Source organism: Manis javanica, chromosome 2 (assembly GCF_040802235.1).
Source record: "Manis javanica isolate MJ-LG chromosome 2, MJ_LKY, whole genome shotgun sequence".
Classification (NCBI taxonomy): domain Eukaryota; kingdom Metazoa; phylum Chordata; class Mammalia; order Pholidota; family Manidae; genus Manis; species Manis javanica.
The window spans coordinates 120,513,238-120,635,133 of record NC_133157.1 but is presented as its reverse complement, the minus strand read 5'-3'; the positions used below and the strand labels follow the sequence as shown (position 1 = coordinate 120,635,133).

The window sequence follows — 121,896 nt, the reverse complement described above, 5'->3', positions numbered from 1 at the left end:
CATCCTAAACTTGGACACTTGTAAATTTTAAAATGTCATATAAACCTCTCCACAGGACAAAATGCCTTTGTAATGAATTTTAAACCAGTGGGATTAAGCAGTGAGGGTAATGCTGAAACTATAAAACAAGAATGAAGGCTTGGAAGTTCCCTACCATGGAATACCAATGATATTGAGAATTTCATTTATGCATGTGTGTGTGTGTGTGTGTGTGTGTGTGTGTGTGTGTGTGTGTGTTCGTGTGCACATGCAGGTGTTCAAGAGTGTGGGGGACTTACTATAAAACTGGAATAAATTTTTTGCAATTCTAACTGTTGCTGACATATTTACTAAGAGAATAGAAATGAAAATATCAGCTTTCTGAAAGTTCAGTGGTATAAAATACTCAAGTAATGACAACCTTAGCTTGAAAGGTATGTTTAAACAACTTATGCCCATCACTCTGCCTCCAGCATGGCTTCATAAGAAATAGGGAAGACATTCCAAGAGAATGGAGAAGCCTGAGAGAGGGAAATGAGTGAGAATTTAGAGCTGAGGGAAAGTAAAAGTTCAGGCAAAGCCTGTAAAATGAAGAGGAGTAATGAATTAATTAGTCAGGTTAGACTAAGCCATGCTGCAACTATCAGTTGCTTTGAGGGTATTTTGTTGTTGCATATATGTTTGAGACAGTTGTACCTTCTTGATTTATTTATTCCTTTTGTCAGGATATAACATCCCTCCTTGTTCCTTAATATATTTTCTTACTTTTAGTGCTATTTTATTATGTAGTAATTAAAATTGCTTCCTATGTTAAAAGTGTGATGTCTTTGGTTACCCTCACTAGAATAAATTTGAGGTAGTATCTGTTTCTTTTCCCCACTGCCTTCCAATTCAAACTCATGGTTTTTTAATATAAATGTATATATATAAATTGTATTTAATACACACACACAGAGAACTAAATGTATATATGTGTGTTTATATTAACAGATATTTATACATAGATTACTACAAATACATATACTTCTTAGCTCTGCCACTTCAAGGACCTTGAAGTAGTGACACCTGGTGGCAATGAGCACACTAGTTCCAACATCCTAGTTTCTAAACACCATTCTCCAATAAAAGGAAACAGGACTCTTTGGAGGAATGATTGAGTCAAAGAAAATACCAGATTATCCTGGAATATTTTATGGTGCCAAAAATTATGGAAGTACTAAAGAGTGGCAGCATGTTAAAAGCACACAAAATCCAACCTGAAAGAGCTCCCAATGTTGAAAGTGGGAACATATTAAGCAATAAAATGAATACCAATAATACTGGATTATAATCCAAAGAAAAATATTAGTATCCCTGAGACCATACTGATATAAATAAATAATTGAATAAATAGATAGGGGTTTCCTTAGAGAAGAATACAATTTAATAAAAAATGAGGGAAATAGAAAATAACATTGGAATACCACCTGGACTGAGGTGGACTACTGTGGAATAAAGGATCAAAATTCCCCAAAAGAACAGATTGTCTATCACAAATTCTATTTCCCCAAGGCAGTATGTTTTAATTACTGTCATTCAGGGTCTCACCTGGCAACATATAGTACACTCAAAGTGTTATGGTAAAGGAGCTGAATGAGGGACTGTGTGCAGGGATGTGAGCAGGCTTAAGGGAACCAAAAAGGGAAGGCAAACCATCCCAAGCCATAGGTCTGAAAAACTGAGGGGAGGGCCCCAGGGACCCAGAGGGAGATGGAGCTCTGGGAGCAGGGCTGTCTGACAGGCGCTGTAGCTGGGAGGAGGGCGTCCACTGCCAGAACTGCAGCCACACAAGAAGGCAAGGGGGAGCATAAGTACCCAGCCTCTCACTCACCTGCCCTCTGCCTTCCTGCTGTTGCTCCCGTTGGCCAAATCCAAGAAGAAGCCCAAAGGCAGGCAGTCCACGGAGGCCAGTGGCTGTCCCCGAGGACACACAGCAGGGCAAGGAGCATAGAGAGTGGCTCTGGGAAGACAGATGGAGACCATGGTTACATGGATCAGGAAGAGAGTCATGAATTTTGATTCCATGAGTATGTCTTATGGTCGAATTGTGTCCTACCTAAAAAGACATGCTGAAGTCCTAACTTCCTGTATACCTCAGAGCATCACCTTATTTGGAAATCAGGTCATTGTAGATATAATTAGTTATGATGAGGTCGTACTGGAGTAGAGCTGTCCCTTCATCCAATAAGACTGGTGTCTTTAAAAGAGAAAAAAGGTACAGAGACAAAAACACAGGGAGAATGTCATGTGGGCACAGAGGCAGAGGCTGGAATGATGCATCCACAAGCCAAGGAAGGCCAACGATTGCTGGCCCACACCAGAAGCTAGAAGAGGCAAGGAAGGATTCACCCCAAAAGGTCTAGAGGGAGCAGGACACTGCTGACACCTTGGTTTTGGACTTCTAGCTTCCAGAAATGTGAGACAATAAATTTCTGTTGAATTTAAGCCACTACTTTGTAGCATTTTGTGATGGCAGCCCTAGGAAACAAATATAGTATGTTTATATGAATCAGAGGCGGAAATCGTGAATTTTAATTTCTGTGACAGAAAACTTTTAATCTGGTGAAACATACAATTTTCCCGCATCTTTATATTTCACTTTTGGATCACAGCATTTGAAAAAATAAACAAACTACTTTGAGGACTTATTTTTAAACTGTGTTATCTCCTAGGTTTTGCACATACATCATACTATGCAATGAGAGTTGATGTTAACATAGACTGTTACAGAATCCTTTGCTTCAAAGAGCAAATTATATGTCATACATTTCATTTACTCATGCAGGAAATGGACTGATAACACATTAAAAATTTTTACAGCTAAGATGAGAAAGAATGGCTTTTTACATTTACTCACAATTAACCAAAAATTAAAAAATTTTAGAACAATTTCCCAAGTGAAAGTTAATAATCATTATTATATCACAGTTACCCTTGCCCTTTATTTGATGAGATGTTACTTTTACTATCCCAAGCACCTTCTGACATCTGACAGCATAGCTGAAAGATAGTTGTTGAGGGAGGACTGAGCCACCCTCAGGCTGCATCTGCCACTTGTGGGGAATAACCAAGTGAGTGCGCCACACACACTCACTCTCACACAGAAACTCACACACAATCACAAAGCTACAATCATACACACTCACACAGACACACACCTACACACACACAGTCACACAAACTGTCACAGACACACTCACACACATACACAGACACAAACACACAGAGACACACTCACAGTCCCACACACACCCACACACTCACAGACTCACACGCACTCACACACACACACTGTCACACACTCACACACTTACACACACAGACACACTCACAGACTCACACAACAGCGTCAGGGGAACCAAATATGTTTTTGAGATGTCTCAATAGATTGCCATCTGCTGGTTGGAAGATCACATCTATATATGAGTTCATTTCTCTTACCATGCCAAAAAATGGGGTAAAAACAAATGTGTTTGGGGCTGTGGCGATGCATTTAAAATAGTGTGAGCTCTAAGGGTCATGTTTTAGTGCCAACTCTGTCACTATGCAACCGCATGACCGTGAACAAATCATGAAGACTCTCCTGGCTTTCATTTCTTCAGATGAACTATAAAGATCCAGGGCTACTTCTGCTATGGGACCATTCTGGGAGGGTTTCTCTTTCAGAGATCAGTGAATTAAGCTCCATTATGAAATAATTTAATTAATAAATGATATCCAAATCTCTGATCCGTAAACACACCACCCCTCAATTGTGATACATGAGAAGTTCCAGAATTATAAAGTTTGTGGATTATCTGGTGCTCAAGAAATGATTCAGAGAGACCAGCAGACCTGCTCCGAGTGTAGGCTCACTGTGGGCACCTTGTTGGGGGTAGCTGTGAGTGTGTCCAGGAGCTTCCCCTCTGTGAGGCTTTGCCTTGGGGGTTCTGAGTTCCTCCTGCCTTTGGGAACAGGCTGTCAACTAATCAGTCTGCTTTTCCAAGACCACTTTCATTTCACTTTTAAAAGTTGAGCTCAGAACACAATCATTTTTGTTTTTTTGCTAATTTTTTGAGTCTTGATATCCTTGGTTTTTTCTCTTCCACCTGAATTAATTGTACTACCAAGAAACATTTTGGGGGCTCGGCTAGCCAACAGAGACTCTAAGTGGATGTAGCCAGCATTTATTAAATTTCATATTTATAATATTTCATATTAGTGTATTTCAAAGCCCCCTTCTCCACTGCCTTTGTAAAAGTGTCCTTCTCTTTGGAAGAGCATTGTATCAGTTTTCATAACTATCAGTTATGATGCTTATAGTAACAAGAGAAAGACAACTCAAGATAAAATGGTTTTAGCAAAATAAGGAATTTGTTGGCTCACATAAGGGAGCATAGAACTGGTCCCAGGCAAGATTACATATCAAGCTCAAATAGTGTTTCCAGATCTTGGGAACATGCACAGTATCATGGAAGCACTCATGAGAAGTATCTAATATAACCCGACGGGTCAAGCTTCCTGGAGCAGGTGATATCTACACTGAATCCTGAAAGACGAGTAGGAAGAATTATACAGGAAAAGAGGGCAAGTAGGACAGGGAAAGAAGAACATTCCAGGCAGACATCACACATGGTGAAGTCTGGAAGCAACAGAAAGCCAAGGAGCAAGCAAAGCCATGCAAATTTTTTTTAAGTAGCAGTGAAACAGTAAGTATATTTCCATGTCAGGGACTGTGATTAAACAACAGCAGTTATTAAAACAGTGGGGTTTTACCCATGGAACAGAATAGAGAGCTTATAAATAGACCCAAATGGACATATATGATGGAGGAACATTATAAATTAGTAGAGAAAGAGAAGCCTGTCCTGTAAATGATGATGAAGAAAAAGGTAAAATTAAATCCTCCCTACTTCATATCATAAAAACTTCCTAGATTTATTAAGAAGTTACATGTAAAAATTAATTTTAATTCTTTTAGAATAATAGGTGAATATTTGAATGGCATTCTGATAGTAAAGAACTTCTTAAACATGATGGAAAAAGAATAAATCTTAAAGGAGAACATTGCTAAATGTGATTACATTAGAAGGGACATTTTTCTGTAAAGCAAAAGGCAGCAGAAAAGAAAAAGGAAAGCTGCAGATTATGAGAAAAATATTTGTAATGCATATAGCTGACAATAAATAATTAATTATTAATAAATTAATAATTAAATAACTGATCTCTCAATTATGTAAAGTACTCTCAAAATCACTAAGGGAATGAAAAAAGGGACAAGAGATAAACAGACAAATGATCAAGCCAAGAAATTCACAGACTAGGACACATTTATGGCCAATAGGTATATGAAAAGATGCTCAACATTACTAGGCAGTGCAGATTAAAACATTAATTACAGTTCATAACTCTTCATCAGACTGAAAAAATTTTTAAACCAAATAAAACTAAGTGTTGGTGAAAAATGGATGATCCATGTAGATATGGACCTGGAGAGAGCCTGGCAGCTAGGAGCCAGACCCCATGGGCACAGATGGCATTCTGTTCCATGTGAGGCAGGGAGTGAGACCTGAGACCTGGCATGAAGACAGTGTGCTCTACATGACCCAGAAGAACTCCTCTCACAGGCCAACAAGCACAAAGCAAAGTCATCACTTCCAAGGATTCTGGATGAAGAAAGAGTCCATTCCTGGGCCATGCTTATGTTTGGACAAAAATGTTTCATTGAGATTAGGGTGCAGAATTCCCAATGAATGCACCCCCCCCCATATCTTTGTTCATAGCAGCATTCTTCATGAGAGCCTAAAGATGTGAACAACCCAAATGTCCTCAACTCATGAATAGATTAAAAAGAAGTGATGTATCCATACAATAGAATATTATTTAGTCAGAAAAAGGAATGAAGCACTGGTCCATGCTGCAGCATGAGTAGACCTTGAAAATATAATGCTGAGTGACAGACGCCAGACCAAACACCATTTATTGTATGATTCCATTTATATTAAATGTCCAGTATAGGAAATCCATAAAGACAGAAATTAGATATTTGCTAAGATTTGCTAGGGTTGGAGGTCAAAATGAATAGGGGAGAATAACTACAAATAGGTATACAACTCCTTTTGGGGGTGAGAAAATATTTTTAGATGAGGTGGTGGTGATGATTATATAACTGTCTGATACACTAAAACACTGAATTACATACGTTAATGAGTTACATTTTGTGGCATGTTAATTATATCTTAATAGGTCTATTAAAATATACATGTAACTATTTTGAATAAAGCATAATACATGGATCAAACAGCATAATGGATAGATTACATGTAGTTGAGGGAAGAAATTATGTGCTGAAAGACAGAACTGAGGAAAATTTTCCAGAACTTATTACAGAGAAATCAAGAGAAATAAAATATGAAAGGCAGATCACGAGAAATGGAGACAAGAAAGGCAAATCCCAACATGATAGAAAGATTTGCAAAATAATGAATAAGGAGAATGTAGAAGAGAAAATATTTTAAAAGATAATATTTTTTGTGATTTAAATTTTTTTCAAAACACAAATCCTATGCCTAATCTTCACTTGTATAACACTCTAATTTACAATTTCCTTATCAGTTTGTATTTTTTAAGTACGATTGCTTTTAAAGTGGATATCCTTTGCAATTACTGCATATTTACACATACAGTATGCATTGTCAATCTAGATTTACATGTAAAATATGTGACATTGTCATGTATTTACATTGTCATTTAGTATGAAAGAAGTACAATCTATTGAACTTGAATGAGTTTGTTTATGAACTGTATTTGTCTTCTCTTTCAGTTCCAAACTAATTGTTTTGGTTTCATTTGTAACCCTTTAGTATAAGAAATAGTTTTACTTATCATCAAAAGTATCAAATACACAATTTGTTGAATGTAGTCCTTCTGTAGATGTTTTCACAAAATTTCACTCTATCTGTAATATTTCCTGTTATTATCCTCTCAAGGTTTGCCGTGACTTTGGGTACTGGCTGCTGTGAAGGGGTGAAGTCAGGTCCAAGGATGGGGTGCCTCAGAGTCTCTGTTTACACAGTGTAAAGCCCGAGGAACCATGAGAATCTGTTTCACATTTATCCTCTGGACCAAAGTCCTACCCATTTGCCCAGAAACTTCACCATCAGCTGTTGCCTGATTGCCAAAATGTGTCATTCCTCCCAGAACTATTCCTTCAACAGATATAGGGAATGTTGGTGATATTAAGTGTCCTGATTAAGCCCATTCCTGTAAAATTCAAAAAAAGAAAAGAAATGCACTACATCCAAATGCTTGCTCAATGATGAAATAGCAAACACAGCACACATGCTGAGATGATACTTGGCTTTAGTTCCTCCTGGGTCCCTTGTCACCATCTGCCTTTGCATGTTCCTTTCCCTCTTCCCTTCCACAGAGCTTGTATAAACTTATACACAGGAATGCATTCACTGAAAAAGCTCAAGGCTTCTTTATGTTTTAATCACTTTCTTTTTAGTGAGTAAAACCTTCCAGACACAAAGATCTCAAATCTCCAAAGTGAAATTTCAAACCACTAATAGATAGTAAGAAACAAAATTTGGGCAGAATACCTAGCACATATTGTTTACTAAATGAGTGAAAATATAAAGATGACAGTGCCAGAATAGGGCCCTAGATGGTGAGTTTTGATGGACATCAGTGATGGAAAGATCCATGGATCCTTAGAGGATATTCTCAAAAGTTTCTGCAAAGCCAACTTGAGCTAAAACTAGTATCCTTTCATTGGTTAGGTGGAAAAAATTCTGATCTAAAAAGCTAACTTTTATATATTCTTCTCCCTGCTTTTTCTCCCCAGGCACAAATATAGGATTACATAATCTCTGAGAAAATATTTACAAAATGGCCAAGCATTTGGTCAGTGGATCAGCCAGATAAGCTGACGCCAACATCAAAGGTAAAGCAGAAGGATTGGGAAGCCTATGAGCCAGTGTGCACATCTCTCAGAACAATGATCCCTCACAGCCTCTGAATTTATTCTAGAGCCACCTTTGCTCACCCACACACCTCAGCGCAGAGAAGCTTCAAATTAAGTAGCACTTGAATAGAAAAGGCTTGCACTTGGTTTCCCCCTGAGTCTGGACTGCAGCCAGCTTTCTCAGGAGATGACTCATTAGATCAAAGAGTGAGGAAACCTAACCTGTTCCCTGGCCTTCTGCACCTGGGAGGAAAGAAGGGCTTCTTCTGAAGGAGCTGCCACTGTCAGAAGCACCCACCAGGAGGAGAACATGGTGCATTGTCCAGGGGTGCTTGTGCAGACCCTGCTTTGTGGATCTACTGTACTGCTGGTTCCAGGCAGAGAGGCTCAGGGAATCAGGGAGTGGTACCCAGAGGGCATCTGGTCCCGGCCTTGCCCTGGGAGAAGGAGAGGAACTCCATAATGTTAGTGACTTCTACCCAGTGTGCCTAGAAATAAGACTGGAAGGATCTATTCCCAAATGCAAATAGTTGTTATCTTTGTCTGATGGGATTATCAGTGATAGCTGTTGCTTCTTTTTGCTTATGTTTCAATTTTCTAAATTTTCTACAGTGAATATACATTACTTTTAAAAGGAGATTGGGGGTAGAAACCGTTCTTTAAATTCCCCCACTTCACACATGTTAGCTCACTTGATCCTCTCACAACAGTTCTCTAAGACAGGGAAGCCCACATCACCATTCTCAGTTTGCAAATAAAGAAACTGAGGCCCTAAATTTACATCATTGTGCTCAGCATTACAGTTACCCCAAGCAAGCTGATGTCATTACCAAGCCCCTCTTGATGCTTCCCTCCCACCAGTGGGTACAGCTATACCCACTACCCTGAAACCCTCTCACGCTCTCCACTCCTGTGGCCTGCTGCAGGCCACTGCTCTTTCTTCTATCAATGGCTACTTGACCAGAGAAGACAGAGCCCTTTATTCTGAGACTCAGGATCTACATAGAAACCACCAAGAAACAGCAGGGTCAGCCTGCCTTCTCCTACTTTTGGCCCTACTTTGAAGAAAGGAAGCTTAGAAATCTAATGTCTCGGTTAAGCAGTTTGCCCAAAATCGCACAGCTATCAAATGGCATATCTGTTACGGAAACCTGACATTCTGACTATAGAGACCTCACACTTACTCACTAGATTATCTCCCCTCAGTAAAATAGTCAAGATTCATTCAAAACAATAAGGCTGTGGCACTCTCAGCTGTGGAACCACGAGAGCTGAGCCAGTCTTGGCTTTTGACTTGCACTGGCCAATGTGAGTCAGAAGCACGGGGATGGGAAGACAATCAGCAGGAATGGGAGACTAGTTGCATCCAAAAAAATTACTCAAGTACATCAAAGATGATGGGAGCCAGGCTTTTCACTGGTGAAGACAGGAAATACAAACATGGAAAAGGCAAAACTGGAATAATTTATGTGATGTTAGATTATAATTGGAGGCATTAGCATGAACACAGGGTATCCAAAATACATAAATACTAATACAGATTATGTGTATATGTTGTGTGAGGGTATGTAGCTCTACCCACCAAGAGGACCTGGAATCGATGACATTCTGGTAGCATTGACCACTTTTAATGCCTAAACCTTGATTTTTAAACACCATTCTAATCTAAGAAGAACTAGGGCTCCTTGCAGAAATGGCTGACTCAAAGGATAGGGCAGGAAAAGTACCATATGAGCCTGGAAATTATTGTGAGTGAAATAAGGAAGTTCCTTAAGAATGATGGAGACTGTCAAAAGTCACAGGAGTTTGAAAAGGATCTCATTGGCTCAATCTGGGCCAGCTTGAACATCAAAGTAAATAATGCTAATAATGGATTATAACACATTCAGTACCACATGAATCCATGAATCTGTACTGATAGAAATAAGAAGGAAAAGCTCTACCTTATAGTAGAATGCCAACTAATCTGTGTCAATGGAATGGTAGCATTGTATAATTATCAACCATCTTAATAATAATTGTGCCAGGTAAGAAGCATCTGTAGATGCCACAATTAATGGATAAAGTTTTCATGAGGAACAAGATATTTACAGTCTTAAATTATCTCCCCATAAAATACTTAACATTTTAATGAATACCTTTCAATACTTAGTAATGCCCCACCTCAAAGTATTTATTAATTAACTTTACTGTGGAGAAACTTGACAGACACCATCTTAACTAAATGATAAAATTGAACATCACTGGGGGAGGAGCCAATATGGTAGCATGAGTAGGGCAGCGGAAATCTCCTCCTAAAACCATATATATTTTTGAAAATACAACAAATACAACTATGCCTAACAGAGAGACCAGAAGATACAGTACAACAGCCAGGCTACATCTACATCTGCAAGAACTCAGCATCTCACGAAGCGGGGTAAGATACAAAGCGGCGACCTGGCAGGACCCGAGCACTTCCCCCACCCCAGCTCACTGGTGGGAGGAAAGGAGTCAGAACGGGGAGGGATGGGAGCCCAGGACGGCTAAATAACCAGCCCTAGTAACCTGCACTGGGAGTGCAGACACACATTGCATGGTGTGCTGGATATTAGAGAAATGGAAAACTAAAATCTGCACATGGGTCCCCACAGCTGGCTCCCCTGGGACAAAAGAAAAGCGAGTCCTTTTTGAAAGTCTTAAAAGGACAGGGGCCTAACAGCAGGATGGAATTGTCCTGGCACACTCGGCCCAGCAGGCTGGGAATCCTGAGGAATTTCAGGCTCCCCACTCCCCTGGGTGGCAACGCAGTCACAAAGCCCTTCACAATGATAAGCAGCCTGCCATTTGTTCCTCCGGCTGGCGTGGCCACACCACAGCAGCGGAGCAGCCAGAGAGTGGCACCACCCACAGCAACAGCCCAGGGTCTCCTCACAGCACGCAGCTGCCAGGGCCAGACCCAGAGGCTGCTGTCAGCATGCATCTGCCTGGCACAGACAGAGGAGGCTGCAGCAGGGGACGAAGGGGTGTTGTTCTGGCAGGAGAGGACACCAGACACACCTGCCACTCCCCACAGGGCTCTGGGCTACCCCAAGGGCTGCCCCACCCAGAGGCTGCTCCCAGTGTGGGGTAAGCAACACAGGCAGCGGAGAAGGGCAAGGTGACTAGCATGCAGGAAGGGACTTTGTTCTCCCAGCTGACACATGTGCCACCTGCCTATGACCTACCTCTATTGCCATGAAAAGGCAAAAAGAATCTTGTCCAGTCAGGAATCACACAGACAGCCCCAGAGAGAGGGACTGGGGAGATAGATATAACCAATCTTCCTGAAAAAGAATTCAAAATAAAGGTCATAACCATGCTGATGTACCTGCAGAGAAATATGCAAGAGCTAAGGGATGAAGTCAGGAGGGAGATTACAGAAATGAAACAATATCTGGAAGGATTTAAGAGCAGACTGGATGAGGTGCAAGAGACTGTTAATGGAATAGAAATCAGAGAACAGGAATACAGGAAAGCTGAGGCAGAGAGAGATAAAAGGATCTCTAGGAATGAAAGAATATTAAGAGAACTGTGTGACCAATCCAAACAGAACAATATTTTCATTATAGGAGTACCAGAAGAAGAAGAGAGAGAAAAAGGGATGGAAATTGTCTTTGAAGAAATAACTGCTGAAAACACCCCCAAACTGGGGGAGGAAATAGTCTTTCAGACCATGGAAGCCGACAGATCTACCAACACAAGGGACCCAAGGAGGACAACCCCAAGACATATAATAATTAAAATGGCAAAGATTAAAGACAAGGACAGAGTATTAAAGGCAGCTAGAGAGAGACAAAAAGTCACCTACGAAGGAAAACCCATCAGGCTATCATCAGACTTCTCAATAGAAACCTTATAGACCAGAAGAGAAGGGCATGATGTAGTTAATGCAATGAAACAGAAGGGCCTTGAACCAAGAATACTGTATCCAGCACGATTATCATTTAAATATGAAGGAGGGATTTAACAATTCCCAGACAAGCAAAAGTTGAGGGAATTTGCCTCCCACAAACCACCTCTACAGGATATTTTTAAGGGACTGCTCTAGATGGAAGTACTCCTAAGACTAAATGGATGTCACCAAAGAAAATAAAATCACAGCAAAGAAAGCAGACCAACCAAATACTAACTAAAGGCAGAAAATAAAATCAACTACTCACAAAAGCAGTCAAAGGAAACACAAAAGAGTACAGAATAAACAGCTAACATATAAAGAATAAGGGAGGAGGAGGAATAAGAGGGGAGAGAAATAAAGAATCATCAGACAGTGTTTATAATAGCTTAATAAGTGAGTTTTTAGACAGATAGTAAAGAAGCTATCATTGAACCATTGGTAACAATGAATCTAAAGCCTGCAATGGCAATAAGTACGTATCTTTCAATAATCACCCTAAATGTAAATGGACTGAGTGCACCAATCAAAAGACACAGAGCAATAGAATGGATAAAAAAGCAAGACCCATCTATATGCTGCTTACAAGAGACTCACCTCAAACCCAAAGACATGCACAGTCTAAAAGTCAAGGGATGGAAAAAGATATTTCATGCAAACAACAGGGAGAAAAAAGCAGGTGTTGCAGTACTTGTATCAGACAAAATAGACTTCAAAACAAGGAAAGTAACAAGAGATAAAGAAGGACATTACATAATGATGAAGGGGTCAGTCCAAAAGAGGACATAAACATTATAAATATATATGCACCCAATACAGAAGCACCAACATATGTGAAACAAATACTAACAGAATTAAAGGAAGAAATAGAATGCAATGCATTCATTTTAGGAGACTTCAACATACCACTCACTCCAAAGGACAGATCAACCAGACAGAAAATAAGTAAGAACAAAGAGGCACTGAACAACACATTACAACAGATGGACCTAACAGACATCTACAGAACTCTACACTCAAAAGCAGCAGGATACATATTCTTCTCAAGTGCACATGGAACATTTTCTAGAATAGACCACATACTAGGCCACAAAAGAGCCTCAGTAAATTCAAAAAGATTGAAATTATACCAACCAAATTCTCAGACCACAAAGGTATAAAACTAGAAATAAATTGTACAAAGAAAACAAAAGGCTCACAAACACATGGAGGCTTAACAACATGCTCCTAAATAATCAATGACCAAATTAAAATAGAGATCAAGCAATACATGGAAACTAATGACAGTGACAGCACAAAGCCCCAACTTCTGTGGTATGTAGCAAAGGCAGTTCTAAGAGAAAAGTATATAGCAATTCAGGCCTATTTAAAGAAGGAAGAACAATCCCAAATGAATAGTCTAAAGTCACAATTATTGAAACTGGAAAAAGAAGAATAAATGAGGTCCAAAGTCAGCAGAAGGGGGGACATAATAAAGATCAGAGAAGAAATCAATAAAATTGAGAAGAATAAAACAATAGAAAAATCAATGAGACCAAGGGCTATTTCTTTGAGGAAATAAACAAAATAGATAAGCCCCTAGCCAGACTTATTAAGAGAAAAAGAGAATCTACACACATCAACAGAATCAGAAATGAGAAAGGAAAAATCAATACAGACCCCACAGAAATACAAAGAATTATTAGAGAATACTATGAAAATCTATATGCTAATGAGCTAGAAAACCTAGAAGAAATGGACAACTTCCTAGAAAAATACTACCTTCCAAGACACACCAAGAAAGAAACAGAAAATCTAAACAGACCAATTACCAGCAACAAAATTGAATCAGTGATCAAAAAACTGCCCAAGAACAAAATCCCTGGACCAGTTAGATTCACCACTGAATTTTATCAGACATATAGATAAGATATAATACCCAATTTCCTTAAAGTTTTCCAAAAAAATAGAAGAGGAGGGAATACTTCCAAACTCATTCTATGAAGCCAGCATCACTCTAACACCCAAACCAGGCAAAGACCCCACCAGAAAAGAAAATTACAGACTGATATCCCTGATGAACATAGATGCAAAAATATTAAACAAAATATTAGTAAACCAAATTCAGAAATATATCAATAGGATCATACATCATGATCAAGTGGGATTCATCCCAGGGATGCAAGGATGGTACAACATTTGAAAATCCATCAACATCATCCACCACATCAACAAAAAGGACAAAAACCACATGATCATCTCCATAAACACTGAAAAAGCATTCAAGAAAATTCAACATCCATTCATGATCAAAGCTCTCCACAAAATGGGTATAGAGGGCAAGTACCTCAACATAATAAAGGCCATATTTGACAAACCTACAGCCAACATCATATGTAACAGCTAGAAGGTGAAAGTTTTTCCTCTAAGATCAGGAACGAGACAGGGATGCCCACTCTCCTCACTGCTATTCAACATAGTACTGGAGGTCCTAGCAACGGCAATCAGACAAAACAAAGTAATGTATTTACAAGGCATCCAGATTGGTAAAGAAGAAGTTAAACTGTCACTATTTGCAGATGCCATGATATTGCACATGAAAAACCCTAAAGACTCCACTCCAAAACTACTATAGCTAATATCTGAACTCAGCAAAGTTGTAGGATACAAAATTAATACACAGAAATCTGTTGCTTTCATATACACTAATGATGAACAAGCAGAAAGAGAAATTAGGAAAACAATTCTATTCACAATTGCATCAATAAGAATAAAATTCCTAGGAATAAACCTAACCAAGGAAATGAAAGACCTATACCTTGAAAACAAGACACTCTTAAGAGAAATTAAGAGGACTCTAATGGAAACTCATCCCATGCTGTTGGCTAGGAAGAATTAATATTGTCAAAATGGCCATTCTGCATTAAGCAATCTAAGATTCAATGCAATCCCTATCAAAGTACCAACAGCATTCTTCAACAAACTGGAACAAATAGTTCTAAAATTCATTTGGAACCACAAAAGACCCCAAATAGCCAAAGCAATCCTGAGAAGGAACAATAAGCAGCGGGGATCTCACTTCCTAACTGGAAGCTCTACTACAAAGCTGCAGTAATCAAGACAATTTGGTACAGGCACAAGAACAGACCCACAGAACAATGGAACAGAATAGAGACTCCAGACATTAACCCAAACATATATGGTCAATTCATATATTATAAAGGAGCCATGGATATTCAATGGGGAAATGACAGCCTCTTCAACAGCTGGTGTTGGCAAAACTGGACAGCTACATGTAAGAGAATGAAACTCCATCATTGTCTAACCCCATACACAAAAGTTAATTTGAAATGGATCAAAGACCTGTATGTAAGTCATGAAACCATAAAACTCTTAGAAAAAAACATAGGCAAAAATCTGTTTGACATAAACATGAGCAACTTCTTCATGAACATAACTCCCCAGGCAAGGGAAACAAAAGCAAAAATGAACAAGTGGGACTATATCAAGCTGAAAGCTTCTGTACAGTTAAAGACACCACCAATAGAATAAAAAGGCATCCTACAGTATGGGAGAACATATTCATAAATGACAGATCCGATAAAGGGTTGACGTTCCAAATATATAAAGAGCTCATTCACCTTAACAAACTAAAAGCAAATAATCCAATTAAAAAATGTGCACAGAATCTGGACAGACACTTCTCGAAAGAAGAAATTCAGATGGCCAACAGGCATATGAAAAGATGCTCCACATTGCTAATTAGCAGGGAAATGCAAAATTAAAACCATAATGAGATATCACCCTACACCAGTTAGGATAGCCAACATAGAAAAGTTCAGCCATTGTGGAAAGCAATATGGAGATTCTTCATAAAAGTAAAAATAGAAATACCATTTGACCCGGAAACTCCACCCCTAGGAATTTACCCAAAGAAAACAACTTCTCAGATTCAAAAAGACATATGCACCCCTATGTTTATTGCAGCACTATTTACAAGAGCCAAGATCCGGAAACAACCTAAGTGTCCATCAGAAGATGAATGGATAAAGAAGAGGTGGTACATATACACAATGGAATACTATTCAGCCATAAGAAGGAAACAAATCTTACCATTTGCAATAATATGGCTGGAACTAGAGTGTATCAGTGAAATAAGTCAGGCAGAGAAAGACAAATATCAAATGATTTCCCTCATCTGTGGAGTGTAACAATGAAGCAAAACTAAAGGAACAGAATAGCAGCAGACTCACAGACTCCAAGAAGGGACTAGTGGTTACCAAAGGGAAAGGGTTTGGGGAAGGTGGGTGGGAAGGTAGGGAGAAGGGGATTATGGGGTATCATGATTGGTGCACATGGTATTGGGTCCCAGGGAAGACAGTGTAGCTCAGAGAAGACAAATAGGGACTCTGTGGCATCTTACTGCACTGATGGACAGTGACTGCAATAGGGTATGGGGGGACTTAATAATAAGGGTGAATTTAATAACCACATTGTTTTTCTTGTGAAACCTTCATAAGAGTGTATATCAATGATACCTTAACAAAAAAAAATTAAGGCACAAGTAGGCTTTTAACAAATATTCATTGATTTTCCCAAGAATATACTGCATATTTTCCTCTCTCTCCAGGAGTGAGTTACATAACTTAGAGTGTATTCTGATAAGCATAAGTTAGATGAAAATAACTGATACTGCTATGAAAACAGGAAAATAAAATCATTGCATTTTCCAACAATTTAAGCAAGTGAGGAGCAGCTCCTCAAAATACAGTGTCACATTATAGTATTTTATCTTTTATGCCTAATAGAAAAAGGAAGACAGTTGGGAAATGTACTAATAGTCAAACTGGTTTAAACAAAGCACAACTCAAAAGTGCTTCATTTGAGGCTGCTGAGTTTCAAGAGCTTTAATTGGCATTCTAAGGACAAGCCGATGAGTAAGTTTCCTAGGTGTTTACAGAGAACTGGTATATGTGGCTGCAATAAAAAGATCCATGAACATATCCATCATACTTTTTGTTGTTGGACAAGACAATTGACCTAAATTCTTCTGCATTTTACATGATGCAATAGCATCATGGAAGTGTGTAGAATTAATTGATGGTCCAGAAACATTTGAGTCACCCCAGAATAAAGACATAACCCATTACTGATCACAAGTGTCATCCTAGAATACATTATATTCATTATTTATTGAATTCCAGTCATTTTAGGTCATTTTTATTTGCATATTTCTTGCAATCCCTTTAAGAACTCAAAGGCATGAGGTGTGAATGTGCCTGTTTCTCAAACGTCACTTTAAAGCTCTGTAGTTTCCAAATCACCAACCTCTCTCAAGCCTGTGTTTCTCAGCCTATAAATTACATCAAATCCAGAAGTCAGATAACCTGAATTCATTTCTTGGCCTTGTTGTCAAGTCATTGAATGTCTCCTCTGCCTTCGTTCCTCATCTGTGAACTGAGTAGTACCCACCATACCTTCACGTAGGATGCTGTGACGGTAAATGAAATCTTTAAAAGAAAAGAGCCATTCCTATTCAACTAATAATTATTGAGGTGTCTACCCTGAGCCAGGTACTCTGTTACATATTTTATTTATATTTTCCCATTTAATCCTCACAACAACCCAATTAGGGTAGACATTATTAGCTACATTCTAAGATGAAGAACTGAGGGCCAGAAAAGTCACACTACTCTTCTGAGCATAACCAGCCACAGGTAAGCCTAGGCTTCAAATTCCAATTCAGTGCTCTTTCCATCTTACTCCTTCTGCTTCTGTCTTTGTATATTCAAGATGCTATTACAGTAACAATATTTTCCAATACAATGGAACTCTCAGGAACCATCAATAAGCTGTATTAGAGAAAGCAAAGGGGACTGCAAAGGTCATTTGCAAAGTCTGGGTCTGAATCAGGCTTTTGAACCCAAGGTCAAGGTGCTGTGACACTGAACTTACTGGGGAGGCAAAAACATATCCATATAAATATAATCTGGAAAGGGGAAAACTCCAGACTCCTTTCTGAAAGAAACAAGGATGCCTAATAATTTAGGATTGAGGAAGAATAGAGCTCCATGGGAAGTAAGTATTTGGCTGACTGTGGAAGACTCAGAAATGAGGGGAACACCTGAATTCATGGAATAAACACATGCATTCCTAGATGATATCTAGCAGGTGAGCAAGTTCACTGCCAGCTAGAAATTGCAGAGCCCAAGACCCCTCAGAATGTATGTACAGCTGCTCTGTCACTAGGGCCCCAACATTTGATCTGTTGTTTCCAAGATAGGTTTTAACAAATTCGAAAGGAAAAAAGGCAAATCCCATGTAAACAATGTCTTCTGCAGCTGATTGTAAACATGGCCACCATAGAGACAGTATGTTTCAAAGTCTGAACAGATTTTCAGTCTGAAGAGAGAGTCGTCTTGAGGGTAGGGGCTGCAGAACGAGAAGTAATTACTCCTTTCAGCTTCTTGGAGTGGTGACCTGAAGATGAGAAACCACAGCTGCCCCATCTGTTTGGAAGGAAGACAATACAGTGAGCACGTTTCCTTGATGGGTATTTAATGCTGACCCTGCACCATGCTCCCCTGAGAAAGGCATGTGGCCAAAAGAAAGTAGAAAGGCACTTGGAGTCTTAATTTTCTGAGGACCCCAGGTGCTTTTCAATTCCTTTGTAGGACAGAGAATATCTAAGTGAGACTAGTCTACGGGAGGTAAAGTTTTATCAAACAAGGCCCAAAGTCTTAATTAATGATTGATAACACCTAGACTGGAGTCACCACAGAATTACAGTGCCACTATCTCTTATCCAAGATTCAGAAATCCAAAAAGTTATGAACACAAAAGTTCTTTTTTGTAACTCATTTGACAAACAAAACCTGTTCTGGATTTATAGGAGGGCATTACAGGATGCTGCCCCAAGCTCCTAGGGGGTTTTGAAATATTTCTTATGTACACCATATCTGAAAAATTGTGATTTCCAAGAATACCTAGCTCCAACTATTTTATAATGGATGTGGACCTGTGCTGTATATCTTTATGTATGCCTTTTTCTTGTTCAAAATGTGGGTTAATCCATTCTCTTACATAGTATAAGCTAACCCACAGGATCTTAATAAGCAGGTACACATTCACAGAAAATGCACCACTTGCCAGACCACGTACGTCAACTTGCAAGGTCAACCACCAAATTTAGGAAGAGCCCAGTTGCACAGGCTAAGCTTCCCACACTGAGAAATTAGCACAGCTTGGCGGGAGTGGTCAGAATTGCATGCAGAGTACCTAAGACAGCTTCCTGGGGACATCACCTGAGAAGCTTTAAATACTGCCTTAAAAACAGATCCACTTGGCTGATAACTAACAACCCAACCTTTGACAACCATCATATTTAAATCTTTAATTTATCAGTCTTACACATTAAAATTTTAACTTAAATCCTGATGAGCTTTAGAAATTCAGCACTAGGTGTGCTTGCACAATCCCAAATTCTCAACATTTTTGTCAGTGAACAAAAACAAACAAAAAACTTAAGAATACATACTACCCCTTTTTCTATTTGTTTTGGTGGAATTGTTTTATCTCAAACACACTGTAAAAGAATGGGCATCTGATAATCATTTGTTCTAGATGAGATTTTGAAGATCAAAATTCAGCCACTGACTTCAAAAAGATTCTCACCCAGAGCTGCTCAAACCCACTAGATCACAAAATGCTCTCCTGGCTTTTAGTGATCTAATCATCAAATATTTTCCTGTCCTATATGCCAAGCTAATTTGTTCTAAATTTAACACTCTTTGGTAAAATGTGGATTACAGATATCTATAGTCAAATACATAACTACAACTTTTAGATTGCGATTTAAACATTGTATCTAGTCTCCCATGTATGTTAAGAACTCTCATGCTTGGAATTTTTTAAATCAAGAGTAGATCAGGAATAGTGTTGGCCCCAGACCACCACCGTTTAAATGAAAACTTTGAGCCCGACTTCTGTCACTTGACAGAATGACTTCTAAACCTTGTGTGTTTATTATGGATTTGGGGTAAAAACATATTTTAAAAAATGCAAACACATGCACAAAGTGAGAGAGGAAGCCATTTAAAAAAAAGAGAAAATAGGAAAACAGTAGCCACTTCTTGTCAAACCAAAAAAGAAGGAAAGGAAAGACAGGACCTACATTTAGCAAGGGGGGAGATGAGTTATTTAGGGTATAATAGCCAGGAATTACAACTAAGTTTCATGGGAAGGAAAAATGTATGCTGTGTGGCAGAGATGGCTTGTCACCACAGATTGTTTCTCCCTTCTTCCTCATTAAAAAAATTCTGATTTTATTTGGGCAGCAGTGAGGTCAATCAAAAGATGTTATTTCCTAGTCTTCCCTGCAGCAAAGGTTTGGCATGTGATTAAACTTAGTCAATGACATAAAAGCCTCATGGAGTGGGACATGGAACTTGGGAGCAGGGGTTGGGTTGGAGGTTGAGGGGAGGGGAAGGGAAAGGCTTAAAGAGTCTGGCTCAGCTTGTTGGCAGGTCTTTTCATGACTTCTCCCTTCTGGAACAAGGAATTCCAGCAGCCAGCTTGCACTGTGGGTTAAGAATAGAACCCATCAATTGTATCTGAAGCAAAAAGAGCTGAGTCCCTAAGGACTTGGTGGAACTGCCATATTTACTCTGGACTGGCTACCTCTAGACTTCTTCTACATGAGAGAGTCAGCTCTTGTATGTTTGCTTTTTTATGTTTGGATATTAGTATTATATTCCACTCTATCAAAAACCTAATCGATTGAGACTGGCAGAAAGAAAAAATAAACCAACCACAGGATCCTTGAGCAACCTGAGGATGACTCAGGCCCTTACTACTTAGTGTATGGTCCCTAGCAGAACAGAATGGACATCACTCTGGGGCTTGGTAGAATGCAGGCTCCCGCCCCTCCCAGACGTACTGGATCAGAATCCACATTTTAATGAGATCCCTGAGGGATATGTATGCACAGTTTGAAAAGTTTGAGTAGCACTGATTTAGAGTAAATGCCCTTTGAAATCCAGACTAAACATCATAGGTTTAAATCACCCATTGTGCTGTGCTATTAGATTTATATCTGAAAAAAGTGACACAGAAATATGACCTGATTTTGAGATCAGCCATCAAACATACTATTTTCAATGACAAGTTTCTCAATAGGTTCAAAATGCACCTAAATAAGTAAATGATACAAAAAGTAAAAATGCCTAAATTTGGACTTTTAAAATACATAATTAATAATAAGGTGGGGTGTTTACACATGACGATCAAGCTGCCAAAATCCAGTAACAGGAACCCTTTTGGGCATGTATTACACCAAAATGTCTTTATTCTCACCTTTAAAGTACTAACTAGTAATTCCCTGACAAGTTCAGTTATCCCAACTGCCCAAGTGAAAATTTGTTTACTAGTACAGCACTTAAAAATGAAAATTATGCTTTCAATGTATACTTTCAGTGTGGGAAATTTGTCCTCCACTACCCAAAAGAGGTTCCAGCCAGTATATGCAATTCCTTAAATGAACAAGAATCTTTTTTATTATAATCAAATGTACATCACGGTGGCTCAACAGTCCCCCTCATCTTCCCCCTCCCTTGCCCCAGCCCGCTCCCCTCCCCTTGGGTAACCACTAGTTGTTTCTCCGTGTCTATGAGTTTAATGTTGCTTTGTTCCTTCTGTGTTGATTTGTTTTTATATTCCACAAATAAGTGAAATCATATGGTGTTTGTTTTTCTCTGCCTATGAACAAGATATTTTGAATCAATGCATCTTAGTTTTAAAATAATATATAGCAGTACTATTGATATAATTTGCATACAAAAAAAATGCCCAGATCATAACTATACTACTACTGGATGAGTTTGACAGTCCTATTCACCATGTAACCACCACCCCAATCAAGATAAAGGACATTCCTGCCACCCCAAAAAGCTCCCTTGAGCTGCTCTGTAGGCGTTCCCCACTTCTCTGTCTGCAACACAGAGGCAGCCACTTCTACAGTGGGTTTCTTATTCTTATATGGCCAAAAATGATTTTACAATTTAAAGTTGATAAAATAGCATTAAGAACATAAAGCTTCATGTTGACTGTAGATGCTCTTAATATACTGTATTCTGTCAAAAACTTGTCTAATGTGTGGCAGGAAGGCACACACAAAACCTTGAGCTTGGCTCAGTAATAGTGTGAATGTTGACACAGTTTGCTAATGTTGGCTATACTTGTGTGGATTCTTGATCTATTTTCTTTAAGTCAATTTAAATAAGTTTTAAATAGGTTTTCTTCACATGGGAAACACTCATTTAAGTAGTGCCTCTTGCCCTCCATTTCTGATACCAAAGAAAGCTAGAATGCCGAGGGATTTGCAGTGAAAATACAAAGTTTACTTTTTAAAGAACTTTTGATTATACCAGGTTATTTCAGCTTGAAGTTGGGATTTAGATAAGCTAAGCATTGTTTCTTTTGCCCTAAACCAATCTATTTAATTAAAAATTAAATGCACATAGAGGGGCCTCTAAGTATTCTCTTCCCTTCTTAAAATCAATTTACTACATCAATTTTTCAGTAGTTCACTTTTCCCAATTTTAGGAGGTAGGCAATGATGATCTATATAGCCTTACAAGAAAATTATGAGAAAGGCACTGTCAGGTTTTGGTACACTGCAAATGTTAAGACACCATTAATATTAGCAGTTTTACTTACAAACCCAAGTAACCAATTCTGAGGTATAATATCAAAGCAAAAAGTATGAGACCATGCACAGTGTAACTCCCTGTCATGCTTAACCAACACGTCCATACCCTAGAAGCATCTCGTCTCTAATTACAAGGAACCAGGCACTGGCCTCCGGGGGTCAGAGTTCTGTCGTGGAGTGTGTCACTGCATACTTGGGTGCCAGTTCTTTGGTCAGATTCACATAGTCAGTTTTCTCCAGACAGGCCCTGCACTCCTCTTCCCAGCTGTACGTATCTGTTTCAGCTCAGCCACCCTCATCTTCAACAGGTCCAATAATTTCAAGTCCAGTTTCTTTTCTAAATGGCAAGAAGGAAAAGCACAATTTTTAAAAAGCAAAAACAACTATGAAACACTTAGAAAGGCAAATGGTGTTATTTATCTTGTTGCCGACTACCCTATGATCCAAAGTGGAGAACAGTTCCAATTTCTACGGAAATCAAGATAGATCTAAAGAAAAGGTCTTATATGCAAAGCCACTGGGGTAATTTGTGTTTTATCTGACTTTCTTTCTATGGAACTGCTTCAAAACAGGAGCTGTGTAGCTTTGTAGTATTTGCCACCACTCCATAGTTTTTGAGCATCATCGTTACTAAAACTGCACCACATCGTAGTTGCAACTTCTAAGGTAAAAGATAATGATCAATAAAAGACGATAAGCTGATGGACAGTGACTGTAATGGGGTTTGTTTGGGGGGGACTTGGTGAAGGGGGGAGTCTAGTAAATTTAATGTTCCTCGTGTAATTGTAGATTAATGATACCAAAAAAAAAAAAAAGACAATGGCTTGGGATAGCCTTGTGTGTGGCCAACTGAAAACCATAGATTGTAATGAACTTGAAAGGTATGTTTGATTTGGTATACAAAGATATGTCTGCAGTAAAACAGATGTGCATACCTATTACAAAGTACTATTGAGTTTTTAAATACAAATTAAAGAAACAGAAACACATAAATAAAATTAGCATTCTCATGGATCCTTAATTGTCTTGAATCTCTGCTTAAACTCACATGATCCCCTCACCCCTACGGGGTTTACTAAATTACCTCAGCATTCATTTACAGTCCTTTGGGGTTTGCCCACTTCTATAATGCTAGTGCTTTGGTGTCAGCCAATCTGGTTCCTAACATTCTTGCCAGTAATACTTGTCACCATCACCAAATCCCTTTAGGAAGACTACACTTTCCCTACTTACAGATTATCTGCAGAGTGCAAGAACTCAGCTACTCCTCCATTGCCAAGCCCAAAGATAGAAGAAGAAAAACAAAGATTACCTACAACATAACTATGATTACAATTTCCCTATGAGAAAAAGGCAAATTTTCTCTTTCAAAGGTAAATCTCCTTCTCCCTCCCCCATGACCAGGAGTGTACTAGAACATGGGTACAACATTTAAGCTTACTTAAATGGTTAGTAGCAGCCCAGAACTTTTTCAGCTTGATTTCTTTTAAAGAATCCTTTCCTTTCCCCCCTGCATAACAGAAAAAAACCCTTAAAAAACCTTTTAACAATCTAACATAGTTGTCAAATGATTTATCAAAATTTTTCATAAGTGAACTCATATTTGAAAGTTGGGTTTTTTACTTAGGAAAAATTTAACCAAGAAGGAGAAGGATATGCACACTGAAACTGTAAGACTCTGTTGAAAGAAATTGAAGAAGACACAAATGAAAAGATATTCCATGCTCATAAATCAAAAGAATTAATGTTGCTAAAATGTTCATACCATCCAAAGCCATCTACAGATTCAGTGTAATACCTATCAAAATTCCAATTGCATGTTTCACAAAAATAGAAAAACAATCCTAATTTGTATGATGCCACAAAAGACCCTGGATAGCCAAAAAAAATTTTGAACAAGAACAGAAAAGCTGAAGGCATCACACTTCCTTGTTTCAAACTACACTACAAAGCTATAGTAACCAAAACAGTGTAGTACTGGCACATAGACCAATGGAACAGAATCAAGAGCCCAAAAATAAATGCTAGCAGATACAGTCAAGTAGTATGTGACAAAGAAGCCAAGAATACTCAGTGGAGCAACAACAGTCTCTTCAATAAATGATGTTTGGAAAACTGGATAACCACCTACAGAAGAATGAAACTGGACCCATATTTCACATCACTCACAAAAATTAACTTGCAATGGATTAATAAGTTAAATGTAAGACCTGGAATCATAAAACTCATAGAAGAAAACAAAGGGGGAAGCTCCTTGACACTGGCCTTAGCAACAACTTTTTGGATGACAACATCCAAATTATCTCAGCATTCAAGTCAACCATGAAATTAAGGTAAGTGTAGACTTGGATTCTGTTTTCAATTAGGAAGGTGTCATTTGTTTTTTGACATGAAAGAATGTTTGTAATAGTTCTGTTTTTTAAAAGGGTGGGGGTCACTATAAAAATTTAAGGGTTCTCCTCATGGAGGCACTCAAGATGGCAGCATGAGTAGGGCAGTGGAAATCTCCTCCCAAAACCACATATACTTTGAAAGTGCAGCAAAGACAACTATTCCTAAAAGAGAGACCAGAAGATACAGTACAACAGCCAGGCTATATCTACATCTGCGAGAACTCAGCATCTCATGAAAAGGGTAAGATACAAAGCTGTGACCTGGTGGGACCTGAGCACTTCCTCCACCCCAGCTTGCTGGCGGGAGCAAAAGAATCAGGCTGGGGAGGGAGTGGAAGCACAGGACTGCTAAATAACAAGCCCTAGTAATCTGCACTGGGAGCACAGACACACATTGTATGGTGTACCAGATATTAGAGAAACGGAAAAGAAAAATCAAAGATGGAGACTGTGAGCAGGTCCCCACAGCCGGCTTCCCTGACACAAAAGAAAAGTGGGCAGTTTAAAAGTCTTAAAGGGACAAGGACTTAACAGGTGGACAAAACCGTCCTGGCACACTCAGCCCAGCAGGCTGGGAATCTTAAGGAACTTCAGACACCCTCACCCCCTGGGTAACAACGCAGTTCTGAAGCCCCTCACAGCGATATGCAGCCTGCTGTTCACTCTTCCCCACCAGCACTGCAAGTAAACCAGCTGACCCACCATTGCTGTAGAGCAGCTGCGGAGTAGTCCCACTCACAGCAATCATACAGAGTCTTCTCCCAGCATGCACCTAACTGGGCCAGTCCCAGAGGCTGCTGCCAGCACGCAGCTGCCCATTACAGACAGAGGAAGTTGGTGCAAAGTCTGGAAGACACAAAGGGCGCCGTTCTCACAGGAGAACACATGCTGTGTACCTGTGACCTCCTGCAGTGCCCTAAGGCCATCCCAAGGACCGCCCCACCCATTGCAGCACAGAATATTAACCCAAAGACTGCTCTGGGTGTGCAGGTAACCAGCACAGGCAGCGGAGAAGAGCAAGACAACCAGCAAGCAGGAAGGGACTTTGTTCTCCCAGTTGACACATGTGCCACTTGCCGGTGATAACTTCTATTGCCATGAAAAGGCAAAAGAACCTGATCCAGTACAAAATCACTCAAACAACACCAGAGAGAGGGCCTGGAGAGATAGATATAACCAATCTTCCTGAGAAAGAATTCAAAACGAAAGTCATAACCACTCTGATGGACCTGCAGAGAAATATGCAAGAGCTAAGGGATGAAGGCCAGAGGAAGATACCAGAAATGAACAATCCATAGAAGGACTTAAGAGCAGACTGGATGAGGTGCAAGATACTGTTAATGGAATAGAAATCAGAGAACAGGAATACAGAGAAGCTGAGGCAGAGAGAGAAAAAAGGATCTTTAGGAATGAAAGAATATTAAGAGAACTAACTGTGTGACCAACACAAATGGAACAATTTTCACACCATAGGGTACCAGAAGAAGAAGAAGAGAGAAAAAGGGACAGAAAGTGTCTCTGAAGAAATAATTCCTGAAAACTTCCCCAAACTGAGGTAGGAAATAGTCTCTCAGACCATGGAAGCCGACAGATCTCCTAACACAAGAGACCCAAGGAGGACAACCCCAAGACATATAATAATTAAAATGGCAAAGATCAAAGACAAGGACAGGGTATTAAAGGCAGCCAGAGAGAGAAAAAAAGATCACTTACAAAGGAAAACCCATCAGGCTATCATCAGACTTCTCAACAGAAACCTTACAGACCAGAAGAGAATGGCATGATATATGTAATGTAATGACATAAAAGGGCCTCAAAAAAAGAATACTGTATCAAGCAAGACTATCATTTAACTTTGAAGGAGGGATTAAACAATTTCCATATAGGCAAAAGTTGAGAGAATTTGCCTCCCATGAACCCCCTCTATAGGGTATGTTAAAGGGACTGCACTGGATGGAAGTACTCCTAAGTATAAATAGATGTCACCAGAGAAAATAAAATCACAGCAAAGAAAGCAGACCAACCAAATACTAACTAAAGTCAAAAATTAAAATCAGCTACCCACAAAAACAATCAAGGGAAACAAAAAAGAGTACAGAATAAAATACCTAACATACAAAGAGTGGAGGAAGAAGAAAAAGAAGGGAGAGAAATAAAGAATCATCAGACTGTGTTTATAATAACATAATGAGTGAGTTAAAGTTAGACGGTTAGATAGTAAAGAAGTTACCCTTGAACCTTTGGTAACCATGAATCCAAAGCCTGCAATGGCAATAAGTACATATCTATCGATAATCAATCTAAATTGTAAATGGACTGAAGGTACCAATCAAAAGACACTGAGTAATAGAATGGATAAAAAAGCAAGATCCATCTATATGCTGCTTACAAGAGACTCACCTCAAACCCAAAGACATACACAGAATAAAAGGGAAGGGATGGAAAAAGATAATTTCATGCAAACAATAGGGAGAAAAAAGCAGGTGTTGCAGTACTTGTATCAGGCAAAATAGACTTCAAAACAAAGAAAGTCACAAGAGATAAAGAAGGACATACATAATAATAAAGGGGGCAGTCCAACAAGAGGATATAACCATTATAAATATATATATGCACCCAACACAGAAATACCTACATATGTGAAACAAATACTAACAGAATTTTAATTCTATTTCTTAGGAAAGAGAATGCAATGCATTCATTTTAGGAGACTTCAACACACCACTCACTCCAAAGGACAGATCAACCAGACAGAAAATAAGTAAGGACACAGAGGCACTGAACAACACATTACAACAGATGGACCTAATAGACATCTACAGAACTCTACACCCAAAAGCAGCAGGATACACATTCTTCTCAAGTGCACATGGAGCATTTTCCAGAATAGACCACATACTAGGCCACAAAAAGAGCCTCAGTAAATTCAATAAGATTGGAATTGTACCAACCAAATCTCAGACAACAAAGGTATAAAACTAGAAATAAATTGTACAAATAAAGCAAAAAGGATCACAAACACATGGAGGCTTAACAATATGCTCCTAAATAATCAATGGATAAATGGCCAAATTAAAATAGAGATCAAGCAATATATGGAGACAAATGACAACAACCGCACAAAGCCCCAACTTCTGTGGTATGCAGTGAAGGCAGTTCTAAGAGGAAAGCATAGAGCAATCCAGGCCTATTTAAAGAAGGAAGAACAATCCCAAATGAATAGTCTAAAGTCACCATTATTGAAACTGAAAAAAGAAGAACAAATGAGGCCCAAAGTCAGCAGAAGGAGTGACATAATAAAGAATAGAGAAGAAATAAATAAAACTGAGAAGAATAAAACAATAGAAAAAAAACAATGAAACCAAGAGCTGTTCTTCGAGGAAATAAACAAAATAGATAAGCCCCTAGCCAGACTTATTAAGAGAAAAAGAGAATCTACACACATCAGCAGAATCAGAATCATGATGGACACCACAGATACACAAGGAATTATCAGAGAAAACTATGAAAATCTTTATGCTAACAAGCTGGATAATCTAGAAGAAATGGACTGCTTTCTAAAATAATACAACCTTCCATGACTGACCAAGGAAGACACAGAATATCTAAACAGACCAATGACCAAGAATGAAATTGAATCAGTAATCAAAAATCTACCCAAGAACAAAACTCCAGGCCAGATGGATTCACCACTGAATTTTACCAAAAATATAGAGAATTCATAGTACCCATTCTCCTTAAAGTTTTCCAAAAAATAGAAGAGGAGGGAATGCTTCCAATCTCATTCTATGAGGCCAGCATCACCCTAATACCAAAACCAGGCAAAGACACCAACAAAAGAAAATAACAGACCGATATCCCTGATGAACATAGATGCAAAAATACTCAACAAAATATTAGCAAACTGAATTCAAAAATACATCAAGAGGATCATACATCATGATCAAGTGGGATTCATCCAGGGATGCAAGGATGGTACAACATTTTAAAATCCATCAACATCATCCACTACATGAACAAAAGAAGGACAAAAACCACATGATCATCTCCATAGATGCTGAAAAAGCATTCAACAAAATTCAATATCCATTCATGATAAGAACTCTCAACAAAATGGGTATAGAGAGCAAGTACCTCAACATAATAAAGGCTGTATTTGACAAACCCACAGCCAACAGTGATACTTAACAGTGAGAAGCTGAAAGCTTTTCACCTAAGATCAGGAAGAAAGCAGGGATGCCCACTCTCCCCACTTTTATTCAACATAGTACTGGAGGTCCTAGCCACAGCAATCAGACAACATAAAGAATAAAAGGCATCCAGATTGGTAAGGAACAAGTCAAACTGCCCCTGTTTGCAGATGCCATGATATTGCACATAGAAAAAACCTAAAGAATCCACTCCAAAACTACTTGAACTAATATCTGAATTCAGCAAAGTTGCAGGATACAAAATTAATATGCAGAAATCTGTTGCATCCCTATACACTAATGATGAACTAGCAGAAGAGAAATCAGGAAAACAGTTCCATTCACAATTGCATCAAAAAGAGTAAAATACCTAAGAATAAACCTAACCAAGGAAGTGAAAGACCTATACCCTGAAAACAACAAGACACTCTTAAGAGAAATTAAAGAGAACACTAATAAATGGAAATTCATCCCATGCTCTTGGGTAGGAAGAATTAATATTGTCAAAATGGCCATTCTGTGTAAAGCAATCTAAGATTCAAAGCAAACCCTATCAAAGTACCAACAGCATTCTTCAATGAACTGTAACAAATAGTTCTAAAATTCATATGGAACCACAAAAGACCCCAAATAGCCAAAGCAATCCTGAGAAGGAACAATAAACAGGGTGGGGGGGTACTCATTTCCTAAATTCAAGCTCTACTACAAAGCTGCAGTAATCAAGACAATTTGGTACTGGCACAAGAACAGAGCCACAGAACAGTGGAACAGAATAGAGAGTCCAGATTTTAACTCATACATATATGGTCAATTAATATATGGTAAAGGAGCCATGGACATACAATGGGGAAATGACAGTCTTTTCAACAGACGGTGTTGGCAAAACTGGACAGCTACATGTAAGAGAATGAAACTGGATCATTGCCTAACCCCATACACAAAAGCAAATTCTAAATGGATCAAAGACCTGAATGTAAATCATGAAACCATAAAACTCTTAGAAAAAAATATAGGCAAAAATCTCTTTGACATAAACATGAGCAACTTCTTCATGAACATAACTCCCTGGGCAAGGGAAACAAAAGCAGAAATGAACAAGTGGTACTATATCAAGCTGAAAAGCTTCTGTACAGCAAAGGACACCGCCAATAGAACAAAAAAGCATCCTACAGTATGGAGAATATATTCATAAATGACAGATCCGATAAAGGGTTGACATCCAAAATATATAAAGAGCTCATGCACCTCAACAAACAAAAAGCAAATAATCCAATAAAAAATGGGCAGGATCTGAACAGACGCTTCTCCAAAGAAGAAATTCAGATGGCCAACAGGCACATGAAAAGATGCTCCACATCATTAATCATCAGGGAAATGCAAATTAAAATCACAATGAAATATCACCTCACACCAATTAGAATGGCCATCATCCAAAAGACAAAGAACAACAAATGTTGGTGAGGATGTGGAGAAAGGGGACCCCTCCTACACTGCTGTTGGGAATGTAAATTAGTTCAACCATTGTGAAAAGCAGTATGGAGATTCCTCAAAAAACTCCAAATAGAAATACCATTTGACCCAGGAATTCCACTCCTAGGAATTTACCCTAAGAATGCAGCAGCCCAGTTTGAAAAAGACATATGCAACCCTATGTTTATCACAGCACTATTTACAATAGCCAAGAAATGAAAGCCATGTAAGTGTCCATCAGTAGATGAATGGATAAAGAAGATGTGGTACATATACACAATGGAATTATTCAGCCATAAGAAGAAAACAAATCCTATCATTTGCAACAACATGGGTGGAGCTAGAGGGTATTATGCTCAGTGAAATAAGCCAGGCAGAGAAACACAGGTATCAAATGATTTCACTCATCTGTGGAGTGTAAGAACAAAAAGAAAACTGAAGACACAAAACAGCAGCAGACTCACAGAACCCAAGAATGGACTAACAGTTACCAAAGGGAAAGGGGTTGGGAGATGCATGGGAAGGGACGGATAAGGGGAAAAAAGGTGCATTACAATTAGCACTTATGGGGTGGTGGGGCATGGGGAGGGCAGTGCAACAAAGAGAAGACAACCAGTGATTCTGTAGCATCTTACTATGCTGATGGACAGCAACTGTAATGGGTGTGTGGTGGGGACTTGATAATGGGGGGAGTCTAGTAATCATAATGTTGCTCATGTAATTGTACATGAATGATACCAAAATTTTTAAAAATTTTAAGGGTTCTCTGGAGCACAGAGTTGACCCTCCAAATAAAAAAGGCTATGAAATCTAACTTTCCTTTATTTTTTTTACCAGACTTATTGAGACAGAACAGACATAAAATATTGTGTAAGCTTAAGATGTACATCCAAAAAGCACAATCAACAAAAGCAAAAATTATTAAGTGGGACAGCATCAAACTAAAAAGCTTCTATACAGCAGAAGAAGTGATCAACAAAATGAAGACAGCTTATATCCAAAATATAAAGAACTCATACAACTCAATAGCAAAAAAGCCCAACCAATCTGACTAAAAATGGGCAAAGGAACTAAACAGACATTTTTCCAAATAAGACATACAAATGAAATGAAAAGGTGCTCCACATCACTAATCATCAGGAAATGCAAATGAAAACCACAGTGAGATGTTACCTCACACCACTTAGAATGGCTTACTGTCAAAAACACAAGAGGTAACAATGTTAGAGATGATATGGAGAAAAAGTTATGCACTGTTGGTGGTAATATACAATATTACAGCCACTGTGGAAGACAGTATGGAAGTTGCTTTAAAAGTTAAAATTAGACCTACCATATGACCCAGCAAACCCACATCCTGGAAATGAAAACAGGATATGGAAAAGATACCTGCCCTTCCATGTTCACTGCAGCCTTATTCACAATAGCCAAGATATGGAAATAACCTAAGCGTCTGTCAACAGAAGAAGGGATAAAGAAGATATGATAAATATATAGATATAGAGATATTCAAAATATGTGATATATATATATATATATAGAAAGAAGGAAATCCAGCCCCCTGGAACAACAGAGCAGGACCTTGAGGATGTTATGCTAAGTAAAATAAGTCAGCCAGAGAAAGACAAATACTGTATGACATCACTTATATGTGGAATCTAAAAAAAACCCAACTCATAGAAACAGTAGAATGCTGATTACCAGGGCCTAGGGGTATTGGGGAAATGGGAGATGTTGTCAAAAGGATACAAAGTTCTAGTTTTTAAGATGAATTGGTTTTGGGGATCTAATATATAGCATCACGATTATGGTTAATTATTATATATTTGAAAGTTGCCAAGAGAGTAGATCTTAAATGTTCTCATCACAAAAAGAAATGGTAATTATGTGACATGACGGAGGTACTAGCTAACACTATAGTGGTAATACTTTTTCATTACACACATATCAAATCAGCATGTACATGTTAAGTTTACACAATGTTTTATGTCTATTCTATCTCAATAAATCTGTTGAAAAATACAGGAAAGTTGTATTTTAAAGCCTTTCTATTTGGAGGGTCAACTATACTCTGTGCTCCAGAGAACCCTTAAATTTTTATAGTGACCCCGACCCTTTTAAAAAACAGAACTAGTAAAAACATTCTTTCATGTCAAAAAACAAATGACACCTTCCTAATTGAAAACATAATCCAACTCTACACTTACCTTAATTTCATGGCTGACTTGAGAGAATACCTTTAAAAGTAGATGCCTTTATAGCCCAAATTATTAATATCCCACAGCTCACAGGTCCATGTTCAATTTCAACATTGCTGCCAACAATAAGCTGGGAAGAAGAATTGAGAACTAGTGATCTATTCAAGATAAATGATTGAAGGAGAAAAATAATTTCTTGCAAATGTCAGTAATCCTGTTGAGTTTTTGTAGAGAACTTGGCATATGGCATTAATTTTAAAGGGGAAAACCTCTGTGACACCCTAAAACTACAAGGAAAGGCTGATAGCAAAAGTAACACTAGTTCATGGCTCCCCAAGGGCCTCTAGTGGCCAGCATTGCCAAAACATTAGAAGTGTTAGTTTCTTCTCAATACCTGTTGAGTTTTCTATTATCTGAAGAGTGCAGTAAGATCCCTTGTACATAGAGGTCATACAAAAAATAAACTTGTTAAATAAAAGAATCAGCACAGGTTTGTCCCTTTTGTGAATATTGTTTATATGGACTCAGTGGATTCCTGCCTCTACTTCATTATTTGGAAGCCAAAAAAAAAGGAGGCCTGCCCCATAATCACTACCTTGGAAGTTAGGGCCTGCCCCTGGCAAATTGAGAAATAGGTTGTCCTTGGTATCCTCCAACTTTAAATCTATTTAAAGTCAGCTATGTAGCTATGGTGATAGGCATATTTACACAGCAATTTGGAAAATAAAACTAAAATTATTCAGAGTTGGGTGCTAATTACTTAGGTAGTTTACAATACACACTGCTTATGTAACATACAACAATGATTTAAACAAAAAAAAATATGCCTCTGCTGTAGAATTTCAGATGTTAAGGATAGGCTAAGGTAAGAATTCCCCAGCCGTTTATCATACCTATTCCGGCTACCCAAAAGACTGGCCCAGATACAAATCCTCAGCACCATGTAAGAACAGATTTGTGTTTGTGAAATTTAAAAGGCCAAGGATGATGTTTTAAATAGGACATCTCCTTCCTTTCCTCACTGTTTATTTTTGGTACCCTTCATGAGGCTATTTCCTCAGGTAAAAAACCTGATTTGATATGAATAACCTATTTCCTAATATTTAAAGCTGGCAGAATGATAGGCAAATACAGGAAGAAAGATGTGGTCCCATTTAAAATTTCAAAGTCCTTACATCACCTTTGAATAGTTGTATCTTTTATCTTAATAGGTTATCAAGAACTAAATCGCCATGAGTAGCTGCTTTTAAATTTCGCATTTTTCTTTTGCATACATAGTCAACATTGCCTTGGTAATTTAAGAGTTTGAACTTTGCTATTTGGGAAAGCAGTTTTATCTAATGTTGACTGTGCCAGTATGCATTTCTTTTGCCCCAAATAGAGCTCAGGTGGCACTACCATTCAGAAGTCCAGCAACCTACTGGTGAGTGAGAGTTCCTTTCCATCTAATGCTGACTTGTTAGAAACATGATCCTAGGTTTAGAGAATTGGCAATACCTTGGACATACTGGAAAAATACACCTGACTCCATTATACCATATCTCAGCTCACAGATCTGACTGTCCATCTTCTTGAGCTTCTCACAAATCTTCATTGCAGGCATATGCACACTCATTGGGTGAGTGACCTCACTTAGGCTCTTTCTGGCTGCATCTTCCGTTGCTCCTAGATAGTACTACTGAATGAGAATGAAGAGAATTTCATGCCCCAGATAATTAAAAAAGCAGTTAATAAAGTTTTGAAAAGTGAGAAAGAGGTTAACCTAGTTTTCATGGCCCAGCTCTGAGTTTTAAGCCCTGTTGACAAAGACACTAGAAAACAAATGGCTCCATCCCCATGAGCATCCTAATATAAGTGCCCTACAGGTCACGTGCTGCTGAAGATTAATGACAGGAGCTGACACTGTCAGAGTGTTTTCTCTGGGCCCAGTGCTGCTCTCAGGGATTTAAAGATCTTAACTTATTTAATTCTCACAGCAGTTCTATGAAGTAAGTGTGACTATTATCCCCATTTTACACCCAAGCCAACTGAAGGCCACCCCACTAGCAAGTAGATGAGACTGAGTAAAAAAATCTAGCATTTTGGTTCTAGCGCCCATGCACTTTTCCATCATGTTATACTACCTTTCAAGCTACCTGGTTAAGCATTTTACTTTTTTTTTTTTGAGAGGGCATCTCTCATATTTATTGATCAAATGGTTGTTAACAACAATAAAATTCAGTATGGGGGGTCAATGCTCAATGTACAATCATTAATCCATCTCAGGCCTAATTCTCGTCAGTCTCCAATCTTCTGAAGCATAACGAACAAGTTCTTACATGGTGAACGAATTCTTACATAGTGAATAAATTCTTACATGGTGAACAGTACAAGGGCATTCATCACAGAAACTTTCGGTTTTGATCACACATTATGACCTATAAACAATCAGGTCAAATATGAATATTCGTTTGATTTTTGTACTTGATTTATATGTTGATCCCACATTTCTCCCTCTATTATTGTTATTATTTTTATTTTTAATAAAATGCTGAAGTGGTAGGTAGATGCAAGATAAAGGTAGAAAACATAGTTTAGTGCTGTAAGAGGGCATATGTAGATGATCAGATGATCAGGTGTGTGCCTATGGACTAAGTATTAATCCAGGCTAGACAAGGGCAGCAAGACATCCACGGATGCAGAAGATTTCTCTCAAAGCAGGGGGGATGAGGTTCTGAGCCTCACCTCTGTTGATCCCCAAATTCTCACCTGAAGGCCCCCCTGCGACTGTGCCTGTCTTAGGTTGTTCCTCCCTTGAGGAATCTTACCCGTCTCTGGCTAACCAGTCATCTTCCGGGGCCATACAGGGAAATGTAAAGTTGGTAAGTGAGAGAGAAGCCATATTGTTTGAAAAGGTTAGCTTTTTACTTCTTTGCAGATTTATGCCCTGTGGCTTCTATGCCCAGCACTTGTCTCAAGGTATCTTTACCACCTGGAGGAATTATGAAACTCGGTAAATTCGATATGAGGCACGAATTCTATTTAAGGGTTGTAATTAGGAAGGAAGAAGAAAAGCTATAGATGTAGCATATGGAAGGAAACATGGGAGGATTGATTATTTCTTTGACATATCTTCTTGTAGAGTACCTTAAGTATGTATAGGTTTTAAACTACTAACTAATTTGCACACACATATTAACATAATAGGAATATGGTGACATAAACAAAGCAAATCTATGATTACCATCCATTTCCAGTGAAGCCAAGAAAACCATTTAGGCACCCTAGGCATTTGTGAAAATTTATCTATGATTTGATGGATATTGTCCAACTGTACATGAACAATCAGACAAATTAAAGCAGCCCATTTCTGGGATCTGTTCACATCCCATATGTTCTTTTAACCGTAGATAGTCTATAGTCATGAGATTTTGGAGTGCTACAACTTGCACGCCTCCCAACTCCTGGTTGAGTTCCAACAGTACAGATCCGGTCAAATTCGTTGTCTCACTGTATGCACATGCCAGCCTAGACATCTCCCTCCTCATTCCTATGACAAGTCCAGGAGACGGTGGGCTGGATGCAGCCACAACCGCAGCATCGCCCGGATCCCTGTGGAGGCTTTTTGATGATCATCCCCCGGCACAAGTCCTCCAGAGTGTGCTGATGCCGGAAACTCCTCCTCATATCATATCTTAGTTCATTTTCTGGGTATCCAAGCTAGGCCTTGATCTTCTGCATAGAAACAAACAGACCCTTTGCCCACACTTTGACATGCCCTCTATACCACTGTGCAGAACTCATTGGAGGTCAGCACGCAGTAACTGCTTTTTTTTTTTATTATTATTAAGAGAAAGGAATACTATCAGAAAAGAGTACCTCCATAGCTGATCATCTGACACCCTTTAAGTGATCAACATTAAGGATATTTAAAGCATGCGTTGATCTTTGATTTACCAATAGTTTTATCCTATCAAGGAGTAATCCCCCTTTTCTTTCTTTCTTTCTTTCTTTTTTTTTTTAAATTTTTAATCTACACTTACATGAAGAATACTATGTTTACTATGCTCTCCACTATATCAGGTCCCCCCTAACAACCACATTACGGTTACTGTCCATCAGCTTAGCAAAATGTTGTAGAGTCACTACTTGTCCTCTCTGTGTTGTGCAGCCCACCCTCCCCTTTCTCCCTCCCCACCATGCATGCTAATCTTAATACCCCCTTCTTCTTCCCCGCCCTTATCCCTCCCTACCCACCCATCCTCCCCAGTCCCTTTCCCTTTGGTACCTGTTAGTCCATTTTTGGGTTCTGTAATTCCGCTGCTGTTTTGTTCCTTCAGTTTTTCCTTTGTTCCTATACTCCTCAGATGAGTGAAATCATTTGGTATTTCTCTTTCTCCACTTGGCTTATTTCACTGAGCATAATACTCTCCAGCTCCATCCATGTTGCTGCAAATGGTTGGATTTTTCCACTTCTTATGGCTGAGTAGTATTCCATTGTGTATATGTACCACATCTTCTTTATCCATTCATCTACCGATGGACATTTAGGTTGCTTCCAATTCTTGGCTATTGTAAATAGTGCTGCGATAAACATAGGGGTGCATCTGTCTTTCTCAAACTTGATTGCTGCGTTCTTAGGGTAAATTCCTAGGAGTGGAATTCCTGGGTCAAATGGTAGGTCTGTTTTGAGCATTTTGATGAACCTCCATACTGCTTTTCACAATGGTTGAACTAATTTACATTCCCACCAGCAGTGTAGGAGGGTTCCCCTTTCTCCACAGCCTCGCCAACATTTGTTGTTGTTTGTCTTTTGGATGGCAGCTATCCTTACTGGTGTGAGGTGATACCTCATTGTAGTTTTAATTTGCATTTCTCTGATAATTAGCGATGTGGAGCATCTTTTCATGTGTCTGTTCGCCATCTGTATTTCTTTTTTAGAGAACTGTCTGTTCAGTTCCTCTGCCCATTTTTTAATTGGGTTACTTGTTTTTTGTTTGTTGAGGTGTGTGAGCTCTTTATATATTCTGGACGTCAAGCCTTTATCGGATCTGTCATTTTCAAATATATCCTCCCATACTGTAGGGTTCCTTTTTGTTCTATTGATGGTGTCTTTCGCTGTACAGAAGCTTTTCAGCTTAATGTAGTCCCACTTGCTCATTTTTGCTGTTGTTTTCCTTGCCCGGGGAGATATGTTCAAGAAGAGGTCACTCATGTTTATGTCTAAGAGGTTTTTGCCTATGTTTTTTTCCAAGAGTTTAATGGTTTCATGACTTACATTCAGGTCTTTGATCCATTTTGAGTTTACCTTTGTATATGGGGTTAGACAATGGTCCAGTTTCATTCTCCTACATGTAGCTGTCCAGTTTTGCCAGCACCATCTGTTGAAGAGACTGTCATTTTGCCATTGTATGTCCATGGCTCCTTTATCAAATATTAATTGACCATATTTGTTTGGGTTTATTTCTGGAGTCTCTAATCTGTTCCACTGGTCTGTGGCTCTGTTCTTGTGCCAGTACCAAATTGTCTTGATTACTATGGCTTTGTAGTAGAGCTTGAAGTTGGGGAGTGAGATCCCCCTACTTTATTCTTCTTTCTCAGGATTGCTTTGTCTATTCGGGGTCTTTGGTGTTTCCATATGAATTTTTGAATTATTTGTTCCAATTCATTGAAGAATGTTGCTGGTAATTTGAGAGGGATTGCATCAAATCTGTATATTGCTTTGGGCAGGATGGCCATTTTGACGATATTAATTCTTCCTAGCCATGAGCATGGGATGAGTTTCCATTTATTAGTGTCCCCTTTAATTTCTCTTAAGAGTGACTTGTAGTTTTCAGAGTATAAGTCTTTCACTTCTTTGGTTAGGTTTATTCCTAGGTATTTTATTCTTTTTGATGCAATGGTGAATGGAATTGTTTTCCTGATTTCTCTTTCTATTGATTCATTGTTAGTGTATAGGAAAGCTACAGATTTCTGTGTGTTAATTTTGTATCCTGCAACTTCGCTGTATTCCGATATCAGTTCTTGAGGCTTATCTATTTTGTTTATTTTCTCAAAGAACCAGCTCTTGGTTTCGTTGATTTTTGCTATTGTTTTATTCTTCTCAATTTTGTTTATTTCTTCTCTGATCTTTATTATATCCCTTCTTCTGCTGACTTTAGGCCTCATTTGTTCTTCTTTTTCCAGTTTTGATAATTGTGATGTTAGACTATTCATTTGGAATTGTTCTTCCTTCTTCAAGTGTGCCTGGATTGCTACATACTTTCCTCTTAAGACTGCTTTTGCTGCGTCCCACAGAAGTTGGGGCTTAGTGTTGTTGTTGTCATTTGTTTCTATATATTCCTTGATCTCTATTTTGATTTGTTCATTGAATCATTGATTATTTAGTAGCATGTTGTTAAGCCTCCATGTGTTTGTGAGCCTTTTTGTTTTCTTTGTAGAATTTATTTCTACTTTTATACCTTTGTGGTCTGAAAAATTGGTTGGTAGAATTTCAATATTTTGGAATTTACTGAGGTTCTTTTTGTGAGCTAGTATGTGGTCTATTCTGGAGAATGTTCCATGTGCACTTGAGAAGAATGTATATCCTGTTGCTTTTGGATGTAGAGTTCTATAGATGTCTATTAGGTCCATCTGTTCTAGTGTGTTGTTCAGTGACTGTGTGTCCTTACTTATTTTCTGCCCGGTGGATCTATCCTTTGGGGTGAGTGGTGTGTTGAAGTCTCCTGCAATGAATGCATTGCAGTCTATTTCCCTCTTTAGTTCTGTTAGTATTTGCTTCACATATGCTGGTGCTCCTGTATTGGGTGCATATATATTTAGAATGGTTATAGCCTCTTATTGGACTGAGCCCTTTATCATTATGTAGTATCCTTCTTTATCTCTTGTTACGTTCTTTGTTTTGAAGTCTATTTTGTCTGATATGAGTACTGCAACCCCTGCTTTCTTCTCACTGTTGTTTGCCTGAAATATGTTTTTCCATCCCTTGACTTTTAGTCTATGCTTATCTTTGGGTTTAAGGTGAGTTTCTTGTAAGCAGCATATAAATGGGTCTTGCTTTTTTATCCATTCTATTACACTATGTCTTTTGATTGGTGCATTAAGTCCATTTACATTTAGGGTGACTATTGAGAGATATGTCCTTATTGCCATTGCAGGCTTTAAATTCGTGTTTACCAAAGGTTCAAGGTTAGCCTCTTTAGTATCTTACTGCCTAACTTAGCTCACTTATTGAGCTGTTATATACACTGTCTGGAGATTCTTTTCTTCTCTCCCTTCTTATTCCTCCTCCTCCATTCTTCATACGTTGTGTGTTTTGTTCTGTGCTCTTTTTAGGGGTGCTCCCATCTAGAGCAGTCCTGTAGGATGCCCTGTAGAGGTGGTTTGTGGGAAGCAAATTCCCTCAGCTTTTGCTTGTCTGGGAATTGTTTAATCCCGCCATCATATTTAAATGATAGTCGTGCTGGATACAGTATCCTTGGTTCAAGGCCCTTCTGTTTCATTGCATTTAGTATATCATGCCATTCTCTTCTGGCCTGTAGGGTTTCTGTCGAGAAGTCTGATGTTAGCCTGATGGGTTTTCCTTTATAGGTGAACTTTTTCTCTCTAGCTGCCTTTAAAACTCTTTCCTTGTCCTTGATCCTTGCCATTTTAATTACTATGTGTCTTGGTGTTGTCCTCCTTGGATCCTTTCTGTTGGGGATTCTGTATAATTCCATGGTCTGTTCGATTATTTCCTCCCCCAGTTTGGGGAAGTTTTCAGCAATTATTTCTTCAAAGAGACTTTCTATCCCTTTTCCTCGTTCTTCTTCTTCTGGTATCCCTATAATACAAATATTATTCCTTTTGGCTTGGTCACATAGTTCTCTTAGTGTTGTTTCATTCCTGGAGATCCTTTTATCTCTCTCTATGTCAGCTTCTATACATTCCTGTTCTCTGGCTTCTATTCCTTCAATGGCCTCTTGCATCTTATCCATTCTGCTTATAAATCCTTCCAGGGATTGTTTCACTTCTGTGATCTCCTTCCTGACATCTGTGATCTCCTTCCAGACTTCATCCCACTGCTCTTGCATTTTTCTCTGCATCTCATCCCATTGCTCTTGCATTTTTCTCTGCATCTCTGTCAGCATGTTCATGATTTTTATTTTGAATTCTTTTTCAGGAGGACTGGTTAGGTCTATCTCCTTCTCAGGTGTTGTCTCTGTGATCTTTGTCTGCCTGTAGTTTTGCCTTTTCATGGTGATAGAGATAGTTTGCAGAGCTGGTACAAGTGACCGCTGGAAGAGCTTCCCTTCTTGTTGGTTTGTGGCCTTCCTCTCCTGGGAGAATAGCGACCTCTAGTGCCTTGTGCTGGGCAGCTCTGTGCAGACAGGGCTTCTGCTTCCTGCCCGGTTGCTATGGGGTTTATCTCCACTGTTGCTGTGGGCGTGGCCTGGTTGGGGCTGCTCCTCCAAAATGGTGGAACCCCATTGGAGGGGGAGCGGCCGGGAGGCTTTTTATCTCTGTAAGGGGCCTCTGTGCTCCCTGCTGCCCAGGGGGTTAGAGTGCCCAGAGATTCCCCAGATTCCCTGCCTCTGGTCTAAGTGACCTGTCCTGCCCCTTTAAGACTTCCAAAAAGCACTCTCCAAACCAAAACAACAACAGCAACAATGAGAGAGGGAATAGAAAAAAAAAAAAAAAAAGGAAAAAACACGCGATTTTTTTTTGTCCTCAGGCGCCGGTCCCAGGCACCCGCTCACTGGTCCTGCTGCCCTGTCTCCCTAGCACCAGGGTCCCTGTCCCTTCAAGGCTTCCAAAAAGCACCCGCCCACCGGTCCCGCAGGGAAAAACGCGCAATATTCTTTGTCCTCAGGTGCCGGTCCCAGGCACGCGCTCACCGGTCCTGCTGCTCTGCCTCCCTAGCACCGGGGTCCCTGTCCCTTTAAGGCTTCCAAAAAGCACTCACCAAAAAGAGAAAAAAAAGGGAAAAACGCATGATTTCCTCCGTTCTCAGGTGCCGGTCTCAGGCACCCGCCCACCGGTCCCACAGGGAAAAACGCGGGATATTCTTTGTCCTCAGGTGCCAGTCCCAGGCACCCGCTCACCAGTCCTGCCTCCTGCCTCCCTAGCACCAGGGTCCCTGTCCCTTTAAGGCTTCCAAAAAGCGCTCGCCAAAAAGAGAAAAAAAAAGGGGAAAAACGCACGATTTCCTCCGTCCTCAGGTGCCGGTCTAAGGCACCTGCCCACCGGTCCCGCAGGGAAATACGCGGGATATTCTTTGTCCTCAGGCGCCGGTCCCAGGCACCCGCTCACCAGTCCCGTCGCCCTGCCTCCCTAGCACCGGGGTCCCTGTCCCTTTAAGGCTTCCAAAAAGCGCTCACCAAAAAAAAAAAAAAAGGGGAAAAACGCGTGATTTCCTCCGTCCTCAGGCGCCGGTCTCAGGCATCCGCCCACCGGTCCTGCAGGGAAAAATGTGGGATATTCTTTGTCCTCAGGCGCCGGTCCCATGTACCCGCTCACCGGTCCCGCCACCCTGCCTCCCTAGCAACAGGGGCCCTGTCCCTTTAAGGCTTCCAAAAAGCACTAGCCAAAGAAAAAACCGCTCCAGTTTCTTTCCACCCGCCGGGAGCTGGGGGGAGGGGCACTCAGGTCCCGCCAGGCCGGGGCTTGTATCTTACCCCCTTCGCAAGGCGCTGGGTTCTTGCAGGTGTGGATGTGGTCTGGATGTTGTCCTGTGTCCTGTGGTCTCTATTTTAGGAAGATTTTTCTTTGTTATATTTTCATAGCTCTGTGTGTTTTGGGGAGGAGATTTCCACTGCTCTACTCACGCCGCCATCCTGGTTCCGCCTCTCGCATTTTACATTTTAAAATATAAAATTTAATGGCATAAATAAATGCCAAATTTTACAATGTGTCAGTGGTGAACACTCTACAGTGCAAGTTAACTGACAAAACTGAACATGACAATTTTAGGCAAAATGAACTAGCCTAAAATTGTCTTTAGTGAAGTAGAACAAATATCTATAAAACAAGTCATCCTTGTATACCCAGGAAATGCCATTATAAGAAAATATAAATATTTCATTAGTAATGTATAAATAATGATACAAAAGAGTTTTGATATCTTTAATTGTCTTGGTAAGAATGGAAAGTCTACCCATTCTTAACTCAGGACAGACAATTCTCATTAGGAATTCCATTATATAACTTAATTTAAGAAAACATGGAATGGGATAGGAGGAAAGAGTATTAAAGATGGTGGCATGAGAGGCGAGACAGAGGCTTCCTCCTAAAACTGTATACAATTAGAAAATATAGTTGGTGCAACTAATCATGAGAGAGCAACAGGAAAGAGGACTAGACCAGACCGCATACACTTGGAGAAAAGAGCAGACCTCATGGAACAGGGTAACATAGCAAAGCTGTGGCCCAGTGGGACCCAAGCCCTTCTCCTACCCCAGCTCACCTGTGGGAGGAAGAGAAACAAAGTAGGGAGGGAGTTGAATGCCTGGGACTGCTGAATACCTAGCTCTGGAGATCTGCTCTGGGAGCACAAACCTACACTTCATGGTGATTTCATGATATCTGTGTGATTACAGGGTTGGAAATCTAATACAGGCATAATTCCTGCAGAGACTGAGATTTCAGGCATTTGTGGAAAGCAGGGATCCATATCTGGCTGCTCTGAGACAAAAGCTTATACCTGTGTGCTCAGCCCACTGGTTCAGGCAGTGGAGACAGGCATAGCAGCGGGGAAGCAGGAAACAGCTCTTTCCTCCCCCTAGGCACCAATACTGCTCCCCTGTGGCCCCAGACATTGCTTCAGGGGCTGAGCAGCTCCAGAGAGTACAGCTTCAGGACACTAAAGGGTGCCATATACAAATAGGAAACCCCAAAGGAACCTGGTCCAGCATAAAATTAGTATAACTCCGGAGAAAGATTTAAATGACATGAACCTTATGACTCTTCCTGAAATGGAGTTCAAAATAAAAATCATCAACATGCTAATGGAGGTACAGAAAGATATGCAAGAACTCAGGAATGAATTCCGGACCGAGATCCAACCATTGAAGAGCACAATGGAGGGTATTCAAAGCAGGTTGAATACAATGGGGACAATAAATGAAATAGAAACTAGAGAAGAGGAATACAAAGAAGCTGAGGCACATAAAGAAAAAGGGAACTCTAAGAATGAAAGAATATTGAGAGAACTCTGTGACTGATCCAAATGGAACAATATTTGCATTACAGGGATACCAGAAGAAGAAGAGAGAAAGGGACAGAAAGTGTCTTTGAGGAGGTAACTGCTGGAAACTCCCCCAATCTGGGGAAGGAGATAGTCTCTCAGGCCATGGAGATCCATAGATCTCCCAACACAAGGGACCCAAGGAAGACAACACCAAGACATATAGAATATAATTGGCAAAGACCAAGGATAAGGACAGACTATTAAAAGCAGCCAGAGAGAGAGATAAGATCACATACAAAGGAAAGTCCATCAGGCTAACATCAGACTTCTCAGCAGAAACCTTACAGGCCAGAAGGGAGTGGCATGATGTATTTAATGCAATGAAGCAGAAGGGCCTTGAACCAAAAATACTTTATCCGGCAACATTATCATTTAAATTTGAAGGAGGGATTAAACAATTTCCAGGTAAGCAAAAGCTGAGAGAATTTACCTCCCACAAATCATCTCTACAGCGTATTTTGGAGGGACTGCTATACATGGAAGTGTTCCTAAGGTTTAATAGCTGTCACCAGAGGTAATAAAACCACAGTAAAGAAAGTACAACAGCTAATTACTAAGCAAATGCAAAATTAAATGAACTATCCCCAAAGTAAATCAAGGGATAGACAAAGAGTAGAGAATATGATACATAATATATAAAGAATAGAGGAGGAAGAAAAAGGAGGAGAAAAAGAAAAGAACCTTTAGATTGTGTTTATAACAGCATATTAAATGAGTTAAGTTAGACTCTTAAATAGTAAGGAAATTAACCTTGAACCTTTAGTAACCACAAATCTAAAACCTGCAATGGCAATAAGTACATACCTATCAATAATCACCCTAAATGGACTGAATGCACCAAACAAAAGACATAGAGCCAGTGAATGGATAAAAAAACAAGACTAGTCTATATGCTGCCTACAAGAGACTCACTTCAAACCCAAAGACATACACAGACTAAAAGTGAAGGGATGGAAAAGATATGTCATGCAACTAACAGAGAAAAAAGCAGGAGTTGCAGTATTTGTATCAGACAAAATAGACTTCAAAACACAGGAAGCAACAAGAGACAAAGAAGGACATTACATAATGATAAAGGGATCAATACAACAAGAAGACATAACCATTATAAATATCTTTGCTCCCAACACAGGAGCACCCACATATGTTAAACAAGTACTAACAGACTTAAAAGGGGAACTAGAATGCAGTGCATTCATTCTAGGAGACTTCAACACTCCACTCACTCTGAAGGACAGATCAACCAGACAGAAGATAAGTAAGGACACAGAGGCACTGAACAACACACTAGAACAGATGGACCTAACAGACTTCTACAGAATACACATTCTTCTCAAGTGCACATGGAACATTTTCAAGAATAGATCATATACTAGGCCAGAAAAAGAGCCTCCATAAATTCAAAAAGATTGAAATTGTACCAACCAATTTCTCAGACCACAAAGATATGAAACTAGAAATAAATTAAGCAAAGAAAATGAAAAGCCCCACAAACACATGGAGGCTTCACAACATACTCCTAAATAATCAATGGATCAATGACCAAATAAAAACAGAGATCAAGTAATATATGGACACAAATGGCAACAATAATTCAACACCACAAAATCTGTGGGACGCAGCGAAGGCTGTGCTAAGAGGACAGTATATTACAATACAGGCCTACCTCAAGAAAGAAGAACAATCCCACATAAGCAGTCTAAATACACAATTAATGAAACTAGAAAAAGAAGAACAAATGAAGCCCAAAGTCAGTAGAAGGAGGGACATAATAAAGATTAAAGCAGAAATAAATAAAATTGAGAAGAATAAAACAATAGAAAGAATCAATGAAAGCAAGAGCTGGTTCTTCAAGAAAATAAATGAAATACATAAACCCCTAGTCAGACTTATCAAGAAAAAAAAGAGAATCTACACACATAAACAGAATCAGAAATGAGAAAGGAAAAATCACTACAGACACCACAGAAACATAAAGAATTATTAGAGTATACTATGAAAAATTATATGCTAACAAACTGGATAACCTAGAAGAAATGGATAACTTTCCAAAAAAATACAACCTCCCAAGGCTGACCCAGGAAGAAATGGAAAATCTGAACAGACCAATTACAAGCAATGAAATTGAACTGATAATCAAACACCTACGTAAGAACAAAATCCCTGGTCCAGATGGCTTCACCACTGAATTTTATCAAACATTTAGTGACGACCTAATACCCATTCTCCTTAAAGTTTTCCAAAAAATAGAAGAGGAGGGAATACTTCCAAACTCATTCTCTGTGGCTAGCATCACTCTAATACCAAAACCAGGCAAAGACACCACAAAAGAAAATTACAGACCAATATCCCTGATGAACATAGATGCAAAACTACTCAACAAAATATTAGCAAATTGAATTCAAAAATACATTAAAAAGATCATCCATCATGATCAAGTAGGATTTATGTAAGAGATGCAAGGATGGTACAGCATTAGCAAATCCATCAATATCATCCACCACATCAACAAAAAGGACAAAAACCACATGATCATCTCCATAGATGCTCAAAAAGCATCTGACAAAATTCAACACCCATTCATGATAAAAACTCTCAACAAAATGGGTATAGAAGGCAAGTACCTCAACATAATAAAGGCCATATATGAAAAACCCACAGCCAACATCATACTTAACAGAGACAAGCTGAAAGCTTTTCCTTTAAGATAAGGAACAAGACAAGAATGCCCACTCTCCCCACTTCTATTCAACATAGTACTGGAGGTCCTAGCCATGGCAATCAGACAACACAAAGAAATACAAGGGATCCAGATTGGCAAGGAAGAAGTTAAACTGTCCCTGTTTGCAGATGACATGATATTGCTCATAAGAAACCCTAAAGAATCCACTCCAAAACAACAAGATCTAGTATCTGAATTCAGCAAAGTTGCAGGATACAAAATTAAAACACAGCAATCTGTGTCTTTCCTATACACTAACAATGAACTAGAGGAGAGAGAAATCAGGAAAATAATTCCATTCACAATTGCATGAAAAAGAATAAAATACCTAGGAATACACCTAACCAAGGAAGTGAAAGACCTATACTCTAAAAATTACAAGACACTTATGAGAGAAATCAAAGAAGATACCGATAAATGGAAACATATCCTGTGCTCATGGGTAGGAAGAATTAATGTTGTCAAACTGGCCATCCTGCCTAAAGCAATCTATAGATTCAATGCAATTCCTATCAAAATACTAACAGCATTCTTCAATGAACTAGAGAAAATTGTCCTAAAATCCATATGGAACCAGAAAAGACCTCGAATAGCCAAAGCAGTCTGGAGAAGGAAGAATAAAGCAGGGAGAATTACATTCTCCAACTTCAAGCTCTACTACAAAGCCACAGTAATCAAGACAATTTGGTACTGACACAAGAACAGACCCATCGACCAATGGAACAGACTAGAGAACCCTGATATAAACCCAACCATATCTGGTCAATTAATAAATGATAACAGAGCCATGGACATACAATGGGGAAATGACAGCCTCTTCAACACTAAGTGTTGGCAAAACTGGACAGCTACATGCAAGAGAATGAAACTGGATTATTGTTTAACCCCATACACAAAAGTAAACTCAAAATGGATTAAAGAGATGAATGTAAGTCAGGAAACCATAAAACTCTTAGAAGACAACATAGACAAACATCTCCTGAATATAAGCATGAGCAACTTCTTCCTGAATCCATCTCCTCCAGCAAGGGAGACAAAAGCAAAAATGAACAAATGGGACTACATCAAACTAAAAAGTTTTTGTACAACAAAGGACATCATCAACAAAACAAAAAGGCACCCTACAATATGGGAGAATATATTTCTAAATGACATATCCAACAAGGGGTTAACATCCAAAATATATAAAGAACTTACACACCTCAAAATCTGAAAAGCAAATAAACCGATTAACAAATGGGCAGAGGATATGAAGAGACAGTTCTCCAAAAAAGAAATTCAGATGGCCAACAGACACATGAAAAGACGCTCCTTATCACTAATCATCAGAGAAATGCAAATTAAAACCACAATGAGATATCACCTCACACCAGTAAGGATGGCCAGCATCAAAAAGACTAAGAACAACAAATGCTGGCAAGGATGCGGAGAAAGGGAAACCCTCCTACACTGCTGGTGGGAATGTAAGCTAATTGAACCTTTGTGGAGAGCAATGTGGAGGTTCCTCAAAAAAACTAAAAATAGAAATACCATTTGAACCCGGAATCCCACTCCTTGGAATTTACCCAAAGAATACAACTTCTCAGATTCAAAAAAGACATACACACCCCTATGTTTATTGCAGTACTTTTTACAATAGCCTAAATATGGAAGCAACCTAAGTGTCCATCAGTAGATGAATGGATAAAGAAGATGTGGTACATATATACAATGGAATACTATTCAGCCACAAGAAAGAAACAAATCCTACCATTTGCAACAACATGGATGGAGCTGGAGGACATTATGCTCAATGAAATAAGCCAGGTGGAGAAAGAAAAATGCCAAATGATTTCCCTCATTTGTGGAGTATAACAATGAAGCAAAACTGAAGGAACAAAATAGCAGCAGACTCAGAGACTCCAAGAATGAACTAGTGGTTACCAAAGGGGAGGGGCTTGGGAGGGAGGGTGGGGAGGTAGGAAGAAAGGGACTGAGGGGTATTATGTTTAGTACACATGCTGTGGGGGATCACAGGGAGAACAGTATCACAGAGAAGGGACATAGTGGATCTCTGGCATCTTGCTGCACTTATGGACAGTGACTGCATTGGGGTATGGGTGGGGACTTGATAATATGGATAAATGTAATAACCACATTGTTTTTTTATGTGAAACTTTCATAAGAGTATATATCAATCATACCTTAATAAAAAAAAAAAAAGAATGGTTTGGGGCCAGTACCCATTAGCTTAGTATTGGGCCTTGAATAATATGAGTTTATTGACTCAATCAATCTTTAGAACCAAGTTCAAACTGAAATGAAAATTCTCCACAAAATGTAACTAATCCTAAAAGAAAATAGTGGTGTCTGTAGGATGTCATGTTTGGTACAGCTTCGTTGAAGGCACAGAGAGAAACATGAATACCAACCCTGAATGAAGCCTCTTGGTCATCTGCATAGGTCTCTGTGTTCCCTCATCATGAGCCTGAAGTGAAACCCTAATTTGAGCAATCATATTCAATCCCAGGGTCCAGAGCCAGTAAAGAGATGGAGCTCAGAAGAGACACAGGCAATAACAACAGCCTCAGTTAACAGTTGCTGGATGCTTACAGGTTGTTCTCACTAACTCAGACAAGCCTGAGAACAGAGCTATGAGTATACATAACTATCTTCATTTCATAGATGAAGAAACTGAGCCAGAAAGAGGCCAATTAACTTGCCCAATAAGTAGTAAGAGGGCGTTAGATCCCAGGTCTGACTCTAGGCCCACACAATTCTCCATCAGGTGACTCTGCAGTAGGAACAGGCTGCTTCCCAAGTGGGACAAGCGTCTGGATCAAGCAAGCTGAGAAGGAAAAGAGGGCCAGAAGCTTATCCTGGAAAATAGTGGCCCCAATATTAGAAAGAAAATTATAGGGAAACATACTAAGGAAAAGCGGAGAGTGCTTAGGCCCTTGATTCTATTGTTAGTCTTGATTCATGGTATTAAACTAAAACCAGGTAATGTGTCTGTCTCTCAAGTCCCAATAAGGTAGTGTCTTATCTGTCTGGTAAATGAGGCAAGAGCTATAAATCACTGTAATACACAAACTAGACCCCTAAAGTGGTTTAAGCTATGTTCATTTGATTAAATTAATTTATTCAATAAATAAGTGTTTATTGAGCACTGCCTTTGTATAAAGCACTATAGAAGAGCTGAACTACTGAAGGATGAATTTCAGGAAGAAGGAGACAAAACCCAGAAAAGATCATCAGGTTGTAAGAAATAATTATAGCAAAACAAAATGGCAAATGTGTGAAAAACCTAAATAAAGATTAACTATGTAACCAATAATAAATGAACATGTAAGGACAAAAATATAAGGTAGAACCCAAATATAAGACAGTCCCAACACACAAGATGGGAAATAAAAGATTCAAGTTAAACTTCATAAGAAGCTTTATTATCTAGGAAGAGGATAGGGAATCATTATTGTTAGGTCATAGTAATTTTTAGCCTAATAAGCATGTTAAAAATGAAGTATAATAACTAAAAATATAAATAGATTACTTCTGGATCAGGATTGGTGCAGGGCATGGGAGAGATTGTTGAAACATTATCAGTCCCGTAGAAGGCAGGAAAGAAAAAGAAAAGAAACAAAGAAAAAGCACAGTTAAGATTTTTTTTAACCCACAAAATTAAGAGAGAGAAATATATCCAAATATATCATTAATTCTATATGTGAAAATACATTAAACTTGCAGTCATACAATAGGACTTTTCAGATTGGAACTATTAAAAAATTCAACAATATGGTGTCCATAAAAGTCACATAAAGGAGGAGTCAAGATGGCGGAGTGAGTAGGACAGCAGAAATCTCCACCCAAAAACATATACATTTTTGAAAATACAACAAATACAACTATCCCTAAAAGGGAGACCAGATGATATACTACAACAGCCAGGCTACATCTACACCTGCAAGAACCCAGCATCTCACAAAGGGGGTAAGATACAAGCCATGGCCCAGCGGGACCCGAGCCCAAGCACGCCCCTCACCCGAGCTCCCGGCAGGAGGAGAGGAGTCGGACTGGGGAGGGAGAAGGAGCCCAGGACTGCTAAATACCCAGCTCTAGTCATCCGCACCAGAGCGCAGATTTACAGTGCGTGGTGTGCTGGATACTAGGGAAACAGAACAGTAAAACCTGCAAGCGGGTCCCGGTAGGCAGCGCCCCTGGGACAAAAGAAAAGCAAGTGTTTTTTGAAAGTGTTAAAGGGACTGGGGCCTCACAGCTGGACAGAAGCATCCGAGTGCACTCAGCCCAGCAGCTGGGAAACCCCAGGAACTCCGGGCTTCCTAACCCCAGGGCAGCAGCACAGCTCTGAGGCCCCTCATGGCAATAAACAGCCTTCCACCCATTTCCCCTCCTGAGCAGCCCCACCATAGTGGAGCAGCAGCCTGAGGCTGGCCACGCCCACAGCAACACACAGAGCTTACTCCACAGTGGCCTGAGCAAGAATCAGAGACCCCGTCTGCACACAGTTACCCAACACAAGCCGCTAGGGGTTGCCGTTCTCCCAGGAAAGTAAAGACAGGAGCAAAAGGAAAGATACTTGGTTCTCCCAGCTGACACATGCACCAACTGTCTACAACTACCTCTGTTGCCATGAAAAGGCAGAAGTATTTGATACAGACCAGACTAACCCAGAAATCCTCACCTGAGAGGGAAACTGGGGAGATAGATTTAACCAATCTTCCTGAAAAAGAATTCAAAATAAAGGTCATAACCATGCTGATGGACTTGCAGAGAAACATTCAAGAGCTAAGGAGGGAGAACACAGAAATAAAACAATCTCTGGAAGGACTTAAAAGCAGAATGGATGAGATGCAAGAGGCCATTAATGGAATAGAAATCAGAGAACAGGAATGCAGAGAAGCTGATGCAGAGAGAGATAAAAGGATCTCCAGGAATGAAAGAATATTAAGAGAACTGTGTGACCAATCGAAATGGAAGAATATCCATATTAAAGAGGTACCAGAAGAAGAAGAAGAGAGAAAAAGAGATAGAAAGTGTCTTTAAAAAAATAATTGCTGAAAACTTCCCCAAAGTGGGGAAGGAAATAGTCTATCAGACCACGGAAGCCCACAGATCTCCCAACACAAGGGACATAAGGAGGACAAGTGCATGACATATAATAATTAAAATGGCAAAGATCAAGGACAAGGACAGAGTATTAAAGGCAGCCAGACAGAGAGAAAAGATCGCCTACAAAGGAAAACCCATCAGGCTATCATCAGACTTCTCAACAAAAACCTTACAGGCCAGAAGAGAATGGCATGGTATAGTTAATGCAATGAAACAGAAGGGCCTTGAACCAAGAATACTGTATCCAGTATGATTATCATTTAAATATGAAGGAGGGATTCAACAATTCCCAGAAAAGCATAAGTTGAGGGAATTTGCCTCTGACAAACCACCTCTACAGGATATTTTGAAGGGACTGCTCTAGATGGAAGCACTCCTAAGACTAAATAGTTGTAACCAGAGAAAATAAAATCACAGCAAAGAAAGCAGACCAAGCAAATACTAACTAAAGGCAAGAAATAAAATGAACTATCCACAAAAACAGTCAAAGGAAACTCAAAAGACTACAGAATAAAACACCTAACCTATAAAGAATGGAGGAGGAAGAATAAGAAGGGAGAGAAATAATCATCAGACTGTGTTTATAGTAGCTTAATAAGAGAGGTAAGTTAGACAGTTAGAATGTAAGGAAGCTACACTTGAACCTTTGTTAACCATGAATCCAAAGCCTGCAATGGCAATAAGTACATACGTGTCAATAACTACCCTCAATGTAAATGGTCTGAATGCACCAATCAAAAGACATAGAGTCGGTGAATGGATTAAAAAGCAAGACCAGTTTATATGATGCCTACAAGAGACTCACTTCAAACCCAAAGACATACACAGACTGAAAGTCAAGGGATGGAAAAGATATTTCATGCAACTAACAGGGAGAAAAAAAGCAGGAGTTGCAGTACTTATATCAGACAAAATAGACTTCAAAACCAAGAAAGTCACAAGAGACAAAGAAGGACATAACATAATGATAAAGGGGGCCATCCAACAAGAGGATATAACTAATATAAATATATATGAACCCAACATAGGATCACCTACATATGTGAAACAAATACTAACAGAATTTTAGTTCTATTTCTTAGGAAAGAGAATGCAATGCATTCGTTTTAGGAGACTTTAACACACCACTCACTCCAAAGGACAGATCAACCAGACAGAAAATAAGTAAGGACACAGAGGCATTGAACATCACACTAGAAAAGATGGACCTAACAGACATCTACAGAACTCTACACCCAAAAGCAGCAGGATACACATTCTTCTCCAGTGCACATGGAACATTTTCCAGAATAGACTACATACTAGGCCACAAAAAGAGCCTCAGTAAATTCAAGAAGATTGAAATTGTACCAGTAAACTTCTCAGATCACAAAGGTATGAAACTAGAAATAAATTACACAAATAAAATGAAAAAGCCCAAAAACAAATGGAGGCTTAATAATATGCTCCTAAATAATCAATGGATCAATGACCAAATATAAACAGAGATCAAGCAATATTTGGACACAAATGACAACAATAGTTCAACACCACAAAACCTGTAGGATGCAGTGAAGACCACGTTAAGAGGGAAATATATTGCCATACAGGCCTACCTCAGGAAAGAAGAACAATCCCAAATGAACAGTCTAAACTCACAATTTATGAAACTAGAAAAGGAAGAACAAATGAGGCCCAGAGTCAGCAGAAGGAGGGACATAATAAAGATTAAAGCAGAAATAAAATAAACTTGAGAAGAATAAAACAAAGGAAAGATCAATGAAAGCAGGAGCTAATTTTTTGAAAAAATTAACAGAATAGATAAACCCCTAGCCAGACTTATCAAGAATAAAAGAGAGTCTACACACATAAACAAGACTCAGAAATGAGAAAGGAAACTTTACTATGGACACCACAGAAATAAAAAGAATTATGAAAGAATACTATGAAAAATTATAATGGTAACAAACTGGATAACCTAGAAGAAATGGACAACTTTCTAGAAAAATACAACCTTCCAAGGCTGACCCAGGAAGAAACAGAAAATCTGAACAGACCAATGATGAGCACCAAAATTTAATTGGTAATCGAAAACCTACCTAAGAACAAAACCCTTTGACCAGATGGTTTCACTACTGAATTTTATCAAACATTTAATGAAGACCTAATACCCATCCTCCTTAAAGTTTTCCAAAAAGTAGAAGAGGAGGGAAGACTCTCAAACTCATTCTATGAGGCCAACATCACTCTAATACCAAAACCAGGCAAAGACACCACAATAAAAGAAAATTGCAGACCAATATCCCTAATGAACATAGATGTAAAAGTACTCAACAAAATATTAGCAAACAGAATTCAAAACTACATCAAAAAGATCATCCATCATGATCAAGCAGGATTTATTCCAGGGATGCAAGGATGGTACAACATTCAAAAATCCATCAACATCATCCACCACATCAACAAAAAGGACAAAAACCACACAATCATCTCCAGAGATGCTGAAAAAGCATTTGACAAAATTCAACATCCATTCATGATAAGAACTCTCAACAAAATGGGTATAGAGGGCAAGTACCTCAACATAATAAAGTCTATATATGACAAACCCACAGCCAACATTACACTTAACAGTGAGAAGCTGAAAGCTTTTCCTTTAAGATTGCAAACAAGGATGCCCAATCTCCCCACTTTTATTCAACATAGTTCTAGAGATACTAGCCACGGTAATCAAACAAAACAAAGAAAAGGCATCCAGATTGTCAAGAAGAAGTCAAACTGTCCCTGTTTGCAGATGACATGATATTGTACATAAAAAACTCTAAAGAATCCACTCCAAAACAACTGGATCTAATACCTAAATTCAGCAAAGTTGCGGGACACAAAATCAATACACAGAAATCTGTTGCATTCTTATACACCAATGATGAACTAGCAGAGAGAGAAATCAGGAAAACAATTCCATTCACAATTGCATCAAAAAGAATAAAATACCTAGGAATAAACCTAGCCAAGGAAGTGAAAGACCTATACCCTGTAAACTATAAGACACTCCTAAGAGAAATTAAAGAGGATGCTAACAAATGGAACTTCACCCCATCCTCATGGATAGGAAGAATTAATATTGTCAAAATGGCCATCCTGCCTAAAGCAATCTACAGATTCAATGAAATCTCTATCAAAATACCAACAGCATTATTCAATGAACTAGAGCAAATAGTTCTAAAATTCATGTGGAATGACAAAATACCCCAAATAGCCAAAGCAATCCTGAGAAGGAAGAATAAAGCAAGGGGAATTATACTCCCCAACTTCAAGCTCTACTACAAAGCCACAGTAATCAAGACAATTTGGTACTTGTACAAGAACAGACCCATAGGCCAATGGAACAGACTAGAGAGCCCAGATATAAACCAAAGTATATATGGTCAATTAATAAATTGATAAAGGAGCCATGGACATACAATGGGGAAATGACAGCCTCTACAACAACTGATGTTGGCAAAACTGGACAGCTACATGTAAGAGAATGAAACTGGATTATTGTCTAAGCCCATACACAAAAGTAAACTCAGAATGGATCAAAGACCTGAATGTAAGTCATGAAACCATATAACTCATAGGAAAAACCATAAGCAAAAATCTCTTGAACATAAATATGAGCAACTTCTTCATGAACATATCTCCCTGGGTAAGGGAAACAAAAGCAAAAATGAACAAGTGGGACGATATCAAACTAAAAAGCCTCTGTACAGCAAAGGACACCATCAGTAGAACAAAAAGACATCCTACTGTATGGGAGAATACATTCATAAATGACATATCCAATGAGGGATTAACATCCAAATTATATAAAGAGCTCACACACCTCAACAAACAAAAAGCAAATAAGCCAATTAAAAAATGGGCAGAGGAGCTGAACAGACACTTCTCCAAAGAAGAAATTCAGATGGCCAACAGACACATGAAAAGAGGCTCTACATCGCTAATCATCAGAGAAATGCAAATTAAAACCACAATGAGATATCACTGCCCACCAGTAAGGATGGCCACCACCCAAAAGACAAGCAACAACAAATGTTGGCAAGGATGTGGAGAAAGGGAACCCTCCTACACTGCTGGTGGGAATGTAAATTAGTTCAACCATTGTGGAAAGCAGCATGGAGGTTCCTCAAAAAACTCAAAACAGAAATACCATTTGACCCAGGAATTCCAGTCCTAAGAATTTACCCTAAGAATGCAGCAGACCAGTTTGAAAAAGACATATGCACCCCTATGTTTATTGCAGCACTATTTACCATAGCCAAGAAATGGAAGCAACCTAAGTGTCTAGCAGTAGATGAATGGATAAAGATGATGTGGTACATATACACAATGGAATAGTATTCAGCCATAAGAAGAAAACAAATACTATCATTTGCAACAACATGGATGGAGCCAGAGGGTATGCTCAGTGAAATAAGGCAGGCAGAGAAAGGTAAGCCTGAAATGATTTCACTCATCTGTGGAGTATAAGAACAAAGCAAAAACTAAAGGGACAAAACAGTAGCAGACTCACAGAACCCAAGAATGGACTAACAGTTACCAAAGGGAAAGGGACTGGAGAGGATGGGTGGAAGGAAGGGACAAGGGGGAAAAGGGGCATTACAATTAGCAGACATAATGTAGTGGCGGGGGGACACGGGAAAGACAGTATATACAGAGAAGACAAGTAGTGATTCTATAGCATCTTACTAGGCTGATGGACAGTGAGTAATGGGGTATGTGGTGGGGACTTGATGATGGGGGGAGTCTAGTAACCATAATGTTGTTCAAGTAATTGTAGATTAATGATAGCAATATTAAAAAAATAAAATAAAATAAATTTAAAAAAAAGAATAGGGGGGAGAAAAGAAGATACCAAAACACAGATAATACTTCTGATTATATCAAAATTAAGTAGTTTCATGATGCAAAAGAAATCATAAATATAAGATAAGACAAGCCACTGCCTGAAGGAACATATTTACAACATATATCTGACAAAGGATTAATATCAAGAAGTCATGAAAAATCACTATGGTCATACCTGTAAATCCAGTTATTAGTAATGTTCACAACGTTCCTGTAATCTCAATTGCAACATCCCATTGTCTGACCATTGTCTCCTACCTCCAGTTCACATCACCTAACACCCAATGCCAACAATTCTTTGATCCCACCAGGTCGTACAGTCCATTGACTCTTTCACCTTTCACCATACTTCCTTACTGTTCACTCCATGCATACAGATTCAATTCCCTTGCATCATCTCCCGTTTGTATTCATCCAACACAATTCTACCCCTAGCTAAAACTTAACTCTCCACCCACCTTATACCTATACCCACTGAACATGACTGGAGGAAATAACATAGTCATGCTCACTGGTCTCACTGTAAATTCATGATCACTAATTTCAAGTGAGCCATCAGGGATGCCCGACAGTTCTACTATATTGACCTTACACTATACCCAGCTCCCAAGATGACTATTGCACAACTGCTCTCTCCTCAAACCTTGTCTAATATCTCCACCCCATCCTCACTCCCAGCTGATGTTCCCACTTCCTATTTCTCTAAGAGAAAGAAAAGCAACAAGAGACAACTCTCATCTGTTACTGCCACATCTACCACACCTATGCCTGCATATTCTTCTTCCTTAATTCTATGAACAAACTATGACAACCCTTCATTTGCCTAAGATCTCATCAGCTCCCTGCTCCTGCACTTCTGGCCTCTGTCTCTCCTGTTTCATTACTGTCAGCCTGCAATATCCTGTTACTTCTCACATTATTTTTTCTTTTTTTTCTTTTTTTTTATTTTGGTATCATTAATCTACAATTACAGAAAGAACATTATGTTTACTAGGTTCCCCCTTCACCAAGCCCCCCCCCACATACCCCTTCACAGTCACTGTCTATCTGCATAGTAAGATGCTGTAAAATCACTACTTGTCTTCTCTGTGTTGTACAGCCCTCCCCGTGTCCCCCACGCACTATACATGCTAATTGTAATGCCCTCTTTCTTTTTCCCCACCCTTACCCCTCCCTTCCCACCCATCATCCCCATCCCTTACCCTTTGGTAACTATTAGTCCATTCTTGGGTTCTGTGATTCTGCTGCTGTTTTGTTCCTTCAGTTTTCCTTTGTTCTTATACTCCACATATGAGTGAAATCATTTGGTACTTGTCCTTCTCCACTTGGCTTATTTCACTGAGCATAATACCCTCCAGCTCCATCCATGTTGTTGTGAATGGTAGGATCTGTTTTTTTTGTATGGCTGCGTAATATTCCATTGTGTATATGTACCACATCTTTGTTATCCATTCATCTACTGATGGACATTTAGGTTGCTTCCATATCTTGGCTATTGTAAACAGTGCAGCGATAAACATAGGGGTGCATCTGTCTTTTTCAAACTGGAGTGCTGCATTCTTAGGGTAAATTCCTAGAAGTGGAATTCCTGGGTCAAATGGTATTTATATTTTGAGCATTCTGAGGAACCTCCCTACTGCTTTCCACAGTGGTTGAACTAGTTTACATCCCCACCAGCAGTGTAGGAGGGTTCCCTTTTCTCCACAACCTCGCCAACATTTGTTGTTGTTTGTCTTTTTGATGATGGCGATCCTTACTTGTGTGAGGTGATATCTCATTGTGGTTTTAATTTGCATTTCTATGATGATTAGTGATGTGGAGCATCTTTTCATGTGCCTGTTGGCCATATGGATTTCTTCTTTAGAGAACTGTCTTTTCAGCTCCTCTGCCCATTTTTTAATTGGATTATTTGCTTTTTGTTTGTTGAGGCGTGTGAGCTCCTTATATATTTTGGATGTCAATCCTTTATCGGATCTGTCATTTATGAATATGTTCTCCCATACTGTAGGATGCTTTTTTGTTCTATTGGTGGTGTCCTTTGCTGTACAGAAGCTTTTTAGCTTGATATAGTCCCACTTGTTCATTTTTGCCTTTGTTTCCCTTGCCCAGGGAGATAGGTTTATGAAGAAGTCACTCATGTACATGTCCATGAAATTTTTTCCTATGTTTTTTTCTAAGAGTTTTATGGTTTCATGACTTATATTCAGGTCTTTGATCCATTTGCAGTTTACTTTTGTGTATGGGGTTAGACAGTGATCCAGTTTCATTCTCTTACATGTAGCTGTCCAGTTTTGCCAGCAACATCTGTTGAAGAGACTGTCATTTCCCCCATTGTATGTCCATGGCTCCTTTATCAAATATTAATTGGCCCATATATGTTTGGATTAAAGTCTGGATTCTCTTTTCTGTTCCATTGGTCTGTGGCTCTGTTCTTGTGCCAGTACCAAATTGTCTTGATTACTGTGGCTTCGTAGTATAGCTTGAAGTTGGTGAGCAAGATCCCCCCCACCACCACTGTATTCTTCCTTCTCAGGATTGCTTTGGCTATTCGGGGTCTTTGGTGGTTCCATATGAATTTTTGAACTATTTGTTCCAGTTCATTGAAGAATGCTGTTGGTAATTTGATAGGGATTGCATCGAATCTGTATATTGCTTTGGGCAGGATGGCCATTTTGATAATATTAATTCTTCCTACCCAGGAGCATGGAATGAGTTTCCATTTGCTAGTGTCCTCTTTAATTTCTCTTAAGACTGTCTTGTGGTTTTCTGAGTATAGGTATTTCACTTCCTTGGTTAGGTTTATTCCTAGGTATTTTATTCTTTTCAATGCTATTGTGAATGGAATTGTTTTCCTGATTTCTCTTTCTATTAGTTCATTGTTAGTGTATAGGAAAGCTACAGATTTCTGTGTGTTAATTTTGTATCCTGCAACTTTGCTGAATTCCGATATTAGTTCTAGTAATTTCAGAGTGGAGTCTTTAGGGTTTTTTATGTATAATATGTCATCTGCAAATAGTGACAGTTTGACTTCTTCTTTATCAATCTGGATTCCTTGTATTTCTTTGTTTTGTCTAATTGCCATGGCTAGGACCTCCAGTACCACGTTGAATAACAGTGGGGATAGTGGGCATCCCTGTCTTGTTCCCGATCTCAGAGGAAAAGCTTTCAGTCTCTCGCTGTTCAGTATGATGTTAGCTGTGGGTTTATCATATATGGCCTTTATTATGTTGAGGTTCTTGCCCTCTATGCCCATTTTGTTGAGAGTTTTTATCATGAATGGATGTTGAATTTTGTCGAATGCTTTTTTGGCATCTATGGAGATGATCGGGTGGTTTTTGTCCTTTTTGTTGATGTGGTGGATGATGTCGATGGATTTTCGAATGTTGTACCATCCTTGCATCCCTGGGATGAATCCCACTTGGTCATGTTGTATGATCCTCTTGATGTATTTTTGAATTCGGTTTGCTAATATTTTGTTGAGTATTTTTGCATCTACATTCATCAGGGATATTGGTCTGTAGTTGTCTTTGTTGGTGGGGTCTTTGCCTTGTTTTGGTATTAGGGTGATGTTGGTTTTATAGAATGAGTTTGGGAGCATTTCCTCCTCTTCTATTTTTTGGAAAACTTTAAGGAGAATGGGTGTTATGTCTTCTCTGTATGTTTGATAAAATTTCGAGGTAAATCCATCTGGCCCAGGGGTTTTGTTCTTGGGTAGTTTTTTTTATTACCGATTCAATTTCATTGCTGGTAATTGGTCTGTTTAGATATTCTGTTTCTTTCTGGGTCAGTCTTGGAAGGTTGTATTTTTCTAAGAAGTTGTCCATTTCTCCTAGGTTTTCCATCTTGTTAGCATATAGGTTTTCATAGTATTCTCTAATAATTCTTTGTATTTCTGTGGGGTCCGTTGTGATTTTTCCTTTCTCGTTTCTAATTCTGTTGATGTGTGTTGACTCTCTTTTTCTCTTAATAAGTCTGGCTAGAGGCTTATCTATTTTGTTTATTTTCTCAAAGAACCAGCTCTTGGTTTCATTGATTTTTGCTATTGTTTTATTCTTCTCAATTTTGTTTATTTCTTCTCTGATCTTTATTATGTCCCCCCATCTGCTGACCTTAGGCCTCATTTGTTCTTCTTTTTCCAATTTTGATAATTGTGACATTAGACTATTCATTCGGGATTGTTCTTCCTTCTTTAAATATGCCTGGATTGCTATATACTTTCCTCTTAAGACTGCTTTTGCTGCGTCCCACAGAAGTTGGGGCTTTGTGTTATTGTTGTCATTTGTTTCCATATATTGCTGGATCTCCATTTTAATTTGGTCATTGATCCATTGATTATTTAGGAGCATGTTGTTAAGCCTCCATGTGTTTGTGAGCCTTTTTGCTGTATTTGTACAATTTACTTCTCATTTTGTACCTTTGTGGTCTGAAAAGTTGGCTGGTAGGATTTCAATCTTTTGGAATTTACTGAGGTTCTTTTTGTGGCCTAGTATGTGGTCTATTCTGGAGAATGTTCCATGTGCACTTGAGAAGAATATGTATCCTGTTGCTTTTGGTTGTAGAGTTCTATAGATGTCTATTAAGTACATCTGTTCTAGCATGTTGTTCAGTGCCTCTGTGTCCTTACTTATTTTCTGACTGGTGGATCTGTCCTTTGGGGTGAGTGTTGTGTTAAAGTCTTCCAAAATGAATGCATTGCATTCTATTTCCTCCTTTAATTCTGTTAGTATTTGTTTCACATATATTGGTGCTCCTGTATTGGGTGCATATATGTTTATAATGGTTATATCCTCTTGTTGGACTGAACCCTTTATCATTATGTAATGTCCTTCTTTATCTTGTTACTTTCTTTATTTTGAGGTCTATTTTGTCTGATACTAGTATTGCAACACCTGCTTTTTTCTCTCTGTTGCTTGCATGATATATCTTTCTCCAACCCTTGACTTTTAGTCTGTGCTTGTCTTTGGGTTTGAGGTGAGTCTCTTGTAAGCAGCATATAGATGGGTCTTGCTTTTTTATCCATTCTATCAATCTGTGTCTTTTGATTGGTGCATTCAGTCCATTTACATTTAGGGTGATTATTGAAAGATATGTGCTTATTGCCATTGCAGGCTTTAGATTTGTGGTTACCAAAGGTTCAAGGTTAGCTTGTTTACTACCTTACTGTCTGACCTCACTTGCTTATTGAGCTGTTATAAACACAGTCTGATGATTATTTCTTTCCCTTCTTTTTCCTCCTCCTCCATTCTTCATATGTTGGGTGTTTTGCTCTGTGCTCTTTTTAGGAGTGCTCCCATCTAGAGCAGTCCCTCTAAGATACCCTGTAGAGGTGGTTTGTGGGAGGCAAATTCCCTCAACTTTTGCTTGTCTGTGGATTGTTTAAACCCTCCTTCATATTTAAATGATAATCGTGCTGGATACAGTATCCTTGGTTCAAGGCCCTTCTGTTTCAATGCATTAAATATATCATGCCATTCTCTTCTGGCCTGTAAGGTTTCTGTTGTTAAGTCTGATGATAACCTGATGGGTTTTCCTTTGTAGATGACCTTTTTACTTTCTCTGGCTGCCTTTAATACTATGTCCCTGTCCTTGATCTTTGCCATTTTAATTATTATGTGTCTTGGTGTTGACCTCTTTGCATCCCATCTCTCGGGAGTTTTGTGTGCCTCCGTAGTCTGAGCAACTATTTCCTCCCCCAGTTTGGGGAAGTTCTCAGCAATTATTTCTTCAAAGACACTTTCTATCCTTTTTTCTCTCTCTTCTTCCTCTGGTACCCCTATAATGTGGATATTGTTCCTTTTGGATTGGTCACACAATTCTCTTAATATTGTTTCATTCCTGGAGATCCTTTTATCTCTCTCTGCATCAGCTTCTATGCATTCCTGTTCTCTGGTTTCTATTCCATCAATGGCCTCTTGCATCTTATCCATTCTGCTTATAAATCCTTCCAGAGTTTGTTTCACTTCTGTAATCTCCCTCCGGACATCTGTGATCTCCCTCCAGACGTCTGTACTCTCCCTCCGGACTTCATCCCTTAGCTCTTGCATATTTCTCTGCAGCTCTGGCAGCATGTTTATGATTTTTATTTTGAATTATTTTTCAGGGAGACTGGTTAGGTCTGCCTCTGCAGATCCTTTCTCAGGTGTAACTATCTTGGTCTGGACCAGATTTTTTTGCCTTTTCATGGTGATTGCAGTGGGTGTAGGCAGGTTTTGGGTGTGTCAGCTGGGAGAAGAAAGTCCTTTCCTGCTTGCTGGATGCCTTGCCCTTCTCTGCTGCCTGTGATGGCTATCTGCACTCCTGGAGCAGCCACCAGGTTAATCTCCTAAACTGCTGTGGGCAGGGTGTCTGTCAGAGCAGCGCGGAGCCCTGCGGGGAGTGGCAGGCACACCAGGTACGCTCCTCCGTGCTAGCGGTGACCCTGCCGGGCAGCTGTGTAGCAGCAGTGGCCTTTGGGTCCAGCCCGGGCGGCTGTGCGTTGGGCTGGGATTCCGGTCGGCTCCTGGAAGTGCGCCTGCTCCCTCTGGCTCTGCTGCTGGTGCACGCGGGGCTTTTCTGCGCAGGCTTCTACCGGGCTCTGGCTTCACTGCCGCCGGTGCGCGCGAGCCACGCCAGTCTCACCACTGCAGGCTAGCCTTGTGGAGCACGGATCTGCTCTTGGTTCCTTCTAGCGCTTCTGCCCCCAGCACATGCTCCCACTCTCCTGCTACTGGGCCTGTGTGTCAGGGTCCGCACCAGTTGGAGGAACAACTGGCAGGCTTCCTAGTCCTGTGAGGGGTTTCAGAGCTGCATTGCCTCTGTTAAGGGCGCCTAAGTTTCCCCAGTACTCCCAGCTGCCGGGACAACTTCGTCCAGCTATGGGGTCCCTGTCTCTTTAAGACTTGCAGAAAGCACTCGCTTTTCTTTTGTCTCAGGGGCGCCAGTTGTGGGGACCTGCCCCCAGGTTTTGCTTTTCCATTTCTCTAATATCCGGCACCCCATGCACCTTATGTCTGCATTCTGGGTGCGGATTTCTAGAGCTGGTTGTTTAGCAGTCCTGGGCTTTCACTCCCTCCCAATTCTGACTCCTTTCTTCCCGCCGGGTTTTGCAGTGGGGGAGCATTCAGGTCCCACCTGGCCGTGGCTTGTATCTTACCCCCTTCGTGTGATGCTGAGTTCTCGCAGATGTAGATGTATCCTGGCTGTTGTACTGCATCCACTGGTGTCTCTTTTAAGAATAGTTGTATTTATTGTATTTTCATAAATATATATGTTTTGGGGAGGAGATTTCCTCTTAACTACTCATGCAGCCATCTTCCCGTGATCCTACTTCTCACATTTTATAAACAACAAAAACCTCTCTCCTCACCACATCCCCCCAACACCAAATATCAACCCATTTCTCCACACTGTTTTAAGAAAAACACTCTAAAATAATTTTTATACTTGTAGTTGCCAATTCACTTCTGCCCCTGCCCCAACCTTGTTTAAAGTCAGTGAATTATAGATTTGCTGTGAAAAACAGTGTCCCTTGACTCCTTTCCCTATATCCCCCAAACTCAAAGCTTTTGCCTTCCATTCTTTTAGCTGACTCCTTTGGAATTTAATAACATGTTTATTTGAATTTTAAGAACATGTTTGTATGGTTAATTCTTGAACTTTATTTCAGTTTTTATAATTTTCAGTCTATGGAACATGAATATTTAGCTCTTTTCCCCAAACCTCCCTCTCATAAAAAGAATTTAGCCAGAAGTTTTTATATAGGCTTATAATCATTGTCTTTTAACTTGAATGTTTAGTACTTTTACATTTAATATAACTACTAAAGCTATCCAGATATAAGTCTCCCACCCTATCTTGTATTTAAGTGTGCTATCACTTTTGTGTTTCATTCCCACCTTTCTTGCCTTTTGTGGATTGATTTCTTAATTAAGTCATATTTTTCCCTGTACTAGTTTGGTATTGGTACTATGTAATCATGTTCCTATTTTCATAATTAGTTCTTCTACTAGTTTGTAGTTAATGCTTATAAGTATAAATATAATATTACCTAATCTATCAGTAAACTAGAATGACTAATCTAGCAATGTCTCAGTGTATCAATGGCTCAAGTTAATCAATAGCTTTACCTTTCTCTCAGGCAATATAGAGACCTCAGAACATTTGAAATACATTTACCTCTCCTGATTTATGCTATTATTATCAATTATTTTAATTGTATTTTAGTTGTGTTTTCTCATTATTAGGCATCATTATTTTTGTTATGTGCACTTAAGATGTACCTATTTTATTATTTTATTTGCTCATTATTCCTTCACAAATCTCATATTTCTCATCCAGAAGTCACTTTTGCCTAAAGAGATTCTTAAATTAAAAAAAAAAAATTGAACTCTTTTCATTTTAAAATTCCATTTTTATTTTTCTTTTGAAAATCTTTTTTTTTTCATCCTTATTCTTTTACTGGCAATTGATTTGAGCACATTGAAGATACCATTTCACCTGCTTCAGTCTTCCATTATTTTTATTGAGAATTTAGTTGTTAATCTAATTGTCACTGATTTTTTTTTCTCCAGCATATCTAATGTTTTTTAGTCTTTGGTGTTCTGTAGTTTCACTGTGATACTTAGGTGTGAATTTCTTTTTATCTATTATTGGACCTCTTGAATTTGTGGATTAGTGCCTTTTATCAGTTCTGGCAAATTCCCAGGTAGTATCTCTTCAAACACTGTTTCTGCACCATTCTCTTTTTTTCTCTTCTTCCAGAACTCCAATTAAACATATATTGGATTTTCTCATTCTATTCTCTATGTCCCTTAATCTCTTTTCCTTATTTTCTCTTCTTTTGTTGTTCTGTGATACATTATATGTAATTCTTCTAACCTATCTTCCAATTCAGTAGTACCCATACCGTACTTCTTGGTCCAATAGCATAAGCATTACCTGGGAGTTTGTTAGAACTAAAGAACTCTGGCCCCATAATAGGTCAACTTTAATGTGCTCACAAATTACCTAGAGATTTATTAAAATTCTGTTTCTGATTTGTAGGTCTGGAGTGGGACCCAGGATTCTGCATTTGCAACAGGCTACCAGGACATGCCGAGGCTGACGGAACGAGGCCCTCACTTTGAGAAGATTCTAGTTCACTCAGACAATCAACAGCTCTGTATATTCTGCTATTAAATCCATTCATTGAATTTTTTATTTTGATATTTTTCTTATTTCTAGAAGTTCTCTCTAGTTCTTTTTCAAATTTTCTAGGTCATTTTGTACAGTTTCCTATTTTCTGCAGATATTTTCAAGCTTCTCTTTTATAGATTTCAACACACTAAACATAATTGTTTTATAGTCTGATAATTCCAACATGAAAAGTTTTCATGAGTGTGTTTCTATAGTTTCTTGCTCATGATGCCTTGTTTCTTTGTGTGCTTGCTAATATTGTACTGAATAATATTCATAGTCCTTGAAATATATTTCCAGAAATTATTGAGGTCTTAGATGAAAGGTGCTTTATTTCCATAACTGATTTGTTTTTATTTATTAGGCCTAAGGGCTACTAGCCAGGGACTGCTTTAAACTAAATTGATAGTTTGATGTTTTTCAGACCCCTGATTTGAATTTTAACTGCAAATCCAAGTGAGGGACATCTTGTGGTAAAATATATAATTTCTTAGAGATGTTTTTCTTCCTTCCTTCTGTCCAGGTCAGCATCAAGGAAATTTTGCTTATAGTCCTCTATGGGTGAGGATGGGTTAGGTTTATTGCTTGTTCAACTGTATTCTAAGGTAGCAACCCTTTGAGAATCTCAGATTAACAGGAAAGAGTCTTGTCCACTTAAAAAACAAGTTTTGGGCTTTGACGTCTTTCCCCCTGACACCAAAGATCATCTTTACTCTGACTGGCTGATGTCCTCAGGGAAAAATTACTGTAAGATCAGTTTACCTGTCAGGATTGCTTCTTCCCCTTCAGTTTTGCCCTAGTAACTCTTTTTATCTTGTCGTCTACTAACTCTCTTTATCTTCTTTCATGCTATTTTTTCTCCTGCTTTGTTACTATTTCTTGGCCAGAGACTGGTAAAATCTAACCCACTAAATTTAAAAAAATTTAACTAGCATGAGTCTTTTAAATGAAACTCAGGTCATGCTACTTTGTTTGCTCCAAACCTTCCTGTGGTTTTCCAGATCACTCAAAGGAAACTCCAGTCTTCACCATGTCCTGCAAGGCCTGGCTGACCTGACTCTCCACAACTTCTCAGACCTCAGTCATCTCTCCCATTTAAACCACTGCTCTGTCCCAAGCTAGACAACTAGATTATGTATAAAATAGGTATTTTTTTCCTGAATAAAAAACTCCTGCATATCCATAAGAAAAACACAGTCCAATAGAAAAAGTTACATTGAAAATGCACATAACCTATCACGCAGCAATTCTTGTTTTGTGACTGAGAGAAATCACCACATATGTGCTCAAGGAGACATAAAGAATATTCAGAGCAGCATTGTTTACAATTATGAAAAAGTGGGAAAAACCAAACTGAACTTCACAGGGCAAATAGATACATGAACTGTATTTGATTTATTAAATGGAATTCTATAGATTTAAAAAGAATGAACTATATTGGTAGTTGCCAATGTCCATAAATGCCCAAATACAAAGCTGAGTAAAAAAATGCAAATGAATATGTATATAATTTATATACATCTAATATCACAAAAAATTATATAGATTATTTGTGGATATACACATTTCTAGTAAAAGTTCTTTAAAAAATGGATGAGAAGCACATGTTTACTTCAGAATAGATATTTCCCCTGAAAATGGTAGGAAGGATAAGAGAAAAAAGTTGGACTTAGCTAAAGCTAATGTTTTTGTTTTTAAAGAGAATGGAAGCAAATACAACAAAATATTAACATTTAAACTAGATGCTAGGTATGTATTACATAAATATTTTTCTGTATATTTGAAATATTTCCTAAGTATTCTAAAAACTCACCATGATATCTTTATCAAAAAAATCCCCAACATGCTCATTAAAATATTTGCTAATATTAGTGAAATTGAATTAAAATTTTAAAAGTGAGATCATAGATCTATTAAGCAGTTATTAGTCAGTACTCAAAAGGAGAAAATAGTATTTTAAAAATATAATAATGCCACCTACAAGAAATGAGCTACAACTTTTCCAAAAAGATAATGATAAATGTTTAAAATCAGGTTAGTGAAATTATTAATGCTACTTCATTTTTCCAATTTTATTTTTAATATTGCTTTAAATGAATTAGTCCCCAATGCTACCCTCAGAAAGCAGTGGAGGCAATGAGTCAGTGTTTGGGCTCTCAAGCCAGACTTTCTGCATCCAAATTCTGGCTTTACTACTTACTAGTAGTGTGATTTTTGAGCCTCTCACTGTTGAATCATCTGCCATTCCTCTGAAGGTCATCAGTCTTTTTTCTCTGGCTGTGTTTAAGATTTTCTCATTTCTCCTTTTGTGTTTTGCAGTTTCCTTGTGTTGTGATAGTTGTGGAACTAATTTTATGAACACTGGTTGGAATATATTGGACTTCCAAATCTGTGGACTGATGACTTTCATCAGTTTGAAAAAATGAGCTTTAATGTTTTTGGCTCTACCCAGACCCTTTTCCCTCTCCTTCTGGAATTCTAAAATTATTCTGTAGAATTCTAGTTACATCTGGTTATAAAAATTAACATGTTAGAATTTTTATCCTCATTGTACCTTTATTCTGTTTCATTATTTTTATTCTCTTACTCCCTCAGTGATTTCTTGGCTGAGTCTAATTTGCTGTAATTACATTAATTTCCATTTGTAGACAACTATTTGGTTCATTTCCAAATATTGGACATTTTTAATAGTCACCTGCCCTTTCTTCATATTTTCAATCCCTTCCTTTACTTCTTTAAACATAATAAACATATTTTATATTCTGTGCCCAGTAATTCCAATACCTGAAACCTCCTCAGGTATGCTTCTTCTGTCTCTTGTCTCAACTGGCTGTCACTTATGGTGACCTTCTTCCCCACAGGTTTGTGACTTTTCTGAATGTGAGCTTTATTTCTTAGAATTTTAATCATGGGAATTATTTACAGACTGGGTTTCAGGTGGATTCTATAGGTAAGACCAACATTTGCTGATGCCTGCTTGAAATCCCTTTAAACTAAACTCTCAGTTTGAAATGTTTCAGACCATCCAGGTTGTATGCCTCTGGGCTTCAATGCATATGTGGGCTAGCTTGTGATTACGAATTATCTGGGGACATTTTTGTTTTCTCTTTTACTCAGTAAAAAGTTCAACAACTACAATTCCATTACTCTCGAATGATGGTGGTGATGTTGTGGTCATTTCCAGGTCACCTTTTAAAATGAAGGTTTAGCTCTTTCAGTTTCCACATTAATTGGGAGATCTAGCATTACACTCCTAATTTGGGAAGGTCCTGGGCTTTGTTTTTTGTTCTCTTTTACCAAAACCATGAAAATCTAAATTCAGATCTCCTGAGTACCAAATGCTCTCAAGGCAATTTCCAGGTTCTCTTGACAATTCACCCTGTTTTTGGCCTATGTGTATGCCTTATCAACTTATACTTACATTTTTATGTTTTTATTTTACCTTGTGTTTTTACTTGTTTTCCTTGCAGGGCTGGTCAGGTCATCTTTCAGAGCTTGAAGTCATATTTGCTCCTGATACTATTAATAGGAAAAGAGCACTAAATATATCAGCCATTCATGTTTTTAACAAATATTTATTGGCAATTAATAACTGCCAGACAGTGTTCCAGGTTGTTGGAAAAACGAAGTCCTTATCCTCAAGAATTCTAGTGAGTAATATTCTAGTAAATAAAAGTATCCTGTGGCACGAAGAAAAGTAAACATGGTAAAGGGAATAGAAGGTGACAATATAATTTTATTCTAAGTGGGGTGATAGGGAAGACCTCTTGGATAAAGTAGTATTTGAGCAGAGACTTTAAGGAAGTGAGAGAATAAGTGAAGTGATTTGCTTGGGCAAGAACTCTCTAGGCTGCGTTTAAAGAGTTCAAAGTACAGTTTCTAGTGCAGGAGTATCCTTAGTGGGTCCAAGAACAGTAAGGAGGCCAGTGTGGTGAAAGTAGAATGAGCAAGAAGAAGGAAAACAGAAAATGAGGTCACACTGGTTGTAGCATGCCAGATCATCTAGGGCTTCAAGGCCCTGGTAAGGACTTTGGGTCCCACTTTGAGAAAGGAAGTCAGTAAAGGTTTTGACTAGAGCAGTGAGGTGGGCTGACATTTTTAAATTATGCCTCTGGGGTTCTGTGGAGAATAGACTGCAGGGGAAAGAGAATGGAAGCAGGAAGACCAGTTGGGAGGTTATTAAAATAGTTGCATATCTAGGACCAGGGTGGTAGCGCTGGAGGTGATGGGAAATGGTTGGATTTTGGACATATTCTGAAGAGCCAAAAGAATTTGCCAATGGATTGAATGTGGCATTGGCAGTGGAAGAGAAAGAGAGAAAGAGAGAGAAGTCAAGGATGACTCCAAGGATTTTGGCCTGAGAAACTGGACAGTGGAGTTGCCATTTGATGAACTGGGAAGACCGCGGGAGAAGCAAGTTTGTGGAGGCAAGCAGGACTTCAGTCTTGACAGTAAAGTCTGAGAGTCTTCTAGGTGTCTGTGATGATTAATTTTATGTGTCCACTTGGAAGATGTCTTGAATGAGATTAACATTTAGATCAGTCAACTCTGGGTAAAGTAGATTGCCCTCCACAATAAGGATAAGCCTCATCCAATCAGATGAAGTTCTGAATAGAACAAAAGGGACTGGCCTGAGAGGCAAGAGGAAATCGTCCACCAGACTACCTGCAGACCTCAACTGCACCATTGGCTCTCCTGGGTCTCCAGCCTGCCAGCTCACACTGCAGATTTTGGATTTCTCAGCCTCCATAAACAGATGAGCTAATTCCTGATAATAAACCTATCTACCTATCTATCCTATTGGTTCTGTTTCTCTGGAAAGCCCTAATGTAATACAAAACCAAAAAACAGTGACAAGCAGCTGGATATGTAAGTCTGGAGTTCAGGGGTGAGTTCTAAGATGAGTACATAAATTTGTAAGTCATCAACACTAAATTGTATTTGTGGGATGAGACCAGAGGATAAAGAGAGATGGAGAAGAGATATGGTCCCACGTCTCAATCTTGTTAAACTCCATTATTTAGAAATTGGAAAAGAACCAGAAAAACACTAAAAAGATCTGCCAGTAAGGTAGGGTGAGAATAAAGAGTGAGTGTACCACAGAAGACAAGAGGGTGTTGAAAAGGAGGGACTAGCTGATCAGCTGTTAAATGCTACTAACAGAATGTAAAAAATGAGACATTTGCAATGTATTTTGCTAAGATTAATTAGCAAATACACCAATGTGCAAAGGAGACACCTGCTATAATGATCAATGTTACACATCAGCAGAAACTACCATTAAAGTCTCCCAGTGATCTATAATACTCACCTTCCTGCCAAAGAAACCAGTGTTCCAGTGCTTCATAGTTCTTACTCTGTTCCCACAATACCGTCTTCATATGATTTGTGTACCTCAATTGTTGCTCTACCAGTGTATTACTTAGATGATGAGAGTTGGGAATTCTAAGCTCACTTTTAAAGATAATACTTTAACTTGAAAGCTCCATAAATTTATGTATTCATCTTAGAACTCACCTCTGAACTCCAGATCTAGAATCCAATTCTTGTTCTAAAACTAGTGTCTCCTGTGCTGTGATTCTACAACTTCTTTATCTAATAAATGGATATATATGCCCAGGTTAGTAAAACATTCAAGTCAATAATCACAATACGCTGCAATAAATTCAGGAAAGACAGAATAAGTTTCACATTTAATTAATCCAGAGGCTCTGGCTCTTTTGAAATGTTTTTAGGTGGAAGCTCCAGAAGTTAAATTACTGATGACTAACCAGATCAATTGTTTATGCCTCACAAATATGCTTTAAATGTTTAGGACACAGCTATAAAAGGTCTTTAAACAAAATGATAACTTACTGAACAAATATCTATTTTTTTATATAAGTTAAAAATAACATCATGTAGATATTTTACATTTCTGGATAAGTTTAATTATTGTAGGGCTGATAGAAAACTGGACTCCAATTCTTAACATTTTATTTAATTATGATACAGAGAACACTCATTCAACATATACTGTGAATCTACAATTTCCTGTAGGCAATAGGAAGTAGGGATAGATTTGCAAGCTCACAAAAGGATGAGGAGATTATACATGTAAACTATTATTTTCAAGAATGAAACATAGAGGGAAGGGCTACTGTAATCCAGGAAGAAGGGGCGAGCACAGCTAATGATCTTCTTTGATCTTAACAGCTTCCTGAAGTAGCTATTATCACGCTGATTTTGCATGACCCAGATATGGGGCCTCCGAGCCTGGGTAGGTGGTACCTAGACCCGCGTATTCTGACAGCAAGTCCACAGCTGAGATTCTGTGAACGGAAGGGTAGTCATGCCTTGGCACTCCTCTTCGTAAGGAGTTAATGTACTTCTTTGTAAATCAACTTTTCGCAGGAAAATCCTAATAAATGTTAGCTAATTCCTCTGATTTAAGTCGCTTCAACTCAGAGACAACTTGTTCTATTTTCCTTGTGGGACTCAAACAAATTTGAATTTGAAAGACATCTGCCGTCCGAGGAGAGGTAAGTCTCGCTGGCCAGAGCGACATAATCTGTTTGGCTCCAGGGCCATCTGAATTTCGTTGCGTTTACACAACGCCTAATCCAAATCCAAACCCACTGACTGCTGCAGTTTAATAGTTTCAGCAAGACTAGGACGCGTTCTCAACGTGTCACCGGGCCTGCACTTTCTCCCAAGCTTGGGCCAAGGCGACGAAAAAAGAGGGAAAGGGCCCGCATTTCCTGAGTGAAATGTTATTTATAGCCAGGACCGGGCAAGTCAAAGCCGACGACAGCTGCGCTGCAGCGCGGTGCCACCGCCATGCAAGCAAGACGCAAACGGCTCACCTTCACAGTCGGCCCCCAGACCGTGCGCCGACCTCGGGTTGGAGACCCAGAGCCCGGCGCAAAAGGCCATCACTGCGCCGCATACTGAGCCAGGAGCTCCAAGCGCCTCGCCACCTGCGTCCACCAATAGCTGCCCTCCTATCACTAGGGGTGGCTCCAAGACCCTGGACAGACGAGCTAGCGGTTCAGAAAGAATCTTGCCAGGAGATGCTAGCACAAGTGACGCAACTCAACTTTGAGTTTCCATTGGCTCCCACGAAAAGGGCATCATAAGGAGGCGGGGCGAAAGAGCCCCTACCCTGCCTTCGTCTTCTGGCGCGTGCGCACTATCGCACACGCCGTGCACCTCCAGCGGGGTTAGGTGAGGAGCACTAAACCTATTCGTCGACTGCTTGAGGGAAGGCGGGATCTTCACGCTGATTGGCGGCAACGCGGGAAGCCGCGGCGGAGGGACGGGACGCAGTGGGCGGACGAGAACGTGAAGTATCCGCGGTGCCTGATGGGGCTGTTCCAAGGCCCGAAGCTGCTGTTGCTGGGGAACTGCACGTTAGTGCAGCCGCCGTCGCTACCGCCTCATGGCGGCCATCGGAGTTCACCTGGGCTGTACATCAGCCTGTGTGGCCGTTTATAAGGTGAGGGACTCGGAAGGAGCTGGACTACTGGCTGATGGCCACCCGGTTGTCTGGTCGCCTGCAGGGATGTGAACTGTGTGTCGCTGGTTTAGGAACATCGCGCGGAGGAGCGCTAGTTACTGCAGGAAGTTTCTAGGCGAAGGTTTGGGCGGATCTGGCCTCGTCTCCCGCGGCTCCTCCGGAAAGCCCGCCGCACGGCCGCGCGGGCTCCGGAGACGTCAGGGCCGCAGGAGAGTCTCAGGGACGTTCTGGGCAGCGGGGGCCGGAAGGGGTCTTGGGACTCAGGGCTTCAGGAGGCCCGGAGGGACTCGGGGTCGTCAGGGCTTCAGGACGCCCAAACTGTCTCGAGAGCGTTACGGCTGCAGGGGGCCGGGAGGGTGTCAGGGATTACGTGGCCTCAGGAGGCTGGGAGGTGGGGCTTGAAAGTCTGGGACCTGGACGTTTCTGAATGTTTGCCAGGAAAGGGCGGGTGGCGGCGGTCTGAAACTGGAGCAGTGGGTCCCGCGAAGCATATAAAGCGAATTGATGGTGCGTGCTGTACTGACTCTTAGCCTTTTTGGAAATAAGAGAACTTGACTAGGAGTTGTGGGGAGACAGAAGGAACAATAATAGTAAACTCCCCTGATACTAGTCTCTCGTTTAAATGTCAAATAATTTGTAAGGAAAAGTCAAAGAGATTAGTGCTGCTTAATATGTAGAAAAGGGAATAAAGACATATTTGTAAGGGAAGGCAGAGCAGTATACGTAAGTATATACTGCTTATTAGTCTATATTGAAAGGTTATTGTATTAGGTCCAATTATTGACAGTGCAGAGCAACTGAAAAAATAAGGCAGTTCTTCACGGAGTGTTGGCCTTATATAAAATCTAGTTTTTAATAACAGCAATGCAATTAAACCTACAAGTTTCAAATACTGATTTAGCAATTTTTCTTTCTACATATATGGCAAAGTAACAGTGGCCCACATATGTCTGAATGTGTCTGAGACTTTGTATTTCATCTCAAAAGGGCTAATGTATTTTTCTCCAGGATGGCCGGGCTGATGTGGTTGCTAATGATGCAGGTGACAGAGTTACTCCAGCTGTTGTGGCTTACTCAGAAAATGAAGAGGTATGATTCCCCTCATTTTTGCACTTTGTATATAAAAATTACATGCATTATAATATATATTGCTCTTTTTCAGGTTGTTGGATTGGCAGCCAAACAAAGTAGAATAAGAAATATTTCAAATACAGTAATGAAAGTAAAACAGATTCTTGGCAGAAGGTATGGAATAAAATAATACTTTTACATGTGGTAATAAAAGTATGTTCATACATTCTAAGCATAATGTGAAACGAAACTAGAAACACCAGTTTGTTTTTTCATTGCTTTTTATGACTGAGTCATTTCAGAGAGTACCCCAGTATGCTTTTTCCTTTGACGATTAGTATTGAGTTTTCTCAAGGGTGGGATTCACTCAGACATTTGTTTCTTGTTGACAGGTCTGTTAGTATTGTTAAATGCCAACATTTATATAGTTCTGATAATTTGTGTCATTCAGAGGTAGTAGTTTGAACTTTTCACATTTTTATATTTTTAACTGAGAGAACTTCAAAGATTTGGGGGAATTTGAAGATTTCTTTGCAATGCACTTGAATGTTATAAAATCTATTACATTTGGTCATTTATGTAGAAGCTATTGATTTTCTTCCTTTGGTCCTTTTGTGACACTTTTTGGGAACTAACTTTTCCAGTTGGCTTACCAATTGAATCATTAGAGAAACAGCTTAATTAATGTCTTAAGTAAGAATCAGGTTAATCACCTGTCAACTTTAATTGAAAGATTAAAGAAGCTTGCTTCTCCAGACTTCTGTCTCCTCCAATTATGGATTACCATAATAATTAGAGGTTTTCATTTTCACTGGAGTAGTAGTACTTGATATAGTGTTTTTAAATTTTCAAAGTGCTTTCACATCTATTATTTAATCCCTTCAAATCCCTGTAAGATTGGTTGGGCAAGTTTTATCCCTCCCCATTTGTAGATGAGAAAATTAAGACATATTAATTAGGGGCTAGACTAGATAGGACTGCAGTTCAGGACTTCTAACCTTAATCCCAGGTTCTTTTTACTTTGTTCAGTTGAAAATTTAAATAGAAATTTCTTTGCATTGATCTTAGGATTTGGGGATTGTAGATTAGATTTAATATTTATTTCTTCTATATGTATTTTTTATTAACCCTTACCTATCTAAACTGAACTCAGTATTTATTTTTTTCTTAGGATATTTATGCACTATGCCAAAAATGATAGCATTTTGGAGGGAATTCAAATATTTGTGATGATAAATGCATTCTCATATCCATTTACCTATCAACAAAACTTAGTACTGAGCCTTTTGACAGTAAATTTGTTGGTCTGAAAAATTTTCAAATTATAAACCCTGCTTAAGTTGTAGATGGATCTTGAAGCTAGATTCGCTGTAAGCAGCCCACAATAAGGTTTTTCTAAACTAAACTTCTTTTGAGGTAATTATAGATTTACATACTGTTGTAAGAAAAAATACAGAGAGATCCAATGTTTTATTGGATTTACTACTTCCTCCCAATGGTAACATCTTGCAAAACTGTGTACAGTATCACAACCAGGATACTGACATTGCTACAGTCAAGATACAGAACATTTCCATAGACCTGTTCCCTGATAGCCCTGTTGTTTTATACTGCTATTTTGGGAAGAAGATAGGAGTTGTCTTTTGTTATGTTATGCATAAAGCTTTGTATTAGCAGGAACAATCTAAGCTGACTTTTCTGGCCCTGACAGTTAATTTTTAACAAAAGAGTGCAGCAGTAATAGTAAGATGGGTAATACATAGCCACACCATGCTACTTAGGCCAAGGTTAGTAAAGGACCAGTGCCCCTCAGACATACTGCTACACCAAGGTCCTCTTAGCACTTCTGAGGGAGTAGCCTCATGGTCAAGGTGTTTTCCCTTTCGGGCTGTCTACTTGCAAGAGGATGGTGATTTTTACAGATACACAGTCGTACCAGATCTCAGCCTTGGAAGCATTCCACCCTTTGGAGGAGCCAGTCCCTTTGGTACCAACCCAGTAAGACCCTTTTTAGCCCCTGGTCCAGTACCCACCCTGGGCAAACCCCCAAAGTGGGGCTTTCTCAGGCTTGGCATCCTGTCTGTTTGTGACCTACTTACAGGTGGTGCCACTTTACTTGCTGCCACAATTTTCCTTACATCCTCCCTGTAACTCTCATTCCCCTGTGGCCTTCTAGCCAGAAATGCGGTCCTTGGACCCGGCTTCTCAGCAATTAGCCTTGAGAGGGAAGAATCGGCTGGCTCCTGGAAACACACTGAGAGTACAGAGCTTCCCCACACCATCAGATTTGCACCTTGCTGCCGAGGAACTTCCTTCAGCTAGCCTTCCTTCCCAGTCCACTATGGCCAGTTCTAATAGTAGTGCAGGCATCCGGTGGTCCCGGCAGGAGACAAGAACTCTTCTCTCCATACTAGGCGAGGCAGAGTATATTCAGCGCCTCCAGACTGTGCATCACAATGCAGATGTCTATCAGGCTGTGTCTAAGCGAATGCAGCAGGAAGGCTTTCGCCGCACCGAACGTCAGTGCCGCTCCAAATTTAAAGTTCTGAAGGCATTATATTTAAAGGCATATGTTGCCCATGCCACCAGTATGGGTGATCCACCACACTGCCCATTTTATGATACATTGGATCAGCTTCTCCGAAATCAGATAGTGACTGACCCAGACAACTTAATGGAGGATGCTGCTTGGGCCAAGAACTGTGATCAGAACTTAGTGGCCTCTGACACCCCAAGGGAAGAGGGAACAAGCATTCTGAGAGCAAAAAGGACTCATGCTGCAGATCATCAGCCTATCTTGAAAACAGTTAAGGAATCAGATGAGGATTGTCAACTGAGAATCAGTGACCTGATGCAAGAAACCAGTGACCTTGAGGACTCCTGGGATGAATCCTTGGGTGCAGGTAACTCCCAAGCATGTGAAGGATTACTGGGGTCCCACGTCACTTGGTTCAAAAGAGCAGTATATGTTTGGATGGTGTTCTCTTAAGCATTGCTCCTATTTCTGCCCCCTGCCCTCTTTTTTAAAAACCTAGTGGTAAGATAAAGGGCTCTGGTTTTTAAAAGCAATGACCCTACATATGTATGGTGTTAGAGCTTTTTGAATACAGAAGTAGTCTTTAGAACCCAACTAGTTTTGGTACTTTTTATAAGGAGTACTTAGGAATTTATGGCTATAGAATGGGTTGGATAGCTACTTGGAAAGGGGTTCAGGAAGGCAAGGGGGAGGTTTTGGAGATAAGGAAACAACAGGCCAGAAGTCCAGATTAAGGAAAGGAATTCTTCCTAGTCCCTTATGGATAGAGGCCTTTCCAGGAACTACAGTCGTTTTGTACTTGTCTCTCAACTCTGCTGCTGGCTGCAAGCATTCCCTTAGCAGGAATGTCCTCTGCAACATTGTTGCTTTGTTTTTCAGGGTGCTCTCAAGGGACCCCCAGCTACAGCAGTTCCCACCACCTTTTCAGAGGTGCAGTTGCTCCCTGTCAGAGCAGCCCCATGACCAGAATGGGTGTGTCCAGCGAGCCCAGTCCCTGCGCCAGCTCCAGCCAGGACACTCCTGGGAGGGCCTGCACACGGCGACCTCCAGTCTCCTCCAGAGTCCCTTTTCTTTCTGGTGGGGATAGGCCTTTGACCAGTGAGCCCCCTCCAAGGTGGGCAAGGCGAAGAAGGCAATCAGTGGCCAGGACAATTGCAGCTGAGTTGGCAGAAAACAGGAGATTGGCACGAGAACTTTCAAAGCGTGAGGAAGAAAAATTGGACAGGCTGATCGCCATTGGCGAAGAGACCAGTGCTCAGCAGGATGCTGCCAACGAGCTCCGCAGGGATGCTGTGGTCGCAGTCAGACGCTTGGCAACAGCAGTGGAGGAGGCAACTGGTGCTTTTCAGCTAGGGCTTGAAAAATTGCTCCAGAGGCTAATCTCAAATACCAAAAGTTAGGAACTGGTTACACAAGGGTGTATTTCCTAAACTACTAGATGCCCGGTTCAGCACCTGCCTTCTGCTTCCTTGTCCATGTCCTCAGAAAAAGAAGAGTGGATGAACCATTAATGTGCAGAATAGTAGGAACATACATGCTAGTTATTTTTCCCAAACTTCTCTGCTAATTGAAAGACCTTTCAGATGTGTGTGAGAGGTGGCCTAGTAGAAAACTGATGGAGCCAGGTCCAGAGAACAAGTTAGCTGGGGCTTTGTCACTGATGTGAGGCAGTTTAGTTTACCTCATATACCAGTTTCCTCATCTGTAAAATGGGGGCTACGTAATAATTCCTGACCTGCCTACCTCACAGGGTTGTTGTGAGGATCAGATGGCCAATAGATGTGAAAGGGTTTAAACGTTTAAAAGCACTATATATGTGTAAGTTATTAATGTATATAACCTTGGCCAAAGTAAGGCAAGGGTGAGGCGCATTAGTTGACAGGATGTAGAATTATGGTTGTGTACTGTGACCTCATTGCTTGAGTCATTACTAGTTAAACTTGACTGCTTCCCAGAGTTAAAGATCTTCGTTTTTTAAAATCCTTCTTAACTCATTAGACTAATAGACACAACGTGTATTTGTACCTGTATTTCATATTTTCACTGCTGTGTCTGTGACACTTACTAGTAAGCACTCAGTAGTTCAACCATCTTTCCCACCATTTTACTGGTTGTTATTCTCATCACAGTAAGGATATATTCAGAACTGACAGGGAGTCACAATTGTATGTTATGCTTTATATTGATTATCTTTGATAGAATTGGCTCTTTTATAAAATATTAAGTGTAAGTAAATACTTTGCATTCCATATTATTTGGGTCCCTTTATATACATAACTATATATCTTTAAGTTTGGGTTACCATTGAACATCATGGAAACAATTTGGATTATATCAATTTCCCAAATGCTTTTAGCTAATTTCATTCTTTTCTGTTAGTCTTTTTCTGTCTAGTATGTTACAGAAGGCAAGCCCTAGAAAGTTGTCTTCTAAAGAACTTTCCAAAGTCACTTTTTCTCATTTGGTGTAGACAAAAGTTCACCTAGTTAATGGCAATATGGTGGAAGAGAGCAGCTTTGGGAGCAATTGAGGGTGATGGGGATAAACACTGCCGGCATTAGATAACTCCTTCTAAGCATAAGCCCTCAACAGAAAAGCCCTCTTCCCACCCCCAAAATACACACACACACACACTTCCTTTGGGGGATCTCAAGGTGTTGAGCCCTATTTCCAATTTACTGTAGAAGGGGAGCCATTATTGGCCATCATTAAGTTAACTTAAAGCTTTTAGTGGTTTACTTAGTACTTTCAGGAAATAAAAACAGAAGATACGAACTTAAAAAGCTGTCCTCCAATCTACAGGCTAAAAAAAAATGGACATATTGGGAGTGGTTTAGTTTTATATTTTGTAGGCTTCGTTGCTTATCTAAATGGTGGAGTACACATAGGTGAAGAAATGGTCAAAACAAGTGAGAACATACTTGGAACCAGGAACAGATAGCAAGCAAGCAAGCTGCTCTGATGAATGGGTGATATATGTAGGAGACAGCTGGTGTAGAATACACTGGAATCTAGTTAGAATGCTTGGTTTCTAACCCTGTCAGTTTGTTACATTGGGCAAATCTCCTGCCCTTTTGTGCCTCAGTTTCTCTCTAAAATGAGCGATATGTATTAGATGAGTTTTCTAGTACCTTCCAGTTTTAAAAAAATTCTATAGAAGTGACATAACAAAAAATGAAGTTTTACTTGTAACATTTTCAGTTATAGCAGCATATTAATGTATGTTTGAGATACTGGTAACAATTGTATTTTAAGGAAGCATTTTATGGTGTTAATATTCATTAGTGTATCTTGAACTTCTGTAAGCACGCCAGACATAGATTCCTTGCTTTAAAGGATCATATATTAAGACATTGCAATGGATATATATGTATGTGGATATATATGTAGTATATGTATATCACGTGCATTTTCTCCATTGTTTTTGGCCATTATATGGAAGAATTTGTGTTATAAACAGATAACACTAATGTACATAGGTAGACTTTCTGGGAAAACAGGAAAGTACTTGAAGGAGAGTTAGGCCTGTACTGTATTAATCTATAAATGGTAGCAAAGTATATAGGCAGGGATTTATCCAGGATAAGTGCTAAAGAACAGAGGAGTTAAACGTCAGAGGAAAGTAGCATTGTGAAAATCTATGGGTGAAGAAGTAACCTTAATGGGATAAACTAAAGGGAAGGGTCTTTAAGAAGTAAACTGAAAAAAACGGGCAAAATATTATTAAGAGGGGGGACGTTGTAAAAGAGGAGGCTATGTGAAGGAAAACAAGCCCAGTGATCCTGCCTAAGCTCTAGGCCTAACCATTCCTGCCTGTCCATCCTTAGACAGGTCATCTCACCATTCTGTGACTCAGGTTCCTCACTTATAAAGCAGGAAACTTAACAACTTCTACCTACCTCACAGGAATGTTGTGAGGGCCAATGAACAGGTGAATGTGAAAGCTCAGGCGTGGGAGGCACTGCTCTGTGAAATAGTGGGAAGAAGACACTGGAGCACAGCACATTCATGCTGTTGTGTCAGGCCCCAGGGCCTGCTGACTATGCAAGAAGCATCTAGAAATGGGGAGGAAGAAAAAATGGCATTGCTAGGAGGGGTTGTGATACAGTGGTAGGATTCACACTCTGCCTCCTAAGACCCTGATGTAAATGAGGTGCTGTATATACAAAACTCCCACCACCCTTTGTTTTTCTGTTACGTACAATCCTGGTGTGGACAAATAAAGTTGTTACTTGTATGTAGCTGTGGGTCAGTCCACTACTTTCTGGCGATATCTGTGATCATTTGTCATCACCTCTCTTCTCTGTTTTATGCTTCTGTAATCTGCTAGCTGATCTCCAGGGTCTTGCCTGTATTTGGCCCTAAAAGCTATGTGTGCTTACTGTCCTCAAGGATAGAGGCCCTCTTTGCATGGCAGTTGAGGAATAATTTTCCATTTCTAAGAGTTCTATAAATTCCATGAAATATCCTTTCCTTGCAAAGGATCTCGTCTGACTGGTATTAGGTAGCTTACACATAGTAGGATAAATTATCCTGGTTGAATAAAATTGAAAACAACCAGCTAAGTGTCATACCAAATTTACATTGGTGCAAAAAATAGAAAAAATTACTATGGACACACTGCATCTTTTTTTCTTACTCTTAAAATTTTTTGTCCAGGATGTAGTCTAAATATTGGGTTTAGAAATAGGGAGGAAAAGAGGGTTTAGTGGAAAGTACTAAACTTTGTATTGAAGATCTGGATTCCTGTCAGTTCTGCCATTAATTAGCCATGTAACTTTGGGTAAGTTACTTACCTGTTTCCTCCTTGTCAATTTTTAGGTGACAGAGAAGGAAATAAGGAACCTGCCAGTATTCCTGGCAAAATGCTAAGCCAAATTAGAATTCAAACCATAGCCCCTTTTGTTTTCCTCTTATGTAACAAGTTAAGAGTTTTTAGATGTTTAGTAACCCTCCAGCAGTTAGCTACTATTAATTTTCACTTCTTTTATTAAACACTGAAGACTGGTCTCTGAACAGAATAGCTACAGCCCTTGGAAGAAGAATATAGTCTACTTCATCTTAATTCCTAGATGAAATTAAACCAAGAATCAGATTCCTGTCTGCACAAGAAGCAGAAGTTCTTCAGTCATTTACCATCTTACTGGGAAGTGGTCTGGTAAAGTGTAAACAACACTAGCCTGAAAAGATTTGGGATCAAGTACTGACTGTGCCTCATTGACTCTCTGAACCTGTAACCTCTAAAATAATACCTGTCAAACTAACCCCATTTAGGTGTGGAGAACAAGTGAGGTAATATATGTGAAAACATTTTGTAGTCTGCGTAAACTGGCATTATTTTGAGCAATGTAATACACTTTTAATTTTTTAATTGCTATTCACATTTATTTAGTACCTACTTTGTGTAGGACATTTTGGGTCTATCTGTGATATTACTCTGCCCCTTTCATATATAACATTTGTAATTTTGCCCATTCTTTTGGTTTTGGGTGTTGATTCATGATCAGAAGCCAAGCAACACAGGTTGTGGTAGGTATTCTGGTTTGCCCTTACTTTGCAATCCTAATCTCCTTTTGTCCTTTTCACCTCAGTGGTTGGGTCTTCAGGATCATAGATGTGAAAGGATATGACAAAATAATTGATAAAACACCCCCAAATGTATAACATCTTATTAATAACAGCAAGAGCAGAACAAAATAAGAGCTGTTTACTTTGAAATGTGCTGATAAACCCTTTAATAGTGTTACTGTAACCATTGTAAATACTACATCCATTTAATCCAATCATCTGTAAATTTCAAGATTGGTCAATATTAAGCAACTTAATTTTATTTATACTTTTTTATTGTATTGAAAAAATATAGTCTTCTCTAAACCTGATACATTAACAATGCTGATTTTAATATTTAACTATCTTTATTTTTATGGACAGCTCTGATGATCCACAGGCTCAGAAATACATCATGGAAAGTAAATGTTTAGTGAGTATGGTTCTATTACTACTTCTCTATTACACTAATTGCCAAGGTCTTAACCTATTATACTGATTTGAAACTTTGTATTTTTATTAAAATTATTTATTTAACACACTTAAAATTTCCTTTATAGGTCACTGAAAAAAATGGGAAATTACGATACAAAATAGATACTGGAGAAGAAACAAAATTTGTTAACCCAGAAGATGTTGCCAAACTGATATTTAGTAAAATGAAAGGTATTGAACAAAAGAAAAGATCTTTTGAAAGTTGACCTTAAAAAAATAATTGGAGGTATTTTGATCTGGGGAGAAGCAGGGGATTGCAGATTAGCAATAGGGAGACCTGAACACTAAACCTGACCAGACCATTAATTGGTCATATGACCTTGGTTAATTGAATTATGTTTCTTGTTTCTGGTATTCCTAGAAGCAAGGTAAATATGGATTGGCCCAGATTAGCATTTTCAAAACTTTTTAAAAGGAAGTGGCCAAAAAAGCTTGGTGTAAAATGAAGATTATATATCTCTCTGTTCAAGATTGACAGTGCTCTTTCAACATTTATTCAGGTAGACTAAGTAGGTCTGGTTTATCACAACACTTGAGACAAAGGCTCTAAACTGAGTGGCGTGCTGTAAACAATTTAGAAGGTCTCAAGTAGATTATAGGGTTCACTCTGGTTCTAGAACTATGTGAACTTGTGGGATAGAAGGCAGCATTTCAGTGTGTTGGACTAATATTCTGTTCTGTCCTCACATTGACTCAGAAGCTCATGCTGTGTGGGACCAGTCTAATTTGGGTAATGTTTAAAACTTTGAAGCTTAAGAGCTAGGCTTTTTTAAAAGTACCCTGTTCCATGTCCACAAACTATCAGTACCACAGAAAGTTCTGCACTACTGAAGAGAGCAAGAGATTAAAATTAGTGGGATAGGGCAATCAAGCGAATTGGAAAATCTCTATAGTGAGAGTCTCTTTGGCTCAAATGAATAAACCTCAGAAAGTGTTGACTTTTTTTTGTATCAGATTTAAAAAAATTTTTTTATATACAGAAACAGCACATTCTGTCTTGGGCTCAGATGCAAATGATGTAGTTATTACTGTTCCATTTGATTTTGGAGAAAAGCAAAAAAGTGCTCTTGGGTAAGTATAATATGGGGTTTATCTTGCTTAAAGGAAATACAAATTTCAATAATATCACTACTAAAAGGTAAAATTGTATTTGAAAATACCTTAGGCAATAAAATTATACTTGTAAACATGTATATATTTACATTTGTAAATACGATAAAAAGCACAGTAATGGGTCATTAATATTTCCTATCTTTTATGAAATGCCAAAAGAACATAAACTTAGATGTACCTTCTTAGCTGTTTTGATTGGAAACGTTTTTAATTACCAAGTTAAGCTGATGTTTGTGAATCACTTTGCACTAGTTTCATATAATTAAGGTTTATGTGGGAATTATATAAAAATACACAACTTTAGAAAATATTTGCGATTATTTTTTTACCTGAGACCTTAACATCTAAACAAAAAGTTACACTTAGTTTTTACAGGTCCTTATGCAGATGGAATTGGTGAGCTTTGCAGATAGAATTCCATATGAGACTTTGGCTAGCATCTAAGTTGCTTCTGACACAGAATTACTTTGTATTCTTGAACTTCTGGGATGTTGAAAAGTGTGGCCCTAAACTAAAGAAACTGGAAAATTCTAAGATGTATTATAAATTTGTCTTAATTTGTTTCTAAAGTTTATAAGCATAGGCATTTTTGAGAACTTTCTTTTCTTTATGCAAAACATTTTGTTTTGTCCAGAAAATAGACTCTGAACATTATTTAAGTAAACAAAACGATTTACAGTTATATCCATTTTTTGTATTTTATTACCTTGATTGTAAAGATCATTACGTTCTCTACCTGTGAAATCTTATTTGCTACTGGATAAAATCTTCAGCAAAGCATATCAAAATACAGACTTGAGCATGTTGTGATATTAAATTCACTGAAAGCAAATTATCCACAGGGAAGCAGCCAGAGCTGCAGGGTTTAATGTTTTGCGGTTAATCCATGAACCATCTGCAGCTCTTCTTGCTTATGGAATTGGACAAGACTCCCCTACTGGAAAAAGGTAAGAAACATATTTACAGCTTTAACTTTTTTAATGTAGTCAACATTTTAAACTATAGTAATTATATCAATAGGGATTGTTACATAATGTAGTGGTTCCAAGCCTTTATGGATGAAAAGACATCAAGACTCTTACCTAGGGTCTTTGAAATAGATAAGAAAGATGTCCTCAGAAAGCAAAGAAAGGATACAACAAGAATGAAGATTGAGCTTTCCTGACCTCTTATCACCCACTTTTGTCCCTTCATTGGAGGAAGATTTGAAATTCGTAAGCCCAGCCCAAGTTCCAGCTCAAGCTAGGGCACTGTTAATTTTACTACCAAGTACAAGTGTTAAATGTGTTTAGAAGCAGTGAGTACTTTTTTGTACATTTGTCTTGACAAGAGATGGAGGAAAATCCAGCATGGGAATTTAAGACATCTTGATAATGAATAATAAGACACTCTCCTAATTTAGTTGTCAAAACTCATCTTAATAGACCTGACACATGCAGTCTTAGGGAAATTAATTAAGATGTGTAATAATTTCCCCTCATTGTTTCACTTCATTCCTATCTCACAGTTAAACTAATTGTATAAACCACTAGGAAATTATTTTTAGGCAAACTAGATAAATGTAGAAGTCAGAAATTATGAATTTTGATAATTTAGGATATTAACTAGTATATTAGCTCCTAGTTTTGCATATTTTATTTTTATAGAACATGTTACTGCAGTATAATATAACTGGTATAATACTGACAAATAAAATTTCTATTTAATTCTCCTAATTCACTATAGTCACAAACCTCTTCTGTACTTATTTTGAGAAGTTAATATTTTGAACTTATTACTCAGAAGAATCCAATTTTACGAGCACAACTAAATAAAAAAAAACTTTGACTTAGAATCAGAAGATTTGGGTTCTATACTTGATTCCTCACTAGGTGATAACCACAGACAACTTAATTTACTCCTCTGAGATTTGCAGTTCCCTTATTTGTGATTTAAAGGGATTAACTAGTGACGTCTAGTGTCCAGCCTAGCTTTAAAATTGTGATTCTCTCATAACCCGACTCATGATACCTTTCTTCTAAGCAATATTTTAGTGTTTAAACTTGGAGGAACATCCTTATCTATCAGTGTTATGGAAGTTAACAGTGGAATATATCGTGTTCTTTCGACAAACACTGATGATAACATCGGAGGTATACATTTCACAGAAACCTTAGCACAGTATCTTGCTTCTGAGTTTCACAGGTGAGTATTAATGGACTTGATAATATTTTTTGATTGAGGTTTCTCCTCAGGTTTATTTTTCCTAATTTATTTTAAATTGCCCTGCTTTAAAGGAGGATGTGTTTCTTTCAGTGCACTGGATGTTTTTGTGTCTAGAGTTATAATGTCCTATGCAGGCAGTTTCAGGGAAGCAGAGGCCAAGTTGCCCGGTGCACTGTGCTCAGACTTTTTGCTTAGTGTGGTGGGGAGCCACCAGATGCTGAGCTGTATGAACTGGGATATCAAGTTTGATGTCTTAATTCTTCATGTGCTGCTTTTAGATCTAGATAAAGTGGAGTTCAGGCACTGAGGCCTTACTGTCTACTGAAGAGTTAGATCTGATGAAGATTATGTTTAGTAACATTCTACTGAATTAATGCCTTAATGGAGTGTTTATTCAATTACTAATCTACTACCACAAGGAATATTTTAGTTTTATTGCTGATGTAATCCATTCAAAATTCTTAATCTGTTTGGCACATCAAGAGTCAAAAAGATAAAGGTTATATTTGGACATTTCCTCTCAAAAAAAAAATGCTGAAACAGTGTTCCCATCAGTTTGATTACACTGGGTAAAAAAGTTTTGTAAAAGTGGTAATTTCTCACTTGTTTAATAAAGGCCTATACCTCTTTTTGTTATAAAGGTATTTCCAACTCAGGGTAGGGCACTGGTAATTTTACTACCAATTTTAGTTATTAAACATAATTAGGAACAGAGCCATTGATCACCACTTAGCGAGCAGTTTTAACAATTAACTCATCTTGGAGATAGAGAAACTGTAACTGCATATTTTGCATGTGTCAAGTTTCTTTGAAGAAGCGCTTTTAGTTTTGTTTTCTTTTTAATGCTGGTCAGGTAATTTTATACCATTAAATCAGACTGGGCTGCTATTGTAAAGGACGAGATAAGAGGCTTGACCAGTTGCATAAATCTCCTTCAGCCTCTGTGTGTCTCATCTGCAAAAAGATGACAGCTCCTCTACTTTCTTCAAAATACACTCTATCATTAGGGTGACTGGATGCAGCAGTTCCGAGTATTAACTATGCTGGCTGGTGCTTCATTTTTCTTGGGAATACCCTTTTTTTAATTGCAGAGAATTTTCTTCAGAAATTTTGGAGGCTTTGAAGCCAGATACTAAAGTCTGATATTAATGTTGACTCATGAACTTATTACTTATCCTAATAGAAATTATGCAGATTTTAGTGATAATAAATTTTAAATGGCCTAGTAATTTCTGAACTTCAAAGATTATGTTTTTATTTTAGATCCTTCAAGCATGATGTGAGAGAAAACGCTCGAGCTATGATGAAATTGATGAACAGTGCTGACATTGCTAAGCATTCTCTGTCAACCTTGGGAAGTGCCAATTGTTTCCTTGACTCATTATATGAAGGTCAAGATTTTGACTGCAATGTGTCCAGGTAAAACTGAAGTTCAAAAAGCTTTGGAAAAAAATTTCTAAGTGCATTCATAATTTTCTCACTTTGGGTTTTTGTGTGTTCATTTGATATTTACTAGCTTTCTCTATAAAAGGAGAGCTTCTTGTATTTACTTATGGGATCCACTATTTATTAGAGGAAACAGCTGCTCCGAAAGTGATTGAGGTTATTTACAGCTACAAATAACAATGTGTGAAACAGGCCTCCTAGATCTTCCAAAGAAATGAAAGTTTGAGATTTTCAGATTTATCTTACTCAATTTCAGTCCCTCTGATAAAGGGCCTAGTTCTTTGTTGCTTAAATTTAATGTGGTAAAATTTACCATAATTTGACAGCACTGTTTAGCAGGCTGTAATCTAAGTATTGATATGTATTAACTCACTGAATCCTCATAACAACCCTATGAGATAAGTACTGTTATTTTCTTTATTTTCCACATGGGAATACACAGAAAAGTTTCAGTATTTGCCCAAGGCTACACAGCCAGTAAGTCATGGACCTGAAATTCAAACCCAGCCAATTGGATCCAAAGTTTATACTCTACCTACTCTATACTGAAGACTGAAGACTATTATCTATCTTGGTTTTGTTTGCTGTCATCCATTGTCAACATTTTAAATTTTAACAACTTTTATGACATTTAGTAAACACAGGTTTAATGTGTATGAAATTGTTTTTAACACCCATGTCTTTTACATAATCCAAAACGTTGGTTACAAGTCATTGCAACTTTACCCAGAAAGACTGAAAGGGAAGGTCATTGCCCTATTGTTTTATGTTGCATATTACTAACAGTAATAATAGTCACCAATAGTTAAACTATTTAATCCTCCCAACAACCCAAAGGGCACTTGGAAACAGTGAAAATTTCCAGAATTACAGTATTATGTTATTTTTAGGATTCTACTGACAATATTTAAATTCCTTCATTATCTGTTCCTTAGAGTGTAGCTTCTTCATTCTCCCTGGGCTTTTCTGAGGACTAGAACTTCTGTGCCCAATGTAATAGCCATAGGCTATTTAAATTAAATTAATTGAAAATAACACAAAAAATTCAGTTCTTCAGTAGCACTTGCCACAACAGTTCAAATGCTTAATAATCTCATATGGTTAGTGGCTCACAGAAAATTATATTAGCACTATGCTAGATATTTTAAGAGAGGTTTCAAGCTACAACCCAGAAGACAGAAAGGTGTCAAATTGAATTGAAATCTTTTCATAGGCAGAATGTTTTGTGTTTATTCCACTTCCAGAATTCCCAACTTAATGCTGAGTTTGTCCAAGTACTCAGTATATATTTGCTTATTAATGCTCATTATTATGAATGACATAGAATTTGTAATTTTTCCATAAGGAGATTTTGGCTTTGTCACTATGATTTTAATAAAATAAAATTCAAATAAATTTAAAAATCAATCATCTGCATCTAAGAAGTTAAGTAGGAAATTAGAGAGTACATTTTTCATGAACATATATCTTTCTCAAAATTATATGCTAACATTCAAGCTTCCCAGGGCAAAAGAACTAAACTTATGTACAGCATAGCCTCCAATTATAAAGAAAAATAATGAGAAATAATTTCGAAAAATATAAAATACTTAAAAATAACAAAAACTTTTCAATGATGGTTTGCTTTGGATCAATAGATTTATTGTTGGGAATGCCACACACTGAGTATTTGTTTTTAGACTTTTTGAAAGTTTGTAAGCAGACTATCGGTAAGAATCTCTCACCTCAATTTGATATTTAGTGGTTTCATATATTTGTAGATGAATTACTTTAGATGTTTTCTCCCATCGTAGTGCAGTGTTGTGTGTTAGATATCCTGTTCTGATCATAAACCTATTCTTATGAGGATTATGACATTAGATTTTGGCATTACTCTTCACCAGAAAAGTATGTCTTGTTTAATTGTATTAAGCCTTTCTTCTTTCTCTCTCTCTCTCTCTCTCTCTCTCTCTCTCTCTCTCTCTCTCTCTGTGAACAGAGCAAGATTTGAACTTCTCTGTTTGCCACTTTTTAATAAGTGTATAGAAGCAATCACAGAACTCTTAAAACAAAGTGGATTTACAGCAGATGATATCAACAAGGTAATACTTTTATATTTTTCTTACTTATTTTAGTAATAGCTTTAGACTTGGAATTTAGGAAATATACTCAGTACTAAAAGAATGTTTTTATGAATTTAAATATTTTCTGAGCTTGTGTTAATGAGTAAGGAAAATTGATTAAATTTTTATTGATGACACTAGTGATGTGTATGTGTACCTATATCTATATGTATCAGTTTCCTAGCAAAAAAAGAATAATTCCTTTCCAGTATATTTTTTTACTTTGTAAGCAAAAACTGATAGCTATTTGAATGTTAACTATGTGCCAGCATTGTTTCTAAGTATTCTACATGGATTAATTTGTTGAATGCTCACCAGCAACACCGTGAAGTAGGTGCGGTTACTTATTCCCGTTTTATAAGTACACTGAAGTACAGAGAGATAAATACCTTCTTGGAGATCGTGTGGTTAGTGGTAGCGCCAAGATTGAATTCAGTGTGGTTCCCGAGTCTGCTCTTAGCCAGTATACCATATTGCTTCTCTCTGCTTACATAAGAAAATGTTTTGAGACTTTCAAAGACATTCATATTTTTAACATTTCCCTTTTTTCTCCAAGACTGTTTTTATTCATATAAAATGTATAAATTAAAAAATTTTTATTATTAAAATAATAAGTATTCATATAAGAAAATCTAAAAAAAACAAAAGGCAACCATTGTTATATTACAATCTAATTTATATGTGCTATTTTGAATTTTATTTTCTTTATATAATAACTAATTCCTTTCCCCACAGTACTATATAGTCTTCATAAATCACAATTTCAAATAAATGCCTAATATCCTGGAAGAGGTAGGGCACCATGGATGACTTAATTGTTCTGTTGTGGATGCCTAGTTGGGTCTGCCCCTCCCAGAACAGTGCTGCCATCTTTGGTCATCTGCTTTTATCATAGTCAGAATTACTCCTTAGGATAGATTCCCATAGTAAAATTATTAGTCAAATTATAAACAACTTAAATTAAGACTACTTTTACTTTCTAAAGGAGTTGAATTTACTATCAGCAATACCCAAGAATGTACATTTTACCTTGCTGACTATGAGTTTATCATTTAAAGATAACTTTTCCATTAAATAGTTGAAACAATATAGATCTTTATATTTTATTGACTACTAGATTATTTCTTAAATATATTTGCTTAATTTTGTATTTCCTGTTATATTAATATTTATTTTTATTGACTACTAGATTATTTGTTAAATATATTTGCTTAATTTTATATTTCCTGGTGTATTAATATTTATTTCATATTCTTTGCTATTCAGTCATTTAAATCTTAGTAACTTTTTTTATAAATTTATGCAAATATCTGTATAATCAGAATATTAACTGTAATTTACTACAATCTTTTGAAGCATGTAATTTATTGTTTAATTTTGGTCTACTAGGAGGAGAATTTTTGACATAGAAGTTTCACTTTATTCATCTATTTAAATCTATTGGTCTGTTACTCTGGTTTTTTCAGTTCCTCATAAGTTTATAAATTCCATCTTTGTACAGGTATATGACAAATATCTTACTTTTTAAAATAATTTTTATATTGAGGGTGCATACAATGGTAAGCACAAATCTTAGTGTACAGCTTTATGAATTATGACACATGTATGCACTCATGTAACCAATATGTTTTCTTTTAATTTGTCTATAATTTGAAAGTTTTTTATATATTTTAACTATTTTCGTGTAGGCTGTATGATGGAAGTCTTTGTTCTGGGGAGGGTTCTTTGCAATTTAGTTCAATAAGGGTTTTTTGGAACACTTACAATATTCCAGGCATTGTGGCATCCCCCAGGCATGGGGGATAGGAGTTGGGTTATGAAGAATAAACTTGTAGCATAATGATAGCAAGCCCTCCTAAATCAGAGGGCTCATGGTGCTAATAGCTCCAGAGTGGGAAAATCATTTAATTTCCTAAGCCTTATTTGTTTCTTCTTATTAGAAGGGTCTGTCTCCAAGCCCACTCACTTCCCACCACTAAAATATAGCTTATTCTGTAGAATTGTTATGAGGATGTAAAATACCACATGTGGCATATTGTAGGTGATGAATTAATTAGGTTCTATTCCTTCATTAACTGGTCATAGAGCCCTGACATTTAGATACCACAAATGTTATATTTCTCAGTTGCCTGAATTAAAATCAAATACATTCTTATAATTTAAAATATTGTTGTAGATTACTCTCCAGGTATTTCTAATATATAAGCTGTTGAAAACTTAAAAATTAAGAGTTGTCTCTTTAATTTGTTGACCTTACTGTAGTAACAAACAACTCTCAAATTTCTGTTTTCCTACAGTAAACCGTTTTTCCTTGCTTATGTTTCACTCAGATGATGGCAGTGCAGATTTGCTGCTATGGTTCTTTTCTGTGACCCAAATTAAAGGTCATCTGGAACATACAGTTCTCATAGCAGAGGGAGAAGAGGACGAGAGTCTGCAGAACATGCTTGGCTTTTAAAGTCTCTGCTTAGCTATGATGCTCTTTGGTGTATTCACATTCCATTGGCCAAAGCTAGACAAAAGGCCAGGCCTGACAATGGGGCAGGGAACCTCTAGCTACAGAAGTTGTGGGGCTGTTAGGGCTATGGCAGTGGGTAGGGATGCATAATCCTCTTATAGGGAAGGGGATGGATTGAGTGGGCCTTATGTGCTTGAGTGGGCCTTTACTCCTCACCATAGAGTCATGTGGTAGGCACTGTTACCTCTACTCTCAGATGCAGAAACTCAGAGGTTTTCTAAGAGGCTAAGTACTTTGCTGAAAGTCGTAATGCTGGCATGTAAGTGATAGAGCAAGGATTGAAACTCAGGTATTCTGCCTCTAGAACCCATGCTCTTTCTTTACTTTTATGCCCATTGCCTTTCTCATCTTCATTTCTGGAAGGCTAGTCTCAAGAGTATTTGTTTATTTATTCAGAAGGAATCCTTATATCTTGCTTGAACAGGACATGTCTGGTTTCTGGCCTTCTGAGCAGGGACCTTCTGGGTTCCCACTCCTCAATATGCAGACATGGCCTTATTACCTTGTTCTCAGCACCATGCCCCATGGCTGCCCCTGCCCTCCCTTTGTACCCAAGTCCCATAACTCTGTGCTCCAGACGTCCATCTCTCAGTGTGGGAGAAGGTGCTGGTGGCCACTGGCCTGGGTTGGAAGGGGTCTTGGGACTCCAGTAGCTCTGAATGTCCACTTTCCCACTCAGCCTGCTGTGCCTCTCTTCTGTGTCCCCCTCTTGCTCCTACCGTTTCTATGTTATTTGATGCATCCAAGCCCAAGCCACTCTGGGATTCTATGAATCAAGCCACCTTTTTGTTTCTCCTTGGTTATCTGAGACTTTATCCACTTGAAGACAACTTCCTCTGTCCTTTCTAGCTTCCAGAATTTATTAGAATCTCAAACTCAAGGTTTTTTCCATTTATTTTGCCCTTGTATGTTTATATTTTCTTATTCCCTTTTCTGTCCATTTAATGGATTTATGGAGGAGTACATAAATTGATGTGGTTAATCTCTCCATTTTAACCAAGTTCCCAGACTCTACAACTGCAGTTTTAATAACTGAATTTAGTAACTGAATGTATTTCATTACATTGCTGTACCATAATTTATAAAACCAATTCTTTATGTTGCATGTAAGTTATTTTGGTTTTATAAAAATAAAAATAGCAGTCTTTGTGGCTTTGTAAACATCCTTAATTTCCTTAGAATAAAATATCAGAGTAAAATCCCAAATTTTAAGACTCAATATTTATTACCCAATTGCTAATCAAAATTCACTTTCAGAGTAAGTATAAATCTTCATTATTAACATTGCAATTTTTAAAAATTCTTTTTATTCATACTTTTTTTGAGAGAGCTTTAGACTTATTTTTTCAAATTCTTACATAAAATCCCATTGTGATTTTAGTACAGTTGTATTAAGCCTATAAAATAATTTGGGATGGTTAATAATTTTACAATATTTTGTTTTCCTAACCATGATGTTACTATCTCTATTATAAGTCTTTTTATAATACTTTCTTGAGTTATGTATTTTCTTAATATTTACCATTAAGTCATTACTTCTGCTATGGGATTTATGGGTATTGTGAATGAGATGTTGTTTATACTTTTATTTTCTAATTTTTTTTGCTGATAAGTGGAATACTTATTGTTTTGCTTATTTATCTTATGTTTTTCCCACTTCATGAACTTCCAATATTAATAATTTTTCTTGGAGTCTTTTGAATTTCCTAGGCATGAAGTCATATTCATTTACTAATTAATCCAAACTGATTATTGTGCACACCTGTTCTGTACCAACTAAGTTCTAGGCACTTGGGATACAGCAGTAAATATAATGAAGTCTTTGTTTTCATGGAACTTACAGTCTAATGGGGACATTCAGGTACCATGTAAAGAAACAGATAAAGTAATGCCCAATCAGGATAACTCTTAGGAAGAAAAATTAAGAAGAATAAGGGCATAGCTAGTGACACAGGTGACTTTTCAGATGAGCTTCCCTTCAAGGAGGTGGTTTTTGATTAGGGACCTGAGTTAAGTGAAGGAACAAGCCATGGGTGTGAATAACTTTCTGCCAGTTTTCCCGGTAGAGGGAACATCAAAGGGAGCCTGAGCTGAGGATGTTTAAGGGTGGTGGTGGAGGTGAGTGAAGTGAGTGAACAGGGACAGAGTGGTAAAAGGGAACTAGGGACCAATTCAGTGTGGGTAACTGGCTGCAGCGGAAAGCATATGCTGTAGTTGGACATTGCGTCTGGATCTGAGGAGAGAGGACTGGGCTGGAGATACACATTTGTTAGCACCTCACTGCTACTAAGAGCTGTGACTGGGTGAAATCAGCTGTAGAGTAAATAGCCACAGTAGAGAAGAGAACCTGATGGGGCTCAGGTACTCTGGACATTTACAAGCCAGAAGGGGATGTAGCAGCAGGGATTTAGGAACAGCCAGTGAGGAAAGACAAGAACCAGTAAAACCGTCTTGAGGAGAGAGAGAGAAACTGTAATGCTGGAAATCCCGTCAGATGAGGCCTAAGGATTGACTGTGGGCTTGGCACTGTGAAGTGACTGGTACAGGCAGTTTGGTGGAGATAGGGTGATAAAATTCCTTACTGGAGTGAGTTTAATACTTAATAGAAGGTTGAGGCCATGGACAAGAATATAGAACTCTTTCGCGAAGTTCTTTATGAGAGCAACAAAAAAACAGGGTAATAGCTAGAGTGGGCTAAGAGGGTTGGGAGAGGGTAATACTTTTATCTCTCAAATGTCCCTTTTTTTTTTTTTTTTTTGGTTGTTTTGGTCAGAACTTTAATATTTTTGTTGATACTGGACCTCCTTTTTTTTGTACTCTTCATTAGGGGAATGTTATTAGTCTTTTGCCAACAAATATGATTATTAGTTATTGGTTTGAAATAGATTCTCTTTCATATTAAGCATTTCCCTTTTTCCTATTTTTAAAGCAGTTTTTTTATGAAGTAAGTGTTGAGTCTTTACACACATGTGTTTTTGGATACCTGTAAGACAATCCTAATAGTTTTCTTTGTATGTATTTTTCTCAAGCTAATTGCTAGCTTATCATTAATTTCCTAATATGAAACTGTCATTTTATTCCTTATTTAGTAATGAAGAATTATTCTTTTAATATATTACTTACTTTTCTGGATTAATTTATCATTTTCACATTCTTTGTGCTATTAGCTAGAAGGAGTAGATGGCCTATTCTGGCTTCTCTACCTTACCCATATTGTCTCTTTAATATCAAACTCTTAAATGGGACATAGCCCTGTTTCTTGCTTGCATTGGTCTAAAGAAGTGCCTTACCTGCTTGTTTGCAACTCACCATCTCATCCCTGGATGTTGAGTTGTCAGTGGCCTCTCTGGACCATTGCTTATCACTGGTCCCCAGTGCTTCTGTTTAGGGAGAGTCAGTCATACATGGTTGAGTCTCAAGCACTGTCCAAATAAGAAACACATTGGAGCTGGAGCACAGCTGGGTCCTTTTCTTCTCACTTTAATCTCACACATCCCTTCTGTCCACACAGCTAACCTGCTCCTTTGTGTTCCACCTCTTCTAAGTTATGACTTTATGAACAGAGGCTCCTTCTCTCTCTTTTATTTATTTCTTTTTTTTTTCTTTTTTTTTGAGAGGGCATCTCTCATATTTATTGATCAAATGGTTGTTAACAACAATAAAATTCTGTATAGGGGAGTCAATGTTCAATATACAATCATTAATCCACCCCAAGCCTAATTCTTGTCAGCCTCCAATCTTCTGAAGCATAACAAACAAGTTCTTACATGGTGAACAAGTTCTTACATAGTGAATAAGTTCTTACATGGTAAACAGTACAAGGGCAGTCATCACAGAAACTTTCTGTTTTGATCACACATTATGAACTGTAAACAATCAGGTCAAATATGAATATTCGTTTGATTTTTATACTTGATTTATATGTGAATCTCACATTTCTCCCTTATTATTATTATTATTATTATTTTTTTTTTTTTAATAAAATGCTTAAGTGGTAGGTAGATGCAAGATAAAGGTAGAAAACATAGTTTAGTGCTGTAAGAGAGCAAATTTAGATGATCAGGTGTGTATCTGTAGACTAAGTGTTAATCCAAGCTAGACAAGGGCAATAAAACATCCACGGATGCAGAAGATTTCTCTCAAAACGGGGGGGTGAGGTTCTAAGCCTCACCTCTGTTGATCCCCAATTTCCCACCTGATGGCCCCCCTGTGACTGTGCCTGTCTTAGGTTGTTCCTCCCTTGAGGAATCTTACCTGTCTCTGGCTAACCAGTCATCTTCCCGGGCCATACAGGGAAAAGTAAAGTTGGTAAGTGAGAGGCAATATTGTTTGAAAAGGTTAGCTTTTTACTTCTTTGCAGATTTATGCCCTGTGGCTTTTATGCCCAGTATTTGTCTGAGGTATCTTTACCACTTGGAAGAATTACGATACTCGGTAAATTCAATATGAGGCACGAATTCTATTTAAGGGTTATAATTAGGAAGGAAGAAGAAAAGCTATAGGAGTAGCAGACGGAAGATAACATGGGAAGATTGATTATTTCTTTGACATATCTTCTTGTAGAGTAACTTAAGCATATATAGGTTTTAAACTACTAATTAAATTGCGTACACAGATTAACAATAGGAATACAGTTACATAACCAAAGCAGGCCTATAATTACCAGCCATCTCCAGTGAAACCAAGAAAACCAGTTAGGCACCCTAGGCATTTGTGAAAACTTATCTATGATATGGTGGATATTGTCCAACTGAACTTGAACAGTCTGAGAGAAATCAGACAAATTAAAACGACCCATTCCTGGGGACTGTTCACATCCCATATGTTCTTTTAACGGTAGATAGTCTATAGTCGTAAGATTTTGGAGCGCAACAACTTGCACTTCTCCTAATTCTTGGTTGAGTTCCAACAGTATAGATCCAGTCAAATTTGTTGTTTTACTGTATGCACAGGCCAGCTTAGATATCTCCTTCTTCATTCCAATGGCAAGTCAAGGAACCAGTGGGATAAATGCAGCTACAAATGCAGCATCGCCTGGATCTTTGTTGAGGTTTTTTGGTGATCATCTTCTGGTATGACTCTTCCAGAGAGTGCTGATGTTGGAAGTTCTTCTTCATATCGTATCTTAGTTCATTTTCTGGGTAGCCAAATTAGGCTTTGATCCTCTGTATAAACACAAACAGACCCTTTGCCCACACTTTGATATGCCCTTTATACCATTGTGTAGAACTCATTGGAGGTCACCACACAGGAACTGCTTTTTTTTTTTTTTCTCTGATCTTTATTATGTCCCTCCTTCTCCTGACTTTAGGCCTCATTTGTTCTTCTTTTTCCAGTTTTGATAATTGTGACGTTAGACTATTCATTTGGGATTGTTCTTCCTTCTTCAAGTGTGCCTGGATCGCTATATACTTTGCTCTTAAGACTTCTTTCGCTGCGTCCCACAGAAGTTGGGGCTTTGTGTTGTTGTCATTTGTTTCTATATATTCCTTGATCTCTATTTTGATTTTTTCATTGATCCATTGATTATTTAGAAGCATGTTATTAAGTCTCCATGTGTTTGTGAGCCTTTTTGTTTTCTTTGTAGAATTTATTTCTAGTTTTATGCCTTTGTGGTCTGAAAAATTGGTTGGTAGAATTTCAGTATTTTGGAGTTTACTGAGGCTCTTTTTGTGGGCTAGTATGTGGTCTATTCTGGAGAATGTTCCATGTGCACTTGAGAAGAATGTATATCCTGTTGCTTTTGGATGTAGAGTTCTATAGATATCTGTTAGGTCCATCTGTTCTAGAGTGTTGTTCAATGCCTGTGTGTCCTTACTTATTTTCTGCCCAGTGGATCTATCCTTTGGGGTGAGTGCTGTGTTGAAATCTCCTAAAATGAATGCATTGCAGTCTATTTCCCTCTTTAGTTCTGTTAGTATTTGTTTCACATATGCTGGTGCTCCTATGTTGGGTGCATATATATTTAGAATAGTTATATCCTCTTGTTGGACTGAGCCCTTTATCATTATGTAGTGTCCTTTATCTCTTGTTACTATCCTTGTTTTGAAGTCTATTTTGTCTGATATTAGTGCTGCAACCCCTGCTTTCTTCTCACTGTTGTTTGCCTGAAATATGTTTTTCCATCCCTTGACTTTTAGTCTGTGCATGTCTTTGGGTTTGAGGTGAGTTTCTTGTAAGCAGCATATAGATGGGTCTTGCTTTTTTATCCATTCTATTACTCTGTGTCTTTTGATTGGTGCACTAAGTCCATTTACGTTTAGGGTGACTATTGAGAGATATGTACTTATTGCCATTGCAGGCTTTAAATTCGTGTTTACCAAAGGTTCAAGGTTAGCCTCTTTAGTATCTTACTGCCTAACTTAGCTCACTTATTGAGCTGTTATATACACTGTCTGAAGATTCTTTTCTTCTCTCCCTTCTTATTCCTCCTCCTCCTTTCTTCATATGTTAGGTGTTTTGTTCTGTGCTCTTTTTAGGAGTGCTCCCATCTAGAGCAGTCCCTGTAAGATGCCCTGTAGAGGTGGTTTGTGGGAAGCAAATTCCCTCAGCTTTTGCTTGTCTGGAAATTGTTTAATCCGACCATCATATTTAAATGATAGTCGTGCTGGATACAGTATCCTTGGTTCAAGGCCCGTCTGTTTCATTGTATTAAATATATCATGCCATTCTCTTCTGGCCTGTAGGGTTTCTGTCGAGAAGTCTGATGATAGCCTGATGGGTTTTCCTATATAGGTGACCTTTTTCTCTCTATCTGCCTTTAGAACTCTTTCCTTGTCCTTGATCCTTGCCATTTTAATTATTATGTGTCTTGGTGTTGTCCTCCTTGGATCCTTTCTGTTGCGGGTTCTGTGTATTTCCATGGTCTGTTCGATTATTTCCTCCCCCAGTTTGGGGAAGTTTTCAGCAATTATTTCTTCAAAGACACTTTCTATCCCTTTTCCTCTCTCTTCTTCTTCTGGTACCCCTCTAATACAGATATTGTTCCTTTTGGATTGGTCACACAGTTCTCTTAGTATTGTTTCATTCCTGGAGAGCCTTTTATCTCTCTCTATGTCAGCTTCTATACGTTCCTGTTCTCTGGTTTCTATTCCTTCAATGGCCTCTTGCCTCTTATCCATTCTGCTTATAAATCCTTCCAGGGTTTTTTTCACTTGTGTGATCTCCTTCCTGGCATCTGTGATCTCCCTCCGGACTTCATCCCATTGCTCTTGCATTTTTCTCTGCATCTCCATCAGCATGTTCATGATTTATATTTTGAATTCTTTTTCAGAAAGACTGGTTACGTCTGCCTCCTTCTCAGGTGTTGACTCTGTGATCTTTGTCTGCCTGTAGTTTTGCCTTTTCATGGTGATAGAGATAGTTTGCAGAGCTGGTACAAGTGACCGCTGGAAGAGCTTTCCTTCTTGTTGGTTTGTGGCCTTCCTCTCCTGGGAGAATAGCGACATCTAGTGACTTGTGCTGGGCAGCTGCATGCAGACAGGGCTTCTGCTTCCTGCCCGGCTGCTATGGAGTTTATCTCCGCTGTTGCCGTGTGCGTGGCCTGGCTCGGGCTGCTGCTCCAAAATGGTGGAGCCCCCCTTCACGAGGCGCTGGGTTCTCACAGGTGTGGATGTGGTCTGAATGTTGTCCTGTGTACTCTGGTCTCTATTTTAGGAAGAGTTGTCTTTGTTACATTTCATAGATAAGTGTGCTTTTGGGAGGAGATTTCTGCTGCTCTACTCACGCCGCCATCTTGGCTCCGCCCTCCGGAACTGCTCTTTTTTTAAGAGAAAGGAATATTATCAGAAAAATGTACCTCCATAGCCGATCATCTGACACCCTTTAAGTGATCAAAATTAAGGATATTTAAAGCATGCATTAATTGTTGATTTACAGTTAGTTTTATCCTATCAGGGAGTAATCCCGCTTTTCTTTTTCTTTTTTTTGTTGTCATTAATCTACACTTACATGAAGAATATTATGTTTACTAGGCTCTCCCCTATACCAGGTCCCTCCTATAAACCACTTTACAGTCACTGTCCATCAGCATAGCAAAATGTTGTAGAATCACTACTTGTCTTCTCTGTGTTGTACAGCCCTCCCCTTTCTCCCTCCCCCCATGCATGCTAATCTTAATACCCCCCTCATTCTTGCCGCCCCTTATCCCTCCCTATCCACCCATCCTCCCCAGTCCCTTTCCCTTTGGTACCTGTTAGTCCATTCTTGGTTCTGTGACTCTGCTGCTGTTTTGTTTCTTCAGTTTTTCCTTGGTTTGTTCTTATACTCCACAGATGAGTGAAATCATTTGGTATTTCTCTTTCTCCGCTTGGCTTATTTCACTGAGCATAATACCCTCCAGCTCCATCCATCTTGCTGCAAATGATAGGATTTGCCCTCTTCTTTGGCTGAGTAGTATTCCATTGTATATATGTACCACATCTTCTTTATCCATTAATCTACCGATGGACATTTAGGTTGCTTCCAATTCTTGGCTATTGTAAATAGTACTGCAATAAACATAGGGGTGCATCTGTCTTTCTCAAAGTTGATTGCTGCCTTCTTAGGGTAAATTCCTAGGAGTGGAATTCCTGGGTCAAATGGGAAGTCTGTTTTGAGCATTTTGATGAACCTCCATACTGCTTTCCACAATGGTTGAACTAATTTACATTCCCACCAGCAGTGTAGGAGGGTTCCCCTTTCTCCACAGCCTCGCCAACATTTGTTGTTGTTTGTCTTTTGGATGGCAGCTATCCTTACTGGTGTGAGGTGATACCTCATTGTAGTTTTAATTTGCATTTCTCTGATAATTAGCGATGTGGAGCATCTTTTCATGTGTCTCTTGGCCATCTGTATTTCTTTTTTAGGGAACTGTCTGTTCAGTTCCTCTGCCCATTTTTTAATTGGATTATTTGTTTTTTGTCTTTTGAGGCGTGTGAGCTCTTTATATATTTTGGACGTCAAGCCTTTATCGGATCTGTCATTTACAAATATATTCTCCCATACTGTAGGGTTCCTTTTTGTTCTGATGCTGTACAGAAGCTTTTCAGCTTAATATAGTCCCACTTGTTCATTTTTGCTGTTGTTTTCCTTGCCCGGGGAGATATGTTCAAGAAGAGGTCACTCATGTTTATGTCTAAAAGGTTTTTACCTATGTTTTTTTCTAAGAGTTTAGTGGTTTCATGACTTACATTAGGTCTTAGATCCATTTTGAATTTACTTTTGTGTATGGGGTTAGACAATGGTCCAGTTTCATTCTCCTACATGTATTTGTCCAGTTTTGCCAGCACCATCTGTTGAAGAGACTGTCATTTCCCCATTGTATGTCCATGGCTCCTTTATCAAATATTAATTGACCATATATGTTTGGGTTAATGTCTGGAGTTTCTAATCTGTTCCACTGGTCTGTGGCTCTGTTCTTGTGCCAGTACCAAATTGTCATGATTACTATGGCTTTATAGTAGAGCTTGAAGTTGGGGAGTGAGATCCCCCCCTACTTTATTCTTCTTTCGCAGAATTGCTTTGGCTATTCGGGGTCTTTGGTGTTTCCATATGAATTTTTGAATTATTTGTTCCAGTTCATTGAAGAATGTTGCTGGTAATTTGATAGGGATTGCATCAAATCTGTATATTGCTTTGGGCAGGATGACCATTTTAATGATATTAATTCTTCCTAGCCATGAGCATGGGATGAGTTTCCATTTGTTAGTGTCCCCTTTAATTTCTCTTAAGAGTGACTTGTAGTTTTCTGGGTATAGGTATTTCACTTCCTTGGTTAGGTTTATTCCTAGGTATTTTATTCTTTTTGATGCAATTGTGAATGGAATTGTTTTCCTGATTTCTCTTTCTATTGGTTCATTGTTAGTGTATAGGAAAGCTACAGATTTCTGTGTGTTAATTTTGTATCCTGCAACTTTGCTGAATTCCGATATCAGTTCTATTAGTTTTGAAGTGGAGTCTTAAGGGTTTTTTATGTACAATATCATGTCATCTTCAAATAGTGACAGTTTGACTTCTTCTTTACCAATCTGGATTCCTTGTATTTCTTTGTTTTGTCTAATTGCCATGGCTAGGACCTCCAGTACTATGTTGAATAACAGTGGGGAGCGTGGGCATCCCTGTCTTGTTCCTGATCTCAGAGGAAAAGCTTTCTGTTTCTCTCTGTTCAGGATGATGTTGGCTGTTGGTTTATCATATATGGCCTTTATTATGTTGAGGTACTTGCTCTCTATACCCATTTTGTTGAGAGTTCTTATTATGAATGGATTTTGAATTTTGTTAAATGCCTTTTCAGCATCTAATGAGATGATCATGTGATTTTTGTCCTTTTTTTTGTTGATGTGGTGGATGATGTTGATGGATTTTCTAATGTTGTACCATCCTTGCATCCCTGGGATGAATCCCACTTGGTCATGGTGTATGATCCTCTTGATGTATTTTTGAATTCGGTTTGCTAATATCTTGTTGAGTATTTGTGCATCTGTAATTTTCTTTTTCGGTGGAGTCTTTGCCTGGTTTTGGTATTAGGGTGATGCTAGCTTCATAGTATGAGTTTGGGAGTATTCTCACCTCTTCTATTTTTTGGAAAACTTTAAGGAGAGTTGGTATTATGTCTTCTCTGTATGTCTGATAAAACTCTGTGGTAAATCCATCTGGCCCAGGGGTTTTGCCCTTGGGTAGTTTTTTGATTACCGATTCAATTTCGTTGCTGGTAATTGGTCTGTTTAGATTTTCTGTTTCTTCCGTGGTCAGTCTTGGAAGGTTGTATTTTTCTAGGAAGTTGTCCATTTCTTCTAGGTTTTCCTGCTTGTTAGTATATAGGTTTTCATAGTGTTCTCTAATAATTCTTTGTATTTCTGTGGGATCCATCATGATTTTTCCTGTCTGGTTTCTGATTCTGTTGATGTGTGTTGATTCTCTTTTTCTCTTAATAAGTCTGGCTAGAGGCTTATCTATTTTGTTTTACTCAAAGAACTAGCTCTTGGTTTCATTGATTTTTTTCTGTTGTTTTATTCTTCTCAATTTTATTTATTTCTTCTCTGATATTTATTATGTCCCTGCTTCTGCTGACTTTAAGTCTCATTTGTTCTTCTTTTTCCAATTTCAACAATTTTGACTTTAGACAACTCATTTGGGATTGTTCTTCCTTCTTTAAATATGCCTGGATTACTATATACTTTCCTCTTAAGACGCTTTCACTGCATCCCACAGAAGTTAGGGCTTTGTGTTGTTGTCATTTTTTTCCATATATTGCTTGATCTCTATTTTAATTTGGTCGTTGATCCATTGATTATTTAGGAGCATGTTGTTAAGCCTACATGTCTTTGTGAGCCTTCTTGCTTTCTTTGTACAATTTATTTCTAGTTTTATACCTTTGTGGTCTGAGAAGTTGGTTGGCAGAATTTCAATCTTCTTGAATTTACAGAGGCTCTTTTTGTGGCCTAATATGTGGTCTATTCTGGAGAATGTTCCATGTGCACTTGAGAAGAATGTGTATCCTGTTGCTTTTGGGTGTAGAGTTCTATGGATGTATATTAGGCCAATCTGTTCTAGTGTGTTATTCAGTGCCTCTGTGTCCTTACTATTTTCTGTCTGGTTGATCTATCCTTTAGAGTGAATGGTGTGTTGAAGTCTCCTAAAATGAATGCATTGCATTCTATTTCCTCCTTTAATTCTGTTAGTATTTGTTTCACATATGCTGGTGCTCCTGTATTGGGTGCACATATATTTATAATGGTTATATCCTCTTATTGGACTGACCCCTTTATCATTATGTAATGTCCTTCTTTATCTCTTGTTACTTTCTTTGTATTGAAATCTATTTTGTCTGATACTAGTACTGGAACACCTGCTTTTTTCTCCCTGTTGTTTTCATGAAATATCTTTTTCCATCCCTTGACTTTTAGACTGCATGTCTTTGGGTTTGAGGTGGTTCTCTTGTAAGCAGCATATAGATGGGTCTTGCTTTTTTATCCATTCTATGGCTCTGTGTCTTTTGATTGGTGCATTCAGTCCATTTACATTTAGGGTGATTATTGAAAGATATGTACTTATTGCCATTGCAGGCTTTAGATTCATGGTTACCAAAGGTTCAAGGTTAGCTTCTTTACTATCTTACTGTCTAAGTTAATTCACTTATTGAGCTATTATAAACACAGTCTGATGATTCTTTATTTCTCTCCCTTCTTATTCCTTCTCCTCCATTCTCTATATGGTAGGTGTTTTATTTTGTGCTCTTTTGTGTTTCCTTTGACTGCTTTTGTGAGTAGTTGATTTTATTTTCTGCCTTTAGTTAATATTTGGTTGGTCTGCTTTCTTTGCTGTGATTTTATTTTCTCTGGTGACATCTATTTAGCCTTAGGAGTGCTTCTGTCTAGGGCAGTCTCTTTAAAATATCCTGTAGAGGTGGTTGGTGGGAGGCAAATACCCTCAACTTTTGCTTTTCTGCGAATTGTTGAATCCCTCCTTCATATTTAAATGATAATCGTGCTGGATACAGTATCCTTGGTTCAAGGCCCTTCTGTTTCATTGCATTAAATATATCATGCCTTTCTCTTCTGGCCTGTAAGGTTTCTGTTGAGAAGTCTGATGATAGCCTAATGGGTTTTCCTTTGTAGGTGACTTTTTTGTCTCTCTCTGGCTGCCTTTAATACTCTGTCCTTGTCCTTGAGCTTTGCCTTTTTTATTATTATGTGTCTTGGTGTTGTCCTCCTTGGGTGCCTTCTGTTAGGAGTTCTGAGTGCTTCCATGGTCTGTGCAACTATTTCCTTCCTCAGTTTGGGGAAGTTTTCAGCAATTATTTCTTCAAATACACTTTCTATCCCTTTTTCTCTCTCTTCTTCTGGTACTCTATAATGCAGATATTGTTCCATTTGGGTTGGTCATACAGTTCTCTTAATATTCTTTCATTCCTGGAGATCATTTTATCTCTGCTTCAGCTTCTCTGTGTTCCTGTTCTCTGATTTCTATTCCAACAGACTCTTGCATCTCATCCATTCTGCTTTTAACTCCTTAAAGAATTTGTTTTATTTCTGTATTCTCCCTCCCAACTTCATCTTTTACCTCTTACATTTTTCTCTGCAACTCCATCAGCATAGTTATGACCTTTATTTTGGATTCTTTTTTAGGAAGATTGGTTAAATCTGTCTCGCCAGGTTCCCTCTCAGGGGATGTCTGGGATATTCTTGTCTGTATCAAATTCTTCTGTCTTTCATGGCCATAGAGGTAGTCATTGGCAGTTGGCATGTGTGTCAGCTGGGAGAACAAAGACCCTTCTTGCTTGCCTGTCACCTTCCCTTCCTGTGAGAACGGCAACCCCCAGAACGGCTTGTGCTGGGCACCTGCATGCCGACGGAGTTTCTGAGTCTGGCCCGGGTGGCTGCGGAGGATGCCCTGCATGGCTGTTGTGGGCTTGGCCAGTCTTAGGTTGCTGCTCCGCTATGGCGGGGCCTCTCTGGAGGGGGAACGGGCAGAAGGATGTTTATCACTGTGAGGGGCCTCAGAGCTGCGCTGCTGCCCAGAGGGTTTGGGTGCCCAGAGTTCCCCAGGATTCCCAGCTCCTGGGCAGAGTGTGCCCGGACGCTTCCATCCAGCTGTGAGACTGCTGTCCCTTTAAGACTTTCAAAAAGCACTCGCTTTTCTTTTGTCCCAGGGATGCCAGCTGCCGGGACCTGCTCACAGGTTTTAGTCTTCTGTGTCCCTAGTATCCAGCACGCCACACACTGTGTGTCTGCACTCCCAGTGCGCATAACTAGGGCTGGGTATTTAGCAGTCCTGGGCTCCCTCTCTCTCCCTGCTCCAACCCCTCTCCTCCCGCCAGGGAGCTGGGTTCGGGGCGTGCCCTTGGGTCCCACCAATCCGCGGCTTGTATCTTACCCCCTTCGTGAGGCACTGGGTTCTCACAGGTATAGATGTAGCCTGGCTGTTATGCTGTATCTTCTGGTCTCTCTTTTAGGAATAGTTGTATTTGCTGTATTTTCAAAAATATGTATGGTTTTGCGAGGAGATTTCTACTGCCCTACTCATGCTGCCATCTTGGCTCTTCCTCCCTTTTTACTTTTTTGGGGGGAACTTTGCCAAGGTAAACCTGTTTTTCTTTTCTTTGTATCTCTCCACTGATGTTCCTCAGGCCCTCACCTGAAGATTGATGTGATATCCCTAGTCATTTCACACCCCATGTTAAAGAGGCCTGCTTTTCATCAGTTAATGCTCTTCTCAGCCACATTGAGCTTGGAGGACATCCCTAAAAAGACTGAAATAAGTGATTACTGATGATTTCCCTTCTTGGGCTACCTATTTATTCTATACTCTAAATACCTATGGAGTTAAAGAAACAATTTTTCAGCTTTATTGAGGTATAACTGACAAAATTGTATATATAAGTTGTACAACATGAGATTTGATATACATTGTGAAATAATTCCCACTGAGTTAGCATATCCATACCCTCATAAATTTTCCTTTTTTGGTGGGGGCAGTGAAAACACATAAGTTTTACTCTCTTAGCAAATTTCAATTATAAAGCACAGTGTTGTCAACTGTAGTCACCATGTTATACATAAGATCCTCAGATCTTATTCATCGTATAACTCAAGTTTGTGCCATTTTACCAGCCTTTCCCTATTCCCCTACCCCCAGCCCCAGCTACTTTTCTACGATCTGTTTCTATTTCATTTTTTTTAAGATTCCACATATAAGTGATGGCCGTGCAATATATGTCTTTCTGTAGCTTATTTCACTTAGTATAATGCCCTCCAGATTCATTCATGCTGTTGCACATGGCAGGATTTCCTTCATGCTTAAGGCTGAATAATACTGCATTTTGTGTAAATACCACATTTTCATAATCCATTCATTCATCAGTAGACACTTAGGTTGTTTCCATACTTTGGCTGTTGTGAACAACAATGCTGCCATGAACCTGAGAGTGCAGATACCTCTTTGAGATTGTGATTTCACTTCCTTTGCATATATACTCAGAGATAGGGTTGCTGAATCATATGGTAGTTCTATTTTTAATCTTTTGAGGAATCTCCATTCTGTTTCCCATAATGGCTGCACCTGTTTACATTCCCAACAGTGCACAAAGGTTCTCTTTTCACTACATCCTTGTCAAATTTGTTATCTCTTGTATTTTATAGATGTTAGGTGATATCTCATTGTGGTTTTAATTTACATTTCCCTGATGATTAGCAACTTGGTGATGTTGAGTACCTTTTCATCTACCTGTTGGCCACTTGTATGTCTTCTTTGGAAAAATATCTATTTAGGTCCCTCACCAATTTTTTAATTGTGTTTTTTTTTTACTTGAATTTATGAGCTCTTTGTATATTTTGGATATTAAGTCCTTTTGGATATGTGGTTTACAAATTCCACAGCCTGCCTTTTCATTTTATTGATTATATCCTTTGCTGTGTGGAAGCTTTTTAGTTGTAGTTTGATGCTTATTTTTGCCTTTGCTTTGGGTATCAAATCCAAAAAACCATTGCAAAGTCCAATGTGAAGTTACTCCTACTGTTTTATTTTAAGAGTTTCATGGTTTTAGGTCATACTTCATGTGTTTAATCCATTTTGAGTTGATTATTGTATATGGTGTTAAGATAGTCCAGTTTTATTTCTCTGCATGTAGATGTTCATGTATACCATTTATTAAAGAGACTATCCTTTCTCCATTGTATATTCTTGGCTCCTTTGTTGCTAACTAACAAATATATGCATGGGTTTATTTCTGGGCATTTTGTGTTCTGTTCCATTGATCTATGTTTCTGTTTTTATGCCAATACCATATTGTTTTGATTACTATAGCTTGTAATATAATTTAAAATCAGGAAGTGTGATGCCCCCAGCTTTGTTCTTTCTTCTCAAGGTTGCTTTCGCTGTGTGGGGTCTTTTGTGGTTCTGTACAAATGTAAGATTTTTTTTTTTCTATTTCTGTGAAAAATGCCTTTGGAATTTTGATAGGGATTGCATCCAATTTGTAGATCACTTTGGGTAGTGTGGAAATTTTAACAATATCCTTCCAATCCATGAATGTGGAATATCTGTTTATGTGTATCTTCTAAAATCTCTTTCATCAGTGATAATTTTTGGTATATAGATCTTTCACCTCCTTGCTTAAATTTATTCCTAGCAGGGCTCTCTTGTCCCCTTCTGGTGTGAGCCAGGAGCTATGTCCTCTTGCTTGATCTCTAAATAAAAGCCTCTCACTTCCTTTCCTAAAAAATATATATATATATTCCTATTTTATTCTTTTTAATGTTATTGTAAATGGCATCATCATCTTAGTTTTTGTCTCCAATAATTCATTGTTAGTGTACAGAAAGTAATTTTAAAGTAATTTTTGACAGGTGTGAACTTACTGTTGCAATTTTGTTAATTGTTTTCTGCTATTTTTTATAGTTCTTTTGCATCTTTCTTGCCCTCTTCCTTTGTGATTTGATGATTTTCTGTAATGATATTCTTTGATTCCTTTCTTTTTATCTTTTTTATATCTACTGTAAATTTTTGCTCTGTGGTTACCATGAGACTTATATAAAACATCTTATAGTAATCTATCTTAAGCTCATAACAGTTTAACTTTGAATGCATTTTAAAAGCTCTACATTTTTACACTACCCTTTCCCACATTTTATGTTTGTGATGTCACAATTTACTTTTTTTATATTGTGTATCCATTAACCAATTGTAGTTAATGGTTATTTTTAAAGGCTTTGTCTTTTAATCTTTATACTAAAGTTATAAGTGATTTGCCCACCACCATTGCAATATTAGAGTATTCTGAATTTAACCAGTGTTAATTATAGCCTGTTAATTGGAACATGTCTCAGTGTGGGTCTCTTTAGTTTCATCATTTTCAGTCCTTTTTGGGCTTAATGGATCTTGATGTCCATTTCTTTCTCCAGGTTAGGGAATTTCTTGGCCATTATTTATTTGAATAAGTTTTCTTCCCCTTTCTCTCTCCTTCTGGAGCCCCTGTAAAAATAACATGTATATTGACCCACCTAACTGTTGCCACATAAGTCCTTTAAGCTATATTAATCCTTTCTCATTCTTTTTTCTTTTTGCTCCTCTGGATGAATTCCTCTGCCATGTCTTTGAGTTCACTGATCATTCTTTCACTTGCTCTAGTGTACTGTTGAATCCCTGTATTGAATTTTTCAGTTCAGTTATTGTATTCTTCAGCTCTTTGCTTTCTGCTTGGTACTTTTTAATATTTTCTCTTTGTTGCAATTCTCACTTTGTTCATGCATTACTCGCCTGACTTCAGTGATCATCTTTATTACTGCTATTTTGAGCTCTGTCAGGTAAATTGCTTATCTTTGTTTCATTAAGATCAGTTTCTGGAGATTATCTTGTTTTGTTTAGAATATTTTCTTCTCCATCTTCATTTTCCCTGACTCTCTGTGTTGGTCTCTGTGTATTACATAAAATTGCCATCTCTTCAAGATGAATCTTATCAGTCAGCCCACCCGAGCTCCTGGTTGCCTGTCAAACCTTTTTGTGCCTGTTTAAGCTGCTGTCTTTGTTCTTAGTGGCTCTCAGTAATTGAGGGTATGTCAAGACCAGCAGTGTGCCAAAGAGGAGGATTGCAGTGAACACCTAGATACAGATTTATTAGAAGCTGGACCCCCAGGCAGTAGCTGGTAAAGTATGCAGTCAGACCCCTGCCAGGAAGTAACTGGGAGATGGACATTTTTGCCTTTCCCCCTCCACTGAGCCTGGGTGTAAAAGCTCACCTTTGCCCTTTTAAAAACTGCTTTTGTGTTTGCTGTAGTCCTGTGGGACTCGTGAATGCAAGCCCCATTTGCTGTCAGTGCTAGGTGATGTGGTGGTCCATCCCTCAGGTAACAGCCATAAAAGTTGGGGAGCTACATGTGTGGCCATGCTCATGGAGGAGCAATTTTATATGAAGTTCTTAGAGATAACAGATGTAATCAGATGTCACCAAGAGCTTAAAACACAGTTTTATAAAACATCTGTTTCCTCAAGACAGTTATTACTCTTCATTGGTGAAGACAAAAATCAATGGCATAGTTTTCACAAAGCTAGATTGACAGTATTTATTTTGTCACAAAAAATGCTGTAAGATTTATGCAAACATTTCTCTTTGAAATGTTGAAACAGTACAGAATATTAATATATTTCCCATTAAAATGAGTGTGTTTAAGCCTCATGCCCAGTATATTAATCATGAGCCAATATATATGTTATGTTCTATTTTCTAATGTATGGTAAAATCTCACTTAAAATTTTGTTGTTATGAATAAAGAATATGTTAATTATTTACAATATATCAAACATATTTTAATATGGGTATGGACAACAAAAAATATATATATTAAATACATTTTTATATGAGTATGGACAACAAAATAATATGTTAAAATAGCACTTCTTATGTTTTCCCATTACATGTGATAAAGACAGCTCAGCCTGTTACACCTAATTCTGAGAAATAACCATTGCTCTAAAAGGAAAAAACTGAAAAATTATTTTTATTTTCTAGGTCGTCCTTTGTGGAGGGTCTTCTCGAATCCCAAGGCTACAGCAACTGATTAGAGATCTTTTCCCAGCTGTTGAACTTCTGAATTCTATCCCTCCTGATGAGGTCATCCCTATCGGTGCTGCTATAGAAGCAGGCATCCTTAGTGGCAGGGAAAACCTTTTAGTGGAAGACTCTCTTAAGATAGATTGTTCTGCAAAAGATATTTTAGTTAAGGTATATTTAGCTTTTTTCTGCTTTTCCATAAACATAGTATAAATTTATTGCCATAACTTTTCATATGCACCATACCACCATTTTACAATAAAACTTTGCATACTGGTAAGCATTTTAAATTTGGATGTATAATTTTACTTTTAATGAGTTTCTTATATTCTTTTTGGCTAGTATTTAACATGTTAATTTCTTAATTATCTGCAATTTTAGTCATAAGCTTCTAATACAGGTAGATAACAGGTTTCAATTTACTTTTAAATGAAGTGGATTGGGTTTAAGGATCATTTCTATTTTCTTCTCTTTGCCAGTCTATAGCTTCCAGATTATCAACCAGGAATATATATATATATAATCCATTTAAAACAGAAGGGGTTATTATCATTGTAATGCCAAATACCAAAGGATATTCACATTATTTTCCTGTTTATTAGGGAGTCGATGGATCAGGAGCCAAAAGTTTTACGGTGCTATTTCCATCAGGGACTCCTCTGCCAGCTCGAAGACAACACACTTTACAAGCCCCTGGAAGCGTATCTTCAGTATGCCTTGAACTCTATGAGTCTGAGGGGGAAAACCCTGCAAAAGAAGAAAACAAGTTTGCACAGGTCAATAAATATGATTGGACCATGAATTAGTCATATGAAACTGTTTAGCTTTTCCACTGAGATTAGATTCAGTTTACCTTCAATTAATATAAAATATATACGGGACATCTAACACATTTTGATGAATGGATTACTTTTACTTACTCACTTTTGAAAGAGAAGAAATAGGGAGGTTTAATTTGAAGGAGTTACAGAAAAATAAAAACAAAATGCTATTTATATTCATATTGTTTTTCTTTGTGCTCTTGATCCTTTTTGGTTAATAAGATAAAAGCAGGGAAAATGACGTTTTTTTGTTTGCTAAATGCCTGGCGCTGTAGTAGGCAATTTATAAACATAGTCTCAAAATGCTGTGAGATAAAACATTACTATATGCATTTTATAGATGATTAAGAAACAGATTCATGGTAGTAAATACCTTGTTATTTTCTTGATTGAGTTAAGACATCTTCAGGTTGGTTTTACTCCTGGGCCCCCTGTTCTTGCCATTATACCATGCTGCCTCTCCTATAGGATAAGGTTGCTTTTTCAAAATACTACATGCGTATTTCACACTATATGGTCCTCTCCATCTTTTAGAAAGAATGAGTTGGAGCCATGTTATTTGTTTAGAAACATGCCCAAGAAATAAAGTTACATTAAAATACACACACAAGGACTGCAGAAACATATTTATGGTATGGTGTCATCTGTGTTTAAATAAAAAGATTGAGAGCATGGGTTTATGTGCGGGAGGTGGTATTCGGGTAGGTGTGTGTTCTTAGATATCCCTGCATAAATACAGAAAATATCTATAGGTATTCAGGAAACTTACCTGACTACGTTTGAAGGTGCCAGGAGGGTTTTTTTTTTACTTTTAACACATTATACTTAATTTTTTTTTGTAAACAACAGAAGGACATGAGCATGAATTACCTCTATAGTAAAAAAAAAAAATGTTGGTAACTAAAGAGAATGTATAATATCTTTAGCTTTATATCTATTTTCTAATTTCAATAAAAGAATAAAACATACATGACATGCCTGGGCTCCATCTCAGACTTAACATCTTAGAATCTACTGGACTCAGGCTTCTTCAAGTAGTAAGTTTTCAAAAGCTCCTCCAGATGTTTCTGTTACCTAAATGAGCACCTTCCTATGCACCAGATTCCTAAACTCAGTTGGCAGTCTTAGTATTCCTCTAGCTTCTCTCTCCTTCGTTCACTACGTACGTTTCCTCTACACATGCTGCCCTTAATACTCTGCTGCTACAGTCACTATATCCTAATTTACAGATGCCAGGAGGAGAAGAGCTAGTCACATAACACTGAATTTGTTAAGAAATCGTTCAGAGACCCATTTGTTCTAATCTCCCAGAAATGAGTGAACCAAGGTACTTAGTGCCTGCCTAAGATCATAAAACTGACATAATGGCAAAATCTGACAGATAACTTCCAAACTTGATTTACTGATAAACTTTATTTGGGAAACTGAGGAATTTTATAAATTCATTAGTATCTCTACATACAAATGTAATCTTAGTTGTAGAAAAGAATTGCCCCATGCTTTTTAAAAATAGCTAAGTGTGTTTAAAATATTTGAATTTTTGAAAGTATGTACAGAAGACTGACCATAATATAACCTGCATGTTACTGCTAATGGCTTTGTTACCAAATAGAAAAGCAGCCTTTATTTTCTGAGACAAACAGTACGTCACAGACACAACTTTAATCTAGGACATGACATTTAAGAGGGATAAGTATATTAGTTATCTTATATGCCATCCTTCTAAAGAAGATATTTCTAGTTAAGAAAGCTTAATCCTGTTTTCTGAATTCTGATAAATGGAGACTTAGAAATCATCCTAACTTTATTAAAAGGTTCATTTTAGTAATAAGTAAGATTTCATCCACTGGAATAATTGATGCATCTGTTTATTAATATGTTAAAGTACTGAATCATCTTTATATTATTTTTACATTAACAGGTTGTACTCCAGGATTTAGATAAAAAAGAAAATGGATTACATGATATATTAGCTGTTCTTACTATGAAAAGGTATAAAATTAAACTACTTCTGATGTTACGAAAATTCACTTTGATGTTTGTATTAGTTTGATTCTTCACCCATTATCATTCTGGGAAAATCATGTATTAAAAACTTACAAAGAGTTAATCAGTGAATTATAATTTTTGCCCTGTAAAATTATGATCTTTTACAAAGAAAAGTTTTTCTTAAGTTATTTATTTGCCTTCTGAATTTGTTATGAACTCTAACTATTTTTGGTGGCGTTGAGTTAAAAAATTGGTCCATTCAAGTTTGAGATATAATTTTTATCAATTTTAAATATACTTTTCTAAAATTTACGTAACTGGAATTATTTATCTTATGAAAGGATAAATTTATTTCAGTACTACTACAGAAAATCTTTTGGAAATTGCTGATCAAATCCAAACATTTCCCCAACAACAGTCCATCCATAAATAATGTGTTTGGCAGTTAAATCATTTCCATATTAACATTACAGATGATTCATTCCACAAACCATACTTGTAGGAATATTGAATTCATTAGAGTTAGTTTGCTTTGTTGGGCTTGAAAATGGTATTATGCATCTTGATTTTGCAGTCTTTAATTTATGATCCTTATCATTATGGGCTGTTAAGGAATACAACTTTGATCTCGATGGTCTAGAAGGAAATTTTTAAGAACAACTAATTATAGAATATGTTACTAAATTTAAAGATACTGAAAGTGTGTTTCTTCTTTAATACTCTTCTTTCAAAAATTAAAATTATGTCTTGTTATCTCAAAGTACTCAAGTAACTTTTAAGGACTTACTATTTTTTTTAAATGAGCTTAAGAAATCTTATTTGTTTGTTTGTTTAGGGATGGATCTTTACATGTGACGTGCACAGACCAAGAGACTGGAAAGTGTGAAGCCATCACTATTGAGGTGGCATCTTAGTGGTTTACAGAAACCATGAATTTTTTTAGAATGATAATATCAACATTATTTGGTTTTGTTTATAAATGGTGTTTATATTAAAATACTTTTTGAATGAATGGTATAGTCTATGTTTCTACTAAACTACAATATATTGGTAACTGTTTTCAACCTTTTTTTGTTTTCCATTTAAGATGATTCATTATTAATGGGAGATGTGGGGAATTTCTTTCTATCATGAACCTCTGTAGAATTACATTGAGTGGATTGAAGGAAATTTTATAGGAAATTTAACATTGTATTTTTGAAGTTATTTTGTTTCTGTAAATCTCATTTTAAGAAGTCTTTTTTTCTTGGATGATTAAGAGAACAATTTAAAAGTCTGATAGTAAATGAAAAAAAATTGCCAAGCCATGTGCAGTTAGATACTATTTTTGCTTACAAGAAAAAAGTAAACTTACAAGCCCAACAATTGTGTATAGGTATGTATGTGACAAACACAGAAAAAAGTTTAGAAGACTAAACAGCAAATTCTTAATGGTGCCTTCTTTGGTGAAGGAAAATATAAGGGAGGTGCTTTTCCTTTTTCTTTCTACAATTTAGTTTGATTTTTCCCTCTAACATGTTTTTCTTTTGAAATGAAATGGTTTTTTTTATTTTGAAGAGAGGACTAACCACATTCTATTCATCAGAGACCATTAACAAGTGCATTTAAATACTCAGTGGGTTGCTAGTGAAAAAGCTCATTCTTGATATAAAACAAATACATCTGCCTATGTAGAGGGAAAAGCTGGAAGTTGAACAGTGCACATCAGACTCTAGATTTTTTTTGCAAGGGAGGATTTTTCCATTCATTTTTCTCCTTGGTTCCAGCAAACTTGAGAAGAGGAAGTATCTTCCCTCAATGGTAAAATTTTAGGACTTGCTGTTTTTAACTGTTCAAACTTTGTGGATGAGCTTTCTTATTATAGCTGGTTTTTATTTAGATATGTGGCAATAATCTTCTGGTTCAAAGACACAGAAACCAAACTTAAATTTTTTCATGATTATTCTGCATCAAATTATTGACAGAACCATAAAGACAATTCAGATAAGATTATAAACCCACAGAGCAGCCTGAAAGGCATACTCTTTTGTTGAAGACTTAATGCTTAGTTACATCTTAGGATCTTTTCCAAAGTTATAAAAACTCTGAAATACAATAAATACATGTATCAGACAGTAAGTAATTTCAGAAAATAGGAGACTACCAGCTTAAGTAGTTGAACTGCTAATTCTAAATATTTGCAGTTATGCTGTGGAAAAGTGCTTTAGGATTTTATTTTGTAGTTACTGTTTGCTTTTTTTAAAAATTTTTGTTTGGTTGGTTTTTAAATTTTTTATTAAGATATTATTGATATACACTTTTATGAAGGTTTCACATGAAAAAACAATGTGGATACTATATTTATCCATATTATCGAGTCCCCACACATACCCCCATGCAGTCACTGTCCATCAGTGTAGTAAGATGCCACAGATTCACTATTTCCCTTCTCTGTGCTATACTGATTTCCCCGTAATCCCCACACCATGTGTACTAAACATAATACCCCTCAATCCCCTTCACCCTCCCACCACACACACCCTCCCACACCCCTCCCCTTTGGTAACCACTTGTTCCTTATTGGACTCTCTGAGTCTGCTGCTATTTTGTTCCTTCAGTTTTGCTTCATTGTTACACTCCACAAATGAGGGAAATCATTTGGCACTTGTCTTTCTCCACCTGGCTCATTTCACTAAGCATAATATTCTCCAGCTCCATCCATGTTGTTGCAAATGGTAGGATTTCTTTCTTTCTTATGGCTGAAGAGTATTCCATTGTGTATATGTACCACATCATCTTTATCCATTCATCTACTGATGGACACTTAGGTTGCTTCCATATCTGTGCTATTCTAAAAAGTGCTGTAATAAACATAGGGGTGCATATGTCTTTGAATCTGAGAAGTTGTATTCTTCGGGTAAATTCCAAGGAATGGGATTCCCAAGTCAAATGGTATTTCTATTTTTAGTTTTTTGAGAAACTTCCATATTGATTTCCACAATGGTTGAACTAGCTTACATTCCCACCAGCAGTGTAGGAGGGTTCCCCTTTCTCCACATCCTCACCAGCATTTGTTGTTCTTAGTCTTTTCGATGCTGGCCATCCTTACTGGTATGAGGTGATATCTCATTGTGGTTTTAATTTGCATTTCCCTAATGATTAGTGATGTGGAGTATCCTTTCATGTGTCTTGGCCATCTGAATTTCATCTTTGGAGAAGTGTCTGTTCATATTCTCTGCCCATTTGTTAACTGGGTTATTTTCTTTTTCGATGTTGAGGCATGTAAGTACTTTATATATTTTGGATGTTAACCCCTTGTCGGGTATGTCATTTACAAATATATTCTCCCGACTGTAGAATACCTTTTTGTTCTGTTGATGGTGTCCTTTGCCATGCAGAGGCTTTTTAGTTGGATGTAGTCCCATGGGTTCATTTTGCTTTTGTTTTCCTTGCTTGAGGAGATGTGTTCAGGAAGAAGTTGCTCATGCTTATATTCAGGAGATTTTTGCCTATGTTGTCTTATAAGAGTTTTATGGTTTCATGACTTACATTCAGGTCTTTGATCCATTTCGAGTTTACTTTTGTGTGTGGGGTTAAACAGTAATCCTGTTTCATTCTCTTGCATGTAGCTGTCCAGTTTTGCTATCACCAGCTGTTGAAAAGGCTGTCATTTCCCCATTGTATGTCCATGGCTCCTTTATCACATATTAATTGACCATACATGCTTGAGTTTATATGTGGGCTCTTTAGTCTGGTCCATTGATCTATGGGTCTGTTCTTGTGCCAGTACCAAATTATCTTGATTACGGTGGCTTTGTAGTAGAGCTTGAGGTCGGGAACCATAATCCCCCCAGCTTTATTCTTCCTTCTCAGGATTGCTTGGGCTACTTGGGTCTTTTGTGTTTCCATGTGAATTTTAGAACTCTTTGTTATAGTTTGTTGAAGAATGCCATTGGTATTTTAATAGGAATTGCATTGAATCTGTAGATTGCTTTAGGCAGAATGGCCATTTTGACAATATTAATTCTTCCTATCCATGAGCACAGGATGTGTTTTCATTTATTGGTATCTTCTTTAATTTCTCTCATGAGTGTCTTGTAGTTTTCAGAGTATACGTCTTTAACTTCCTTGGTTAGGTTTATTCCCAGGTATTTTATTCTTTTTCATACAATTGTGAATGGAATTGTTTTCCTTATTTCTCTCTCTGCTAGTTCATTGTTAGTGTGTAGGAATGCCACATATTTCTGCATATTAATTTTGTATCCTGCAACTTTTCTGAATTCAGATATTAGAACTAGTAGTTTTGGAGTGAATTCTTTAGGGCTTTTTGTGTACAATATCGTCATCTGCAAACAGGGACAGTTTAACTTCTTTCTTGCCAATCAGATGCCTTTTATTTCTTTGTGTTGTCTGATAGCCATGGCTAGGTCCTCCAGCTATGTTGAATAGAAGTGGGGAGAGTGGGCATCCTTGTCTTGTTCCCCATCTTAAAGGAAAAGCTTCAGCTTCTCGCTGTTAAGTATAATGTTGGCTGTGGGTTTGTCATATATGGCCTTTATTATGTTGATGTACTTGCCCTCTATACCCATTTTGTTGAGAATTTTTATCATGAATAGATATTGAATTTTGTCAAATACTTTTTCAGCATCTATGGAGATGATCGTGTGGTTTTTTCCCTTTTTGTTGATGTGGTGGATGATGTTGATGGATTTTCGAATGCTGTACCACATCTTTGCATCCCTGGAATAAATCCTATTTAATCATGATGGATGATCTTTTTGATGTGTTTTTGAATTCGGTTTGCTAATACTTTGTTGAGTACTTTTGCATCTATGTTCATCAGGGATATTGGTCTGTGATTTTCTTTTTTGACGGTGTCTTTGCCTGGTTTTGGTATTAAAATGATGCTGGCCTCATAGAATGAGTTTGAAAGTATTCCCTCTTCTTCTACTCTTTGGAAAACTTTAAGGAGGATAGGTATTAGGTCTTCACTAAGTATTTGATAAAATTCAGCAGTGAAGCCATCTGGTACAGGGATTTTGTTCTTAGGTAGGTGTTTGATTACCAGTTCAATTTCATTGCTGGTAATTGGTCTGTTCAGATTTTGTTTCTAGGTCAGCCTTTGGAGGTTGTATTTTTGTAGAAAGTTGTCCATTTCTCCTAGGTTTTCCAGTTTGTTAGCATATAACTTTTCATAGTATTCTCTAATAAGTCTTTGTATTTCTATGGTGTCCATAGTGATTTTTCCTTTCTCATTTCTGATTCTGTTTGTGTGAGTAGACTCTCTTTTTTTTCTTGATAAGTCTGGCTAGGAGTTTATCTATTTTGTTTATTTTCACAAAGAGCCAGCTCCTGCTTTCATTGATTCTTTCTGTTTTTTTATTCTTCTCAATTTTATTTATTTCTGCTCTAATCTTTATTATGTCCCTCCTTCTGACTTTGGACCTCATTTGTTCTTTTTCTAGTTTCACTAATTGTGAGTTTATACTGCTCACATGGGATTGTTCTTCTTTCCTGAGGTAGGCCTGTATTGCAATATACTGTCCTCTTAGCATGGCCTTTGCTGTGTCCCACTGATTTTGCAATGTTGAATTATTGTTGTCATTTGTCTCTATTGCTTGATCTCTGTTTTTATTTGGTCATCAATCCATTGGTTATGTAGGAGCATGTCGTTAAGTCTCCATGTGTTTGTGGGACTTTTCATTTTCTTTGCATAATTTATTTGTAGTTTCATACCTTTGTGGTCTGAGAAACTGGTTTGTACAATTTCAGTCTTTTTGCATTTACCCAGCCTCTTTTTGTGACCTAGTATATGATCTATTCTTGAAACTGTTCCATATGCACTTGAGAAGAATGTGTATTCTGCTGCTTTTGGGTGTAGAGTTTTATAGATGTCTGTTAGGTCCATCTGTTCTAGTGTGTTGTTCAGTGCCTCTGTGTCCTTACTTATTTTCTATCTGCTTGATCTGTCCTTCAGAGTGAGTGGAGTATTGAACTGTCCTAGAATCAACGCATTGCATTCTGTTTCCCCTTTTAGTTCTTTAGTATTTGTTTCACGAATGTAGGTGCTCCTAGACATTTATAATGGTGATATCTTCTTGTTGGATTGACCCTTTTATCGTTGTGTAATGTCCTTCTTTGTCTCTTATGACTTTCTTTGTTTTGAAGTCTATTTTGTCTGATACAAGTACTGCAACTCCTGCTTTTTTTCTCCCTATTATTTGCATGAAATATCTTTTTCCATCCCTTTGCTTTTAGTCTGTGTATGTCTTTGGATTTAACTTGATTCTCTTGTAGGCAGCATATAGATGGGTCTTGTTTTTTTATACATTCAGTGACTCTCTGTCTTTTGATTGGAGCATTCAGTCCATTTACATTTAGGGTGATTATCAGTAGATATTTACTTATTGTCATTGCAGGCTTTAGATTCATGGTTACCAAAGATTCAAGGTTAACTTCCTTACTATCTAAGAGTCTAACTTAACTCACTTAATATGCTATTACAAAGACAATCTAAAGGTTCTTTTCTCTCCTTTTCCTTCCTCCTCTATTCTTTATATATTATGTATCATATTCTCTACTCTTTGTCTATCCCTTGATTTACTTTGGGGATAGTTCCTTTAATTTTGCATTTGCTTAGTAATTAGCTGTTATACTTTCTTTACTGTGGTTTTATTACCTCTGGTGACAGCTATTAAACCTTAGGAACACTTCCATCTATAGCAGTCCCTCCAAAATACACTGTAGAGATGATTTGTGGGAGGTGAATTCTCTCAGCTTTTGCTTGTCTGGAAGTTGTTTAATCCCTCCTTCAAATTTAAATGATAATGTTGCCGGATAAAGTAATCTTGGTTCCAGGCCCTTCTGCTTCGTTGCATTAAAATACATCATGCCACTCCCTTCTGGCCTGTAAGGTTTCTGCTGAGAAGTCTGATGTGCTGTCCTTTGTATGTGATCTTATTTCTCTCTCTGGCTGCTTTTAGTAGTCTGTCCTTATCCTTGATCTTTGCCAATTTTATTACTATATGTCTTGGTGTTGTCTTCCTTGGGTCCCTTCTGTTGGGAGATCTGTGCACCTCCATGGCCTTAGAGACTATCTCCTACCCCAGATTGGGGAAGTTTTCAGCAATTACCTCCTCAAAGACACTTTCTTTTTTTCTCTCTTCTTCTGGTAGCCCTATAATGCTAATATTGTTCTGTTTGGATTGGTCACACATTTCTCTCAATATTCTTTCATTCTTAGAGATCCTTTTTTCTCCCTGTGCCTCAGCTTCTTCGTATTCCTTTTCTCTAGTTTCTAATTTATTTTTCATCGCCTCCACCATATCTAATCTGCTTTTATTACCCTCCATTGTGTTCTTCAATGGTTGGATCTCTGACCGGAATGCATTTCTGAGATCTTGAATATCTTTCTGTACTTCCATGAGCATTTTAATGATTTTTATTTTGAAATCCCTTTCAGGAAGATTCATGAGGTTGATGTCATTTAAATCTTTCTCAGGAGTTGTATTAATAATTTTACTCTGGACCAGGTTCCGTTGGCATTTCATATTTGTATATGGCGCCCTCTAGTGTCCAGAAGCTCTACTCTCAAGCTGCTCAGGCCCTGAAGCAATGTCGGGTAATGGGAGTGACATTGGTGCCTGGGGGAGAGGAAAGAGCTGTTTCCTGCTTCCTGGCCGCTTTGCCTGTCTACACTGCCAGAACCAGTAGGCTGACCACACAGGTATAAGCCTCTATGCTTTGTGTTTGTAGTTGCTATAGACAGATCTTCCCTCTGGCTGACCTAACACTGGGGTATGGTTTGCCGGTTTGCAAGCCAGGTGGGGCTGGCCAGGAGAAAGGCGCAGTAGGCTGGGTATCACAAAGGCAATCCTTGGAGCTGTGTAGCTAGCCAGGGAGCTGGAGCACCTGAAGATCATGAAAGCTCCCAACCTGCTGGACAGAGTGCACCCGGACAATTTTGTCTACCTGTCCTTTCTCCTGAGCAGTAAGCTCTGTGCAATCCTTGCTCCTTTAGGAGCCCTCTTGCTATGGGGTTCCTTGTTAGGAAGTCTCTCAGACTGCCTGCCTTTCTTTTGTCCCAGAGCAGCCGGATATGGATCCCTGCTTTCCACAAATGCCTGGAATCTCAGTATCTCCAGGAATTCTGTCTGTCTTAGCTTTTCAAG

General features: G+C 38.2%; 3 protein-coding genes and 1 long non-coding RNA gene across 4 annotated transcripts; 2 read left to right on the top strand and 2 right to left on the bottom strand.

Moving 5' to 3' along the window:
- Window positions 1-5,910: 5,910 nt before the first annotated feature.
- CDNF (cerebral dopamine neurotrophic factor) lies at window positions 5,911-65,679 on the bottom strand. The gene is given in 5 exon segments (XM_037001655.2): window positions 5,911-18,367; window positions 22,673-22,838; window positions 22,841-22,903; window positions 34,354-34,492; window positions 65,611-65,679. Coding segments are annotated over 4 exon segments (384 nt in total). The 3' UTR covers window positions 5,911-18,367; window positions 22,673-22,725.
- A 6,159-nt stretch (window positions 65,680-71,838) lies between these two features.
- Window positions 71,839-73,029, bottom strand: LOC118968979 (uncharacterized). Its single transcript, XR_005056863.2, has 2 exons — window positions 72,725-73,029; window positions 71,839-72,190 (listed from the first exon to the last, which is right to left on the bottom strand). It is a non-coding gene; the product is annotated as an uncharacterized lncRNA (long non-coding RNA).
- A 137-nt stretch (window positions 73,030-73,166) lies between these two features.
- Window positions 73,167-114,758, top strand: HSPA14 (heat shock protein family A (Hsp70) member 14). Its single transcript, XM_017660344.3, has 14 exons — window positions 73,167-73,356; window positions 74,386-74,466; window positions 74,540-74,622; window positions 82,916-82,964; window positions 83,092-83,197; window positions 84,007-84,097; window positions 84,982-85,086; window positions 86,162-86,323; window positions 87,608-87,763; window positions 89,769-89,871; window positions 110,895-111,107; window positions 111,539-111,712; window positions 113,679-113,749; window positions 114,582-114,758. Exons 1-14 carry the CDS (start codon window positions 73,300-73,302, stop codon window positions 114,658-114,660), a joined length of 1,530 nt encoding a protein of 509 aa, XP_017515833.1. The 5' UTR covers window positions 73,167-73,299; the 3' UTR covers window positions 114,661-114,758.
- On the top strand, window positions 74,390-81,221 carry MSANTD7 (Myb/SANT DNA binding domain containing 7). Its single transcript, XM_017660345.3, has 4 exons — window positions 74,390-74,466; window positions 74,540-74,622; window positions 76,625-77,351; window positions 77,864-81,221. Exons 3-4 carry the CDS (start codon window positions 76,631-76,633, stop codon window positions 78,382-78,384), a joined length of 1,242 nt encoding a protein of 413 aa, XP_017515834.2. The 5' UTR covers window positions 74,390-74,466; window positions 74,540-74,622; window positions 76,625-76,630; the 3' UTR covers window positions 78,385-81,221.
- Window positions 114,759-121,896: the final 7,138 nt, after the last annotated feature.

Excerpts from the sequence above, each read along its gene's own strand:
- HSPA14 (XM_017660344.3), top strand. The coding sequence starts at position 73,300 with ATGGCGGCCATCGGAGTTCACCTGGGCTGTACATCAGCCTGTGTGGCC. Across the intron at positions 83,198-84,006 it reads GATATTTAGTAAAATGAAAG|AAACAGCACATTCTGTCTTG; the intron begins GTATTGAACAAA and ends TTTTATATACAG. Across the intron at positions 85,087-86,161 it reads GACTCCCCTACTGGAAAAAG|CAATATTTTAGTGTTTAAAC; the intron begins GTAAGAAACATA and ends CTTTCTTCTAAG.
- MSANTD7 (XM_017660345.3), top strand. The coding sequence starts at position 76,631 with ATGCGGTCCTTGGACCCGGCTTCTCAGCAATTAGCCTTGAGAGGGAAG. Across the intron at positions 77,352-77,863 it reads GGATGAATCCTTGGGTGCAG|GGTGCTCTCAAGGGACCCCC; the intron begins GTAACTCCCAAG and ends TTTGTTTTTCAG.